The sequence below is a fragment of the Cervus elaphus genome, chromosome 7 (genome assembly GCF_910594005.1).
Source record: "Cervus elaphus chromosome 7, mCerEla1.1, whole genome shotgun sequence".
NCBI classification, from domain to species: domain Eukaryota; kingdom Metazoa; phylum Chordata; class Mammalia; order Artiodactyla; family Cervidae; genus Cervus; species Cervus elaphus.
Window position 1 is genome coordinate 43,237,472 of NC_057821.1, and position 140,398 is coordinate 43,377,869.

Genomic DNA, 140,398 nt, shown 5'->3' on the forward strand with positions numbered 1-140,398 from the left:
TGAGAGGGCTTATGCCATACCCAGGTCTGCTGCACCCAGAACCTCTGGCCCTGGAGCAGGCCACTGCTGACCCGTACCTCTGCAGTAGACATTCAAACACAGTTCTGGCTCAGTCTCTGTGGGATCTCTGGGTCCTGGTTTGCACAGGTTTGTTTGAGCCCTCCAAGCGTCTCTGGCAGGTATTGGGTTTGATTCTAAACGTGATTTCCCCCCTCTTACCATCTTACTGGGGCTTCACCTTTGCCCTTGGACATGCGGTATCTTTTTTTGGTGGGGTCCAACATTCTCCTGTTGACGGTTGCTCAGCAACAAGTTGTCATTTTGGAGTTCTTGCAGGAGAAGATGAGCACACGTTCTTCTTCTCCACCATCTTGTAGTCCCAAGTCACCTAATTTGAGTTAGGTGTTCCATTACTTCTATGCAAAGAAATAGAGGAAAACAATAGAATAGAAATAGAATGGGAAAGACTAGAGACCTCTTCAAGAAAATTAGAGATACCAAGGGAACATTTCATGCAAAGATGGGCACAATAAAGGACAGAAATGGTATGGACCTAACAGAAGCAGAAGATATTGAGAAGAGGTGACAAGAATACACAGAACTATACAAAAAGATCTTGATGTCCCAGATAACCATGATGGTGTGATCACTCACCTAGAGCCAGACATCCTGGAATGCAGTCAAGTGGGCCTTAGGAAACATCACTATGAACAAAGTTAGTGGAGGTGATGGAATTCCAGTTGAGCTATTTCAAATCCTGAAAGATGACGCTGTGAAAGCGCTGCGCTCAATAGGTCAGCAAATTTGGAAAACTCATCAGTGGCCACGGGACTGGAAAAGATCAGTTTTCATTTCAATCCCAAAGAAAGGTAATGCCAAAGAATGCTCAAACTACTGCACAATTGCACTCATCTCACATGCTAGCAAAGTAATGCTCAAAATTCTCCTAGCCAGGCTTCAACAGTTTGCGAACCATGAACTTCCAGATGTTCAAGCTGGATTTAGAACAGGCATAGGAACCAGAGATCAAATTGCCACCATCTGTTGGATCATTGAAAAAGCAAGAGAGTTCCAGAAAAACATCTGCCTTATTGACTACGCCAAGCCTTTGACTGTGTGGACTATAACAAACTGTGGAAAATTCTGAAAGAGATGGGAATACCAGACCACCTGACCTGCCTCTTGAGAAATCTGTATGCAGGTCAGGAAGCAACAGTTAGAACTGGACATGGAACAACAGACTGGTTCCAAATCGGGAAAGGAGTTCATCAAGGCTGCATATTGTCACTCTGCTTTTTTAACGTATCCAGAATACATCACGTGAAATACTGGGTTTGATGAAGCACAAGCTGGAATCAAGATCACTGGGATAAATATCAAGAACCTCACATACGCAGATGACACCACCCTTATGGCAGAAAGTGAAGAAGAACTAAAGAGCCTCTTGATGAAAGTGAAAGAGGAGAGTGAAAAAGTTGGCTTAAAACTCAACATTCAAAAACTAAGATCATGGCATCCGGTCCCATCACTTCATGGCAAATTGATGGGGAAACAATGGAAACAGTGAGAGACTATTTTTGGGGACTCCAAAATCACTGCAGATGGTAACTGCAGCCATGAAAGTAAAAGACGCTTGCTTCTTGGAAGAAAAGCTATGATCAACCTACACAGCATATTAAAAAGCAGAGACATTACTTTGCCAACAAAGGTCCATCTAGTCAACGCTATGGTTTTCCAATAGTCATGTATGGATATAAGGGTTGGACTATAAAGAAAGCTGAGCACCAAAGAACTGATGCTTTTGAACTGTGGTGTTGGAGAAGACTCTTGAGAGTCCCTTGGACTGCAAGGAGCTCCAACCAGTCCATCCTAAAGGAGATCAGTCCTGGGTGTTCACTGGAAGGACTGATGCTGAAGCTGAAACTCCAGTACTTTGGCCACCTCATGCGAAGAGTTGACTCATTGGAAAGGACCCTGATGCTGGGGCAGGAGGAGAAGGGGACGACAGAAGATGAGATGGCTGGATGACATCACCGACTTGATGGACATGAGTTTGAGTAAACTCCAGGAGTTGGTGATGGATAGGGAGGCCTGGCGTGCTGCGATTCATGGGGTCGCAAAGAGTCGGACACGACTGAGTGACTGAACTGAACTGAACTGAATGTCTGATTAACCATCTACCTTCACAAAACATTTAAATGTAGATACTGGGGCTTCCCAGGTGGCTCAGTGGTAAAGAGTCAGCCTGCCAATGTAGGAGACCAGGATTCAATCCCTGGGTCAGGAAGATCCACTGGAGAAGGAAATAGCAACGCGCTCCAGTATACTTGCCTGGGAGATCCCATGGACAGAGGAGCCTGGCAAGCTATAGTCCATGGGGCTCCAAAAGAGTTGAACATGACTTAGCAACTAAATAACAACAGCAATAACAAATGAGGTTGACTAAATAACTTTAGCATTCCAGAATTCTACCTTTAATTTCTCTTTGTATCCCACACAGCACAATGTCTAACATGCATTGGTGTTAATGAACAAATAAATAAATCTTTTTACAAACATTCACTCTTAAAAATGACTACCTGTACTAACAACAAATGTTTCTACTTTAAAACTTTTACTTTGGCTTCCCTGGTGTCTCAGACAGTAAAAAGTCTTCCTGCAGTGTGGGAGACCCGGGTTCGAGCCCTGGGTCAGGAACATCTCCTGGAGAAGGAAATGGCAATCCACTCCAGTATTCCTGCCTGGAAAATCCCATGGACGGAGGATCCTGGCAGGCTACAGACCATGGGGTCACAAAGAGTCGGACACAACTTCACTTTCACTTTAAAACTTAGATGCAAGAAATAGCTAAGCTTGAAACAAAGGAAAATCCAGGACACATTTTTTACATCTGAGGATGCATATATTATGAGGACCTTATGAGGACAAAATCATTGGCATTTGGTTAATCCTGAGCAGTGGATGCTATTAATAATGGTTGTTCAGAAATGTCACTGAACTTCCATATTTCTTGACCTTTCCCCTCTGTCTTGGTTCAAGGAAGTGAGTCTTCTATTGGGTTCAGTTAAAGGGCTTAAAAAAATGTTAGAAGAAACTCTTCAGCCATCCAGAGGTTAGAACTCCAGTGTTTTAAAAACGGTATTCTGATTAATATAGGTGGAATCTAAGTAAATCTCATAACTGGAGAGTCTGATATCTAGCCAAAATCTTGGCTAAACATAAAAACTCACCACAGAAACCCTCTTGAACAAAAGCTTCTCATTTGTTTTTCAGTTTCCAGCTGGAGAACATTTTCAGCTGCACATGCATCTGAGGAAGTTTATGCTGCCTGCTAGGGTCCAGCCTCCTTTTTTCAAGGGGTCTCCTTCCCATCACGAGAGTGTGTTGATTTAAAATCGTAGTTAAACAAACAAAGGACTCAGAGAATTTCAAGAAAATATTCCTTGGAGAGCTCACCCTCTCCTGAAACACTGCAGCCTTTCCTTCGGGCTTCTCAAGGAACAAGGATGCTCACAGGCCACCACTGTGACCTCTGGCACCCAGAACAGAATCAAAATGCTGGTTCCATTTCTTCAGACATCCCCTGGCCAACTACATGGGCAAGTGGGTGTGTGTGGTGTGTGTTTGTGGTAGGGGGTGTACATGTGTGTTTGATTACTTTATAAAACCAGAATCAAATGTTCTATTTAAAAAAAAAAAAACAACTACTTTTGAATTTGCTGGAAAAAGTCTCTAAAAACAGTCATAACTAGCACATCTAAAAATTCTGTTTCTTTCTCCCCTGTGGTGTCTCTTGTGTCTTGTTTTTGCCAAGGAGAAAGGGCTCTGTTTACATTTTGCATCATCCTCTGCACGTGTTAGGGATCCTCTTTGCCAGGCTCACGGGTTCTGGCAGCCCGCAGGCTTTCTCTCTTGCTCCCACCCCTTAAAGGAGCCTTGTGCAGCCGTGGGTGTGCTCCATGACCTGATTGCATGATGCTATTCTTCGGGTCTGTTTTGACTAGCTGAGTGCTAGATCAGGGTGATTAGGGAAGACTCGATAGTGTCACTTGACTACCAAGTAAATGCAACCCAAAGCCACTGTCTTATTCATGATGAACACCAATAAGGGAAAAAAAAAAAATGTGATGATATCCACAAGGCCTCTTGGGAGGTATTCCGGTCACAAGGTCAAGATTTTCCAGGTCTGATGCTTTTAAGTGACTTGGGTCAAACCAGTTAACATTTCTGTGGCGATGACTAATGTTCACCCCCCTACACAGTTACTAGGGATTTTATTATAAGAAAAACTTCTGGTTTGTTACTATAAATAAGTCTGAAATTCAAGTCATGTGCAGCTCCATCTACTGAATAGCTCCGAAGGCTCCACAAGAAGCAAGTGCCTTAAACACCATGGTTGTGACACAGTCAAGACAGGGTGCGCGTCACGCCAGAAAGTTGTTCTTATTATTTTTTAATCACCGTCAAAGCTGCTGCCTTTCTTAACTCAGGCTGTGTCGGAAGATGATCTGACTCTTTGATCCCTCTTTTTCAGTGGTTTGCAAATGTAATTGTGTATCCATGTTCAGTGAGACTCTTTAAATTATGGCGCTCATGTTATATATGGGGTCTTGAAAATCAGGGATATAAATAAAACCATCCATTCAGTTTTATATGCATTATCACTGACCATAAAGAAGGCTGAGAGCCTTTGGAGAATTGATGTTTTCAAGCTGTGGTGCTGGAGAAGACTCTTGAGAGTCCCTTGGGCTTGGAGGAGATCAAACCAGTCCATCCTAAAGGATATCAACCCTGAATATTCATTGGAAGGACTGATGCTGAAGCTGAAGCTCCAATACTCTGACCACCTGATGCCAAGAGCTGCCTCATTGGAAAAGACCCTGATGTTGGGAAAAATTGAGGGCAGGAGGAAAGGGGGACAACGGAGAATGAGATGATTGGATGGCATCACTGACTCAATGGACAGGAATTTGAGCAAACTTTGGGAGATGGTGAAGGACAGGGAGGCCTGGCGTGCTGCAGGCCATGGGGTCGCAGGGAGTTGAACAAGATTTAGTGACTGAACAACAACACTGACCATCGTCCACCAGCCACTGGGGTAGGTGAAATATGATGCATGTGGCTTCTGGGGTCCACATATTCTGTAGAGATAGTTACTGTGTGTACTAAATTCTAACTCAGTCCATGTTTATTGAACTTTTGGATGCTGTGCTTGCCTTCAGCCTAGAGACAGAACTAAACAAAAGAATAAGAGATGAAAGAGCTAGTGGCCACTCTTCTGAAAAGATTCCCATCTTGCTCACATCAGCCCAGTAGTCTGTGCCTACCCAGGGCGGCTGGTGTCAATCACTCAACAAGCATGCAAAAGACAGAACGAAGTAGATCTTTAAGGAACTTAATACCTAGTTTGGGAGAAAAGATGTGTCTACATAAAAGAGCTAGAGATCAATGCAAGGTCATACAGAATCAAGCAATAGAATGTGATGACAAAGACAGGAGCATGGATGGAATTTGAGACGGGGATAAAATGGCTGGGCTCAGGTTAGGGAGCGTCTTCCATGGAAGATGGAGCCTTGGGAGCTGGCCCTTGAATGAAGTGAGGAATTGAACTACAGCAAAGGACAGCAAAGTGGGCTTCTCTGGCTGGAAAATAGATGAGCTCAGGGAAAGCCTAGAGCTCTAACGAAAGGGTTGAGCATCCTTGTTTACCTTTGTCCTTCTTTCATTTTTTTTTTTTTCTACTGCTTCACACATTAGAGTTCCTCCAACTCCAGCTAATAGGCTGCAGATTTATAGAATAGCCACCTGTATTTTACACCATCTGTTCAGGGAATGTTTTGTACCTACTCTCCCATCTTTTCGGGGAAGGAAGGAGCATCGCATCTGATGAGAAAATACAGAATCATGGAAGAGAAGTGGCTCTTTTCCTGTCTGGCCCTTCCCTTCTCTTCCCAAATGATCCAGTCATCCTAAAGAATTAGATGGGGCAGAGAGAGGTGGACATTCACGGCACGGGAGAGAGAGTTACCTGTGGCATGTTGGCACCCACTCTAGGTGAAGAGGACCTCCGCGCAAGGGGGAAACCTGTTCGGGGGGTCAGAGCCCGTGAGAGTGGGAGCATCCACAGACAGGGCAGCTCCACGTGTGTGTAGAGTGTGAGCACAATGACCAAGTCATCCTCATGTGCGCATACTGGAGCCTGAGCAGAGAGGGAAGTATCCATAAGAGGGAGGGGTGGAGGTGAGCCCAGGGAACTGACCAGATAAATAAATCTATGAAGGTTTCTCATGCTCGAGAAAGGAGTCACAAATATGGAAAGGGAGAAAGCCAGAATGAACATGGTGGTATTGGATTGGAATTGGACATATGAACATGAACCATGATTTTCAAGATAGAAAGACAAATGATAGAGAGATAGACTAGATAGATAGAAATATAGGATAGACGTACATATGCAAGTATGCACTGTAGCTTATGGACTCCCCAGTTATGCACTTTAGGAGGCCTGGGTTTCCCCCTTGCCTTTGCCTCTTATTAAGGTGATTAAGGTTAAAGAGTCTAAGGTGGTCCCTAATGGCCCACCCCTCCTGGAGCTCACGCCCTTGTGTAACTAATTCCCTCCCCTTGCGTGTGACGTGATTAATGACTTGCTCTCAAGCAACAGAATCCAAAACGAATAGGATGTCATTTCTGTAATTATATTGCATAAGATTATGTTTATCTTGCTTGGAGACTCTCTCCCTTGCTAGCTTTCACGTAGCAAGCTGCTATGTTTAGTGACTTGTTCTGTGGAGAGGCCCACGTGGATAAAAAAAATTGGAGGCAACTTTATCCTTTGTGTTCTTACCAAGAACTGAGGCCCACAAGAGAGAGTCCTCTTTGACCCTCCCAATCCCATAACAGAAGGAAACAGCAACCCACTCCAGTATTCTTGTCTGGAGAATCCCATGGACAGAGGAGTTTGGCGGGCCACAGTCCATGGGGTCGCAAGAGAGTCAGACATGAGTGAGAAACTAAACAGCAACAACCTCTAGCCAACAATCTCCAAGAAACTGAGGCTCTTTGTCCAACAAGTCCGCAAAGAACTGAATTCTGCCATCACATGAGCTTGGAAATGGGTCCTTCCCCAGTTGAGCCTGGAGACAAAAACACAGCCCTCGCTGACAGTTTTTGGGACCGTGATGCAGAGGAACAGCTAAGCCGTGGCTGGACTCCTGACCTCAGAAAACAAATGATAATAACTGCATGTTGTCATAAGCTGCTAATTTGTGCAGCTATAGAGAACTGACAGAGGAGCCTGGCGGGCTGTAGTCCACAAGGTTGCAAAGAGTCAGACACGGCTGAGTGACCACTCCTCAACACTCAACGGAGAACCGGCAAGCAGTCTATGTACCTTAGCGCTCCCTGAGGATGCCTGCGGGACCAGCAGTCCAGCAGCAGTGAGCACACAAATCTGGTGCCCAGATTTGGACTTTAAGGCCACTTTCAACTAAAAGGAACTGTGGCTCCTTAGAGAGATGGCTGATTCCAGGACTGCAGCAGGAAAAGTACAACATGAACCTGGAACATTTTTTGCTGTGCCAGAAAAATAAGCAAATGCTCAAAGAATGATTGGGGCATATCAAAAGGATATAGAAGTTGACTTGAAAGGGTTCCCATGAGCCAAGTCAGGGATAATTTGAACATCATGGTGACTGATCATAGGAGCAGATTATGAATCTGTTGAATAAAACGAGAAGCCACGTGTCCATAGAGACACAAGTAAATAATCTAATGAATAAATTGAAAATTTGACAAGAAGTGAGATATTTAGATCAGCTCAAAATATTTCTTCACATAATAGCTACTCATGACAAAGAGAAGAGAAACGTGGCAGATGCCACCTTTATATTACACAATGGAAGTTCACCTTGTCATTAATAGGAGAGACTAAAATCATGTAGCCTGAGAGGATGTACTGAGAGGAACACAGAAACATCCATTTGAGATTCCTGCTCAAGATACATAACTTGAACCTACTCATGAGGAAGTATCAGACCCATCCAAATTGGGGGTTGCTCCAAGAATAACTAGTCTGTCACCTTCAAACGTATCAGAGTCATGAAAGTCAAGGAGAGACTAGGAACTGTTCATGACTATGGGAACATGACAAGTCACTGCAATGCATGATTTTGAACTGGATCCTTTGGCTGTAAACATTGTTATTGGAGCAGTTTGCAAAATTTGAGTAGTATGGAAAGATTGGGTGGTAGCAATGCTTCAGTGTTGCTTTCGTGATCACAATGATCATACTTTGGTGATAAAGCAGAATATCTTGGTTTGTAGGAATTCCACACTAGTTTTAGAAGGTGACAGGTTGTGATGTCAGCAGCTTATTTGCAAACAGGTTAGGTTTTTAAAAAGCTTTTTGTCCTTTATTTCCAGCTTCTTTGTTGTTGTTCAGTCACTAAGTTGTGTCCAACTCTTTGTGACCCCATGGACTGCAGCACGCCAGGCTTCCCTGTCCTCAGCATCTCCTGGAGTTTGCTCAAATGCACGTCCATTGACTCAGCGATGCTATCCAACCATCTCATCCTCTGTCATCCCCTTCTCCTCCTGCCTTCAATCTTTCCCAGAATCAAGGTCTTTTCTAATGAGTTGGCTCTTCGCATCAGGTATCCAAAGTATTGGAGTTTCAGCTTCAGTCCTTCCAGTGAATGTAACTTCTTTGTAACTTTGTGATTGTTTCAAGATTTTTAAAAAATTCATTAAAAAAGAAAAACTCCAGTCCAGGGATTCCCAGAATGTGTTCCCCAAATTAGAAGCAGCAAGGCTACCTGGGAAGTTGCTGGAAATCAAATTGTTGGGCCCCACCCTTTAGGTGATTCTGAAGCACTCTTAAAGTTTGAAAACCACTGTACTAAACAGCATTCAAAAAGCCGGTTTTTAGCTGAGTGTAACTTGAACTGTTGACTACAAGTAAGATTGGTCTTTTTGAATTCCTTTCTCTCTTTCTGGGCCTCTCTGTGGCTCAGATGATAAAGAATCTGTCTGCAATGTGGGAGATCCGGGTTCGATCTCTGGGTGGAGAAGATCTCCTGGAGAAGGATCTGGCAACCCACTCCAGTATTCTTGCCTGGAGAATTCCATGGACAGCGGAGCCTGGTGGGCTACAGTCCATGGGGGTTACAAAGAGCTGGACATGACTGAGCAACTAATACTAACTAATCTCTCTTTCTGTTAATAATCCATTATGAAGCTGACAAACTTGATACTCAGTAAGGAAAGTGGAAAACTACGAATAGATTTTAAAACTGTTTTGGAAAAGGAAGACAGGAAGTACTGTTTACTGAGAGGATGCCACATGCCAGGTTTCATTCTAGGTTCTTTCCAGTAGGAAAGAAAATCTATAATTTTCAGGGTAGCCTCCAGAAATTTTGAAAATTGATCAGAATCTCCTAACCCAATTCACTGAATATTCTAGGTTTTCAGAAGTCTATTCAAGATTTATTCATTAAGCATCTTTTGATCACCCACTGTATACCTCATAGTGAGCAAAGCATTTGAAGTTGTATTGTAGTTCATTCTGATACACAGAATTTGGTGGCTAGGACAAAAACCTCCATGATACATATAATCTACTTTTAAATCACAGCTTTATTGAGATGTATTTCACATACCACAGAATTCATCTATTGAAAGTGTACAATTCAGTGGTTTTTAGTACATTCAAAAGTTGTACAACCATCACCACAATCAATTTTAGAACATTTTCATCATCTCAAAAAGAAACCTTATGCTATTAGTAGTCACTCCCCTATCTCTCCTCCCCTCAGCTCCCGGCAACCACTCATCTACTTCCTGTCTCTCTAGATTGGCCTACTTTGGACATTTCATATAAATAGAATCATAAAATATGTGGTCTTCTGTGACTGGCTTCTTCACTTAGCAGATTGTTTTCAAGGTTTATCCATGGTGTGGCATGTGATAGAATTTCTTTTTATTGCTGAATGCTGTTCCGTTGTATGGATAGACTTCCATTGTATGGATGCTCCATTGTGTGGATATACTACTTTAGTCCATGGGGTTGCAAGAATCAGACATGACTTAAGTGACTAAACCATACCACCACCACTACCTCATTCATTCTTCCATTGGTGGACACTGGGATTGTTTCCACCTTTTGACTATTATAAATAATGCTGCTATGATATCTGTGAACAAATCTTGTTGTTTCCACCACGGTGCTTGGCACGCAGGATCATAGTTTCCATGGAAACATGAAGTCCTAAACACTGGACCATCAGGAAATTCTCTGGACGTGTCCTTGTCCTTGTCATTCGTTTCATCATTCATAAAAGTATGGTTTAATCATAAGTTCCATGGGCTATTGGAAAACTGTATATTATGTGTTAATTAAAAGAGCAAACACCAATTCAGATCCTTCTGGGCATAAATGTATATTTTAAATTTTATAGTAAAACAAACATACTTTTAAGTGAAGATTTCCCCATATTTTCAAAAAGATACCGTTGAACAAACCTTATAGTGAATTTCACATTTGACCTGATCTTTCAGTAAATACAGTTGTGAAGATTGAGTCAGACTCTTTCTTTAAAAAATTCTCCTCTTAACACACACCACTGTAATTGGTCAAGACAACATGACACATAAAGGCAGCAACATCTGGACATGTGTTTTTGTTCCTTTGGGAACAGGAGTGGGATTTCTGGGTCATATGATCACTCTATGTTTATCCACTGTACTCTTTTTCAGAGTGACTGCCTCATTTTGCATTTCCACCAGCAGCGCAAGAGCGTTCCAACTTTCCACATCCTCACCAACACTCTACCCGTACATGAAATCTTTGCATCATGATAGACTGAAAAATTTCATGCTTAAAATAAAAGCCACACGGTGGATTAAAGACCTGGAAGCAAGTATTATGAAACTAGCCTGTTCGAGCATCAGGAAGTTTTTAAGGAGGGCCTACGGTGTGCTGTGATTCATGGGGTCGCAAAGAGTTGGACACGACTGAGCGACTGAACTGAACTAGATGTAGGGCACTGTAATAGGAAATGGCTCTTTTGAGGTGTTTCTCGCGGCTTGTTAAGTAAATGGGACACCTATGACTCAGATTTCCCTGGCAAGCCAGGAAGTATCTCAAGATCACCTCTACATCTGGTTTTACAGGCAGAGAAGCGTGACTAAAAACGCTGGTTCTTTCAATCACCAATGGGGCAGTGGGCAGAGGCCAATGAAACAGTTTCCAAAAGTTTTTTAACTTTTATACAATTTTAAAGATTACTTTCCATTTAGAGTTGTATAAAATACTGACTGTATTCAACCTATGGTACAATTATATATCCTTGAGCTTGACTTACACCCGATAGTTTGCACGGCCCTATAATGCCCCCTCCCCACTGATAACCACTAGTTTGTTCTCTGTATCTGTGAGTCAGCTTCTTTTATGTTATATCCACTAGTTTGCTCTATTTTTTTAGATTCCACATATAAATGATATCATACAGCATTTATCTTTCCCTTTCTGACTTATTTCACTAAGCATAATGCCCTCCAGGTCTACTCGAGTTGCTCCAAATGGCAAAATTTTGTTCTTTTTTATAGCTGAATAGTATTCCATTGTATATATGTGCCCCGTCTTTTTTAAATCATTCATCTGTCAATGGACACTTAGGTTGTTTTCATGTCTTGGCAATTGTAAATAATGCTGCTATGAACATGGGGGTGCATGTGTCTTTTTGAACTAATATTTTTGTTTTTTCCATTTATATACATAGGAGTGGAATTGCTAGGTCAGATGGTAGCTCTATTGTCAGTTTTTAAAAGAAACCTCCATGCTGTTTTCCACAGTGGGGGCATCAATTTACAGTTCCACCAACCTTTCACGGGGGTTCACTCTCCTCCACATCTTCATCAACATCTGTCATTTGTGGACTTTTGGATGATAGCCATGCTGACAGGGATGGGGTGATATCTCATGGCGGTTTTGAAATAATAATAGTTTTTGACTCTTCGGGGAGCCAGACAAATGTAAGACAGCAGAGCCCATCCAGGACATCTGTAATTGGCCTGATTTTCCAGCTCTGAGCTCCGATCAGCCTTTAGGCCACTAACCGGTGACATTTTAACCAAGTCTGACCCACAGAAGTGCTTTGTTTGGCCTGAGTCGTGTTTCAAGCCTTCTGATTTGAATCCCTTTACAGCCTCCAGTCTGACAGCTCCCACTGATCTCTGTTGCTTTATGCACCATCAGCTTCACTCTTCTACATTGTCTGTCTGGTTCCTGGAATTGTTTGAATGTGTGCATCATGCTTCAGAGGCCGTCCTAGTCACATGGTTAAAACCTGGGCGATTATTAAGTAGAACATTGTTGGCATCATCCCAAAGCAACTAGGGCTTCCTGGTAGCTCAGTGGGTAAAGAAACTGCCTGCAGTGCAGGAGACCTGGGTTCAATCCCTGGGTCAGGAAGAAGGAAATGGCAACCTACTCCAGTATTCTTGCCTGGAGAACCCCATGGACAGAGGAGCCTGGCGGGCTACAGGCCATGGAGTCACAAGAGTCTGATATAACTTAGTGACTAAAGCACCACCACCAAAGCAAATAGTCACATAATTGCACTGCGTCATCAACAAGAAGCAGTAATTAAGCAGATAATTGTGCAACATTAGAGAACGATCCATACATTGGGACCTGTCCCCACTAGGACCTTACAAACTAAAATAACCTACGCTGACACAGACAGACATGCATGTGGCCCACAGACCATGGAAATAAACTTGAGTGAGCTCAGCCCTGGCCATAGCATCACTGCCAAACTTGTGAGTGGGCTCCTGCTTACGTGTGCGTTCTAACAACTGACTTCTTTACAAGAGATGCTGTTCCCACGTTACTCCTATTAAGATTTGAAAATATTTGCTGATTATGTCTCCATGACATGATTCGAAAGACTCATGAAATTCCAATAATCTTTCGTAATGCAAGCATTTTTTTTTTCTTTCAGTGAGTTCTGTGATAGCTGACTTGGCCACTAACAGTGTGATTAGAAATGCAATCTGAAGCAAAGTCCCTGCATCCTTGGGCTTCCCAGGTGGCGCTAATGGTAGAGAAGTCACCTGCCAATACAGGAGACTTAAGAGACTTGAGTTCGATCCCTGGGTCAGGAAGATCCCCTGGAGGAGGGCATCGCAACCCACTCCAGTATTCTTGCCTGGAGACTCCCACAGACAGAGGAGCCTGGCGGGCTACAGTGCCTGGGGTTACAAAGAGCTGGACAGCACTGAAGCAACTTAACACGCACATACTCTGCATCCTTCGATGCAGCTGATACCCTGATCATTTCCCCTTTACCTGCTGGCATGCCCGTCTCAGGCTGCCAAGAGCACTGGTAACCAATGAGTCACACACATCCTTCTCCAGAAGGAGCCTCCTTGCCCAGAGATGCTCCAGATGCTATGCTTTCCCCAGAAGGGAGGTAGTCTGCAGCTAATGAGTGATTAATACAGGTTACAAAAGTCCTGGACTCTTGCCGGGGGCGGGGCATGGCATTCTGCGGTGCTACACCCACTCCAGCTCCTTAGACTGAAGCCAGCCTTCCCCGAACCTTCATTTTTGCCTGACTCTTCCCCTTGTGCTCTTCTGCTTCCCTTATTCCCTAACAGATTTCACTTGCAAGCACGCTCCTCCCAAAGTCACTTGCATCAGAAACTCCGTCTCAGAGTCTGTTGCGGGAAACCTGATGCAAGACCCCTGACCTACCCTATAAAGTTGTGCTCATAAAGTCGGATGTTCAAATGGTTGTTAAAGTATAACACAGATTTCATTTAGGCAGGTAATGGTTAAAAGGTAACAGCCCTGCTTCCCTGGTGGTCCACTGGTTAAGAATCTGCCTTGCAATGCAAGGGACACTGGTTTGATCCCTGGTCCAGGAAGATTCCACAGCCGCAGAGGAGCCGAGCCCGTGTACTCCTGCTGCTGGGCGCGTGCACCTCACACCTGTGCTCCACCACAAGACAAGCCACCGTGATGAGGAGCCTGCGCTGCAACAAAGAGGAGCCCCTTTTCGCAGCAACTAGAGAAAACCCACATGCAGCGATGAAGACCCAGCATAGCCAAAAATAAAACAGACCAGTAAATTTCAAAGAAAATAAAAAAGAACAGTCCTGAACTTTGCAGCCATGGTGACCCACTAGCAGTGTTCCTAAGGCAGCGTTATGGCATTTATGTTTCTGCTCAGTGGAAGAGTAATTTCAGCTCATATCCTAATCAAAAAATTACTTTTCCATCAAACCAGAGTGCTTATAACCCCCTTTTTACTGAAGAGTGGTCAGAACCCAGACGGAGAGAGAGAGTAAACTATAAAGTTATGAAGACAAGTAGTGAATCTAGATTTGCCTTTATTGATGCATAAAATTTATATAACATATGAGCCCTGCATCCTATGGAAAAGTACATTCCAATAAAAAGCATTGCAGTTCTCATGGGGGAGAGATGCAGTGCTGTATCACTGTAGCTTCCACATGCCACTGGTACCCTTGATCTTTTTAACAACTTTGTACAATTCTTTTTTTCCCAAGACCCGAAAAATCTGAGCAGTGTGTGTGTAATAGTTTCCTACAGCTGCTGTAACAAATGACCACAGTCTTGGCTGCTAAAAACAACAGAAGCTTATTCTCTTGAGCCCTGGAGGTCAGAAGTCCAAAATCAAGGTGGACTCCCCCCAGTTCTGTGGGGGAAGATCCAGTCTTTGTCTCTCCCAGCATCTTGTGGCTGTTGGCATTCCTTGGCTTGCGGCTCCATCTCTCTGCTCCATTTTCACACAGCCTCCTCCTCCTTGTCTGGGTGTCTCAAATCCCCCTATTCTTTCCTTCATAAGCCCATGGATTTAGGGCACATTATATCTACTACTGTGGGCAAGAAACCCTTAGAAGAAATTGAGTAGCCATCACAGTCAACAAGAGTCTGAAATGCAGTACTTGGATCCAATCGCAAGAACGGCAGAATAATCTCTGTTCGTATCCAAGGCAAACCATTCAATATCACAGTAATCCAAGTCTATGCCCCAATCAGTAATGCTGAAGAAGCTGAGGTTGAATGGTTCTATGAAGACCTACAAGACCTTTTAGAACTAACATCCAAAAAAGATGTCCTTTTCATTATAGGGGACTGGAGGTCCCCTGGGAAGTCAAGAAACACCTGGAGTAACAGGCAAATTTGGCCTTGGAGTACGGAATGAAGCAGGGCAAAGGCTAATGGAACTTTGCCAAGAGAGCGCACTGGTCATAGCAAGCACCCTCTTCCAACAACACAAGAGAAGATGCTACACATCGACATCACCAGATGGTCAACACTGAAATCAGACTGATTATATTATTTGCAGCCAAAGATGGAGAAGCTCTATACAGTCAGCAAAAACAAGACCAGGAGTTGACTGTGGCTCAGATTATGAACTCCTTATTGCCACATTCAGACTTAAATTGAAGAAAGAAGGAAAAACCACTAGACCACTTAGGTATGACCTAAATCAAATCCCTTATGATTATACAGTGGAAGTGAGAAATAGATTTAAGGGACTATATCTGATAGACAGAGTGCCTGAGAACTATGGGTGGAGGTTCATGACATTCTACAGGAGACAGGATCAAGAAAATCCCCAAGAAAAAGAAATGCAAAAAAGTAAAATGACTGTCTGAGGAGGCCTTACAAATAGCTGTGAAAAGAAGAGAAGCCAAAAGGCAAAGGAGAAAAGGAAAGATACACCCATTTAAATGCAGAGTTTCAAAGAATAGCAAGGAGAGATAAGAGTCTTCCTCAGCAATCAATGCAAAGAAATAGAGGAGAACAATAGAATGGGAAAGTCTAGAGATCTCTTTAAGAAAATTAGAGATACCAAGGGAACATTTCATGCAAAGATGGGCACAATAAGGACAGAAATGGTATGGACCTAACAGAAGCAGAAGATATTAAGAAGTGGTGAGAATACAGAGAAGAACTGTACAAAAAAGATCTTCACAACCCAGACAATCACAATAGTGTGATCACTCATCTAGAGCCAGACATCCTGGAATACGAAGTCAAGTGGGCCTTAGGAAGCATCACTACGAACAAAGCTAGTGAAGGTGATGGAATTCCAGTTGAGCTATTTCAAATCCTGAAAGATGATGCTGTGAAAATGCTGCACTCAATATGCCAGCAAATTTGGAAAACTCAGCAGTGGCCACAGGACTGGAAAAGGTCTGTTTTCATTCCAATCCCAAAGAAAGGCAAGGCCAAAGAATGCTCCAACTACCACAGTTGCACTCATCTCACATGCTAGTAAAGTAATGCTCAAAATTCTCCAAGCCAGGCTTCAATAGTACATGAACTTCCAGATGTTCAAGCTGGTTTTAGAAAAGGCAGAGGAACCAGAGATCAAATTGTCAACATCCTCTGGATCATCAAAAAAGCAACAGAGTTCCAGAAAAACATCTACTTCTGCTTTATTGACTATGCCAAAGCCTTTGACTGTGTGAATCATGATAAACTAGAAAATTCTGAAAGAGATGGGAATACCAGACCACCTCACCTGCCTCCTGAGAAATCTGTAGGAAGGTCAGGAAGCAACAGTTAGAACTGGACATGGAACAACAGACTGGTTCCAAATAGGAAAAGGAGTGCCTCAAGGCTGTATATTGTCACCCTGCTTATTTAACTTATATGCAGAGTACATCATGAGAAATGCTGGGCTGGATGAAGCACAAGCTGAAATCAAGATTGCCAGGAGAAATATCAATAACCTCAGATATGCAGACGACACCACTCTTATGGCAGAAAGCGAAGAACTAAAGAGCCTCTTGATGAAAGTAAAAGAGGAGAGTGAAAAAGTTGGCTTAAAGCTCAATATTCAGAAAACTCAGCTCATGGCATCCAGTCCCATTACTTCATGGCAAATAGATGTGGAAACTATGGAAACAGTGGAAACAGTGGCTGGCTTTATTTGGGAGGGGGCTCCAAAATCACTGCATTTGGTGACTGCAGCCATGAAATGAAAAGATGCTTACTCCTTGGAAGGAAAGTTACGACCAACCTAAATAGCATATTCAAAAGCAGAGACATTACTTTGCCAACAAATGTCCATCTAGTCAAGGCTATGGTTTTTCCAGTAGTCATGTATGGATGTGAGAGTTGGGCTATAAAGAAAGCTGAGTGCTGAAGAAATGATGCTTTTGAACTGTGGTGTTGGAGAAGACTCTTGGGAGTCCCTTGGACTGCAAGGAGATCCAAGCAGTCCATCCTGAAGGAGATCAGTCCTGGGTGTCCACTGGAAGGCGTGATGTTGAAGCTGAAACTCCAATACTTTGGCCACCTGATGCGAAGAGCTGACTCATTTGAAAAGACCCTGATGCTGGGAAAGATTGAAGGCAGGAGGAGAAAGGGACGACAGAGGATGAGATGGTTGGATGGCATCACTGACTCAATGGACATGAGTTTGGGTAAACTCCAGGAGTTGGTGAGGGCAGGGAGGCCTGGTGTTCTGTGGTCCATGGGGTTGTGAAGAGTCGGACACGACTAAGCGAATGAACGGAACTGAACTGAACTGAGATAATCCGGGATATCTCATTTCAAGATCCTTGATCACATTTGGAGAGACCCCCACTCCCAAGAAGGTCATGTGCACAGATTCACAGGTGAATCTCTTGAGGGGGCATTTTTGGGTCTGTCACAGTGTGTACGTGTGTGCAGACACAACCACACCAAGATAAAGAGAGACATGTACCTTGGAAGTATCTGATCAGACCAGTACTTGCACACTTATATATAAGTACTCACATACTATATTGAACACCCACAGTCTTTAGAAGCAGTCCAGAAAGTTCTTGATGTAATTCAGGTTCACAATTGTGCCCAAGCACAAATTGCATCACATGTGTGATGAGGTCAGCGTATGACTTGGAAATACGCACTTGGTCATTGAGTGATTTAGCCAACCACTCAGTGCCCACGTGTCAGTGTGACTTTGGCGTTCTCTAATCATGTAGATTCGTCTCATTATATTTATTCAGTTTTATGGGGTGGCATAATAGGCTATGGTAGAATTAGGAATTTGAGGATTTTGGAAAGGTCTTGGGCCTCTTAAGAACAGCCAAAGATCAGTTACCTATGTGTAATTTTCAGGTGGACAATAGCATAAGGCATATTTGAGGGACTGAGACTATTGATGACATTAGGAGACAGACAAGTAATTCCACAGCAAACTCGACTCCTCTTTAAACAACTGATATCTGTTTCTAAGTTGAATATTCTTAGGATAATTGCAGTCGAAGCAGAGAAAGACTAAAGAAGTCTTTGAAACAGTTTTTAAGATACAGATGTTCTGACATCTTTGAAATAGTAAAATTTGTAAAAGCTTCACATATTGCTGGGTATATTTTTCCTTGCATATCTTTAAAGGCAGTTAAGGAAAAAACTAGCAAAAATGCTTAAAAAATTAATTACCAGGCATAAAATGACATAGAACCACGATGAAAGACATAGTGAATTGTGAAATAAATCACTTCACTAAATCACGTTCTTCTTATATTTACTGAGACTGCAAATTAGGCTTTGTACCTTCTTTGAGGATCATAATGATGAAATATATATATGTATAATATATATAACATATATTTATGAAAATATATATACAGTAAAAAGTAAGTGTTAGTTGCTCAGTCATGTCCCACTCTTTGTGGTTCTATGGACTATAGCCTGCCAGTCCATGTAGCTTTTGTCCATGGGATTCTGCAGGCAAAAATACTGGAGTGGGTTGCCATGCCCTCCTACAGTCGATCTTCCTGACCCAGGGATCAAACTCAGGTCTCTTGCATTGCAGGTAGAGGCTTTACTGCCTTAGCCATCAGGGAAGCCCACATATACACATAGTTATCTCCATGCTATTACAGATACAAAGAAACTCACGTTGGAAAATTCATTTTATTGATAATGGGTTCGGCTGGAGAATTACTTTTCCTTCCCCTGCGATATTAGAAAAACAGCCCCGGTGCTCTTCGTCTCTATCATGGCTCTTTTCACACTCCACCCTGAAAAACTGGTTGCAGAAGTAATGTTTTTTTCCACAAAGCTTAAGGAGCTTAAGTTCCTTCTCTCTTTCCCTCTTTCTCTCTCTCCTTACTTTCCACCTGCTGCCTGGCATTGCATATTTCACAGAGTAGGCACTAAATAAATGATGACTGAAGTACAGCCCACATGTCAGGAAATAGGTGGCTAACTCACAGAAGAAAGGCAAGTTATAGCTTCTGTTTCTAAAGACCTTCCCCTGTTTCTCCAAGTCCTTGTTATTCAGAGGATGGTCCATGGACCAGCAGCAGTGACACCCCCCGGAAGCCTGTTGGAAATGTAGCATCTCGGGTGCCGCTCAGCAAATGCCCACCTGCAGATTTGAGAAGCCCTGTTGTTATTCATGGGTACTACTCTTGCCTCTCCAACTAGATTCCGTTCACTGAAAGAACAGATTCCAAATTGCCTTGTTTGTCTTTGTAATCCTTCTTCATTCTTTCCCTAACTCTGTGCCCAGAACCTAACACAGGGTTCCAAATGTAATAGGTGCTTAATAAATGCTGACTGAGCATTACTCCAAACCCGTTCCTGCAGCAGCTTCCTAGCCTTGTTCTGCCATTTGCCATCCAGTTCAATTTGCCACACATTTGTGGCAGAAATATCCCGACCCTGTTCATGTATGCCATCAGGCATGTCCAGGACCCTAGGGTGAAGCCCATGTCATTGGTCATAAAGTCAACTTGCTGCCTTCTGGGATTTCATTGCTAGTGGCTTGGTCTTGCCATTTAGTACTGAGGATGGTTTATAAGAGGTGTTTTCTAGCACTGGGATCACAAAGTAGTCTGTAGACCAAGTTCAGCCTGCTGCCTGTTTTTTTGTAAATGAAGTTTTATTGGAACACAGCCACACCCATTGGTTTATGTATTGTCTGTGGCTTCTTTTCATCCACAAAGGCAAAGTTGAATAGTTTCAATAGGTGCATGGAACCTAAAATATTTACTACACAACCCGCTACAGAAAAAGTTGGCCAATTCCTGGTCTGAGGAGATATAGTTGATGTGTGTGTGCCAAGTGCAGTCTCCCTGGGTCACTGGAAGTTGTAACAACCCTATAAGAGGCAGTTTTCAAAGACACCCTGAAAGGAAATTCCCTGCTGTCTGGTATCCATGCCATCATGTCAAATCCTCCCCTTAAATGTGGGCGGGACCTAGTGACTTACTCTGAACAAACAGATTATGGCCAAAGTAATGGATGTCACTTCTGTGATGCAGTTACTAAAGGTTGTGAGTTCTGTCCCTCGGCCAGTGCTTCCTTGGCTGGCATATTTTGATGAAGCAAGCTGCCATGCTGGAGAGCCCCATGTGGCAAAGAATAGAGGGCCGATAGCCAGCAAGTAACCAAGGCCCTTAGACCAGTGGTCTCTAGAACACAGTCCAATCCTCCAAAGACAAGTGTGTGAGTGAGCTTAGATCACTTCCCATCAATCCTTCCGCCCCAGCTGGCACCATGAATGCCCATGAGGTTTCTTTTTTTCCCCCCCGCTGCACCTCTCGGCATGTGGGATTTTAGTTCCCGGATCAGGGACAGAAGGCATGCCCCTGCCATGGAAGCTAGAAGTCTTAACCACTGGACCTCCAGGGAAGCTCCTCCCCTCCACCCTCATGAGCTTTCTGATTCACAGAAACTGTATGATAATAAATATTTTAAGCCACTTAGTTGGAGGATACTTTGTTCAGCAGCAACGGATAACTAATTACAGACCCTAACACCACACGGCAGATGGCACAGTCTGCCATCCCATTTCCCAGGGCCTAGAAAGATACTGTCATGGACATTTACTGAAACTGACGGGCCAGGGTCTGAACCTCTTTCTTGGTACTGGAAAATCCTCGACTGTGGACATCAGCGGTCCCTGTCCCATTAGGGCAGTGTGTTCTAACCCTTCCATGTCATGCCAAGCAAAGAAAATGAATCAGATGTGTCAAGTTCTCTATGAACTCACGTGACTGCTCACTGCCAGAAGGTGCCACAGGCTCTAGCCACTTCAGTCCCACCCTGAGTGGAAGGTCTCAGTAACTTAGCACCCCTATAAGCTGGAAATTTTTACTCATTGGTAGCCCTTGGCAGGACGTTGCAACTTCGGTTTGGCCAACTTTGAACCTTGAGTGAGTGATGAAAAGATTGGGGGTCAGAAAGGTGTCAGAGGTAGCATCTGATTGTAGCTGATGTAACCAGTGGTGGGGCTACTCTATTTATGTTGCCTGGCCCCTTTTGGTCTTGTTTTAGGCCTGGTTCTCTACCTTCTGGTTAATCCTGAGACCCACCCAATATGTTTCCAATGAGTTCCTTCCACTTAAGAGAGTCAGAATTGGCTCCTAATTGTTTACTACTGAGAACCTCAGCAGATATGTGTGTATCAGTATCATAGCAATATATGGGAAGGACTGAAAATATAGGTGCAAAATGATTGTGGACAGATTCAAGGCTAATAGGTTTTTACCATCTAGGTCTCTAAATGAAAGTCTCATATTTTTGTAATAAAACTTTACCTTTAATTATGGCTTCCCTGGTGGTTCAGACGGTAAAGCCTCTGCCAGCAATGCAGGAGACCCGGGTTCGATCCCTGGGTTGGGAAGATCCCCTGGAGAAGGAAATGGCAACCCACTCCAGTACTCTTGCCTGGAAAATTCCATGGACTGAGGAGCCTGGTAGGCTATAGTCCATGGGGTCCCAAAGAGTTGGACACGACTGAGCAACTTCACTTTCACTTCAATTATGTATTATAATTGTGCATGGTAGAAGAATTTTGTGATTTTTTTCCCCTCATGTCTTTTTGGTAATAATTTTGGCAAATTATTGTTTAGCCTTTTTCCATTTAGAACATCAGAATCACTTTTCTGTGTCTTCATCTTTAATAATGTATATATCTACTTCAGGCTGTGCTGGTGCAAGAGGCCTGGAAGGACTGGGTACCAAACTGTGCCCTGTATCTACTGACTGATTCAAGAGGAAGGAGTGCCTGTTCTCTAATTAGTTGTCCACCTTCTTTTGGAGATTCCACTGCCCAGGGGGGCTGCATTAAAAAAATTTTTTTGAACAAATTTGGTAAATGTGCTTCTGATTCCCTTGAGTGGAATTTCTTCAACTAGTTCCTTCATGTTGGGCATTTAGTTTGCTTCCATGTTTGATCTATCAGTATTTCCTGTTGAACTTTATCAGGCCTTAATTTTTTCAACACTTCATATTTTGCTACTTGGTTCTAATTTTTTGGTGGGAATATGTCAAAAGGCATGAACACCTTTATGTCTCTTTATAAGTATGATCATGCTTCCCTGGTGGCTCAGCTGGTAAAGAATCCCCCTGAAATATGGGAGACCTGGGCTTGATCCCTGGGTTGGGAAGATCCCTTGGAGAAGGAAATGGCTACCCACTCCAATATCCTTGCTTGGAGAATTCTAAGGACAGAGGAGCCTGGCGGGCTGCAGTTCATGGGGCCGCAGAGAGTTGGACACTACTGAAGCAACTAAGGACAGCATATAAACATGATAAATTTGTGGCTTTCTAAAATGATGTTGCTGTTTTCTGAAACTTTCAGTATAAGGAAGGGCCTGCTTTACAGAATCCTGAAATTTACACAACTGAAATCATTAATTTCTTCAGGCTGCCTGTTTGGTATGTAGTCACCCCTATAAAAAGCTTCCAACAAAATATCAGCTACTTTTCTTCTCTCAGTTATTCCTAAGCATATGTAAAATTCTAAATGGTTCCTCAGTGTACTGACAGGAGAAAATACACCTTCGTAAATAAAACCTTGGTGACTACTTTAAAAAAGTTGGATGAGACTTGGAGCTCACTTATTCTACCTTGGCTAGCCAACATTTAAATAAAGCTTGGCTTACAATTAACTCCTTACTGTAATGTAAGTGACAGTCTTAGAACAATTTAAATACAATGATATCATGTAATTTACAGTGCAGTGGCTTGAAAAAAGTCATCAAGTGCTAGGTTAGAATTATCGGATATTTTTATTAAAGAACAACGGGGCATCTAGTGGCTGGGTAATTGAGGGAGAAATTAGACTGAATGACTATTAGTTCTGGCCAGCCCTTGAGGGCCTTCAATTAAGTCACCATTTACCTACTCTCTTCAAGACAAATAATTCTCTATTCAGCGAGGAATGTTCTTTGCTTATTTGGACAAACAATTACCATCACAATATCTTTGGAAGCAAACAAAACACTAGAATTTATACCATGTAGATTACACACCCTAAAGCTCGATTTTGCCAGCTAAATAAAGGATAACTTAAGGAGAAGTGGTGAAAACAAAATAGTAACGTTGGGAGGGGTCGGAGAGCAACGCTTGACCAGTTGTGCCAATCAGTCGACCAAGCAAAGCACTGTTGGGAATTGCAAAGTAGGAAGTCCTATTTTTGCCTCTGCTGACCTCAGTGAATAGTTCCTTGTTTTAAAAATGGGCATAATTCACTGCTACCTAATAAAGAGGTCTGTTATGAAAATTAACGAGTCTGCAAAGTGTTTGGACGTCTCTAGAAGCCCTTCCTGGAGAAGGAAATGGCAACCGCCTCCAGTATTCTTGCCTGGAGAATCCTGTGGACGGAGGAGCCTGGTGGGCTGCAGTCCATAGTGTCGCACAGAATCGGACACGACTGAAGAGACTTAGCATGCATGCATGCATTGGAGAAGGAAATGGCAACCCACTCTAGTGTTCTTGCCTGAAGAATCCCAGGGACAGAGGAGCCTGGTGGGCTGCCATCTATGGGGTCGCACAGAGTCTGACACGACTGAAGCGACTTAGCAGCAGCAGCAGCAGCAGCAGCAGCAGAAGCCGTTCCTAAATACAACTTGTAATTTCGCGTTCCTGCTCTCCGATGACATGCCACTCTTTATTAGCACTCCTAATAAATTAGTGACACCTTCTGCCACCCGAGGTTCACTTTTAAGACCTCATAAAATTACTTAATAAGACGCTCCCTGGTTTAAGTGGGAGACTTTCCCTTTAGAAATGGTTATGTTAAAGTATTAACATAACTATGAAGGATGCGGAACAGTTGGGTCATCAAGAGGGAGGCGGCAAACAGGGCCCTGTCCCGGGGCACGAGCTCGAGCAGAACCCGGGCAAGCCCCAGACGGCTCAGTCACGGACCCGATTTGGGCTCCGGGAGCCGGGGCGGTCCCGCTGGTCTCGGGGGTCCGCCGACCGGGCTCGTGGCTGCCCCAGCGGGGCTCGATTGCTTTCGCCTGGATGGGAAGCGGCCCGGCCGCGCCAGAGGCGACCCTACGGTGGCGGGGGCGGGGCGACGGCAACAAAAAGAAGTCAGGTAGGAGGAGAGTCTGCCGGCCAGGCGGGCGGGGCTACACGGCGGGCTCCCGGCAGAGGCGGGGACGCCAGCCGCCGGCCCGCCAGCAGCCGGCGATCTTCCTCCGACCGCGCGCGTCCCACTGGCAGCCTGGACCAGGCGCCTGGACCCGCGCGGGCCCGCCCTCCGCCGCCCGCGCGGCTCCGCCCCCTTGACAGTCCCCGCCCTCTCGCTGCACCGCCCGCGTGCTCTGTCTCCCTCTCCGGCCCCGCCCCTCGCTCGGCCCCGCCCCCTCGCCCGGCCCCGCCCTCCGCGCCGCGCTCGCGCTCCGGCTCCGCCCCCTCGCAGCACCGCCCGCGCGCAGCGTCTCGCGCCGGCCCGGCCCGCCCGCAGGGAAACAGCCGCGAGAGCAGCGGCCTCGGCGGGCGGCACTGCGCTCTCAGCCCCCCGCCCCGCATCGCCCGCGGCCTCGGCGCCTCGTCCTGGGCCCGCGCTCCGGCTAACGTTCTCTCGGGGCCTCCGGGGCCCGCCGCCCACCCACTGCCCCGGCTGCGAGCCCCCCAACCGTCGCGCTCCCTCCGTCTGGGCGCGCGGCCGGCCGCCTGCTTCCGGGGCGGGCGGACTGGGCGCCTGGTGCCGGCGGCCGCCGCCACAGCGCCCCCGGGAAGCGGAGGAGTAAGGAGAGAGGAGGCGGAGGCGGCCGCAGGCTGAGTCGCGGCCGGGATGTCCGGGCAGCCGCCGCCGCCGCCGCCGCCGCAGCCACAACAACAGCAGCAGCAGCAGCTCCCGCCGCCCCCGCCGGCGGCCGCGGCCCCGGTGCCCGGAGTCCTGCCGGCGCCCCCGGCCGTCAGCGCCGGCTCGTCTCCGGCCGGCTCGCCCGGCGGCGGCGGCGGCGGCGGCGCGGGCGGCGGCTTGGGGGCCGCGGCGGCCGCCCTGCTCCTGCACCCGCCGCCGCCGCCGCCGCCGCCGCCCCCGGCCACCGCGGCCCCGCCGCCGCCGCCGCCCCCGCCGCCGCCGCCGCCCGCCTCGGCGGCCGCCCCCGCGGGCGCGCCCCCCGTTCCCCCGGGCCTCGCCGCGGGCCCCGGCCCGGCCGGAGGCGCCCCTGCCCCGGCCCCGGCGGCGGGCGGCAGCGCCGCGGCGCCCTTCCCGCACGGGGACTCGGCCCTGAACGAGCAGGAAAAGGAGCTGCAGCGGCGGCTGAAGCGCCTCTACCCGGCCGTGGACGAGCAGGAGACGCCGCTGCCGCGGTCCTGGAGCCCGAAGGACAAGTTCAGCTACATCGGCCTGTCTCAGAACAACCTGCGGGTGCACTACAAAGGTGCGGGGCGTGCGCGGGGAGCCGGGGCCCGCGGCCCGCCCGCTGCTCCGGGGCCGGGCTCGGGGTCCGTGGGGGGCGATCGCGGGAAGGGGGCGGAGGGTTAAGGCTCCCTGCGTGTAGAGTGGGAGCTGGTAATCCCAGGCCGGGTGCAGGATACCTCGGGGGAATCCAGGATGACAGGACATAACTCGCTTTCTGACTGTCTTTTTGAGATAAATCGTCGGGCCGGGATGGAGGAAATCTGTGGGTTCCCAGTTGGGTTTACATTGTTCTCCAGGTGGTGGTGGGTCAGGCGCTCTCCTCTTACGTGGGGGCCGGGTGGGGGGAGTGGAAAGAGAGGCACGATTCTGGGGTATTAATTTCTAATCAAGGGAGAGCAGGGATGTATGGGGGGAGGAGTGATCCGTGGAGGGTTTTTGCCCCAAATTAGGCCAGATATTGTCTAGGGGGACGACAAAAGGACCGGCGACCGAAGTTTGTCGTCCGTGTTATCTCTATAAAAGCAACTGGAGGGTGAGAGAGGTTGAAACCTCAGGAAGACGTGTTTTCTTGGGGGAGCAGAAACCTACCACTACCGATTGGAAATGCCCTATATTTGTGTGTTGGCGTTATATAAAGTCTCGTGGAAAACAGGGATTTGTTTTTTAAAAAAAAAAAACCAACAACGTATTTTAGTGTTTTAAAGAAAACTGGCTTCCGTTTTCCACCTGCAGTTTAAAAAAGAAAAAGGCCTTAGGCTAGTGCTCTTGGGTCCCTCCTCCCCTCATCTATCTCTCCTATGTTAAAACAAAGCTTTAAGCAGATTAATTGTATATAAAATTATTAATTGCCATGGGAATTTTTGAAATGTAGTCCAAATTAATAGCATGCATCAAGTTTACATGTCTGGGTGGGGGGGTTGGAAATCAATCCATTATATCAGTCAGTCTGAAAACAAATCCAGTTTTTTAGGCCCCAAACCTGCTGCTTTTACATTCAAAGCAGCCTCATTTTTGATTGGCTTCAAAGGGAGGGTCTTACTCAGATCCTAGTGACATGAATATAGAGGGTATAAACAACCATTGTGGTGAAATTCTTAAAGTTTACTGGACTGAAATTTGAGGAGAACCTTGATAAATAAGTTACTATTTAATCAGAAAGGAGCATAGCCACAGAAATCTTCCAAAAGATTTGGCAGCAAAGAATATGCACAAAAAAATAGGCCTTGTTGAATATTTCTTCCTTTTATCCATAGATCCAGAGAAGAACTTTCAATTTTAAATGCTATGGCTCTTATTCTAAATGACTGAAAATTTCAAGATATCAGACCTTTGTTTTTTTTATGTTAGGATATTTTGTTAATACCCTCCTCTGAAGGCTATTTCTTAATTTTGTATTTTGTGTGAACTGTGCTCTAATGAAGTGTTCACTTCTGATCAGACTACCAGAATGCTTTTTGTTAACTTGAAATTTGATGGTTGATAGTTAGCTTATAAAATCAGAGACAGAAGATACAGGGTATTACTGAACAAAGAATTCTAGCTTTCTGAATCCTGCCATCATTTGTGATTTTAGGCATATTACCACGCAGGGCCTCAGTTTCTCTCTGAGTGATGAGAGTTGAACTAGGTGGTTGGTTGGTAAGGAAATTTCCAGCTCTGAATTTCCATGGTATCTGAGATTTGTGATTATAGTTTATTTAGCACTGTAACATGCCTTGACTAGTTTTACTAACTCCTTTGACTTAAAATTGTTGATTCGGGTCAGGGAAAAGTACAGCTTATGTGAAATTGGTTGGAGTTTGGAATATTTATGACACTGCTGTCTCAATTATTTTTCCTGTTGGCCTCTTTATTACTTTCTGTTGTGTAATACTAAGATTCACTTTCTGGAAACTTCACTATTTTGTAAACATAAACCATTATTTTTGGAAAAAAAGATTTTGCTGTTTGTCATCCTTTCCTCTCCCTTTTTCTTTCCTTTCTTTGTCTCTCCCTTCCCCCCTGTCACAAACACAGGCCCCCTTCCCCGCTCTGCCTCTTCCTCCTCTTGTTATTTTAATGTGTGCACGTGTGTTTTTCCTGTTTTTTCTGTGTGCCTTCTGAGTGGACCACGCGAGAATTTACTGGGCATCTGAGCAAAGGAGAAGTGTCATAGGCAGTGGTAATCAAACCTCAAGGCACAAAATAACATTGAAAACTACTGTTCATAAAGCATTTTTTGCATGCTGTAAAATTTCAAAAGATTGAAGGTAATTATTTTCCAGAATGGTGAGGATTTTCCCTACCTTTGAAATAGAAATTTCTTTTGCTCTGACTGTATTCTGATTTGAAGATGTAGTTCTTCTCAATAGGAATTAACTCTTTTTGGAAGCTGTGGGGCTCCTTAAGTGATTTGAGGGAATTGATGTTAAACAATGCCAGTCATGCAGACAAAGTTGATTAGATTGCAGGGGAATTGGGTGTGTTTACTCTTAAAATTTTTAAAAAGACTTCTTGCTTAGCAGTCATGCACCAACTGTTGAAATCCTTAAACATGGCCCCTTTTATTTTTAAAATTCTTGTTAGCTTTGAATAAATAGAAATATGACAAGTTTAGACCTAGGTTATAATGATAAGTTTATTCCAGCTTAAAGCATTTTAACAAATATGACAGTAGGTTTGATCATTCTGGATGTTTCAGTTGCAGGTTGGATTTTTGTGTTTGTGAAGTTACCACAATCTGGATACTTTGCGAAGCTTTCTGGTACATACACCAAGAGCACGTTATTGGATTTGGATAAGATGGTAGAGCTCTCATTTAAGACGAGAGAAAGTGGGAGCACCTGGAGGTACAGCTCCCCCGTCACAAGCAAGCCAGGAATGGAAACTAATTTTCACCGATTCTGAATTTACTGTTCTTTCCACCATACCGTATTGCCCGTTTCAGTTTGTATGAGACTTAATTGTCTCAACTAGATCAAATCCAGTGATCACATTTAGAACTTTCTGGAGAATAGTTGACTTTGAAGAATAGTTGATGTTGAAAGTACTTCCTCTGGGGAAAGTGCTACCTGGAGCAGACTAGTGCTGTGGAAGAGTCCAGACACCCGGATTGTACTGATTTAGGGCAGTTTAGGAGAAACGTGAAAGTGGGGAATGATAGGAAGAAGTACATAGTGAGTGTTACCTTCAAATTGAAGCATTATTAACAGTAACCAAATAGGTTGAACTTTTGGTATGCCCAACTCCCCTCCCCCTCAGTATCACCAGTCATTAGACCTTTAACACTTCCTAAATTTAATTGCCTATCTAATTTCTTGCACTTCTTTAGGTAGAACAAATATTTCAACATACATTTGCTTGCTTACAAATACAAATGTCTTTTGAGATTTATGGGAGGTGATACAGAAAATGTTCTTTAAAATCAAGGAATTTAAAAACTGAGGTTCCCCCCCCCAAAAAAAAACTTGCTTTGCCAAAATTTTGCTTTAAGAATGCTAGTTGAGGGGATTTCCCTTTCCAGTGCAGGGTTGGATCCCTAATCTGGGAGCTTAGATCCCAGATGCCTCAGGGCCAAAAAACCAAAAGGTAAACAGAAGCAACATTGTAACAAATTCAATGAAGACTTTAAAAATGGTCCACATCAAAGAAAATCTGCCTTTTTTTTTTTTTAAGGGAGTACTTGTTGATAACTGCAAAAATTAAGTGATCTGATAATCATATGATTTTTTTTGTAGTAATGATTTATTAAGCGATTGATGTATATATAGTGCTTGTTGTGTTAGTCACTAAGTCAGGTCCGACTCTTTTGCGACCCCATGGACTGTAGCCCACCAGGCTCCTCTGTCCGCAAGATTTCCAAGGCAAGAATACTGGAGTGGATTGTCATTTCCTTCTTCAGAACTATCCAACCCAGGGATTGTGTGTATTGGGGAGAAGATGGGAGGAGTGTCCACTGCAGGCTGCGTGGGCAGGGGTGAAGCTGGTGGGTCAGGGACAGCTTCTTGAAGGGGATGAGGCCAGTGGTGAGTCTTAAAAGATGGGTATGATACAGGGGAGGAGGGGCTGGACATTACAAGGGAGAAGGCATAAACAAAAGTGTAGAGGCGAGAATTATTCTAAATGTTTGGATTTGCAAGCAATATGAGGTTGTTGGAATTTAAGTGTGTGACAAGGAACAGCTGGGAAAAGATCCAGCAGGGCCTTACAGAATATTTCATTGAGCTTGGATCTTATTCTGTAGGAAAAGAAGAATCAAAGGATTTTAAATAGGAAGTGACTGGCTCATTTTGATCTTTGTCAGATTACACAACTAATTGGAAGATGGATTCAGGGACCCTAAGACTGGAAGTGGCAGACTCGTTCAGAAGGCTGTTGCAGACCATAGAAGAAATAAGGACCTGAATTGGTTGGTCAGTGTTGGGTGGAGAGAAAAAAAGACATATCTGTGATCTGTATTGAAGTCACCCTCACAGGATATGGTGGAATGATTTAAAAAAAAAATCAAGGCCAATGCCGGGTGTCTAGCCCTGTTAGTTTTTTTTGCAGTGAATCGTGAAGTAAATGATGATGGCAAGGAAATATTACAGCATATTTAGAGATAAGTAAAAATGTGAATCTCAGCCATGTGATCTGACTTCACATAAACCAGAAGAAGCCAAAGAAATAGCATTAGAGAAAGAACAGAGAGTGGTCTTCTGGAGTCAGTGAGGTACAGTGGAAGCGCGCAGCTGGAGCTCATGGTTTTTCACTTGAATGTTAAGGCGACGGCGACAGTGCTAGTTTCTGGTTGTTTTCTTCTCTTCCCTACTAGCTGGTTTGTCCTTTTTCCTATTTTAAACTCCCAAGAGCCTTTTCAGATTGGCCTAGCTAATTGCCATCGTTCTCAGTTGGACAGATCTCATTATTTGCTGTGGTGCCGATCGGCGGCCCTCTTGTGGGCGCTCGTCCGTGTTGAGTCCACTATAGGGTGTGATGGTTGTTACGGAATGTCCTCCTGGCACAAGGGGAGTGTGGGCCCCCCTTGTTTCAGTAGGGACAGCATGGGGGGCAGTTTCTTCTCGGAAGGGCGGGCAGGTACCACCATGGACGGGATCCTGGGGGAGAGGTCGAGGTCATGACTGACTTGGGAGTCACCACTAGCTGGTGGTTGGAACTCAAGTGTCTGAGAGAGAAAGTAAAGTGAGAAGAGCAGTGGGCCAAAGATGGGATCCTGAGCCAACACCAGCTCTGAAGACTGGAGGGAGCCGGAGGAGGAGTAGTTAAGAGGCACCTGCGCAGCGGGGAGGCTGGTGTCACACTCGCGGAGCGGAGGAGGAGTGTCAGAATGAGGAAGTGAACTCTAGCGTCAGAGGCCACAGACAGCTTTAGTGAGACAGGCACAGGAGAGTTTCCACTGGATTTGGAAGTTAGGTCATTGTGACCTTTGGCAGAGCAGTGCGATTTGGGTGATGGGGGCAGAAATCAGGGTAAATAGAAGGGACCAAGCGTAAAGTACGGTGAATACAAATGATTCTTGAAAAATGTAGGCGAGGAAAGGGATACCTGGAGTATCTGAGTACCTGGAGGGGAATGGAGGATAGGGCCAATTTTTTGTTTTTTCTTTGTTGTGGCTGATATTGGAGTTACATCGATCTGAAATTTTTGGATCTGAAAATTAGCTTCTAACATCAGCATATGTGATGAAAATCCACATAATTAAAATTATCCCTGAAAATCCTTTGGAAAGTACTGTGTTAGAGACTACTGTGTCATTTCTAAGTAGGTCTCATTTTAATCTGGTTGTGGGTATAAAACTGAAGTGACATAAGTTAGGTGACAGTGTGATGTTAGCGTGAGGTATGGAGTCCCAATAAATGTCTACAAGATTTAACATGTTTTAACAAATAAGATAAATAGTAACGATACCTGATTTTATTACCTTGAAGTAAGGGGGAAAAAGTTCACTATACTCTCCACCAACGCCAGTGCATCACTGACAATGGTTTATACACAGAGGCATATAGTTTCATGAAATGTATGCATTTGGGGGACACTGTGCCCTTGTAGGGAGAAGGCAATGGCACCCCACTCCAGTACTCTCGCCTGGAAAATCCCATGGACGGAGGAGCCTGGTAGGCTGCAGTCCATGGGGTTGCGAAGAGTCAGACATGACTGAGCGACTTCACTTTCACTTTTCACTTTTCTGCATTGGAGAAGGAAATGGCAACCCACTCCAGTGCTCTTGCCTGGAGAATCCCAGGGACGGGGTCGCACAGAGCCGGACACGACTGAAGTGACTCGGCAGCAGCAGCAGTGCCCTTATGGCTTGCAGGGAAGGAGACAGTGAAGAGAAGGATGAAGATACGAGCCTGGGAGGCCAACAGAGTGTGGACGTGGGGGGGGAAAGTGCTTAAGAAGCTGAAGATGCTTGGCCTTGAAGAGGGGAGGAATACATACTGGCCCTTCGATAATAGTGAAAGAGGCCACCAGTTAGCAGTAAGGGAGCGGAGAGTAGAACATAACCGCGTATGACAGTGGAGTCCCATTCAAGTCGAGTTTCGTGAGACAGGATGCGAGGCAGTGTGCTCACTGAGCTCAGATAGCGGACTTAAAGCCTAAAGTGAACGGTGAGGGTGTGAGCCATGTCCATCATTCTGAAGATGTCTGTGTGGTGTGGATAACAGTGGGGGTCCCCGCTGACATCATTTGTTCACGGAGGTGACTGTTTGCAAGATGTTTGGACTTGTATTCGGCGAAGGCTAGCCGCCCGGTGCAGGAGTGGGGAAGATGGCTTGTAACATTGATTTAGGCTGTGGTTTTGCTGCCTGACTGTGATGGAAGGGTAGGCATATGAAGGAAATCAAGATATTTGAGCACTTTAAAATAATTACAATGTATATCGTCCTGAAAGAGGAAAAACAAACAAGAAAGAGTTCAGTGAGCTGACATTCCCTGGGTTTTGAAGTGCAGAAGTGAGTTCTTTAGGAAGGGGAGAGGATAGGAGGGTGTGTCCTGGGGAAGACGTAGGCCTTGCCACTGTAATGCCAGAATTGAGTTGCTGGGAAAACCTCATGTTTTCCACGGAATTGCCCACTAAAAGTAACAGGGCTTCTGGGAAAAATAGGGCTGGGGCAGACCACTTAAAACCTGTGGAACTTTGTAACCAGAGCACTACAAAAATAACAGTTCTAATAAAATACAAGCCTGGTTAAATTTCCACTCCCGCCTGTGCCCGGTGTCAAAGGCTGCTGATCCCTCCTAGCGTTCAACCCGCAGGCTTGGGTCTTCCCTGTTAGCGATGTAAGTTCCTGTTTAATCAAAAATAAGCATCTGGGGTTTCCTTGGTGGCTCAGTGGTAAGGAATCTGCCTGCCAATGCAGGAGACACGGGTTCGATCCCTGATCCAGGAAGACCCCACCTGCCTTGGAGTAACTGAGCCCGTGCGCCTCATCTACCGAGCCTGTGCTCTGGAGCCCGGGGGCCGCAACTCCTGGAGCGGGAATGCTCTAGAGCCTCTCCACAGCAAGAGAAACCACTGCGGTGAGAGGCCCTCACACTGCTGGGAAGAGTGGCCCCCGCTCTCCCCAGCTAGAGAAAGCCTGCGCAGCAGTGAGGACCCGGTGCCGCCAAAAATCAATAAATAGATAAAATTATTTTTTTTAAGGTGAAACTTAATACAAGCATCCACCCCTCCCTCCCCCCCAGACTTTAGATGTTTTATTTTGTATTGGGGTATAGCCAATTGACAATGTTGTCATAGTTTCAGGTGACTAGCAAAGGGACTCAGCCATACATACACATGTATTCATTCTCTCCCAACCCCCGCCCCCATCCAGGATGGCACATAAGGTTGAGCAGAGTTCCACGTGCTATGCAGGAGGTTCTTGTTGGTTATCCGTTTTAAGTATAGCAGTGTGTACCTGAGCTTCCCAAAGTCCCTAACCATCCCACCCGCCTGCCACAACCATAGGTTTGTTTTCTAAGTCTTTCTGTTTTGTATGTAAGTTCATTTGTATCATTTCTTTTCAGACTCCACCTGTAAGGGATGCCGTTCAGTACTTCTCCTTCCCTGTTTGACTGACTTCACTTGGTATGACACTCTTTGGGTCCATCCATGTTGCTGCAAATGGCATTGTTTCATTCTTTTTAACGGCAGAGTAATATTCCACAGTACATGTGTTGCACATCTTCTTTATCCTTTGCTCTGTCAGTGGACATTTAGGTTGCTTCCATGTCTTGGCTGTTGTAAACAGTGCTACAGTGAACATTGGGGTGCATGTTTTTCTTTTGGATGATGTTTTTCTCCAGATACATGCCCCAGAGTAGGATTGCAGGTCATATGGTAGCTCTGTTTATAGTTTTTAAGGAACTTTCATATTATCCTCCCTAGTGACTATACCAGTTTACATTCCCACCAACAGTTGCGAGAGGGTTCCCTTCTCTCCACACCCTCTCCAGCATTTTTTATTTGTGGATTTTTTGATGATAGCCATTCTGAGCAGTGTGAAGTGATATCTCATTGTAGTTTTGGTTTAGTACATATTTTCTAAAAATTACTTGGGAGGAAGGTTGGGGGGGGATCCCAGGATAGAGTGTAAAATGTGACAAAGCAATCTGACTACATTGCAAATGTATGAAACAGTCTCAGGAAAGGAGGGAAAAGGCGCTGACCTAAATAAACAAGTTCCTGGAAATCGGAGTCTGTAAAACTAAAAAGGTAAATGAAAGTAGATAAGCGCTGAATTCTTGTTGATAAGCTGTACCTCAGGGGGATATGGGTTAACAGTTCTGATGCTGTTATCGACATAAACTGGAATTTAACGATTCAATCAATGGATGGTGGAGAGTAGGAGCTAGGTTTCTCAGCGTTGAAGTGGTTAGAATGATCTATGTGATAATAGATTAGAGTTGGTTGTTTAGTTTAATATGTGCACAGATAATTACATAAAAAGTATAGATGTGTGTAGTGAAGTGAAAGTGTTAGTGTCTGACTCAGCGACCCCGTGGACTGTAGCCCGCCAGGCTCCTCGGTCCATGGGATTCTCCAGGCAAGAATACCGGCGTGGGTTGCCATTTCCTGCGTCAGGGCGTCTTCCCAGCCCGGGGATGGAACCTAGGTCTCTTATGTCTCCTGCATTGGCAGGTGGGTTCTTTACCACGGTGCCTGGGAAGCCCAACAGTGAGCACACCTAGTACCTAGATCTTGGATTCTAATGCCATTTGTCCATAAAAGGAGCCAGGGCTGCTTAGAGAAGTGACTGATTCTGGGACTGGGGCAGGAAATACGCCAGAGGAGCGTCCAGCGTCTTGCGTTTGCCAGAAAGTGACAAACAAAGCACACAAATGGGGGTGTCCAGAGTGCCGGGCGGCCAACTGAAAAGGCGCCCGGTGGCTGAGTGGGGCATAGCTGAGTAGCAGAAGACATGAACCGTAACCCGAGGTGGAAAATAAGTAGGCGTGAGATGCATGAATCCACGTGGAGAGAAACAGAGAAGTGTTGTAGCACGTTTGGTCTGTGCTGCTGTCGAATTTGTCCCAGACGGCTTAACATGGTGGTTAGTACAGCGCTTTCTGAACGATAGGAATACACTTCCGTAGGAATCCCAGCCCTTTTGATTTAGTGCCTTTTGTGTATTGCTAAAATTTGCCCTTTAATTCATTAATGAACTGGGAAAAGCTGTTATGAACCTAATGACTTCTTTATTATGCTGACATCATTCCCGTATTTATCAAATGCATGTGAGCTAATTTGTATTCAAGAAATGTGTTTAGTACCAAGACAGACTTTATTAGAATTTAATATTTCTGCGGTGGAGTAGTTTCAGGTGATGTCTGAATCCAGAGCATGGCTCCAGGAAGAATGGCCAGTATTAGAGTGGAAGTCCACGGGGAGAAAAGAGGTCCAGGAATTGGAATGCAGAAACAATAAAATAACCACAGCTGAGCGTTATGTGTGTGAATGTGGTATGCAGGCTCTATACACGAGGTTAGACTGAGTCAGAGAGATTAGAGAAAGGACAGTTGAGGAAGTAAAGCTTGAGCTGAGATAGAAAGGCTGAGAAGGAAGGGCACCGCTCTCCAGTTCCAGGGAGTTGCGTGGGCCCTGCCCGGCCTGGCCAGGGTGGTTGGAGCAGAAAGGAGGAGATGGGAGACGAAGAGGGAGGGAGAGGTCAGACAGGGTTTTCAGGAAGTTTATCTTCTTCTCGGCTGAAAGGGGAGGACGTTAGTTTACTGAAGGCTAGTGGTACAAGGAAGACTGAGGTATGTTTTCAGAGAGGCACTTGGCTGCTCATTGGAGAGTGGCGGGTTCTAGGGGTGGGGGCATTTTTCAGAACCATCCAGGTGAATGCAGTCAGCAGATTGTGTGCAGGGGAGGAGCTGACCTTGCTCGTCTTAGAGTCCTGAAGCAACACGTGTATTTTCTTCTTGAACCATCCAGAAAACACTTAACGTTGAAGACTGTGGTTTTAAAAATGTGCACTTCGGTAGTGTGAGGTTGTACTTTGGTCACCACAAAATTTAAGGTAATAAACTTCCTGCTGACAGACCTTATTAGAAATAGGCCCTTTGCTATGATATTACTAGTCTCACCTAAAAATAGTGTGCATCCTTTTAATCTTACATCTCGCCTTTTTCCCGGGTCTTTACCTTTTAAAGTTAATTTTAAAATGAAACAAATCCTTTTAAGCTTTACAGAATTCTTCTATAGTGTCTTGGTAGAGCATAATGAATATACTAGTCTTGGAGATTTATGATTGTGTAATTCTTTACAGTTACTTTTGCACAGTAGTAAAACATAGGGGATTTTAAGTCAGACATGGATTTAATGCATGATTCTACCAATTCAGGGCAAGTTATATTACCTCCGTAAGAATTTCTTCATTTTTAAAAATGAGGTTAAATTATACCTATTTCACAGATGTTGAATGAGAAAAATCTGTACAAAAGCACCTAATGCTTTGAGAGATTGTTTACCCTCAAATATTAGTTTTCTTTTTCTTTTCTCATAGAAGTAACTTAAATAGGAGGTGGGAGTACTTGTGAAGTGATTCCAGAATGCGAGTGTAACTAAATCCTTCCTGTGGGTTCAGGGCTCACCCTGGATCAGGCTTCTTGAATTTAAATCCCAGCACAGATCCTGGTTTGGGACGCTCACTCAGCAGTGAGCCCTGAGTTTCTTCCTTTGGCTTCCTCAAGTGTGAAATGGTAGTAAATAGTACCTACTTCATGGGTTGTTTGGAACATGAAATGAGCTAATAAACACAATGCTTCTATTTACTTATTTGCCGTTTTCAAAATTGAAGTACAGTTAATTTACATTGTGTCAGATGTGCAGCATGGTAATTCAGTTATACATGCATATGAACTTTTTAGATTCTTTTCCATTGTAGGTTATGACAAGATATTGAATACAGTTCTCTGGGCTATACAGTAGGTCCTTGTTTATGTTTTATGTATCAGTTCAGTTCAGTCGCTCAGTCGTGTCCGACTGTCTGCAACCCCATGAACCGCAGCACGCCAGGCCTCCCTGTCCGTCACCAGCTCCTGGAGTTTACTCAAACTCATGTCCATTGAGTCGGTGATGTTTTATGTATGGTAGTGTGTATATGTTAATCTCCAACTCCTAATATATCCACCCCAGCCCCATCCCTTTTACTAACTGTAAGTTCTGTCAATACAGTGCTTTTAGAATGGTGCCTTTCACATAGTATTAAATATATATCATCTATTATCACATACCGTTATTAAGGATACTTTCAGATTCCCTTATCCCTAAGACTTTTGAGCACTTCTCTTCAGAAAAACCAAAACCAAAAATAAAGGCTGGTCGATTTAGGACTCCTGGGTTAATTGGGGTTTTCTTTAGATTTATTTTTAGCTGTCTAAATTCTAAAAATGCTTTTTGTTTACATGACCTTTTCCCAGGAGGCTCAATTATTTGAACATAACTTTACTGTAGAAGATGTTTTGCTGAAACCATAATTTATAAAATTTCAGTTTTTAAAAAGTGATTAGTGTATCATTTTGCAGATTTGTGTTATACTTTTCTTCCACTTAGCTGAATGTAAATATTACCTGCATATGTTAAGACAGTTTATCAGCATCTGTACATTGCCACTTCTGTTTTTATCTTCCTAGCTGAGTTTATCACCTCTCAGTGGTCCCCCGGGCTGAAAACCTGTGTCCATAGTATGTATACTAATAGTAATAGACTAGAGTGGCTGAGTTCATTCTGTTTCTTTTAGGCCATGTGACCATGTGCTTAATTTGCGCTGCAAGTGTACACCCGACTGTTTAATGATAGGATATACATTGATAATTTGACAGAGTGTATGGTAAGAAAAGATATGATCTCATTGATGTGTGATGGTTATTGTATAGCCAATATAATTTTTGACTTAAAAGAAGGGTTTAATTTTAAAACAATCATGTTAAATTTAAGAAGGGGAATTCTGCTACCCGTGAAGGTAGTGGTATAGTCGGACTGAAAGATTAATGACTGTACTGGGTGAAGCATATCTAACTGGAACACCTGAGTAATGACTTAGAGCTTTATTTCTCATCAGCTCTTTTGGGGATTGTGGGGCTTGTCTCATTCACTCTGAGTACTTTCTGACATGCTGCTTCAGCTTCGTCTTTATTCTGGTGGTTTTATGGGCATATTTGGGCATATTTTCTCTTGCTCACGTGGTTTTGTTCACATGCTAGCTTTCAGGATAATTTGTGTCTTGGAGGGTAGACATAGTGGGGGATGTGATATTAGTGAATAAAATTCTCTGCGATTAGATTGGGGATTAGCTAATATGTAAAAGTTTAAAAGCCATTGTCTGATTTCCTAAAGATGTCAGCAATAGTATGATATATTCATTTCCTTTCTTAAAAAAGAAAAGACAACTGGAGGGTAGATATGTTTCTTGGTAGGCCATAATTGACCAAAGAACTTTTATGGATCAGCCTCTGTATAGAATTAATGACCAAAGTATGTCAAAGAACAGCTTTGTAAATTCTTAAAGTAAGAAAGCTCTTTCACCAATTCAATCTAATTATATAAAGTTTCACTTTAAAAAATAATCAATGATACAGATGCTTCTGGTTTAAAAAGTAGGTCATTTGGCAAACATGTGTTGTTTAGGAATTTTACATCAGAGTAGTAGGAATTTTACAAATTATATGCAAATTTAGGTCTAATAAAATGAATCATATTCTCATCATGTTCTTAAAGTGTATCCTTTTGCCTCTTAAAAATATTGTCTACCTTAAAATATTTTATTTTGTTTGCAAAAAGGATTACTAGATTCAGTGTGCTTATTAGATTCTGAAATTTCACCAAAACTAGTAACTGTGTGAAGAGTTCCATGTTTAACTTGTGCTATTTTGCATATTGGATTGTGATAAGTGTGTTACTAAATTATTTATTCTGATGAGACCAGAAATGTATATATCATTCAAAAGCTGTGTTCGTTCCTGAGTTAAGATTTGCATTTGAATATATGTCTTGATTGTCCTTCTTCCTGTTCTTATGCAGGTCATGGCAAAACCCCAAAAGATGCGGCGTCAGTTCGTGCCACACATCCAATACCAGCAGCCTGTGGGATTTATTATTTTGAAGTAAAAATTGTCAGTAAGGGAAGAGATGGGTAAGTGTACATTTTGGTGGGAAAAATTTGTTTATGGGTAATTATTTTTGTTTTCATTCATAACCGTTTTATGATGTAATTGGAAAATTGGAATTTTTTGGAAAATTTTGGTAATTGAAAGAGTGGAATCTGAATATTGTAGTATAGCAGTTTTTATCTGGTTCTGCTTAAATACTCATTGAAGTTAACATTTGAGTTGATAAAATTACCAGATTTTTCTGGTAGGTTTGTTGTTAAAATGGAGAATTGGAATAAAACAATAGAGAGGTAATGGCTCATTTTCCATGCCTTTCTTACACTGCCATTTTCTGAATTCCGCTGAGAAGTTAAATCTTCTCCAAGATAGTTAACCAAAACCAAAAGGTGATTCACAGGTATTTTGTAGGGGTGGAGACTCAGAATTTTAGGTTTGGGTCAGGGAAATGTATGTTAGTACACTCTCAGCTATTTGCAAGGATTAGGATATAGTTTAGAAGGTTCCAACTGGTAATTTCGTGTAGATGCTGGAACTAACTTTTGTATCATTGCTTTTCAACTTGGGATCAGTGGTGTGTGGTGTGTACACAGCAGAGTACATGTGGTGTGTACACACAGTATACACGCCACTCTGTTAGGGGACTAATAAAAATAGAGTAGTTTGGTTCTTACCCCCAGAGTTCCTTAATCAGTATTTTCAGGTGTAGAGCTTGGACATGATGGACATTTTGAGGACACTCCACAGGGAATTCCGGTGCATCCCTCTCTCTGAATGAGAGCTGATTATATAGACTCATTGGATCGGTTCTGTGATATTTCCTGATAAATTTATTGTGGTATCAGAGATCCTTTAAAGCATCTCTAGAGTTGTTTGTTCAGCTTCCAAGGTGAAGTTACTAGAATGTGTAACTTTACCTGTGTTTGAAGTGAATCATTTCACCCCTTTTAGTGCTTCTTGTGGGTTTAATTGACAAAATAAGTGTTTTTAATAGATTATTCCTCTTACTTTATTTGCTGAACATCATCAACGGGCAACGATATGCAAAGTACAAAGTGAAACCTTGGATTCAGTGGTAACTTTTTAACTACTTCAGTTTTCCCAGGGTGATCAGGCCAAAGATAAAATCATAGAAGCCAAGAGTAAAGTGGTTGAGAGACCCCAGATTGAAATGGCGCATAATTGTAACCATTTCTAGTTGTACCGCTGCATGCTCTCCCAGTTCTCTTATACTTCAGATTATATCATTAGCTCCATAATGCTGGTGTTGCCCAGGATAATTCCCAGAATTCTCTTTCCCTTTAACTCTACATGCTCTGCATGAGCTTGACCTTATATCTTCATGGCTGCCAGCACTCTGATGAGTCTCAAATCTGCAACTGCATCTCAGGATATTCCCTTGAGCTCTGGACCAGATGTTTGTATTTGAATGTCCCACAGGCATTTAAATTTAGCTTATTTAAAGTCGTTTTCTCAACCGTAGCCTGGCTCATGGTTTCACTATTGCTAGAAACTTGCATATTTCCTGCCTTTAACTTTCTCTGTCCACTTCTACAGTTTCTGCCCGAGTCAGGGGTTGGTCATCTCTCCCCTGAATGCCTGAGACCTCCCAGGTGCCCCCTGTTCTGCTCTCACTCCAGTCTATTAACTGTTGTCCATCTTCCTTCTGATACAGAACTGAAGTGTCTGTCCCTCTCTTAAGATTATTTAATACACTGGTTACTTTGAGAATAAAATCTAAAACTTCTTAGCAGGATCCTTCGTGATGTATGACTAATGCCTTGCTAATTTTTTAGTCTCATCTTTTTCTGGCCAGAATTTCTCTCATTTTTGAAACTAGGTATATTTTACATGTAGTAAAACTTAAACTGTTTTAGCGTGCAGGTCTGTGAGTTTTGATAGATGTGTACAGTCTTGTAACCATCACCAGAATCAATATATAAAACAATTCCATCACCCACCGACACCCAGATTCCTCCATATCCCTTTTCAGGCAACCTTTCCCTATCTCCAGCCCCTGGCAACCACTGATTTGTTTTCTTCCTTTATAGTTTGCTGTTTCTAGGATGGTATGTACATGGAGTCATGTAGTGTAAAGAGTATAGTAGCCTTTTAAGTCCAGCATCTTTCACTTAGTATAATGCCTGTGAAATTCATCCCTATTGTTGTATGTATTGGTAGATCAGTTCTTGTTCTCGCTGATTGTATGGAGGAACCAACCACAGTGTCCTTACTCTTCTGTTGAAGGACACCAGATTATTTCCAGTTTTTTGGCAACTAGGAATATAGCCACTAGAAACATTTATGTATAGGTTTTTGCGTAAACGTGAGTTTTCACTTAACTTGGGTAAATACCCAGGAATGGGATGGCTGGGTTGTTCGTTAAGTGTCTTTTTAACTTTATAAGAACCTGCCAAGCTGTTTTGCAGTGTGGCTGTGCTGACTTCCGTTCCCAGTAGCAGTGTGTGGGGTCCCGGGGGCTGTGCCTCCTCAGAAGCCCTTGGTATTGTCAGGGTTGTTTTGTTTGTTTGTCTTTTAATTTGCTGCCATTCTAATAGATACCTAGTAGTTTCTTGTGATTTTTAACTTACATTTCCCTAATGACCAATGATGTTGAAGAATCATTAATTCTTATCTGCCCTATATTTTTTTTAAACAAACTTAATAATTCTTTCATTTTAATTTTAAATTAATTACTTGTCAACAACTATGGACATGGTTAAGAAAGGACGTAACAGATATACATAAGAATACTGAATTGACCAGCGGAATTGAACGGAGTGCTTCTTAGGGCAATTCGCATTTTAGCCTTCACCCTGATTAAATTTAAGATCCTCATTTCTCCTCTCTTTCCTGAGCTGGGGGGGCTCAAAGTGGGGTACCCAGTTACTCTCCATTCCCACTTTCCTGCCAGTTGGGCTTGGAGAAACAAGCCCCAGAAAACAGAAAGTAGGGTGTTAAACAGAGCCGAATCAATATAAAGTGACCCAACAGGAGAGGGATGGGACACACTTCAGGTTAGAAAATGTTATCTAATCAAACTGGGGTCCACTTGCCCAGCACCCAGCAATGCCAGTCTGCCGACACCGGCTTGTGAAGAACAGTGTTTAGTGTGATCACCAGGCCAGGAGGATGGGCAGCTTATGCCCCAACGACCCAGACTGCCCAGTGGCTTTCCGGGGAGGTTTTTCAAAGGCGACATTAGAGGTGAGGGCTGCAGGGTATATGATCAGCCTGTGGGCTTTCTTAGCTGGTGGTGAGATAACAGGGTGATGCTTTGGGAATCTTAATCATCAGCCTTCTGGTTCCCGCCTGTCCAGGGTCAGCATGTAGCTTAGTCACCATCCACCCCCTGGGAGGGGTGGGGGGGTCTGAGTTTCCACAGGACAGCTCAGAGATACTCTCAGATTGTTACGTGTGTCCCTTGAGGGAGACTGGGGCTCTGAACTAGCAAGCTGTCATTACTTTTTGTGAATGACCGCTGTTGATTTGTTTCTGCATTCCCTTTCTTCCCTAGTCAGTCACTGCTTGAGTCTGCCCTTAGGAACTCAGGAAACGCGGAAGGGCTTCCGTCCCCGCGAAGACCTCTCGGGGCCTGCCGGGTGTCAGGCTCCCTTTTTCTGATACGTCTCGGTCTGGAGGGGAAGAGGGGTGAGAGCAGAGAGGGAATCAAGTTTTGGATAGAGCAGTTACCCGTCAACCTGGCGAGAAATTAAGAAATGAATTTCTGTTGTCCCTTTCCCCGTTTGCCAAGCTTATTAGCTAACTTAATACTCTTCACGTCCTAGTTTATAGGTACCTTTTTATGGTGGCACTTTCTCCTTCCCAAGATAAGATTGTGCCTTTATCATGCTTCCTTTGCTTTGAGGGCAGACAAATTATAGTACCTATGCTGCTGTAATTGTCACTTATTGATTCAAGGATAAGGGACTATTTTATATTTCTGTATTCCAGTGCTTTATTTTTAGCCAGCCCTCATGAATGAACAAATGGATAGATGAGAAACAGTACCTACCGCCTGTATATTCTTGGCGAAAACCATTGGTTTTTTTGTCTGATTTGTTTATTTCTGGTAATCTTTTTGAGTGCAGTTTTAGGTCCAACTCAATGCTTTTGGGAGCGAAGAACAAACAGTTAATTTATGGAACAAAAGCAAGTCATGTAGCTTATTTTGGCCAAGTAAGGTCTTTCTGGAGATACATTGAACTGTCATCAAGAGATAAAAGAAGTCCTTCCTAAATTCCTAATGATGTTGTGAAAATGTAACCAGAAAGAGCAGCTGTCAGCTATCTTTCATTTGCAGTGATATGTGCTCACCTGAGAGTTCATTATATTTAATTTTGAATTTTTTTTTAAGCAATGTGTTTATCCAAGATAGGGACAGATAAATAAGTATTTGGATCCAATATGGCAGTTTTCTTAAGAGAAATTGTCATTGTAGCAGGTTTTTTCATAAAGTGGCAGGAGTTGGGTATGAATTGCTTCTCAGTTTATTTGTAAAATGCATGATTTCTAGGTTGTCTTGGAAAATTAGGAATATGACTGTGAAGATTATTACTTGTATTGCTTCATTGCCTAAGAAGTGGGGCTTGAAGGAAGCTTCTCATTGAATAAAACAATATGTTTTGCTTTCTGCCTTGGATTTTCATTTATTTTCAATTTCATTTAAATGTTTATTTTCATTTAAACATAATTTTTTTGTATGTTCAGCAAAGTAAGCTTACTTTATTAGAACAGAATCACCAGTCTAGGTTTTTTAATTTAAAAATGAATTTCTAACATTTTGCAACCAAAAAATTAAATCGCATTATCTGCATAAAACCATTTTTTAGGAGACTTATTTAAAGGGTATATATTTACTTTATGTTCTTGTTAATTCTTATTGACTGTCTAGATGAATTTCTAATAGACTTTGTCTCATGAATGTACTTTCAGTTCAGGAATTTCATTCAGGTTTTAAATTATGCATACTAATAGAGGCAGTGGGGATAAAGTTAATTATAAATGTGAGAGATAATAAAATTTTTATTTGGAAATTTTTAGAATAATTTATTATGAGTGTGATATTTTTAGCTCTTCAAACAAAATATTGATGCCATTCTGCCAGTGTGATTCAGGAGAAATCAGCAAGTAATCCAGTCTCTGTTCTGTTCCTAAATTCTGCTGATAATAAAATGTAGTCTTCAGAACATTCCTTCTATGCTTCCTGACTTTTCTGGATTATTTCCTGGGGGAGTAGAAAAGAAATCAAAGGCCTTTTCCCCCCATCTATCCTTAAAAGGTCTTTCCTTGTAGCTTTCTGTCGGTGATAGCAGTAAAGGGAAACACAGACGGAAACTGTGAAAAAGACAGCAAATGAGCGATATATTTATTAACGTAGTGTTTTAATGAATTGAACAAGAGTGATACATGGTGGATCAGGCGCTGTCAGCAGCTGAGTGAGTTTCGATAAGCACTTATTTATCTCTGCCTTCTCCCTGGATTCCAGTAGAGAACCTGGCAGCAGAAGCATAGTAAATGCATTGAGTGACGCGAACGTGGGTTCTTGTCCTCCAGGAAGACAGAATTCAGGATATGGAGGGCACAGTGGTGCAGGGCGGGGAGCAGATATGTGCGAATGACGCCAGATGAAGGCGTGCTATAGTAGGTACTTAAAGAATGGGAGACCATATGGGAGAACTGAGGAGATGATGATTCTAGCTCCAGGAAACAGATTTATAAAGGAAATAGTGTTTGATCGGCCTTAGAAAATGAGTTAGAGTTTGAGATACTTTGTTGGGGAAAAATATTCCTGACTGCTAAGTGGGAGGAATGGAACCATATGGTGTCTTTGGCTGAGGTGCATGACCCAGTGTTAGTGGTGATTGCGGGCTGATGGTGAAGAGTTCGCAGAAGTACCAGCGGAGTTGGAATCGGGTATGGAGAGCCGTGATGATAGTTCTGTGGGCGAGTACTCGGTAGGTAGAAGGGGGCCTTCAGTCTTCTTGAGTTGGGCAGTGGTGTTTTATCTGTTTAGAAAGACAGTTCCGAGTGGGGAGGGGATCCAGTGTGGAGAAGAGCCAGAGATGGGAGCAAGGCTCTGAGGCTGTGGCCTGGGACTGAATTGTGATAGAGGTTAAAAAAACAGGAAGAAGAGGTAGTTCCACTTGTCGGGCACCTCTTACACCAGCTGCGGTGCTCGGAACCTGGGGTTACAAGGATGGGCTGGCGGAGACCGGGTCCCTGCCTTCCAGACGTGTGAGTAAGGTGAGAAGTGAAAATGTCAGCACATTATAACATATATAACAATAGCTGTATGAACACAGTAGAGAAGTGCGGTGGAGAAAGTGACCAGCTCTGTTGGAAGATGGGGTGGCAATCAGGGAAGCCTCTAGAAAGTGTGCGTGTAGTTACGGAAGAGGAAGAAAGCCGGACACGAGTCTCTCTCACTTCCCTGTCCTTCAGCCTCCTGCTCACCCTCCTTAGACCAGTCTCCTAGGAATCCCTCCAGAGATCATCCCTCAGCAGAGTATTCAAAGACAAATAGCTGCTTTAGAAGCTGATTTCGTTACTTTTGCTAAAATACAGTGAAGTAGTTTGGGATTAGAAAGATGGAGATTTGGATATTGGCTCTGCCACTTTAACCGGGGCTTTCCTAGTGGCTCAGACTGTGAAGAATGCCTGCAATGTGGGAGGCCTGGGTTCGATCCCTCGGTCCGGAAGATCCCCTGGAGGAGGGCATGGCAACCCACTCCAGTATTGTGGCCAGGAGAATCCCATGGACAGAGGAGCCTGCTGGCCTACAGTTCATGGGGTTGCAGAGAGTTGGATTTGACTGAGCGACTACATCACTTTCGCTTTTCTGCCACTTACTAGTTCTGTGTCCTTGTACTTTTTGACAAACTTTTTTTCCCCTTTTCTATAAAATGGAAACAGTGCCAGCCTCATAGGATTGTAAATAGTTGAGGCAGAGCAGCTGTTGCAGTGCCTGCTGCAAATCCTTGATGCTGCTGTTGGAGAAAGAGAAACACAGAGGTTTGCGGCAGGAATGTGTCTGGGGTTGATCATGAAGGGACTTCTAGTGGATAATCTCTACCTATTAGGTGCTAGTTTTAATGGGGAATGATAACGATTGGATTTGCATGTTGGGGGGGTTACTCCGATACAGAAAAGAGGTCTGAAAGACACAAGAGGACCACTTGGGCCATTGTGATTTTGAATTGGCTTAATCTGTGTAGTGGAGTTAGTGACAAAAATAGACAGATTTGTTAGCTCTTTAGGACTTTAAAGAAAATGAAAAGGCTTGATGAGAAAGTGGGAATAGTAAGGGTAGCTGTTAAAAAGCAAAGAATGAAGGGTGGTGACTGGGACAGTCGATTTGATAGATGGTGCTGTGGCTGAACATAATAAAGAATACTGGAGGGAAGTGGAGCTTTGAAATTGCAGATAATGGGAACAGTGTGAGACGATCCAGATGATGAATTAATAGTAGGGCTTTGGCTAAAAATAAATGGGGTTTAGGAGAGAGAAAAGCTGTCAGTGGATTTTGGAGTCATCAGAATGTAAGTTGTTGAAGCCTCGAGAATTGATATGATCATCCAAGTATGTGGTGTAAAAAAGAGGAGGCCCAAGGATGGACATCGAAAACACCGTGTTTATAGGAAATGTGGAAGGGGATTAATAGCTAAGAATCCTGAGGAGGGGTGGTCAGAGCCAGAAGGAAGGTCATAGAGAGTCCTGAGCGGTAGAAGCCGAGGAAGTCAGTGAAAAGGAGAACTGAACTGTCTGCTGGTTGGTCACTGCGAAGGTTGTTAATCCTTGTTCTAGCAAATCCCTTAAAGTTGGGGTGGGAGTGAGTACAGTGTGTTAGAGTGCGGGACAGGGTTAATGGAGCCAGAGGGCTGCCTAGCTGTGTGGCTGTTATGGGAAATAGTCATCCTCTGTCCCTTCAGAAAAATAGGAAGAAAATTACATCTTGGATAAATTCTACTAATGATTCAACTTGTCTCCTTCCAGTGTTTATGTATACACTTTTATTACACAGCTCTACTCTTCCTTAAACAGATTTATAGCCTGTTTTTATTATTGATTTACTTACTGGGTATTTTTTAACCTACTTACTGGTGTAAGCCTTTAGCTATAAGATTAGAAGCTCTGGTCATCTTTCTTCTTTTTGCTTTGTTTTTTTTTCCTGCAGTATCATCTATTGTATGTGTATTAAGGCCCATCCATAGCTATTCTCCTCTTGTTATTTGTTTCTCTAACTTTTCACTATTCTAAATGATTTTTTTGCATTTGCATTAAATGATTTTTTTTAATCTTTCTTAGGGAAGATTTCTTGAAGTAGGTAGAATCAGTGTATCAAAAGAAAGACTATGTACACTTTTAGATACATGATGCAATGGCCAAATTACTCTCTAGAAAATTGAGTTCAACTTCGGTTTGGACAGGACAAGCTTGGTCACATGTATAAATTAAGGAGAGGGAATCACCGGGGACTCCAAGGCAAGTTGAGGAAACAAGCTCCTTTGCTGACGGAGTGGGGTTGAGGGGTTAAATATAAGTTAGGAATGTGGGCTGGAATATGCAGTTGATTAGAGCAGCAACATCTCTGCTTTGGGGAGCCTGTCTTGACAGCCTTTGCACCTCCAAACTAGGTTAGACTCCTCTTTTATCTGCTTTCATAGCACTTCTACTCCCCGTCATAGCATTTCATCATATTCATAATTATTTATGTAAGATCTGTCTTCCTTGTTAGTGTGAGCTCCACTAGAGAACAGACTTTTGTCCTTCACAACTTAATCTCTGTTGTCCCACACATAGTTACTTAGTAAATATACATTGATCAGAGAAGTAAAAATGTTGAACTGTGAGATCTAAAACCATGAATTTGCTGTGACAGCAATTTACATATGTAACATTATTTTTCACTATGTACTCAGCTGGCTGGGGAGGAAAGTTGAATTGCATGATTGATGCAGAATGGAAAATTACAGTTTAGGAAGTTAGAAGAACAGTTTGTAGTAGTTGAGGTTTATTGGTGAAGGAACATTCAAACAGACAATTTTAGTTCAGGCTGGGTGAAGGAGAAATGAAATCAGTAAAGAGCTAGTAAAAGTAGACAAAATGGAGACATTTGAGGGTTGCTGTTTGTAGTCAGGCTGAAGAAGAGGTGTGGTGGGATTTCTGAGGTGGAGTTCCTGGAGCTGCCAGGTAGGATGTACCAGTGAAAGACAGCCTATGTGAGGAGGAGGGGAAGGGCTTTTTGGTCAGTTTTTCACTAGTGTGTCCTCAGTGCATAGAACAATGTCAGGCACAAAACAGGAGCCTGGGTGAAGGTGGTGGGAAGAACAGCTGCATATATCTTGAGTTGGTTATCTGTCTTCAGTGTTGTTGAAATCCCAAGTCACCTCTACGCCTACTCCATCACTTATTTTATGCCCAGCAAATGTGTGTGGATTTCTTAAAGAACATTTTCTCTAGTTGTAAGGTTATGTATTCTTCCAAGGAATATATATATATATATATATATATATATGTCATTTCATGCAGCATGTGGGATCTTAATTCCCTGATCAGGAATCAAATCTACTCTTCTTGCATTGGAAGCTTATTGGAGTCTTAACCAGTGGACCACCAAAGAAGTATCCTGGTAGCGTATTCTTATGCAAAAGAGAAAAATCAGACAAATCCTGTGAAGTAGAAAAAAGCATAACTATTTTAAATAGCATTTGCAGTCCTACCACTCATACTAAACTACAGTTGATATTTTGGGGTATATTCTGCCTTTTTTCCTTCTATTCAAACAAATTTTAATGTCAGTCTAAGAATGAAAAATTGATTTAAGATATATGCGAATCATATATACCACTACCTATACTTAATATGAATTTAATTAAAAATTGAGAGAAAATCCCACTTTAATAATGTCTTGAAGATACCCACACTCTTTCAGTATAACATTAAGGTTATATTTGTTGTTCGTGTTTAGTCCCTGAATCGTGTCTGACTCTTTGTGGCTCCATGACTGTAGCTCTCCAGGCAAGAATACTGGAGTGAGTTGCCATTTCCTTCTCAGGAGATCTTCCCTACCCAGGGATCAAACCCAGGTCGCCTGCATTAGCAGGTGGATTCTTGAGCACAGAGCTACCAGGGAAGCCTGTTAAGGTTGTATAGCTTTGTCGTAATGAATATATTATTACTTAGTCATATTTCAGTTATACAGAATCAGAAAACAGTTTGTAACCAGTCTGTTTATGTTTATTTCAGATATATTACATGCTTGCTGTTTGCCTACTGCTGAAATCACTTACATAAAAGTAAATGTTCCAGAATAGAGAGATGTGATCTGTTAGTCCTGGACCTTCTGGTTTTCTGGGGGCGATTTGGCACTTGAATAGGCTTTTCAGGAGGGCCGGCTGAGATGCTTAAAGTGATGACAGAGTAGAAACTGTTTGGGATAGAAGCATAGGCTGGCGAGGTGCCCCTCATCCTAGGGCTGCCCTCTCTGTGATTTAGATGGTGCGGAATCTCAGCAGCTTTCTTCCCCAGCATTTTCACATGTCAAGAAGAGTTAATACAGTGAACACCCACATATCACCTTAATTTTAGAGTTAAGATTTTGCTCTATTTGCTTTATCCCAGATCTGTCCATCCAGGAATACTTTTTTTTCTTTCCCCTAAATGCAAGGTCAGAGTTTCCAAACCAGTTTTAATTCTCCAATTTTACACTTGAATCTCTTTTCTTACTTTGAAAATCTTGTTTCTAATCCAGTTGACATGATTTTATTTGCTTTGTCTTAGAACATAACTATACATTTCTGAATGAACATACCAATACTATTACTAAAAGAATGTTGAATACCATATGGTTTTTTTTTTTTAGTTTCACACTAATTGACATTTTATTAGTTTCACTTGTTTAAATTTATCTTTGTTTATAGGGATTGCTTTTTTCTTTTTGATTTTTGTTTAAATTAAATAACACATCTGAACATTTACATTGTTCACAAATTAAAACTGTACAAGAAGGCCCTTCACAGAAGGCCCCCTTTGTCCTTCCCCATAGGTAACCATTTTCACTGAGTCTTGTTTTTTTCTATTACTTCCTTTTGAACTTACAAGCAGATATGCCAGAGAAGACTAGGAACGGATCTCACAAGTCACTGGTGACACTAATTGCCTCTAGATATGGGGAAGTGGTTAGGTGGAAATAGGAGTGAAAGGAAACTTTAAACATTTTTGTCACGTTTGAATTCTCGTTTTTTTATCATGATGTGGTCCGTTTGCCTTTTTTTTTTTTTTTTAAGGTGGGGCCTTAGTGTATTTTTACGCTTAGAAAATTACTGTATAGTAATACCTGTAGCTCCTCTTTAAAGATATTCTCTGTTGTGAGGAGTGATGGAATTAATTACTAACCTCTTTTGGACCTTCCCTTCCCTCTTTCCTAGAATCTTTTTATTGAGTTTTTCGGATAATCAGCGTTTATCAGGTTTCTTTGCTGAGGGGGGACAGATGGGAATCTTTCCAGTCCTCCTCTTTATTGATTGAAGTATAGTTGCTTTACAGTATTGTATTCGTTTCAGATGTATAACACAGTGATTGAGTATTTTTTACGTTATACTCCATTTAAAGTTATTATGAAATATTGGCTATATTTCCTATGTTATACAATATGTCCATGTAGCTTATTTAGTGTATACATAGTAGTTTATACTTCTTAATTGTCTACCCTTATCTTGTTTTCTGTATCTGTGAATCTGTTTATGTTTTGTTACATTCATTCCTTTCATTTTTTAGATTGCATATATGTGATAACATATAGTATTTGTTTTTCTTTGTCTGACTTATTTCACTGAACTCAATACTCTCCAAGTCCTCCATGTTGTTGCAAATGGCAGAATTCTTGGCTGCATAGAACTCTGTGTGTGTGTGTGTGTGTGTGTGTGTGTGTGTGTGTGTGTGTGTGTGTGTGTGTGTGTGTGTGTGTGTGTGTGTGTGAGAGAGTGAGAGAGTGAGATCACATCTTTACCTATTTATGTGATGCTTACGTTGCTTCCATATCTTGGCTGTTAGAAATAATGCTGCTGTGAACATTGGGCTGCATGTGTCTTTTAAAATTAGTGTTTTCATTGTCTTCAGGAGTGGAATTGCTGGATCATATGGTAGTCTGTTTTTAGAACTACTTTTTAATTGACTGCACCAATTTCCATTCCCATGAACAGTGTACAAGGGTTCCCTTTGCTCCACTTCTTTACCAGTATTTGTTATTTGTGGTCTTTTTGATGAGGGCTGTTCTGACAGGTGTGATGTGATAGCTTACTCTGGTTTTGATTGCTTTTCCCTGATGACTAACAGTGTGAAGAACCAGCTTTTGGTTTTTTTATTTTCTCAGGCTTCCTGTTTTCAATTTCATTGATTTCTGCTCTGATTTTTAATATTTCTTCTATTCCTAGGTTTATATTTTTCTTAATTACTGGTTTCCTAAGATAGAAGCATAAATTATTGGTTTTAGATTATTATAATGTTCAGTACTATAAATTTTCCTCTAAGTACCTTTTTTAAGCTGCATCCCACAAATTTTGGTAAGTTATGTTTTCATTTTTATTTAGTCTAAGATATTTTAAAATTTCTTTTGAGAAATCTTCTTTGTGACCTTTTTGTTATTTAGAAGTGTGATGCTTAATCACTAAATAATTTGAGATTTTTCAGCTTTCGATTTCTTGTTCAAGTTCATTATTGGTTTCAGAGCGTCCCTTGTATTATTTCAGTTTTAGAAATGTGAATCTTACCTTTCCTGGTGCATGTTTCTGTGACTTGGAAAGAATGTGTATTCTGATGTTTGCAGATGTGGATGTCAGTGAAGTCCGGCTGGTCGACGGTGTCCTCTGTCTGGTTTTACTCCTGCTCTGCCTGCCGGTTACAGAGGTCCCCAGTTATGACAGTGGACTTGACTATTTTCTGTGTGATTCTATCAGTTTTTGCCTCACATCTTTTGACTTTTCTTACAAGGTGCATCAGCATTAAGAATTGTTATGTCTTCTTCAGAAATTGACACGTCACAGAATGCTTCTCTTTATCCCTGATAATTTTCCTTGTTCTGAAATCTGCTTTGTTTGGAACTAATATAGCTAGTCCAGCTTTCTTTTGATTAGTATTAGCATAGTGTACCTCTCTTCATCCCTTCATGTTAATGTGTCTGTGTCTTTATAATATAAAATGGGTTTCTTGTAGACAGCATTCGTGGGTCTTATTCTCTTACTCGGTCATTTTCTTTTGATTGTTTTATTTAGACCTTTCACATTGAAAATGATTATTGTTATAATTGGGGTGATATCAGCCTTGATTTTAACTATTTTATCCATTGCATTTGTTCCCTGTTGCTTTTTAAAAAATCTTTTCCCCGCTTGAGTGTTCATTGAGCATTTTTAAAAATGATTGCATTTTCTCTTCTATCTTGAGATAGCATTTATAGTTCTTCTGAAAATTTCACTGGTAGAGTTGCAGTAGACATTTCAACTACCACTAAGTCCATTTTCAAGTAACGCTTCACCACTTTACAGGTGATGCAGATGCTTTCTGACAGATTATAACCAATCGCTCCTCCTCAGTGGTTCCAGCTACGTCACCGCTGCTCTTCTCCTTGCTTCTGAACACCCTTGAAATGACGATACCGTACACAAAGCATGACCACGTGTAGGGGATACACGCATGTGACCGTGCGTGCCAGACGCATGAACTAGCTGACGTGATTGGACATGTGAACGCACGTTCGCCTCTGAAAGTTCGCAACTTGAAGATTCGTATGTAGGCGACTTACTGCACATAGTACCTCAATAAGCTGCTTGTCCATCCGATCTTCTCGCTGTCTTGCTGCTGTTGAGTTTGGGCTTGATTTTGTATGTCATGCAGCACCTCAGACAGCTGCCAGCTGCCTTGGTTCACTCCTGGGTGTGAGCCACAGCCCTGCACACCCGGTGTTGCAAATCTCCCCTGTCCAATAACTCCTTCCACCACTTTGCAACTCACAAGCTGCAGTCCTATTTCACTGACTTGCCCAAGTAACCTTTAGGTCTTTCTCAGTGTAAGGTGCCATATTTATTATAGTATTTATGTATTTCTTGAAAATTCAGCATGTGTAAAACCATTTTTATTGAATTTTGGTGGTTTTTTATTGGATTTTTACCTTTTTAAAAAAAGGTATGATGAAGTTTTTGAATGTTGTGCTCTTAAACCCATTTTCTCCTTAAGTTCTGTGGATTTTATTGCATGATGTTGTATACTGCAATGATTTTAAGGAACTCAGACGTCATGATAATAGCAGAACTGACTGTAATTGCTCTATCCCATATCTGCCCATTCCTCTGTCCACCCAGCCATCCATCTTATTTTCTAACGCATTTCGAAGTAAGCAGACTTAACGCCTAATGATTATGGCATGCATAGATAGCGTTAACTAGAATTTGGTACTTGCTTACTGCTCTTTTTAAAATTACCATAAAAGTTACGTACTGTGAAGTCTGAAGTGTACCATTTGATGAGTAGAAGTGTTTCCTCCTCCACTTTCTCAGTTAGACCCTGTCCTCACTGTCTCAGAAGTGCCATTGTTTTCGTTTTGCCTGTTCCAGAACTTCATATACAGGCATACTTTGGAGAAATTGCAGGCTCAGTTTCAGACCACTGCAGTAACGCAAATATCACAGTAAAGCAAGTCACATGCATTTTTTTGGTTTCCCAGTGCAAATGAGTTATGTTAACATTGTACTGTCAGCTGTTCATTGTGCAGTAGCATCATGTCAAAAAAAAAAGTATATCCCTTAATTTAAAAGTACTTAATTGTCAAAAATGCTAATAATAATGGAAATGGTTGAAATATTACAAGAATTCCCAAGACGTGATAGAGACGCAAAGAGAGCAGGTGCTGCTCAAAAATCGGCGCTGATGGACCTTGTGGACACAGGGTTGCCAGAGACCTTCAGCTGGTTTTTTAAAGCTGTATCTGTGAAGCTGAGTAAAACGAGCTATGTCGGCAGAAGGAGTCATGCAGCAGACTCTTGTAGGATTTCTTTGATTCAAGATTACATTTTTTAGGTCATCCATGTTGTGTATATCAGTAATTCATTTTCCATTTTATTTCTGAGTAGAACATACCACAGTTTGTGAATCTGTTCACTTGTTGATAGATACGTAGGCTGTTTCAGTTTTTTCTCTTTTGTGAAGAAAGTTCTTAGGAGCATGGTTATACACATTTCTAGGTGCACGTGTTGGCTTCCTTTCTCTTCTGAGTGGAACCGCAGGGTCTGGGGGTAAGCATGCACTCAGACTTAAAAGAAGCTGCCAGCCACGGTCCAAAGGAGTTGTGCCATCTTACATTCCCACCAGCAGTGGGTGACAGTTCTTATTGTACCAAATTCTTGGCAATACTGGTGTGGGCAGTCTGAAATTTTAACCATTCTGCTGGATGTATAGTGGTACCTCAGTGTGGTTTTAATTTCCCTTTTGTCGTGACTAATAGTCACTACAGTGTAGCAGTTTCACGTGCTTCTTGTTCATTTGCAGTTTTCTGTGATATTTTCTGAAATGTCTATTCAGATCTTTTGTTCATATATAAAAATTAGATTGTCTTATGTCTTTGGGGCAGAGTTTAATTTTGCTGATGTCTGACTTACGAGTTTGTTATTTTATGGCTCTTGCTTTCTGTGTCCTAATAGGTATTTGCTTTATCCCCATGTAAGTAAGATACTTTCACATGTTTTCTTTTAGAAGCTTTTTACATTTAATCTTTGTGTTTAGGGCTGTGATCCATTTTCAGTTGAGTTTTATATATTGTGTGAGGTAGAGATTAATGTTTACTTTTCCAAATGGCTATCAGTTCTATCACTGTTGATAGAAAAACCTTCCTTACTCTTTTGGACTATTTTGGCACCCTTGTAAAAATGTTAAGTGATTGTGTAAGTGTGGAACTCTTTTGGGTCTCTTTCTGAATCCATTGTGTTGATTTGTTTGTTGATCCTTGATGCCAGTACCACACTGTCCTGATTACTTAGGTTTATGTTAGGTGAATCTTGAGGTCAAATGATGTAAGTCTGACGTCTGTATTCTTTTTCATACTTTCTTTTGGATATTTTAGATCCTATTTATTTCAAACATTAGAATCGGCCTGTCAGTTTTATAGAAACCTCCTAGCATGAGTATAATTTGGATTGCATTGACTCTAGAGATCAATTTGGAGAGAATTGTAGCCTTAATAATATTGAGTCTTACAGTCCATAAATGTGACGTATCTCTCCGTTTATTTACATCTTCTTTAATTTCCCCGTCATTGTTTGGTAGTTTTCGGCTGAAAAATTCTACGTCTTTTGTTCACTTCTTAAATGTTTTATGCTTTCTGGTGCTGTCGTAGATGTAATTGTTTTTAAAATTTTATTTTCTTAGTGTTTGCTGCCAGTATATACAAATACAATAGATATTTTTATATAGTAACACTGTATCGTGCAACTGTATTAAATTCACTTATTAACTTTACTGATTATTTTGTATTTATCTTTTGTTAAAGTAATGTTATTTACAAATAAAGTCAGATTTATTTCTTCCCCTTTTTCTTGAATAGGATGTTTTTATTAGATGAATATATTTATGTCTGTATTTAGCTTTTAGCAATAAGCTATGCTGAACTCTAAAAATGTCATACCATTAATTTATGCAATTTTTTTTTAGTCAAACTAACCATTCATTTATTCATTCATTTGAAAATGTGCATTGAGCCACCTCCTCCGTGCCAGGCCTCCACTCTGCACAGAGAATAAAATGTTAATGGTCACAGTAACACAGTCCTTGTTACAAATTTGGCACACCTCTGGGTTGTTCCTTGCATATGAAAGCCAATGAGATAGGTTTCGTTATTATCAACATAATAATGTTCAGACGAGTAACTTGGCCAGTAAGTTCTCTCTACTCTTGACTAGGGTCATGTTATACTGTGTCTTTATATGTCAGGTGATTTTGAATTGCGTGTTGTAACTGGATTATAATTTTTAAAATTAACAATATTTTTTCAGTAAGTTTAGTGACATTTCATAATTTTCTTTGCTAATTGTCATTTCTTTGTCTCATGCATTTCCTTGTGGTTTCACTGGACTTCCTACTGAAGTCTGTTCTCAAATAGCTCGTTCGTGAGCACTTGTGGATAGTAGAGTATTAGTTTTATTATGCCATATGATACCTTATTTTGCCCTCATTCTTGGATGATGCTTTACCTGGGATTAAGTTCTGGGTTGACAGTTCTTTACTCTCAATACTTTGTGCTGTTGTTTACTGTCATCAGCTGTTGCTGAAGAGAAGTCAGCTGTCATTTTAATCGTCATTCCTTCTGACATGGTCTGCCTTTCTCTTTGGAAGCGTTTAGGATTCTGTTTGTATCGATAGTCTGTGGTGTGGTTGTGTGTGAATCTGTTTTTATCTTTCTCAGTGTGTGTGATGTGCACTTCAGTTTACCAGAATATTTTTTAGTTGTGGGAAATCACTAGCTAAACTATCTCAGTAAATATTGGTGTTCCACTGTACTTTTTAATAATGGTGTTTCCATTTTTTTTAACATAACCCTAAATGTATGTATTTTTTAAATGCCTTTTTTTTTTATCGTACTCTCCATTGATTGATGTCTGCTAGAATGAATTCATGTTCCAGTTGTGTATTTCATTGGTCTTATATGCCTTTTGGGGGGGCTTCCTGTGTAGCTCAGCTGGTTAAGAACCTGCCTGCAATGCAGGGGACTTGGTTTGATTCCTGGGTTGGGGAGTTCCCCTGGAGAAGGTGTAGGCTGCCCACTCCAGTGTTCTTGGGTTTCCCTTGTGGCTCAGACAGTAAAGAATCTGCCTGCACAAGAATGTACAGTGGAGAAAACACATTGGGAAAACTGGTCAACCAGTTGTAAAAGAATGAAACTGAAACACCTTCTAACACCATACACAAAAATAAACTCAAAATGGATTAAAGATCTAAACGTAAGACCAGAAACTATAAAACTCCTAGAGGAAAACAGGCAAAACACTCTCTGACATAAACCACAGTAGGATCTTCTATGACCCACCTCCCAGAGTAATGGAAAGGAAAGCAAAAATAAATGAGACTTAATTAAACTTAAAAAGTTTTGCACAACGAAGGAAACTATAAGTATGTTGAAAAGACAGCCTTCAGAATGGGAGAAAATAATAGCAAACGAAGCAACTGACAAAGGATTAATCTCAAAAATATACAAGCAACTCCTGCAGCTCAATTCCAGAAAAATAAACGACCCAATCAAAAAATGGGCCAAAGAACTAAACAGACATTTCTCCAAAGAAGACATACAGATGGCTAACAAACACATGAAAAGATGCTCAACATCACTCATTATCAGAGAGATGCAAATCAAAACCACAATGAGGTACCATCTCACGCCGGTCAGAATGGCTACTCTCAAAAAGCCTACAAACAGTAAATGCTAGAGAGGGTGCGGGAGAAAATGGAACCCTCCTACACTGTTGGTGGGAATGCAAACTAGTACAGCCACTATGGAGAATAGTGTGGAGATTCCTGAAAAAACTGGAACTAGAACTGCCATATGACCCAGCAATCCCACTGCTGGGCATACACACTGAATTGAGAGACACGTGCACCCCAATGTTCATTGCAGCACTGTTTATAACAGCCAGGACATGGAAGCAACCTAGATGCCCATTGGCAGACGAATGGATGAGAAAGCTGTGGTACATATACACAGTGGAATATTACTCAGCTATTAAAAAGAGTGCATTTGAATCAGTTCTAATGAAGTGGATGAAACTGGAGCCCATTATATAGAGTGAAGTAAGCCAGAAAGATAAAGACCAATGCAGTATACTAATGCATATATATGGAATTTAGAAAGATGGTAATGATGACCCTATATGCAGGACAGCAAAAGAGACACAGATATAAGAACAGACTTTTGGACTCTGTGGGAGAAGAAGAGGGTGGGATGATCTGAGAGAACAGCATTGAAACATGTATATTACCATATGTGAAACAGATCACCAGTCCAGGTTTGACGCGTGAGACAGGGCGCTCAGGGCTGGTGCACTGGGATGACCCTGAGGGATGGGATGGGGAGGGAGGTGGGAGGGGGGTTCAGGATGGGGAACCCATGGCTGATTCATGTGAATGTATGGCAAAAACCACTACAGTATTGTAAAGTAATTAGCCTCCAATTAAAATAAATAAATAATTTTTTTAAAAAAGAATCTGCCTGCAATGTGGGTGACCTGGATTCAATCCCTGGGTTGGAAAGATCTGCTGGAGGAGGGCATGACAACCCAGTCCAGTATTCTTGCCTGGAGAATTCCCATGGACAGAGGAGCCTGGCGGGCTACAGTCCATGGGGTCGCAAAAAGTCAGACACAATTAAGCATGGCACATTTTTGGTGTGTTTTAGAATTTTGTTTTTGTGGCATTATTTTAATTGGGAAGGTAAACATTTTTCTTCATTTTGTTTATCTAGTCTGTACTTTTCTCTCTATTACAGTTTATAGTTGCTTTCTAACTCCTGGCCCCAGTCGAAAGCCAGGTCTACATTAGGGTTTCCAGGTTCTTTGTTCAGGGTGGGTGTTGCAGGCTGAGTCACAGATGGAGTCAGTAACTTTGTCCAGCTCTTAGCTAAGAGGCTGTTCCTTCTCCCTCCCCCTTAACTAGGCCACAGTGTCAGACGAGCTTTAGCCGAGGCCGCGGGTGGCATCTGTATTTTCTTCCCTTCAGGAGGGGAGCGTCTTCCCGGTGGGCTTGAAGCCGTGAGCAGGGCTAGTGACCCATTGTGGAGCCTGGTTAGCTCTTGGTGCCTCAGGAGGACGCCTCCCGTTCATGGGTGTCCCTGGGCCCAGAGCTGTCTCTGCTCACTTTGTGTTTCTTCTCGCAGGGTCTCTTGTAACTTACTACTTTCTTTAAACATAAATAATTACATTGTATGCTGTATTTGGAACAAAGGGGCTGAATCAGAACGCCAACTTAATGAGTCTTGACTAGACATCCAATATGCTTCTTCATGTTTTGTCATTGTTTGTGTCCCTTGACACGTAACTCTTGTAGGTCATATTGCACTTGTGAATTCCATAGGACAGACACTAAGTTATTTTTTATTGAACTTTGTCTTGATCAAAATTCTCTGTTTTTACATATGAACTTTAAAATCACCTTTTCTAGTTTTAAAAAGATAGAGTCATTTAGAGTCTTATCTTGAACCTCAGTACACATACATATTGATTTTAGAAAGATTGCTATTCTTATGCTGTTATGTTATCCAGATACTAAAATACTGACTGATTATCACTTTTAAGATACTGTTTTTGAGCTTTACTTGAGCTCTTTACTCCTATTTTGTATACGTGCATGGTAAATCACTTCAGTTGTGTCTGACTCTTTGCGACCCTATGAACTGTAGCCCACCAGGCTCCTTTGTCCATTGGATTCTCCAGGCAAGAACACTAGAGTGGGTTGCCATATCCTTCTCCAGGGAATATTCCTGACCCAGGGATCGAACCCGTGTCTCTTAAGTCTCCTGCATTGGCGGGCAGGTTCTTTACCACCAGCAAAACCTGGGAAGCCCCCGTCCTTAATGATACCCCTGTTTTATAGTGTTTGTAGTTATTATGATTGGTATCTATAGATTCTACTTCCTTTCTCTAGCTGATTATTACTAGAAAAGAAATTAAAATATTTTTCTTACGTTCAGTCATTTTCCCAAAGTGTGTTAGTTGCTCAGTTGTGTCTAGCTCTTTGCGACCCCATGGACTGTAGCCTGTCAGGCTCCTCTATCCATGAAATTGTCCAGGCAGGAATACTGGAGTGGGTGTCTATTACCTTCTCCAGGGGATCTTAAATTTTCCTAAAATACCTAGTTAATTCTAAAAACATATAGTATATTCCATAGTTTCCGAGGTATATAATCAGAGCAACTACAATTAATATAATTTTATATCTTGTAATATTTTTACTTGTTATCTAGTTCTCTTATTAAACTAAAACCTTTAAAACAATGTTTAACAATTGTAGGCATCTCTATGCCTGATTTTATTGGAAATGACTTAAGTGTTTCACTGTTGAATACCTTGCTTGTTGGCAAAAAGTGTGTCTTATTTAGGTACTTCCCTTTTATGTTTATTTGAGTTTTTATTAGGAGTGGTAGCTAAATTCATCAAATACCATTTTAAATCTTGATACAGTCACAACTAGCAATTTAATTGTTAACTAATGGATTCAGTTTGCTTTTTTAGTTTTTCTTTTTTGCATCAATACTTGTAAATGAATTTCTTTATACTTTTTATACTTTTTTGTACTTTACACTTAAAAAAATTTCTTTTACATTTTATTTTGAACTACTTTTATCAGATTTAATAATATTTTTAAGGTGTTTAAAATGCATACCTTAATGATAACCTTTTGCTCTAGTATTTCTTTTGAAGAGATAATTTTGTTCTCATGTTTTATACATTAATAATTAAGGCTTTCGTGTTTAAGTCCATATCATCAATTTGCCTAAATATTTTTGGAAAACCAATACATAGTTGCCCTGTAGCACATGCTTTTTAGGATATTTAGGTATTGCAGATGCTTTTTCTGAATCGGATATTTTTTTCAAATATGTCTCCATGTCTTTGTTTATGGGCGGGGAGGAACTAGATTTTTACTGTGTCCTTTTAAAAGCCACATACCCCTCTGTACTTTTTGTTAGAATTCTTAATTCCAAATATCTATGTGTAGATAAGTTGGAAAGATTTTTACAATTATAAGAATACATAAGTAATTCTTTGGGTATGTTTATGAATGATAGCTATAGGAATTTACTCTGAGTCTGGGTTTTGTTGTTGCTTAATATTGCCCTTTTTGCTTTTTCATGAATTCTAAGAATTTTTTTGTAGCTACCCTGTGCATTTCATCTTGGGCTTAATTCTGATAATGTTTGAGAGTGTTTGGTAATTTATACATATATATGACTCTAATCACCAGCTTTTCTTTCTTCCTTTTTTTTTTTTTTTTAAACAGTTACATGGGAATTGGTCTTTCTGCTCAAGGTGTGAACATGAATAGACTACCAGGTACACTTGTAATTGAATTACAGTACAGTCTTATGGCTAACTCTGGCTAAAAATGTCAAGTAGTAACTTGAGATAGTTAAGTACATTAATCTTCTATATTTTTAATCACTTAATGAGTTCAGAGTTGAAGCTAATGGTTTTAATAAACTTTATGCTATTTTCCAAAATATGCCATGTCTTGTTTTGCTTTGCTTGTTTTGTTTGTTGGTGTTTTGAACGTCTAGTACATAGTGATATCAACTACTTTAGCTGTTTTAATGTGGTTGGTTCTGTCTCCTTCCCAATACATTCCTGACTTTTACCCCATTTTCAGTTGTTTAATACTCTGGGTGGGTGTCTAGGCTGATATTAAAAGTAAACTAAGGAGAAAAAAAGCAAAGTAAGGAAGGTGTGAAACACAATGGTAGGCTGTTCTCCTAAAACCATTAATTGTACCAAAGTGATTCTTCGATTATATTTTCTGATGTTCTGTTTACTAATGTTAAAAATTAACGTTAGAGGAAACTGCTTGAAAATTGAAAGAAAAATCTTGTGTGTTATTTTAAACTCTGTGTGTGTTTAAACCAAATCAAAGCAGAATTCCTTTGGTCTATTAGCAAATGAAGTATGCATGGAGACTGCATCTTGCTGTTTGTTTGCTTTTTCTGTTAAGAGTCCTCTCTGTTTAAGACATAGTTTAGCGTTCTGTGTGGCAGATTTATTTTTGTTAATGTTGTAAGTAGTGTTTTAATACAGAATTTATGTACTGTGATTGTTGAGAATTTAAATGCACTCTTGGGAATTCTACCTTTGTAAAGGTGACATTTACAGAGATTGTACTATTCTTGCTTGTCTTTTTATAAATTTACTGGATAGTTCTAGTATGGGGGAACCTTACTTTTCACTGTAAATATACTGAAACTTTCTCTTTTAGGCTGGGATAAACATTCATATGGTTACCATGGTGATGATGGACATTCATTTTGTTCTTCTGGAACGGGACAACCTTATGGACCAACTTTTACAACTGGTGATGTCATTGGCTGTTGTGTTAACCTTATCAACAACACCTGCTTCTACACCAAGAATGGACATAGTTTAGGTACTAAAATAACCAGATGTTATGGTTATTGTACTTACAACATGGTGGTAATGTTTATTATGTAATTCTCCTTTATGAGTAGATGCCTCTGGAAATTATTTCTTTGCTCTTTCTAGGTAGAAGTTGAGAAAATGGTGAAAATTTAAATCTGAAGTATTATGTAATGGGTACATATTCAATTAAAAATCTTATTTTTTTACATTGAAGGCCACATTGTATCACACCTGTGAGACTAACTAGAAATAACTGCATGCTCAGATATTTATTCTAGTAGTGGAAATGCTACATGTTTTCTGCTTTGCTTTGAATAAAGCCCTTCACAGTATGATCCAGTTTTCTAGATACCGGGTGCCAAGAAAAAAGCTGTCGATTTTTAGTATAATATGAGGGTAATGACAGAGCATGGAAAAGCTTAATGCTCCCAGCGAAATGAAGGGCATTGACATACTGAAAAATCAGGCCTACTAACAAAAAATTAACAAAGATGGTAACTACAAGCTAGTTCTGCAAAAGGGAGCAGAGCTAAAATGAGCAAAGGACAACAAAACTTCTAAAAGACAGCTGGCAAATAAATAGATTAGTGAAAACATGAGCAAATCACTCCGCTGTAAGACCAACAGGAAATTAGGGGCTTTGGTTGAATATCTGTACTACTTCAGATTTAATACTGTTATGCTCCCTTTTCTTAGATTTTTTTTTTGTCTTTGTTTTGTATTAAAGTAAGTATAAAGGATAGCAAGGTTGATGCTTTAAAAAAAAAAAGTTTCAGATTTTTAACTGTTTAAAACATTCTTGATTTATAGCAGGTTATTTCTGATGAGATAAAGTGAAAGAAGGCATAAACTAATCCCAAAGGCAGAAAACTCAGTTTGCTTATAAACAGTATTTAAAAATTAAACTGCAGATAGTATGCTTAGACATATAATAAATATTCTTTAATGCAAAAACTGTTCTGTAATTTAGTAGTAGAGAATTCTAAATTTTGGGCTACGTTGGTAATAGTTATTTGGGGTTTTTTAGTGTCTCGACATACTCCTTACTAACGTTACTGCCTTAGTCATAGTTACATCTGGCTTAAAACTTCTCCTTCTGACTATTACCGTTGATTCTGAAGTCCTGTGCTGGCTCACTTAAAAGCTCTCACAGGTCCGCAGAGATTCTTAACATTCTTTTCAGTACAAGACCGTTGATAAAGGATGCCATGTATAGTGTGTGTATTTGTGATCTGATTGTTATTGGCAGACTGGTTTCCAGAAGGAGACAGCCCTTGTAGTTTATTTGTTGTTGCTCTTCAGGCTCTGTCTGACTTGTCAAGCAGTTAACTGGGATAGTCTTCATTGGCTTGGCTGCTTAAGGTATTTAAGATCTTAAACCAGAAGTCTGCCTTTAGGTAGGACCTTTGGTTCAGTAATGCAGAGGGGACATGTTTAAAACCAAAAGGAATCTTTTTATAGTTTGCAAACTTTATTGCAGAGAAGAAATTTTATTTTGGGACTTGAGAAGATCATAGGTGATGTGATATTATTTTTTTTCCTATTAGATTTTCACAAGCATTTACATTGAGATTTTCTCTTGCGTAGGGAAGCTCTTTTTAAAATATCTTGATGTCGTTCATTCAGTCCCGAAGTTGTGTCCTGCTGTTTGTGACCCCATGAACCACAGCACGTGAGATGCTGTTTAAGAACAAGGGTACTTGATGGAATCACATTCTAAAATTGTCAGTTTGAAACAGTTGGCATTATTCATTCATAAACCTAATAGGTATTTATCAAGCACTTGGAGAGTCAGGATAAAAGTGGTCAGTGTGGGAGTTCAGTTGTCTGGGTTTATCTCCTGGCTTGGGCTTGTGACCTTATGCGAGTTACTTAAACATTTCTGTTTCTTAAACATTCAGATCATAAAACCAGATCACTGTAACATGTACCTTGTTAAGGTTGCTAGGGCAAACTGAAGTGATGCATGTGAAGTTAAGTGATTGCCATACACTTGGTGAGTACTCAGCAAATGTTTGTTGTCATTTGCCAGACTCTGGCCCAGGTGCTGGGGATGTGGTGAGCAAAAATTATTCCTCTGGAGCAGAGGTCAGCAAGCTATGATGGCCCGTAGGCTAGATCAGTCTCCTGTCTGCTTTCTAAGTAAAGTTTCATTGAAACACAGTCACCACAACCCCCACCCCCTGTTCATTTATTTTCTGTATATGGCTGCTGTTCCTGCTACTGTAGCAGAATTAAGTAGTTGAAACAAGCCTAGAAAGCTGAAAATATTTACTTTCTGACCCTTTACAGAGTAATGTGTTTCTCTCTGGACCAGATTCTAGCATCTAGAAGATAAAATCTTACTCAGTTCCTTTCCCCTTGTATTTCACAGAGTGGATAATTTCTGCCCCAAAGCTTGGTACATCCTTAGTTTCTGTCTCATGGAGGTTTTCAAAATGTATATTTACTTACCATATAAAGAGAAATGAAAAGAGTTTTGAGAAGATAATTAAAGGAGAAACATTTCAGTATGCAAGTTAATTCATTTGAATTTTTTAATTTTCTTATTCTTCAGTTGACAGAGTTACTTTTCTAAAAGTCTCTTGATAATCAGATTAGGAAATTGGGAAAAAATTGTTTTCTGTGTAAAATTTATATTTGTTCAGCTTGTTAAAGTGCCATTTTTGTGGTCTGAATATGTATAGGTTGTGTTAAATATATTTGACAGTGTTCAAAAGTGTTATTCTGTAGAATGAAGTTGGATATTTCGTTAGAGATTTTGGTAAAGTGAGGAAGGATCTCAGTAATTACTGACAAAAGGGAATTTTTGCTTAGATGATATAAATTTAGACAGTCTTAATCGATAGACATTTTTGAGGGAAAGTGATTAGGCCGCTGTTTTATGAAAGGTGGTAAAATTATATATGGTCGTGTTTTATTTATTCTTGCTATTTTCTTTGTTCTTTTTAGTTTTCTGAAATTTTTAGGATAAATTCTCACATTTGTTTAGCCCACAATCACCTTACTTTCTGTTTATTAATTAAACTAAAGGTAATCTGAATGTTTCCACTTTTGACAAGTTAACATATGAGTTTACTGGTTTCTAAAAGTCATAAAAACAGTTTTAACTACAAAGCACTATTTTTACATTTATTTCAAGGCATGTATAGTCAAGATTTATAGTCCGTTTGCCTTTTAACTGTATTACTTTAATGAACAGGGTCAGATGGTCGCATTTTCTGGTGGTAGAGCGCAAGTGTAGAGCAGACTCAGCGGGGAGGAGGCCGTGAGGACGACGCTGCAGCGGGGCCCTCACTTTCCCAGCGGTGACACCACCGCAGACGGCGGGCGCTGGCTTGGTTTTGTTTTGTCCTAATATATGGTTAAACTGAAGAATTGCGATTAGCCAGCTCAGCAGCTCCACCCGCTCCCGTTATTATAGAGCTCAGTCTTTTTAAACATATGACTGCGGTGCTATAGAAATATCTGGTTTGTTTATTATCTTATTTTCAGCTAAGTAATTTATTTGAATAGTTAAAGGACGATTACATCATCACTTTGGGATGTTGCCATTGTTCAAATGTATTTGGTACATAACTGCTGAGATTACTGTCAGAGGGCATTTAAGAGAAATCCTCAACTGTATCTTTGTCCTTTGAAGGAGGAATTAATTTTGTTTTCTAGAGTGATCAAAACTTTGAGAATGTATTTTTATGAGAATTTTTTTAAGTAAACAAAGCGATTATATTTTCTATTCACCCCTTTTTGTAACAGAAAATCTTTCCTCTTCCCTCAAAATTATTTAAAAGCTAAATCCAGGTAAGGAAGATTTAGATAACAAGGCCGGATAAAGCAGCTTAGGTGTCAGTCGAAATTAAATGTAATTATTTTGCAACCAGTTTTCTCTTGTGGTTCCTCACATAGCTTTGAATATATATCTGAAACCATTTCAGAAATCCTGGAGGCAACAACCATACCCCAGAAATAAAATTGGCATGTACCTAACAAAGGTCATGAGCTTGAAACAGGATGGCATTCACTCAGACCTGTATTAGTGTTATAGAGAGAAAAATTAGTCTTGTTATTTTATATTTAGCTTTTTAATTTTTTTCTTTCTTTGCTATATTTTCCCTTATTTTTGGTGAGAAATTCAGCTTGTCACCATACTCTGCCTTTGAAAAACAACTTCTAATGCCATTTTCTCTTCCTTTTAGGTATCGCTTTCACCGACTTACCGGTAAGACATAATTTCTTGTAAAAGTAGTTTTGTATTTTTAATTAAAAGAAGTATGTAGAAACTAGTACTACTCACATTTAAAATGCAGTTTTATTGATAATTAAGTTTATAAGCCATACTGCACATAGACCAGAGCTTTCTTGAGCTGCCATTGGTGTGGACCATCGGAAATTAAGCCCAGAATTGCACTGGGCACCATTGCCCAGGGGAACTTAGCTGTGGCTAAGAACTAAATCAGAAATGATTATTTTGAAGACACTTTTTAGTATCACTGTGGATTCATTTGAAATATGTTTCTTTTTCATTGTTGGGCTTTTTAGTAAGCGGCTGTATGACAGTCATTTACTAATTCACCGTCTATTGATGCCACTCTGTGGCGAGTTCTGTGCTTGCTTTTTATTCAGCAAAACTCTAGATGGGGGTCTCTGTCCAATCGGAGTATTCAAGTTGAGGAACTTAGAGAATAAATAATGCATTAAAAATATTTCTAAAAATTTAAATAATTTTTAAAGGAAGAAAAACAGTAGCACTTGAGAGTACCAAAGACAGAACCCAGGTGGTACAATTTGCTCACCATTGTTCAAGGTAGCTGTTGAGCAGAAACTTTGGAGGAAGTGAGGATACGGAGAACAAGAACGTCCCAGGCAGAGGGAGCAGTCAGGGGCACTCAGGCAGCAGTGCATGGGGCATGTCTGAAGAGCGGGAAGGGAGGTGGAGAGGCTGAGGCGGTCGGAGCCGAGTCAGACCCGAGGATGGCAGGTGGTAGATCACCTCGGTCTTGAGGGACATTGTGGGCACCTGGGCATTTACTCTGAATGAAGTACACTGACACTGCAGAGTGTTAGCTATTATGATACACTGGGATGACGAACAGACGGCAGTGGGGGGGAGTTAAGACAGAAACAAGCCGACTGTGAGGGGCTGTTGCAGAAATTGCTGTAGGAGATGGTGGTGACTCAGCATCTAGAGACATAGGAGTGGTTTGATTCTAGACACCTGACATCCCAAATCTAAGCCTCTGTCAGTTGTAATATGCAGCATATATAGCCCTAAAGGGAGTGGGGACTAATAAACTCGGATACGGTGCTTTCTTATCATTTAGAACTGATATTCACTGATCTCTTCAGATATTTAAATCTATTAATAAATTTTTGATTGGTATCACTTACTGTATGCCTGAAACAGGACGTTAAGAAGCAGCGACCAGTGAGTGAGGCAGGAGGAGGATTAAGAATTGGGTGTCCACCATGGGATAAAATGGTCATGAAATGGCCCCCTCAAAGTCGTGGTCAAGTTTGTGAGCAAAAAGGGGCTTTGCCAACTGAAGACTGACACTTGCCATCTACATCTACAGCGATTATATCATGGCCACTGCAACTGCTGACTTTCAACAGTCAACCCTGAAAGGAGTTCAGGGTGAAGATCAAGAATGAGGTGCTCCGTGCTCTGGGAAAAACTGGCAGAACAGGCCTTCAGATAGTTAGATCTTTTCAAGAGATTTTATGAGTCCCAATTCTTGCATCTTCTCATACCTAGAGAAACACTGACATCATTAATGGTGCCATCTGCTTTGGCTATTAAATAAAAAATTTTACAATTAAAAGTCAAAAAAAAAAAAAAAAAAAGAATTGGGTGTCCTTCAGAGCCAACTGAAGAAGATCTGTCCGAAGGATGGAGAAGTCAGCGTGTCAGATGCCACTGTGATGTATCACATCACACGGGCTGAGAATTGGCCAGCAGGTTTATTGTGCGGTTTAGCAGGGTGTTTGCTTGCTGTTGAGAATGATACAGTATCAAGAAAAACAGGGGATGTTGTATATCCAGAGGAAAAGTAGCCTGATCCTGCCCTTGAATGGACAGGGGGGTGATCCCGTGGGTGAGTGGAAAGGAGAGGCTTTCGAGAAGTGTCTGGTGGGGGCAGGTACAAGGGTGCGTAGCTCAGTATTGTTGGAGAGGTTTTGCCCAGATTCTCCATGTCACGTGAGTTTGGTGGAAGGGCATATATGGCTGGTTTGATTTTTTTTTTTTTTCTTTCTTCCCCCAGTTTTTGTGGCACTAAGCAAGTAAAATCAACTCATCACTTAGCAGATTTTGTTCCTCACTGATAGACAGTGGTGATCATTTGAAAAAGGCGTAGCTAGTTGTAGATATGTTGACTGTTTGGGATTGCCTCCCGATTATTTTTGGTCCCATTTTAGAATCACCAGCTATATTTTTTCCCTTGTCTGTAATTAGCCACGGGTGATGTCCATCTGTGCTCGGTGGGTAAAGTGGTGGTTAGGGTGCTGGTTGTAAGTTTCCTGTTAATAACACAGTGGTTCTGAGAGCTCTTTATTTTTGTAACTGTGAGATCTTCTGGGACTTCCACACGCAACATATTATTCTTCTACTTAAAAAGGAAAGAAAAAGTTAGTCTTTCTCTTAAGAGTCCCCACCACCTGTGATCCTTCACTAGCCAGTCACAGCAGTCAGCCTCCGTGGAGGGGATGTTTATAGAAAAAAAGCTTACCTATTATGGAACCAGGGGGTGCTTTACATCTCTGAAAACTGGAAATGTTTTTCAAAATGATCATTCTTCCCCAACTCACCTCACCATCTTTAGATATAGTGATTGTGTTGAGTGTATGCCCTTCTAGATCTGTTTTAAACTTGTGTTAGCCAGTATGTCCGTAACTGTCGGCTGGAAGAAGATGGGTCATAGTTAAGGCGCTGTTCTGGTGGCTTGCTTTCTTCATTTAGTAATGTGTATTGCGCCTCTCTGTGTCATTTATACACGTGTTTAATGCTTTCTTTTTTTTTTTTTTTAATTTTTTTTAATGCTTTCTTTATGCTTGTTTTTATAATATTTTATTGTAAGATATACTGCAACAATTTAAAGATGGAAGTTTTTGCATATTTGACATTTATGAAATGGGATGCGTCCTAGAAATCTGTGGCCTGCCACAGTTTAATGGACAGTGTTTCTGCTTAGACATAAAATGATGGTAGATCTTATAGTCAGTGCGGTCTGAGCTTCCCTGGTTGCGGTGTATAATACCACCTGTGAATGGACATTCTTTTTAATTTTTTATTTGCTATTAAAAATAATGCTGCAGGACATATATCTTTGCACATGTTCGTTTTTCTGTAGGATTAATTTCTTACAAGAAAAAGACTAATTATCAGTAAGGAAATTGAATCTGTAATTTCAAAATCAGACAAGAAAAAGAAATAAAAGCAATTCAAGTTGGAAAGAAAGAAGTAAAATTGTCTTGTCAGTTTTAATAGATTTTGCCAAATTTCTTTCTTCCAAGGTTATATTGGTTCATATTTCTGTGTACAGTGAATGAGAGGCTTATTTTCTCAGCCTTCATCAGCACTGGGTATTCTCAGCTTTTAAAATCTTAATCTGTTGTGCAAAATAATCTGCTTATTTTAATTTGCATTTAAGAAATTGAGTTTGTATCTCTTTATATTTTTAATCATCTTATGTTTCTTCAAATAGCCTTATGTATCTATTACGAATTAAATTTTTTTAACTAGTAATTTTGTGGGGTTTTTTTAAAATTTTTTATTTCCTGTTGGGGTATAGCCAATTAACAATGACGTGATAGTGTCAGGCGCACAGTGAAAGGGACTCAGCCACACACATACGTGTATCCATTCTCCCCCCAGACTCCCCTCCAGTCCAGGCTGTCACATAACATTGAGCAGGTGAACTAGTAGTCTTTGTTTTCCTATATTCTGAGATTATTTTTTCGCATTTACAATATTGATCCTTATATGTGTGGCAGATTTTTTTTTCTATTAATTTCATTTTTCTTGACATAAGAGTCTTTGGCCTAAAATACTCTTGTTTTAAACTATGTCACAATTTTGTAATGGGCTTTAATGAAGAAAATACTGTGCTCGGAGTAGAGCCATGAATGTCCCTTTCTGTGCGTCATTAACAAACTGGTGCTTTTGGAGACACAATGCAGGCTCTTTAAATCTCCGTTTCTCATTGGTGAAGTGAGGTTATGATAAGTATCTCACTTGTCTTCACCTTAAAATTCTATTATGAGTTTTGTTGATTGTTAAGGATCAATACATTTGTGTATGTTGTGTTAACATTTCTTTCCCTAACCCAGGGTGATTATATTTCTCCATATGTTACCACAGTACTCCTTCTGTTTCTGATTTTGGTTGCTTGATTGGTCACTTGAGTTTAAAAATACCTTCTTAGCTTTTTGCAGTGAAATCTATCTAAGCATCTTATATTTACACACATTATATTCTCTTAATCTTTACCTGATTTTGTACTGAAAATACCTGTGATAATCATTAAAGCAGAGAAATAGGCATAAATACAGAGGCTGAAGATGAAGTAGGGTTTGGAGTTACATAAAGGAACACTGAACTTAGATTTTGGTGTTAAATAAGCCTGTGTTCCAGTCCCAGCTCTGCCGTAGTGTAGACAACTGTGAGCACGTTAATTTACCCGAATCCTCAGTTCCTCTATCTTCATAATGCAAATAATAATAATGATGATGACTTAACAGGGTAATTACAATGATTAAACGCGGACATTTAGTAGGCATTCAGTAACTTATTCTCCCTTCAGATGTGACAGCTAGTGATAGGGCCAGTAGAAGGACTTCTGTATTTTTTGTACAAATTTTTGAAGCTGTTGAACTTGTTTCACCCTCAAGTCTTGGAGTATATCTTGGAGGAAATGCCTTTCTTTATGAATTTGAATGTTTAAATCCTTTCTCGAAATGTGTGCATTTTATTTTTATGAAAAGAATCTCTATTCTTAAAGGCACTGTTTTGCTTATAATTAAGTTCTTATCACCATTCCTTAATAAAAGCGCCCCAGATGTACAGAGAGTAGAAATTAGTAAACTTAAAATAGTGTCTGCCCAGTTCGGATGTTCTTCTGTGGTAATCAGCTTCCACGTGCACTTTCTACACGTGCATTGCATGTCTCATACGTAAGAGGGTAAACATGAATTATGCTTGAATCTCTCTGTTGTATGACATATTCTTTTTTTTTTCAGTTTTTTAATTGAAGGATGATTACAGAATTTTGTGGTTTTCTATCATACATAAACAAAAGTCGGCCATAGGTAGACCCATGTCCCCTCCCTCCCAGACCTTCGCACATCTACCTCTCTAGCCCACCTTTCAACCTGTCACAGAGCCCCTGTTTCATTCGGCTCCCCGAGTCTGTATGACATATTCTTAAGAGCAAGAATTTATTTATCAGAAGTATAATGCCATATGGTCTGAATAAATAAGTAGCTTAGGTTGCTGTGTATTTTCCTTGATCATTTGCTTTAGTTCTTCCTCTACTAGTTTCTGATTGAGATCTTAAAATATTTGTGGAGCAAATTTGCAATTCTGTTATTTTAAAGGTAGCATTTGAAAGAATGAATTGCTTTTTTTTTTTTTTAATTAACATAAAAGGGATGGATATTTAGTGAACTGTGTTGTTTTACAGCCAAATTTATATCCTACTGTGGGGCTCCAGACACCAGGAGAAGTCGTCGATGCTAATTTTGGGCAGCACCCTTTCGTGTTCGACATAGAAGACTACATGCGCGAGTGGAGAACAAAGACACAGGCGCAGATAGACCGCTTTCCCGCCGGAGACCGGGAAGGAGAGTGGCAGACCGTGATACAGAAGTGAGTGGGGAGACGCGCAGGGCCGGCTTCAGAGTGCCTCTTTCGTGAAACGTTTCAGCCTTTCGCTGTTTATTGAATGAAGCTTTTTAATCTATTCATATGTGTCCCAGTGGTCTTAATGTATTAACAGTGCTTGATTTGGTGACACACGTCCCGAGTTGTATTTTAGTCTGATTTATTAATTTGCTGGAGGAAATAAAGTGACACTAGATCACGTAGGTTAATTCATTTGCTGTCCTCAGTAATGGGATTTAATGGTTTCCGTAAGTTACATGATTCAACTATTAATAGCGCCAGTGCAGAAGATAAATTCAGAAAGATCATTTAGATTGTAGAATTCACATTGTGGTTTTGGGGCGTGATCTTGGCTGTGTTGTTCAGCAGTGGTATAAACACTTGGGAGAAAAAATAATTATTGATCAGTAAGAGTAAACATCAAAATAATGGTGTATTTTACATCCTGGAATACAGACATGATATGCTCATTGCACCTTTCAGGATTTGGCTGAATTTTTCCAGTGAATAGGTAACTATGTAAGAATAATACCAGCTATTTTTATTTACTTGGATCCCTTCTTTTGGTCTGACAAAAAATTTCCAGCCTCAAGAATTTTCAGAACTCCATTTACTTATTGTCTATTCTGTTAGACATTTAAGAGGAGGTAAAGGGAATACAGATCAAGAGACAGTGAGTGTAGAGTTAAGATTCCTCAGTGCAGTTTAAATGCCTAGGAGTCAGTAGTAACAGTGGAGGACAGGCAGCAGAAAAGCAAATCGTGGGCGTTAGTAAAAGTACTGTAAATGAATGACCTTTGTCTCAACTGACTCTTTACCCCCAATTTACAATTTGCTTTATTAGGCAGCTTTTTATGAAAAACTAGAATTTCAATATGGAGTCAGCAGGAAAATACAACCCCTGTGACAGTCACCTTTTTTTAGACTACGCCTTTGCTTGAAAGGTTCGAGATGACATGTGAATGTCAGTCATACTGAATAGCAGTAGCTCTTAAAACTCCAAATAGTTCAGACTTCAAAATAAATACTGTTAAGTTTAAGTAGTCATTTTCACTATCATAATCTAACCCAAGAAAATTCAAGATACCCTCAGTCTGACACAGTTCATCTTAAATGTCTGTATAATTGCTTTGAACAGTCTTAAATTTACAAATCTCCTAAAACTTGGCATGTTTTTTGGAGGAGATAATCTTGGGCAGGATGATGATTCCGAGGACGAGCTTCTTCCCCGGAGTCTCGACACCAGTGTTTCTGTCCTGCACGGTTGGAAGAGTAGTGGCCCTGACTCGGCATCCCCTGGTCAGCGTGAGCTAGAGAGCGAGCAGGCCTGGACTGCCCTCTGGGGTCCCCTCTCCTGGGCTCTGCAGTGGTTCCCGCTGAGCAGCGTGGAAGCGTTACCCAGCCTAGTCCTGCAGCCAGGCTTCAGGGCGAGCACCCTCCCCTGCCCCACTCTTCACAAAATAGATCCTCGCTGGGGGAAGTTCATGTGAAAACGCTATCCCCTACCCTCTTAAATTAATCTAACATTTAGATGAAATAAAATGAAAAAAATCTGTTAGAAATTTCCCCGTGCCAGCTCGGTCCCCTCCCTGAACCACTGCTTCATACCATTTTCTGTTGGGCCCTTAGTAGTGCCAGATCGAGGCAGGTTCAAGAGTTGAATATTTATAGATATATTGGGTATTTCAGTTAATACTGTTTGGTCAATGGTTTTTCTAACATTTCGTCATTAGATCCAAATACCATTCTTATAAATACCACTTGGTTTTTAAAAAATCAGTTTGCTCTTTGGAAGTGTCACTTACTCATCAGTCATATTTGAGTAATTCATCTCCTGTGCACCAACATACTACCTGATTTAGATTAGAAGGCTGACTCCTCACTGATTAATATTATCACCCTCATAGACTTTGTTTCGGGAGATTCTGTCTGTGGGGTCACCTTCGTATTTCTTGTGTTCACACCTTGTGACCATTTTATGTAATTGGTGGACAGGACTGCAAAGAGTTAAACTACAGAACACGAAGAGTTAATCTGTTGTTTTTAAATTTCTTTATTTTACAAAATGCCAGCACTTTACTAGGGTAAGTCATATGATAATGGTAAAATAGAAATTATGGTTAGTACGATTGAGTAAGTGTGGGAAATAATAGGAAAGGACCTGGGGATAATGGAGTGCTAAGAATCAAAGCTATTTCATGTCCTTTGATTGTCTGGTAATACTTTTTTAGGCAGAGTAGACTCACCATAGCATTTGCAGTTATCTTTTTGGAAATAACTCTATGAATAAGACAAAATGATGTTTTGAATTGAAGTTGAACCTGAAGTAATTAAAGCCTTCATTGTTCCCAGGGCATAGATTGGTTTTGTAACACCAGAGTAGACCTTGTGTATGTAAATTGTAGTATGAAGCATGTATTCTCTTGACTAAAAGCTGTGTGTTTCTTCTTTTTATTTTAAGAATGGTTTCATCTTATTTAGTCCACCATGGGTACTGTGCCACAGCAGAGGCCTTTGCCAGATCTACAGACCAGACCGTTCTAGAAGAATTAGCTTCCATTAAAAATAGACAAAGTAAGGACCTGTGGTGCATGGCTAACACGTGTTTTCAGATTATAGGTTTGGTTACATTGACTTTTAGAAACTTGATTTTTTTAATGAATGTTTTTTTTCAAATTTATTAATTTGAAATTATGCCTCTGAAAATGACTTTTACTGACATTTTTGAAGATTACCTTAAAAAAATTCACAGGACTATAGTAGTATTCTGGATGTAGAAAGATAGAATTTTGGAGAAATTTTTGTTAAAATGCTTGCCACTTTTGCTTTAAAAATGTTTTCTTGAGCTTTCAGAAGTGTGTGTGTGTTTTTCACCAGATAAAGTAGTCCCATGATTATTAGATGTTAGTGGAGATAATGTGTGAGATGTTTGCACTTAAATTGCTATCTAAATTTAAGATAGTATGGGTCTTAAGTATTTATTGCTTTTGTCCCAATGCTAGTGGCAAGAGATATGGGGCCTGTTCCGATCAGCATGACAACTGATCCACAGTCAGCCATCCCAAAATTGGCGCTGTTAGTCCGTCAGGGAGAGGGTGGCTTGATGAGGGTGAGACAGAAACAAGACATGAGGGATGAAATCGTGAGGGATGCGAGCAAAACTCTCGTAGGTCAGATTGCTATGAAACACTGATGACCTTGTGTTGTAGCTGATTGTATGTACTCTTTCTCACCACGTTGTGTAGGCTGTAGCAAATGGAGATGTCCTTCCATCTTTTCCTTTCCTTATCATCTAACCCTCGGGGCATGCTCATTCAGTGGCTGTTGAATTCAGATCTTACTGAGAGGCTAATTTTCATTTAGTACTGGGTTCAAAAGGCTATATAGTATTTGATAAGACATTTTGATTATTTCTTTAATGTCTCCTATGGTCCTTTCTTTAAAAACCACTCTATTGAGGTATGGTTGACATATGAAAAATGATGCCTATTTAGGGTATAGAGCCTGATGAGTTTGTATATATCCATGAAACCGTCACCCCAGCGTATGGGATAATATACCCATCTTTTTCATCTTAGTGTTTAATACATCAGTATTGTTTAACAGCTATTTTTCCTACATTACTTGTATGTTTGACTTCTTTTTTTAGTAGTTTATTACAGTACTTGTTTTTCTAATTGGTTATTTTGTCTGAAAATATTCCTTAAAATAGAAACTGAGTTAGAAAAATAAGTGCAGACTCATCATAATTTAAAGATTTTTTTTTTTTTTTTTTACTAATTTTTTGAGGGTCTACAAAGTTTCTTTTTCTATTCTTATAAAATTTATCTTTTGCTTTCTTTTTCTAAATAGGAATTCAGAAATTGGTGTTAGCAGGAAGAATGGGAGAAGCCATTGAAACAACACAACAGTTATATCCAAGTTTACTTGAAAGAAATCCCAATCTCCTTTTCACATTAAAGTGAGTTTTTAATGAATGTTATATTAATTATATATGTGCATTACATAACCAAAATTATTTTCCTGCTTTAATAGTTTTAATTTTTGTTTTACCTTGTTTCAGGTGTTTAGATATAATTTTGTAATATAGCACATTTAAGTAACAGGTTGAGGAATATGAGGACTCTTAAGTAGAAGGCATTTTTCTACTTTGTGTTTGCTTTTCTGTCATTCTATCCCTGTATTTAAAAAATGTGAAACTCTTACTTAGAGGATGGGTATCTATTTTTTCTCTTGTAAAATACCTTATAGTAAGTTTGCAGCATTTTTTAAAATTGCGGTAAAAATACATGTGAAAGTCGCTCAGTCATGTCCGACTCTTTGCGACCCCATGGACTGTATAGTCCTGAATTCTCCAGGACAACATACTGGAGTGGGTAGCCTTTCCCTTCTCCAAGGGGATCTTCCCTACTCAGGGATCGAGCCCAGATCTCCCGCATTGCGGGCGGATTCTTTACCAGCCAAGCCACAAGGGAAGCCCAGAGGAATACTGGAGTGGGCAGCCTATCCCTTCTCCAGTGGATCTTCCCCACCCAGGAATAAAAACGGGGTCTCCTGCATTGCGGGTGGATTCTTTTCCAGCTGAGCTAATAGGGAAGCCCGGTAAAAAATACACATATCATAAAATTTGCCATTTTTACACGTACAGTTTCCTGATACTCACCTTGTTTCTGGTACACTCACATTGTTTTTCAGCCACACCAGCCATCCGTTTCTAGAACCTTTTCCATGATCTCAGTCTGAAACGTGGTACCTGTTAAACTCTGGCTCTGCATTTCCCTCTCTTCCCTCGGCTCCTGGCAACCACCATTCTACTCTGTGTCCGTACACTCCAACTTGAGTGCTCTGAGTGCTTCATGTAAATGGAATCATAAAATGTTTGTCCTCTGTCACGGCCTTACTTCCCTTGGCATAATGGGTGTACACATCTGTGTTGGAGTTCCTGCTTTCATTCTTTTACATACATGCTCAGAAGGGGGATTGTTGAATACAGGATAATTCTGTGTTTGATTTTTTGAAAATCAGCCCTCACAATTCCATAGCCCTGTACAATTTTACATTCCTGCCAACAGTGACAAGATTCTAGTTTTTCATCCTCACTTACACTTACTGCTTTCTGTTTCTTTCTTTTTTTTTAAATAAATAATAGCTATTTGGCTTTTTTGTTGTTGTTGTTGGTTGTATGAATCTTTGTTATCTTAAAATTCAGCTCTGATTAAGTTTAAGATTTAAGCTTTTTAAGCATCAGAAACACTAAACCCAATGACAGAACTACTTTGCTTTAGAATAAAAGTTTAAATGTGGCCCATTTGATTAAGAGGTTGCAGATGGGACTGGGGTGAGGAAGCGTGGGGAGTAGGCCCTTATTTTGTGTGAAGGTAGGTGTGTACATAAAAGTACATCAGGTACTTACTATTTGGTTTTCGTCCAAGTGCAAATATTATTTTGATTATTTTAGGTTAAAAAAAAATGAGGTCCATTTTGGTTTACTATAGCTACATATAGATTTTCAGTTTCTTAGTAAATCTTGATTAAAAGTGATACAATGTCTTTTGCATTATACTCTCATTTTTCAGGAAATTTTTAAATATTCTAAGCAGTACAGTATATGGAACCATATTTAACATTTTTAGTATATTATCTAAAGGCCAGACTTACTGATAAATGCAAATTATTAAAGTATTTCCTTGTAGAAGTCTCTTGCTATTAGGTAACTAGACAGTAGTCTGAAGATGCTGTAAATAAATTCTTGTTTTCTCTTTTTAGAGTGCGTCAGTTTATAGAAATGGTGAATGGTACAGATAGTGAAGTACGATGTTTGGGAGGCCGAAGTCCAAAGTCTCAGGACAGTTACCCTGTTAGTCCTCGACCTTTTAGCAGTCCAAGCATGAGCCCCAGCCACGGAATGAATATCCACAATTTAGCATCGGGGAAAGGAAGTACTGCACATTTTTCTGGTGAGATTCAGTCTTACGACATTATCTTACAGTTTTTACCCTTCTTCATGGTTTTGAACAAAAATAACTTTTTTTTAAAAAGATGTAGACATTTCTGCTAGCCATTTTGCATGTTTGTAATTTGATCTCAAGAGATTCTGGAAGAAGAATTGTGGACAGGTCAGATTCGTGCATTTTTGGTACCAGAAAGGAAGTTCAAGATGAGCTGTCTCTAAGAGTGGGTTACTAACAGATCTGCATAAATGAAGGGCACCATTCGCGTTTTGCCTCTAGAAGTCACGTCAGAGATAGCTGGTAGTGAGAAGGCAGTGTGTTTTATTGAAGTGTACATGTGAAGGCAGTGACGTGGCCGTGGTGTCTGAAGCCACCGGCTCCCAGCCGGACTGCCTCTCCCTCCTCCTTTCCCAGCCCGGCTGCTGGCGAGAGTCAGGTCTGCCTGTCCGTCTCCTCCTGGACTCACTGAGGCTTTTGGTGAGTCTTCATTGGTGTTGTCTCCTTTCTTGGCTTTTATGACATCACTTCTACAGGTTTATTTCAGGTCCTTCTCAGTCTTTTTGCTCTGCTTGTCTCTTTCTGTTTTTCCCAAGGTCTTGCCTTTCCTCTGTACGTTTAACTCTCTCAAACAGCTCACCTACTGTTGCCTGTGCTTGCGCAAGCAGAGCAGCCCCTTTGCGGCTGCTTCCTCAGCAGAGCGCCGTCCCCTCGCGGCCGCCCAGCTTGCTGGCGGGGCAGCCTGCGCTGTGCGGCTCCCACGCTCGTGTCCGCAGTCGGCGCCTCCCGGACACTCGAGTCACGTCAGCTGGGGACAGATGCTTGGCCTCTGTGTGTTCTTAGGAAAACGGGGTTGTGGTAACACTGGGCCTCATGGCAGGGATAAAGGAGATGCATAACTAAGCCTTCAGTAAATACAGGAGGAGATGACAGCTCACAGTTAAGTATCCTGATGTCCTTTAGAAGAAGTTACCCACTTGATTTCTATTTAAGTGGCCCACTGACCTTCCCACGTTATGAGAGGTTTAAGTACAGCATCAGAGCACGGTAGGTCTGTTGCCGCCCGATGTGTCTCTGTTCTGAGAGAGTGTCTTCTTCCCCCAGGCTTTGAGAGCTGCACTAACGGTGTGGTGTCCAACAAAGCGCACCAGGCGCACTGCCACAGTAAGCACCCGCCGTCCGGCCTCAGCGTGCCGGAGCTGAACAGCATAAACGCGGCCCGGTCACAGCAGCTCAGCAGCTTCACCAGGTAATTCGGCCCCTGGCGTCGGCATCGCTGTGAGCAGCCCCTGTTACAGGGAGGCATCGTCTGAAGTAATTTGGGAGAGTGGAGTCAGATGGCCACAGTGGGGGTCTGAGAGAAGGAAAGGGCGAGGAGTCAGTGCCCCGTGCTCCTCGTGTTCATCACAGAGGCCCCCTTCCTCTTCCTCTGCACCCCGCTCCCTCTGGAGGGGTGACGGGGGCAGATCAAGGCGCTCTCTTGCCTTCCTGCCACCGCAGACCCCTGCGGTGGTCACAGAAATGTCATTTGTTAATGTTTCCAAGTTAAGTCACTGGAGTGTATTTAAGCTCTGGAGTTGACATGTGATACATATACAACTACTTTTTTCTCTCTGTGTGGGTTTTTCAGTGTGAGGAGTGTTTCCTGAGTTGCAAATAACTAAATTTACAAAAAATATTTGTTGCTGAGACCCTGCCTTTAATTGAGTGGCTTGCATGTAGCAGATAGTTAAGTCGTGTAGTAAACATCCATCACAAGGGGAGGACTGGAGACTCGCTGGGCGTCAGACACTCCGCTGCTCAGCGAGCTCTCCACGCGAAGAGCTTTGAGAGAAGAGGTGTTCCTGTCATGGGACTGTGACATACTCAAGTTTCTAGTCATGAAACCTAAAGGTTCGAGAAATATAACCATTTGAATTAAATGCTAGTGTGTGAGGGCAAGTTCTTACAGATTTTTATCAATTTGATTGATGTTGGTTTGGTCTTAGAACATGAATTGATGGGTCACACTGCGCTTTGAGGGGAGTATGCATCAGTGCAAAATTCTCCTGTTGAAGGAGACAGCACCTAATGTTTACAGGGACTCTCAGTGGAAATATGATTCTGGAGAAGTGCATGTAAAAAATCTGTATTTACAAATTTGGAGATTAATCAGAATTTCCAGGTTGTCTATTACAAATGACAGATATGTACTGAAATAATGGTATTATGTGGTCCAGTTGTGAAATCCACAGAAATGATCCAAGAACAGCAGTAGGAAAAGGGACTGTCTTGCTGAGGAGGTCAGGGTAGGCAGCAGAGATGACACGCTAAAGTATGAAATCCGAATATCGCAGTAAAAATTTCTTATGGAGATGTGACCAATTAAGCCTCTAGTGTATCACCATACTTTATAGTGTTTATTGATAGCACTTTATGATTGTTAGACGGTTCTACCGTAGTTTGAGGGTAGGACTGCAGTTACTTTGTTGAGTTTTTCCCTTAAATACCGTGCTCATGGCAGGAAGTTGCTAAAGAGACCTGTAATTACCTGAGTTGAGGGAAGCAAGCTGAACGGAAGGGGTTGATGACAACAGCATCCTCTTGTGTGTGCAGCATAGAAGAAAGTAAGCTCTTAAACTGCCTCAGACTGTTCCGCAGTAACAGTTACTTTCTAGTCGGTAAATGGCTTTCCTTGCGACAGTGCTGTGAAGTAGGCAAAGATGGTATTAACCAACTATGAAAACCATTTTACAGATGTAGAGCTGAGTACCAGAGAAGTAAATGGCTTTTTTTTAAAGGTGAATAATTAGTAACTAGTAAGTTGCAGAACAACGACTACTTCCCAGGCTGTCTGACCTCTAGACTCGCGCTTTCTCCATTGGACTCCCCGTGAGAAATGCCCTTCTCCCCACCCGCCTTCTCCTCCATCCCAGCTTTTAATCAAGCTGTAAAATTCCACTTCAGTTGTTACCTCATCCGGGATGATTTCTTATCAATTCTCAAATTTCATGAAGACACTAAACAAGCTTTTCTAACTGACGGAGATGTGCTGGGGCCACACCCTGTTCTTCTAGATCTCTGAGTATCCGTGTACCTTGATGGTCTTACGGACAGAAGTGTGTATGCACCCACTCACCCAGGCTGGAAACCAGGGGTTACCTTTGCTGGCATTATGCATAAAGTGCTTTTTGCCTCTCTGCGTTCGATGATGATGTTGTTGTTTTTCCTATAAATGAACATATATTGTTTTTTTTAATGAGAAATGATCATTTTTATTTATTTAAATATTTTCTAAATTTTCATCAAGTGTTTCCTTCTGGACTGTATAATCATTCCCTAGATCTTCATAGGAGAAATCTGGAAGGTTAGATATTGTTGTTTGGGGTGTGGATGGAATGAAGGGCAAACGTTGGCCACCTCAGCATGGCCACTTAGAGCTGTTGGCACATGTTATTCATCCAGTCAGTGTGAAATGGGCGAGTTGGAAATGCCTTAGGTATCTCCAAAACAGCATTTCAAAAATTAAGACTCTGCAGTATATTTAGAATCTTCAGCCAACAAAAAACTCTGTCAGAGAAAAGTAGTGTTGGGTTTTGAAAAGGGCCGAGGGGATGAGACTGAGTAGTCGTTTTTCATGTTATCACTTAGCTTTGAGAAAGAGTATAATTTTGAGTAGTAAGGACAAATGCCGAAACGCCAAGACTTAGAGAAAAAGTAGTCTAGAAGCGAGCTGAGTATGAGGGCAGGGAAAGAGGTGAAATGAGGTGGGTCCCAGGAGTAGTTTGTTTATCAGGGAGGTTTTTCCCTTACATGCTTGGGGCAGGGCGTTGGTATTTTAGGGCAGGAGTTGATTAAGTGAAATGCAGATCTAAGTTTGAAAGATAGTGGGAAATAATGTGCTAAGAAATGATTTCTCCATAGTGATAGGAAGTCTTAAAGCCACGACATTTTAGTACATGTATCTTTTTCCTTATCTCCAGGACTACAAACTCGTTAAAAGTTTAGCTACATCTTTGGCTTTGAATACATTCAAGATTTAACTAAATACCTTTTTTCCAGATTGCTGTTGCCTTATGAAGTCAGTTTTATAAGTAGGCTCTGTAGTTGAGTACTAATTGATATTAAACTAAGCTGCAAGTGTGCTATTTCTAAAATTAGGTTTGTTTTTTCATTTTCAGTAATGATGTAGACATGGAAACAGATCACTACTCCAATGGAGTTGGAGAAACTTCATCCAATGGTTTCCTAAATGGTAGCTCTAAACATGACCACGAAATGGAAGATTGTGACACCGAAATGGGTCTGCAGTGATATTTCTTACATTTTTAATAAAAAATGATGACTACAAGGTTATGTTTTTACTTGTACTGATTCACAGCTGATGAACATAAATCAAATTTAAAGATGTGTGTGCCATTGGATTTGATAGTCACATATTCTCTTAGAAGTCTCTGAGAGTGGATAGCTAGCGAGAGTAGAGTTTAGTTTTTAGTATCTTCTGGAGTTTTCTTTGCTGAACTGTTTCTGCACAACTGTAGTGCAGCAATGCTAACTTGTTAGTATTCACTATCCTTTAAAAGGATGGGTAAGGTTGGAGATGCAAAAAGTTTGTGTACCTATTTCAGTATAGCCAACAGAGATAGGCCACATGGGTAGAGATGATTTTATAAATTCTAATCAAATTTTCTTTAATTCATTTAATCTGAATATATGCGACTATTCATAGTTCAGTGCCTGGCAGGTAGTAGGTGCCTGTTTGACACCCTCCCTTGGTTCCTTCCCCCTCAAAATTATGTGGCTGAAAAATATATTAGCATGCATAATTTTACTTTGTGGACAACTTGTGTAGTAAATTGTACCATAAAGTTAAACAATCAGCAAACTTTCCCATCAATTGGAGAATGAAAATGACTGAAGCTTATAAATTTTTATTTGATTTTATAGTATTTTGATATTAAAAGGAATTTATTAACATTGCTAGAAACTATTTTATAAATGCAAATTTAATATTACTTACACAACCACCTTCTTGTTAAGGACATGTGTTCCAATGTATAATTCACTCTTTCAAGCAAGGAGTATGACTGAAAGGCAGCCTAGTTTTACCCTATCAAATATTAGCATGCAGCCTCAATATTCCAAGAATAATTTGTGCCTAGGGATAAAGAGCAGGAGTTCTAGAGCCGGATCACCTGGATTTGAATTCTGCAACTGCCACTTACTAGCTGTGTAACCTTGGGTGAATTACTTAGGAGCTCTTTGCCTCAGTTTCTTCATCTGTAAAATGGGTGTAACGATAACTGCCTGTAAGTGCTTCATAAACATTAACTGTTACCATCATGGTTAGTGATTTATATATTGTTAATTAGTGATGTATACTTTTTGCATTGTTGATCAGTGATTATTGTCAGTCAAGATATGTAAACTGTAAAATATTTTCCTAAAAGTAATTAACCCTTTTGATTAGGTACGGTATCGTCTGTGTTTTTATTGGGGTCATTTAGACCATCTTACCTTCTGTTCTGTGTCAGTTAAAGTAGCCTGGGAAGTAGTTCCTTTTTCCTTTTTTTGCAATATTGCTATATTTTTAGAAAACTGTGCTTTATTTTTCATAACATTTTCCTTGAGACATGTACATCGTAACACTGAAAGCTTGTCACCTGACTTTCAACTCCAAGCTAGATAGATATTGGATCCTAGACTCATGAGCCCTAGAAAAGCTACAAGGTTCCATATTATAATAAATTAAAAAGAAACCGCATATTTAGGTAAAATATTAGGAAGTAGTTACTAAATGAAACGTCCAAAATGTTGTAAGCAATTTATGTTTGTTTCTCCATTGTATCCCAAATGTAAGGTAGTAAAATACCTGTTTGTTTTGCTTACAGAAGTTGATTCAAGCCAGTTAAGACGCCAGTTGTGTGGAGGAAGTCAAGCTGCCATAGAAAGAATGATTCACTTTGGAAGAGAGCTGCAAGCGATGAGTGAACAGCTGAGGAGAGAATGTGGCAAGAACACGGCAAATAAAAAAATGTTGAAGGTAAATTTGTTTTCTCTTGAAACATTATAAATGTGTGGATGAAACTGGGATATCATTTTGTAAGACACTGAGCGGTCCTGGAGTTACTGTTGGGAGACTTGGACACGAACTCCTGCCTGGCTTCCTGCCCAGTCGCGGGCGAACACGCGGGACGGGGGGGAGGCGGCCAGGCTCTGCTGGAGAAAGCGCTGGATTTCAGTGAAACACGAAGGTCAGACCCCAGTTCTGCGCGTCCCAGTGTCGCGTGCCTCTTGTCAGCTTGCTCTCTTAGTTTTATTTTCTCAGCTGTAAAATTGGCAAAGTTAGGAGAAAGGTGAGCACGCTGATGAAACTATAAATGTGAGATATTTTGATTTTAGTAAACATTGCTTAGGGTTGCGGCAAACCAAATGTATGATATGTGGCCTTTGTTTTGATGGTGGTTGGTGAAGGGTTGGGTCGTCTCTCACAGAAGAGTGGAAACACGTTCTCAGGTCTCTACTGGATTGATGCCTCTGCTGGGTGGTGATGACGGGGAAGAGGAAGCACTTCAGTTAGTTAGCCACGGCTCTGTGTGGCAGCTGAAGGTGGAGTTTTGCCTCCCGGAAGTCAGCACTGCAGTCAGCTGTAGAGATGAGATTTTTTGGTGTCCACAGAGGCCCCGGCAGCCCTGCAGACCTCTGAAACCGGAACCTACCCATCGTGCTGGCGTTTTGTCTTGTTTACCCTGCGTTAGGCTGGGCTCGTGTCAGTTTGTTAAAACATTTTCTTCTCAGTGTTTTGAAATAAGTCCAAAAGCTGAAGGAGAAATGGCACATAGTGGCCTTGACCCTGAGCCCTTGGGTCCTGAAGGAGAGGGCGAGCCTCAGGACTCCTGCCAGCCCTCCCTGACCTGAACTGAGAGAGGGCCAGTGAGCCACGCTGACTAGCACTTAAATATGTGTAAAATCGGGGGGAATAACCGTCCCAACTGCCTGCACCAATAGCTTTAGTACAGCACCTGTGTAGGCAGAATGGCCCTGTCTAGGAAGGTTAAAGAAGCCACTTTTACACTTCCAGATAAAAAGGCATGCAGAACTTGATTTTTCCAGATTGCAGATTGTCATCATTCTATTAGGTTGGTGCAAAAGTAATTGCGGTTTTTCATTGTTGAACTTTGCCATTTGATATTGGAATACATTCTTAAATAAATGTGATTATGTTATATACATCATTTTAATGTGCGTTTCTTTGGTTTTTTTTGTTAATGACTTACTTTGGACTATAGAAATGATGTTAGACAAACATAAAATTCGAGTGATTTTTTCTTTTGAGTTCAAAATGGGTCGTAAAGCAGTGGAGACAACTTGCAACACCAACAACCGCATTTGACCCAGGAACTGCTAATGAATGTACAGTGCAGTGGTGGTTCAAGAAGTCTTGGCAGAGAAGATGAGGAATGCGGCGGCCAGCCATTGGAAGTTGACAACAACCAGTTGAGAGCCATCATTGAAGCTGTTCCTCTTAAACTACATGAGAAGTTGCCAAAGAACTCAGCGTCAATCATTCTGTGTTCCATTTGGCATAAGAAGCAGATTGGAAAGGTGAAAAAGCTTGAAAAGCAGATGCCTCTTGAACTGACCAATAATCAAGAAAATTGTCATTTTGAACTGTCATCTTCTCTTATTGTACTAAACAACAGCAAGCCATTTCTCCATCGAATTGTGACATGTGACAAATAGTGGATTTTATATAGACAGCTGGTGACACCCAGTTCAGTGCTTGGACCAAGAAGAAGCCCCAAAGCACTTCCCAAAGCCAGACTTGCACCAAATAAAGGTCCTGGTCACTGTTTGGTGGTCTGCTGCCCATCTGATCCACTGCAGCTTTCTCAGTCCTGGTGAAACTGTTCTATCTGAGGAGTATGCTCAGCAAATCAGTGAGATGCACCCAAAACTGCCACGCCTACAGCTGATATTGGTCAACAGAATGGGCCCAACTCTTCTCTATGACAACGCCCGACCGCACGTTGCACAACTTACGCTTCAAAAGTTGAACAAGTTTGGCTACAAGGTTTTGCCTCATCTGTTGCCATATTTACCTGACCTCTTGCCAGCCAACTGCCACATCAAGCACCTCAACAACTTTTTGCAGGGAAAATGCTTCCACAACCAGCAGGAGGCAGAAAATGCTTTCCAAGAGTGTCAAATCCCAAAGCATGGATTTTTATGCTACAGGAATAGACAGGCTTAATTCTTGTTGGCAAAAATGTGTTGATAGTAATGGTTCCTATTTTGATTAATAAAAATGTGTTTGAGCCTCCTTATGATTTAAAATTTCACCATCCGAACCAGCAGTTACTTTTGTATCAACCTAATACAACTTTGTAGAATCTTTTCAGCTATCAACAGTGCTAAGAAACTTACTTCTCAGGCTTTATTATTCATATATCCAAAGCTATCCATCTGGGAAACTTCCTTACTAGGTACTGGGTTGTTTTAGGGCAGTGGTTCTCATCCTTTTTGGTATCTAAACCCTTTAAAACCGATTATAGATTCCCAAAGGGCTTTTGTTTGTATGAGTTATATTTATTGATTTTTCTCTACTAGAAATTAATACTAAAATTATTAATTCACTTTAAAATAACAAATCATTACATGGGTATTTTTCATAAAAGTGTAGTGTTACTTAATCTTTCTAAAATAAAACAATGAGAAGAGAGTGGCATTGCTTTACATTTTTGTAAATCTCTTTAATGCCAGGTTTAATAAAAGGTAAGCTGGATTCTCGTCCCTACTTCTGCATTCGGTCTTTTATGAACTCACACATCGTGTCGTCGCTGGAAAGCCCCACTGGGAGAATTGTGAGGGAACACGAGTGAGAAAAGAGCAAAGCACTGTCTTAGTTTAGCGTCATGGACACAGTCTGGGCCTCACAAGAGCCCATGAAGGGCCTTGGGCCCCAGTGGTCCCTGGAGAGAACTGATGTTTTAGGAGATACTTTGGAGATAGGGAATGGTTTTTTAAAAAGAACTTGTAGACATTTTTACACTAGATCATCTGTTTTCTTGTTAAAACTTTATGCTAATTGAGTATCATTTTATGTAGTCCCTTTGAAAATTTAACATTTCAAAAAAAGAAAATTTAACATTTCACTCCATGGCTTATTCTTTGATGGTAATCTGTGTGAGGCACAGAAAAGGGCATTACGTGGCCTGTTCTCAGAGATACTCCTTGGTTATATGTTGAATGAAGTGAAGAGGTAATTTATCATCTAAGGACCGCGGATGGCTTTGATTTTGCACCTCTGACTTCCGTGCAGATGCTGACTACTGTCTCGGCGTTCTGAGCTGCTTCTCAGCCTCCCTGGGCGTAATCTCCTCCCAGGCAGACATAGACCCGAGTGACTGACCCAGTGGCGTCTCAGCGCCGAGGGGACAGTGCTGGGGGGGGACACAGAGAGCACTTGTGTTTGCCTTGGTTAAGGATTAGAAATTAGTGCTTTTTTCTTTTATTCTTCGCTTCAGGTCATGGGTAGCTGAGGTGGGTTTTTTAATCTTTAATTCTTTTTCAATTTGCACAAACTTCTGGAGCATATATACCTGTGTAGAGAGAGACGGGTTTAGTGAAAGCTGAGGTGAGGTTTGCCGTGGGGCCCCTGGGCGTAGTCGTGGAGTAGCAGGCGCGCAGCAGACCCCTGGAGTAGCCCACCCCCCTGCTGACAACGGGCCGGGGGCTCCCGCTGCACCGGGCGCTTGGCCTTTTACTCATTTTCTCCGTCTTCCTTTCCCGGTTTCCTGCTGTCTTTGTTTTCCTTGCTTACCTGCCTGAGCCTGCCAGTGGCTACCAAGAGAGCTCCCTAAATTGTTGTCGATTGAACTTTGCAGAGCGGGGCTCACGCCGGAGGGCTGGGTGGGTCAGGTTGGAATACGCAGCCCCCGTCTGCACATAGCTCTTAATCTAGTAACTGAAGCAGAAATGGGATCATTTGGACACATCCTACTGAGAAACTGCTACTGATTTTAAGCCAAATATAAGTATAGTTTGAGAATCGTATTTCCCTCAGAAATTATTTCCACTGAGGTAATTTTTTTTCTAAAATAAAAAGTAACCCATAATGCCATGATATCTTACAGGTGTTTTCTGCCTTAAATGCATGGGCATATATTAATATTTTATCTGATTGGTAATTGTAGTTATCCTATTTTGTATTGTTCTTTACTGTCATGAAAATGTATTTCCAGTTCCCAGGTGGTGCTAGTGGTAAAGAACTGGCCTGCCAGTGCAGAAGACATGGGTTCAATCCTTGGGTCAGGAAGATGCCCTGGAGGAGGGTATGGCAACCCACTCCACTACTCTTGCCTGCAGAATCCCAGGGACAGAGGGGCCTGGTGGGCTACAGCCCATAGGGCCCCAGAGAGTCAGGACACGACTGAGTGACTAAAAACTCCTGTTGCTATACTGGAAAAAATTGAAGTTTTCTAGGGTGTTTTAGGATCTAAGCTCACCCATGGCTCCCAGCACCCAGGGCTTTTCTTTCCTCTCAGCCTGTTTCTGTGTAGCTCGAGCCTGTTTCTGTGGCGCTTCTTGCGACACGGTCCACTCTCTTAGTAAGTAGGACACGGTGCATCACTCTTCCTACGTCTGCCTTCCTTCCCGAACTGTGAGTCCTTGGAACAGTGACGAGGTCCGGTGATCCCCGTCTTCGTCCAGTAAACACTCGTTCAACCATACTGAAAATACGGGGCCAAAATCTTAGACTTTTTTGCTTGTAATATTTAGATTGGTAATTGAAAGAAACTCTTTTTACTAAAAGAAGTACAGGAAGTACTAGCTGTGGTGGTAACCTCTCACAGCCTCAGTTTGCTTCTAAGATGGGCATAAACATCTGCCTCCTAGGGTTATTGTGAGGATTAAATGAGATGGTACACATTAGCCCTTGAAACAGTGCCTTGCACAGTGTTAGCGCACAGTAAGTTACTACCATCACGATCTTTTTCTGTTAATATTTTAAATACCAGGAGGTGTAGACAGAGTGGCCTTGATGGGAGATTTGGAACTGCAGCATCCCACCTTTCAGGGAGCAAGTCAGGATGTAGATTCAGGAGCATGGTCTTGTGCTTCAAGTTTTATGTAGCGATTATTCCTTGGACAGATTCTTCAGTCTTTTAAAATTTATATGCACTACAGGGACCGCAAAGACTTAGACACAACTGAGCAACTGAACTGAGCTGAACTGCACTAGGGGGATGGTACTTCATGAGATGGATGTGGGTGGGGTGAATTAAGTCTTGAGCAAAGCTCAGTCTTTAGAAATAGTGATTGATCAGTTAGCTTCACAGGATAATCAGATATTAGTACTTTCTCCATGAATAAATTTGGATTGGGAGGAAACCAGAAACAGAATCTAATAGCTTTGTGGGATGCAAAAGATATCTTAAATACTGTTAAGCAGGTCTTGCAATCAACAGATACACGAAGCCTTTTTTTTCACCCCTTTGTATCCAGCACCTTGAGTAGCTGCAGGGGATCAGAACAGTATAAGTTCTTCAAAGAACTTTCATTAATAGCTGGGGCAAGAAGTCTAATGTGAATGAAATGCTCAGCAGTGTAGGACAGTGGATGGGGGAGCCTAACGTATTCCTGTTGTCAGCCTCAGACCGCACAACTGTTTAATGGGCAGTTCTCTAGTCGCCACAACAGAGGCCAACTCAGATGAGAGAGGAGAGGACAGACTTGACCAGGAAGCCTTCTCCCACTAGTACGATGACTCAGGGTGCTGGAGCAGTTTACTAGGGAAGATAGTGTTCTTCAGGAATTTGTCTTCCACATTTCAGTGACCGGCCTTTTGAGTGTTGTTCCTGAATTCACTGATTTAGTTTCTTCAGCACTTCTCCACGTACCCCTTGTGAATTGGGAAGGTGTCCTAGGTCTAACTGTCTATATCTGTTATCATAATATTACTCTGGATTAGGGTGTTGATTTCTGGCAAAACAGTAATTTATCATTCATTGAAAGATTAGTGAACTGACATGTCTAATTTCTTTAGCTCAGTGAGTCCTCATAAACTGAAATAGGACCTCTTATAATCCCCGTGATGTGTGTGTGGGGATGTGCTCAGTCGTGTCCGACTCTGCGACCCCATGGACTAGAGCCCTCCAGGCTCCTCTGTCCTTGGAATTATCCCAGCAAGTATACAGGTTGCCATTTCCTCCTCCAGGGGATCTTCCTGACCCAGGGATTGAACCTGCAGCTTCTGTGGCTGCTGCGCTGGCAAGCAGATTCTTTAGCACTGAGCCCCCTGGGAAGCCCAGTCCCCTTTATACAGATGATGAAACTGATACTTAGGAAGGTTCTTGCCAAAGGCTACACTGGTGATGCAGCTTAACTGGAGGCCAGTGTCTGAAGCCACTGTAGCTATGTCCTCCCACAGAAAGACAAGCGCCGTCACCTGAAAAGAAGGCTGTATGTGTTACCTCCGGAGGGGTGGTCTGAAGAGGGTTGGAACGCCTGAGTGTACTGAAGGGGAGCTAGTTGTACTTTTTTGATCACTGAGTTTGAGAAGTCGTCAAGATGTGTCCAGTTTCCCCCATCTATTTTTTTAAAAAATACATGGGCAGGTCGTATCCTTTTAATCTCACATTCGTATCAGTGGTCATTAATTGTAAAGTATCTGAATGTTTTGTCTTTACCTTAAACAGTAGTAGCCCATTCCACAAGAATGAGTTTTTTCCATTTTTATTTCTGCCTGTATGTTTTGTAGGTATAAGTGGTAGATGGTGAAAATGGCTGTTTATAAAAAAAAGAGGAAAACAAATTAGACTTTGCTGCATAATCTAGTTGTTAAAAAACATCTCATAGTCACAGGGGTAAATGAGTTTAAGTGTTAATCCAGTGCCTTAAGGTTGTATTTTACCTGTCTGTCAAGTTGAAACCATAGTGAGCACAGACACTGAACTCTCTGAATTAATCAATGGCTGTGTTTTCAACAGGATGCATTCAGTTTACTGGCCTATTCAGATCCTTGGAACAGCCCGGTGGGAAATCAGCTCGACCCAATTCAGAGAGAACCTGTGTGCTCAGCCCTCAACAGTGCAATATTAGGTAGGTGAAGCCAGAAAGCACAGCTTCAACCAGTCTCTTGAGTATTTGAGACGGTATTTGTGCTGGCATTTATCCTTCGGTAAAGTCTTAAGGGAAATGTTTTTTACATTTAAAAAAAAATTACCTCACAGTATAGAAAAATTCCTGTTATCTCAGTCCCAGATTAAATGGATTCAAATGGAATAAAAACAGTACATTGGGGTGTATCTTGCGATGTCTGGAAAACAGGTTTCTGTGTGAATGTGGACACAAGCATTCCTGGCCTGAACCAGCCGTGCCCAAGCTCCCGCCTGCTGAAGATACTGGCTCGGGGCCTCCCCGTGGCTCTTCAGTGCTGTCAGCCCCAGCTCCTGGAGATGCAGGCTGTTTGCATTAAAGTTCAGATTTAACTACATGCCGTTACCAAGTGAAAAAGGGAGGGAAGGGGAGAGCAATACACAGGCTTAGCCAGGGGCAGCCCCAAGTGTAAAACAGGACCTGCTGTCCCCTGACGGGTGGCCATTCCTGTGAGCAGAGTGTGGTGCTTATAAACTGAACAGACACTCTTTAAATGAATTCAGTAACTGCACGTTTCATGCATTTATATACAAACTACATAGGGTTGATTGTTTACACAAAATGACATTTTAATGTCGGGGCAATTTTTTTCAAAGGGAATTCGGATGAGAGTGATTTTCACCTTACATTTTAGAATGAGATTTCTCAAGAAAAGTGGGAGTTACCAGCTTGAAGTCTGTTGTGTGCTGTTTGGCCGTTAGGCTTGGGCGCTTTGAGGAACGCGCGCAACTCTTAGAGGAGGGCAGTGCACGCAGTCATCGTGTGGGCAGGAGGCCGAGCGAAGGCCAGGGCTGGCGGCCGGAGCGGAGAGCGGGCAGCTCGGAGCTCGGACGCTGGGGCCTGCCTGCTGCTTTGCCCTCATGAGGTCCATTACTGTTAACTGTGTTGTGGCTTATACTGAAGTTTTGGCGTAGGAAGTGGTATTGTTACAGTTTTCTCACATTTAGAATTTGTATATAATACTGTGAACTTTCTTTGGTTAATGTGTTGTTCTTTGGTTATACAAAATTTAGTTAGTTCTACTGGTAAAAAATAAGTATACTCAGTAGCAGTGCTAGGATTGTAGGGCAAATTGTAGTTTACTGTAACTGTCTTTTTGAAATGACTATATTATAGCTAATCATGAAGCCCTAATTGCTTTGTATCTGGGTAACACTCAGACCGGAAAGAATTTTCGAAGAAAAGTGACCAGTTTTCATGACAGTTAAGAATCTTACATTCTCGAGGGAAATTAAAATTTCAAGTAGTCAATTGCTTAGGACATTATCCAGGAGAGAGAGAGAGAGATATATATATATATACTCTTATATATTGTGCCATAAATTATGTAGTTCAACTATAAATACTGCTTAAATTTATTAAATATATATAATTCCTGCAAAAGGAATGACAAGACTTAAACATATGCTGTAGGCATATGTATGCATATTTATAAATACTGTGCTGTATTATAGAGCTTCATGTCTCAACAATGCTTCAAGTTACATTACTGGTATGTGATGCCTGCAAGTTTTGTATTTCAAAAAAAATCTAAAGGACAGTTATAACTGATGTGCCTCCCTTGGCCAAAATAAAACTGTAACAAAGTGCTCACCAGCCCAAATAGCATTCACCACTACACCCTGGAGAGGAGTAGGCAGCCTGTTGGGTCATATCCCCAGAAAGGAAGAATCCATCAGTGAAACTTCACTGAAAACCTGGTGCCTTTTTCTCTGGTAATGTCAAGTGACCCTGATCAAACAGAGAGATACTAAATATTCCTTACTCCCCACTGCAAACATTAGATAAGAAATTACATCATTCCCATCATAGTAAATATGGAAGTAAAAGTTTTTGAATATCTAACAAAGTCTTAATTCTGTAAGAATCTGTTATGACGTGAATACCCAGTGACCACAGTACCTGGTCAGAGGAGATGTCCAAGGCACTGTCTGCTTAGAAACCACCTTTGCTGCTTCGCTCCTTAGAGCAGTACAGGCATTGCTAATTTTGTAAGCAATGCAGTATTTTCCTGATTGAGAGATGGGTGTTTATAATGTCTTGCTAATTGCCGTTTCCACTCTTAATCCTTTTTCCTCAGAAACCCACAATCTGCCAAAGCAACCTCCACTTGCCCTAGCCATGGGACAGGCCACCCAGTGTCTGGGACTGATGGCTCGGTCAGGAATCGGATCCTGTGCTTTCGCCACAGTGGACGACTACCTACATTAGCTATGCATTTTCGGAGCTCACACTTATATTGTGGCATATAGACAACATGGAAGTAGACCAGCTCTGCTGATTTGAAATTTAGATTTTTTAATTATGTACTGGGGACAGGTTTTTGTCGCTTTACATTGCTTCCTAGTTTACAGCATGATGCAAATGATTTTCTAACTTAGTGTTAGGAGAAATTATTTTCCATCTTTAACCTCTTAGTTGTCTAAGAGTTAAATATTACTGAATTTCAGACATTCAAATTGATCATCACAAATCCTTTAAAACAATTACCTAAAAGAAACCAAAAAATCCTGCCTTCTTTGTTGGGGGGAGAGAGGGGGGAAGGAAATGGAACAAGTTGTGTTTGTGTTAGCATGTGGGTGATGTAAACTTCAAATTGGGAGGTACTCTGACCCCCGCTCCCATATAAGCATTCAATCAGTGTAACTTGCAAAATGCATAAACATCTGACAGTTTGAATTTATAGTGTTGATGGAAGAAATCATTTTTAATGTGTACTGTAAAACTTGAAATACTCAGGAGCTGAGTGAATATCTTTGTTGCTACTTACAATCCCGACCTGTTAGTCCCAGTAGTTTTGTTTTAACATGGTCTTTCTCAACTTTGTTTCCTGTTTAACTACAGATGACTTCTGCTGTAGACTCACAAGTTGAACTGTTGTGTTATAACAGTATTACATGTCAGCAGTGTGGTTATGACCTTTATTTATATAAAAACCAAATATTTAGTCAATTTACCGTGTCTTAATTTAATCTTTGTACACCTTCCATTTTTAAGTGCTTAAAATGAGTACTATATTGCAATAAAAATGTAGTGATATAATTAACCAGCCATTAAAAATTTACTTCTACAGATACCAGAGTGTCAATTGAATTTATACATCAGGTATTTGCATACTTCTTATGATTAATATAAAGTTAGAAGAAGTGAAATGAATGGTTGCTACTATAAATCTGAGCTCTGCAACCTAAGACTGCCTTGCGTTTACTGGCCTCCCTGGACTAGGGCCAAACCTGATATACTGTAGGTGATACAGAAAGCAGGAAGTTAATCTTATTTTCACAATATCATATGGCACGTGACTTGCCAGTTTTCAAGCAAACCCCCAAACTGGTTAAAAGTAAAATATAAACAGGCTGTTCAACAGAATGACTGTATCTTTGGTTTGGCAAAGGTCTCTGTTGGCTGTACATGAGTCTTAACCTTCTTTTAAAAGAGCAAATTATCTACACTTGGATACTGCGCCCTTCCACAGAGCCTGTGAAATTCTCATCAGTGGCACCAAAACACCTGAGACAGCGCATCTGCGAGCGTCAGCAGGAGACGCTCACTGCCATCCCGGGGGCGTGGGTGCTGCTCACGGCCAATAAAACGGGAAGGCGCTTACAAAAAGGAGGGGGAACAGGCCTTTAAATTGCTGCTTCCAGGATGCTCAAAGACTAGGACGCACACTTACACGCCGGGTGGATGAAGTGTGACTAGGTACCGCCCCAAGAGACTTGAGATTCTTACAATGACTCTAAACAAGGCTTTATAAGTGATTTATTTATTTTTTCCAGAAAAATTAAATTCTTTAAATAACCAAGTTCTAGACATACAAAGTACTCATTCTTCATCTAGCTTTGATTTACTTCTTGGGAGTTTTCATCTTTCTGACCATCCAGCGTTTTGTAAATCTCTTCGCATTTTGTTTTCTCTGAGATCCTAGAATAAAAGGTTTTCTGCAGTTAAGAACAAAGAAATAAAATTCCCAAAAAAGAATTCACAAATTTTCTACATAATTAAAATTTGTTTAAAAGAAAAAAAAAAATAATAATAATAATAAAATGTTACATGTACACATATACTGGGCTTCCCTGGTGGCTCAACAGTAGGAGAATCTGACTGCAATGCCAGAGACAGGAGTTCAATCCCTGGGTTGGGAAGCGCCCCTGGAGAAGGGCAGGGCAGCTCACATCAGTGTTCTTGCCTGGAGAATCCCATGGACAGAGAAGCCTGTTGGGCTGCAGGCCCTGGGGTCACAGGTACCTACGACACTGACCTGTTCTTTAGACTGAGCAACTTTGAAAGAGTAATAGAAGCCATTATAAGGAAAGAGAGATACTTCATGAGTATTTACTATCTCCTTAACAAAGAACATTATTCATATAAAACTCAGACTCAAAGAGAATAAAGCCAAATCTTACCCCAAGTATTGTTCAAAAACTGGGCTGCAGCCTTTTTCATCGGTAACCTCTTGTTTTCAAGAGACAGGAACTTGTTTACTAGGAAAGAGGATTATTTATCATTTTTTTGTTTAATTCACAGTTAGAAAGGAAGAAAAACAGTCTGTAAGGAAATTACCAGTAGTTCTGTTCGTTCCAGGGCCATATAAACAATTTTGTATGAAGGCTTTGGCTGCTTCTTGCCTTGAATCCCTCAAATCTTGATCTTTTAGCCTTACAGCCATGTAGCTTTTATTCTGGCTGGCGATCAATACAAAAGGGGAAAATGAGGCCATGCTTATTTTCAAAATAAAGCATTTCTGTTAGTTGACTCAAATAGGGGAGAAAAATCCCCAAATCCTAATTTTGTATAAGCACAGGTTAGGTGATAAAATACAGGGCTATTTTACAACTAATGTTTACATTTTAGTAGAGCAAATACTTCTTTTTTTTAATATAAATACCAAAAATTTTCCACAGAGGAACCAATCTGAAACCACTACTAATTGAGGTAATACCCCCTTTCAAAGGTCACCTTTACATCCTACACACAAAGACTTCTTACCCAACAGTCTGTACTTTCTGCACTTTTTCTTTAGATTTCTTAGAGTCACTTCCTTTCTCTCGTTCTTCATTTTGCTTTTGCAAATTAACTAAAAAAATGAGTTATAGTTCTCATTAGCATTTGTGCACAAATAAGAATATATACTGGAGTTTACTTTAAATATCCACTACACACCAATTTGTATGTGATTGTACAAAATAAAATTTAAGACTCCGTGCTCCCAGTGCTGGGAGCTTAGGTTCAATCCCTAGGGGGGGAACTAGATCCCACATGCCAAAACTAAAAGATGTGCATGCCACAACTAAGACCCGGCATAGCCAAATAAATTATTTTTTTGAGGAAAGAAAGAAGCTAAAGCCCTCCAGGTCTGTTCCCATGCGCCTTCTCAGGGTCAACAACACTTGACTGCAAATATCAGCAAATGCCCTTGAACTTAATGAGAGGTTACTTAAATAGTTAAATAGTTCATACCTTCTTTCAACTTTCCCGGTGATTTCTTCACACTAAGGAAGAACAAGCAAAACACTGATTGGGATGGCTGAGAGCAACGATGACTCAAGTTATCACAAAATTTCAGCTGGTTTTACAAATAAGATAACCCCCTTTTACTACAACCATTCTCAATTTTTACTTAGCATCCTTAAAGTCACTCCCCAATGCACTGTCAACAACTCCCAATCAACAAACTATATTGGGCCAGGAGGATCAGAATTTAAAATCTGAAAGTACATTAGCAGGCTTCCAAAGAAGCAGATTGTTGTGGTTGATAGAATTAAAAGTATTTAAGAGTTACGTAATAAGAGTATTTGAAACATGAAGTGAAAGATGGTAGGCCTGGCTCACTTTATGTGGAGAGAGCTGAAAGGATTAGTTGAACACTTCAGACATAAGAATGGAGACAAGCAATGGTAGTCTCAAGAAGTGTGGTCTAATGGAGAGTCAATGGGCAGAACACAATGAGATTAATATACAGAAGTGGAAAAGCTAAACGGTGGGGGCAGTGATGGGGTAGAGGCAGTAAGAAGGGACAGGTGACATCTTAACTTGGTTTTCAAAGATCAAAGGGACTTTGCCACCATGAGTATTCAGAATCTGAGTAACTCTGTGGAAAAGTTCTAGGGAAAAAGAACCACTGTCCTAGCAGGGCTAAGCTATTGAAAGCAATAAGAAGAGACAGAACGGGGAAAAAAACAGCAAATATTTAATCTAAATTTAGAACAGTATGGAATCAGACTGATTCCATATCACAGAGGAGAAAGAGGAGCTTTAAACATCCGGTGGATGGCAAAGCTACTAAATGAAAAGGGGAACTAGGAGGGGAAAATTATGTGGCTCAGATGGTAAAGCGTCTGCCTACAATGCAGGAGTCCCAGGTTCGATCCCTGGGTCGGGAAGATACCCTGTAGAAGGAAATCGCAACCCACTCCAGTTGCCTGGAAAAAATCCCATGGAAACAGCCCACTGGGTCGCAAAGAATCAGATAGGACTGAGTGACTTCACTTTAACAAGGAGGGAGAAGCAGGTAAGGCAAGCCCGGGACAAGCTGAATTTTAGGAGCCTGTGGATAATAGACTAGTACTCCACACCCCACTAAAGGATGAATTTCAAAACACTGTTTTATTCACACCATCTATCCTGCCCCTAGGCGCACTGACAGTGGTCCACAATTCACTCAAGAACTCACCAAGATCAGCAACTCAGAAGCTAGAGTTACCCATGGGAACAACAAAAAGAAACAGCCACAGATGGGGCAGAAGTGGCACATTTCCCTCCATCCGTCCCACCAAATTCAAATATCTCCTGTGTAGCTTTTTAATTTAGACGACAAATGTACCAAGACGGCATTAAAACACTGTATGTAAACAAGTAATAAAACGAGATCCACCACTTACCTAGTCTGTGAAGCTGTAGTTAACTTCTCTAGAATAGTATCTGGAAGGAGTTTTCTTTTCTTAAAGGCATTTAAATTAAAAAAAGTCAATAAAAAGGAAGGAACAGCACAACACGTCCAGCCCTACATCTAGGCAAATAAATGATCTGAACACTGCCCTCCTCTACCTCTAAGCTGTGGGAAGACTGGGGTCCAAGCAACTCAGAACCTACTCCTACTTCACTTGGAAGACGTGAAGGCTGGAAAGAGTGCCTGCTTTATCCCAACCCTCGGGTGACGTTATACACCGAGGGCAGTTCAGAGTCACGTCCACCTGTGGCCAATCTCCCGAACATCAGAGCGCGAACCAAGCATCCTCTGTTCGCACGGCCCTCCATTTACCCAGCGCTGCCTTCTCACAGCGACCCAGGTTCACATAAACCACCTCCGCCGCGCGTCAGAGATGGGTCTGGCCCTACGATTTCAAGTGCACACCTCTTCCCGACCCTAACTTGAATCGGTGGACAGCGAGGAGCACGAGGACGCGGATGTCAGTGCTGTCGGAAGAGACCGCCGGCGGCTCTCCTCCACCCCGAACCCCGCAGCCTTGAACTCTCCCCCGAGCCGGCCCGTGAAACGCGCCCCCCTCTGCGAACCTCTAACCTTCTGTTCGATGAACAGCCCCTCGCGCCGCTTCCTCTTCTCCTTCAGAAGTGCTCTGTCCCTGGAAGAGACCGCGACAAGTAAGGGCGGGCGGAGAAGAGAAGGGGGACGGTTAGGCGGCGCTTCGCCCCTGGCCTGGCCAGACCCCCGGGGCTCCGAACCTGCGCACCGTCTCCCGAACTCGCCGCTCCTCCTCCTTCGCTTCGGCCTGGGCGCTGGCGAAAGTCAGCTCCTCCGGGGCCTCGTCGTCAAGCTCGTCGTCCCCCTCCTCGTCTTCCTCCAGCGGCTCGGCGGCCGCGCCGCTGCTGGGCTGCCCGAGCAGCAGTCCGTGCCCCGCCTCCTCCTCCGAGGCGGGTTGGCCCTCGTCCACCATTGCAGAGGCGGACGCCGGGGCGCGAGACGCGCGCGGCCTGAGCTGCACCATGACCCGAGCTGCGGGAGCCCGGCGGCAGTCTTGACTTCTGACCCGGAAGCCACACGCACGCGGGGAGTGACGCAAAGGGCAGGCGCCGCCGGGGCTCTGCCGCCCTCTGCAGGTTCGGAGGCCCCACCGCGCGTCACGGAGGCGCATGCGCAGAACAGGGAATGGGGGCGTGGCCTAAGTGCCCGGGGGTTCCCTTCCACCAGGCTCAGAGCCTGCGCGCGGCCGGCTAGGATGCCCGGTAGGTCTCCGTCCACGGTTACGAGAGCCGGTGGACTTGCAGGCTTGTGTCCAGGGAGGGCCGATCCGTGCTGCTGCAGCCTTAGCGGGGATGCCGATAGCGTTGTTGCTTCGATCCCCGCGCTCCTCGGGGCGGGCTGGCGCGGGTCACGCCGCCCGGTACCCAGGAACCCGGGGACCTCGAGCCCCGGTCGCCCTGTCGCCGCCTCTTTGCGCTCAGAGAGCCGCTCAGTTCAGTTCAGTCGCTCAGTCGTGTCCGACTCTGCGACCCCATGGACCGCAGCATGCCAGGCCTCCCTGTCCATCACCAACTCCTGGAGTTTACTCAAACTTCATCTTCACCAGCCCTATTTTACATACCGAAACTGCATTATAAGTATTGTAAGTCCCCCCCCACCCATGCAAAGGATCCGTGGCATTTATTCAAAGGCGGTTGCAAATGCAGCACAAAGTTTTATGTCACCATGTGGCTTCTCCGAAAGCCAAGGGTGTGAGAGTAAATAGACTTTTGTGAGGGCCAGAAGTGATGTCACACAGCTGCATAATCCCCTGGGAAGCCCACCTGGTCTAAGGGAGTTCGTTCTGTCCAACCTGCCCGTGCTGGGTGCTGACGGCCACTCCCCGCCTTGGTCTCTGGTGCCTGCTGATAGCGGGCATCCCTGGGTCTGCATTAGGTGGTGAGAGTTGAAGGGGGGCTGTGTTCTTCCTACTTTACAAAAAAGGTACTCTGAGCATACACTTTTTAAGTCCCATGGGAAAAACTCCCTTCCAGATTCCGTGTCTGGGGAAGCTTGGCAGACCCCACAGGGTGTGTGTCTATAACAGTGAGAAATGTCCTTCTGTGTATATGATACTGAGAAACAGCCCACCATCGCCTCTCCCTTTCCTCTCCGGCTGTGCTCAGTTTTAGGCAGCTTTGTTTAACCTATATTTGCATCATTCTTTTTTCTCATCCTGATTTTCTACCTTTCTGCTAGTTTTCTCTTCCATCCTTGCATGAGCTCTTATTGTAAGCTATCCCTGCCCTGAACTTGAGGTAAGGCAGTCAAACAGATAAACACTGAAAAGAAAACGTCCCAAACAAAGACATCTCTTGGGCTAACATTTTTATGCAATAAGTTACCTGCATAGAGAGTGATTTCATTTTCCACCAAACCTTGCGCAACAATCAGAAATACCCGAGTTTTACCCCTCTATTTCTATCTCTGCCCAAATAGCAAAAACACAATCAGCAGAATCACTTTTAGACAATCTAATTACAAAGTTACCCAGTAACCAACCAAACATATCAGACTTATGTTTAGGATCAAACAAAATAACAGGAACTGACTTCAGAAGTCCTGTGACTTCTCCTTCTGAACACAGTTACTACTGTTGCTTCCAAGTCCCCATCAACCATCAGCAGTTTGGATTCCAGCCCGGCAATCAAAAGATATTTTCAGACTTTCCAGTATTTGGCTCACCACCCACAAGACTGCCTCCCCTGCTGGTGGCTTGGTACTTAGATTTCTTCCTTCCCCAGGATGGCTATGAAACAGTTTCAGTTTCATGAGGAGCGAGGGCTTCAGGAAGAGTTGTCCCACATGGCCCCTGGAAATGAAACCTGAAACAGAAGGACGAACACAGCAAAGTTATGAGCAAAATGAGCATTCTGCTTCAGCAAGTCAACTTTCTTAGTTACAGCCAGAATAAACTCCAGATTCTCACAGGAGTCTTAGGCATTTTGGAGCCCAGTTCTTTCATCGAGTTTCTGACAACGCCAAATGCAGACACTTCAGTATGGGTTGGCACCCTCATTTCCAAGGGAATTTGGGAAAGCAATTGCTTGGAATTTCAGTTCAGTTCAATCACTCAGTTGTGTCCAACCCTTTGCAACCCAATGGACCGCAGCACTCCAGACTTCCCTGTCCTTTACCATCTCCCAGAGCTTGCTCAAATTCATGTCAGTGATATCATCCAACCATCTTATCCTCTGTCATCCCCTTCTCCTCCTGCCTTCAATCTTTCCCAACATCAGGGTCTTTCCCAATAAGTCAGTTCTTTGCATCAAGTGGCCAAAGTATTGGTTTTTCAGCTTCAACATCAGTCCTTCCAATGAATATTCAGGACTGATTTCCTTTAGGATGGACTGGTTGGATCTCCTTGCAGTCCAAGGGACTCAGAGTCTTCTCCAACACCACCGTTCAAAAGCATCAATTCTTCAGCACTCAGCTTTCTTTATAATCCAACTCTCACATCTATACATGACCACTGGAAAAACCATAGCCTTGACTAGACAGACCTTTGTTGACAAAGTAATGTCTCTGCTTTTCAATATGCTGTCTAGGTTGGTCATAACTTTCCTTCCAAGGAGTAAATGTCTTTTAATTTCATGGGTGCAGTCACCATCTGCAGTGATTTTGGAGCCCACAAAAGTAAAATCTGCCACTGTTTCCACTGTTTCCCCATCTATTTCTCATGAAGTGATGGGACCAGATGCCATGATCTTAATTTTCTGAATGTTGGGTTTAGAATTTAGGTGCCTATAAACGAGAATTTTATTTTAAGGAGGAAGGAGAGACATGATTGTATTTTGTGATTGCTTTGCCAAACTCATAATAGTAAGTTTTATAAACTCTTATACAACTACATAAAACCACCTTCACTGGTACTAAGGACAAGAGAAAATGAACCTGATACACCATGCAGACCATAAGGATCTTAACTGAGTCAGTTGGCCCATGCCAATCACTGAAATTCACAGCTAGACCTGACTTGTAGTTAAAAAGTAGGAAAAAGAGAAAGATCAAAGAAAGAAGAGGGAGAGAAAAGAAGAAAAACCAATGATTTCTGCTTCCTTCAAGAGAAAACACTTATGACAGGAGAAAAAAAAAACAACTAATTCTACTGTGTTATTAATAAATGAAAATCAACTGAGCACAATTTAAAATGAAAAAAAAAAGCATCTGGTCATATTGCTTATTCTTGATACAACACAGATCAAGAAATGTTCCCTCTGTGCCATGAATGGACGGCCCTGACCAACTGGCATTTCTGATCCTTCTGCCTCCCCTCCCGCAGACCCACCCCATCCCCACCACCCCCAGCACGTGGAAGGCTGCCCACTAGAAAGCCCCTCCCAGCACAGTCCCTTGAGGACTTCCCAGGAAGCACAGCCAGGCAGAGAGCACTCAGGGACTTCCCTCGACGTGCACCTGTTCTTTCGTGTGCCCCTTTCCACATTCATCCTCCTCCCGTTTACCAAAGCAAGCTGCACCTGACCTCACCCATCCCAAATCTTACATGGCGCCTTATCCCAGAATGTGAAGACTTATGGGCTGCCAAACCAAGGGATGTTTGAAACACTGCTGTGGATCTGAGAAAACAAATGGTTTCTAAGGACCGGGTGATATATGCAAACAGCGTCACTTCATTCTTGCTTTCAGTAAAATTGAAAGAGGCTCTTACAGAATTGCCAAACAGATCACTAAAGTCGATTCAGGAGTACTCTGGATATTTCAGCATATAAGAAAGAAGGAGATCCAAAATCTGAGTGGCCAGAACAAAATTCCTTTCATGCCCAGGGTTTATGTGGCCCAGGTTTCTGAGTATTTTATGTATGGCATTGTGTTTCAGTTGCTAAGTTGTATCCAATTTTGCAACCCAATGGACTGCATGCAGCCAGCCAGGCTTCCCTGTCCTTCACCATCTCCCAGAGCTTGCTCAAACTCATGTCCAGTGAGTCAGTGATGCCATTCAACCATCTTGTCCTCTGTCATCCCCTTCTCCTCCTGCCCTCAATCTTTCCCAGCATCAGGGCCTTTTCCAATGAGTCAGCTCTTCGCATCAGGTGGCCAAAGTATTGCAGTTTCAGCTTGAGCATCAGTCCTTCCAATGAATATTCAGGACTGATTTCCTTTAACATTGACTAGTTTGATCTCCTTGCTGTCCAAGGGACTCTCAAGAGTCTTCTCCAGCACCACAGTTTGAAAGCATCAATTCTTTGGTGCTCTGCCTTCTTTATGGTCCACCTCTCACATCTATACATGACTACTTAGTTTTTGCTTTTCTCTATAAAAAGCAAAAAGTAACAATTACAGAAATTTTACCTAAACTCAATCCTTCCACATCCTACAGTAAGTCCATCTCTTCCTGTGTTTGGGGACAGGCCACAGGACTCTCTGGGGTCCCCCCGCTGCGCTGAGTCAGGAAACCTGATCGTCTTAGGATACGGGTTTTTTTCCCATGACCACAGGCCTATTAGGGCTGCAGCATCAGGAACTCTGCCTCCTGACGGCACATCCTCAGGGTGGATGTGTCTATGTCTCTGTTAGTCATTCAGTCGTGTCCAACTCTTTGCGACCCCATGGACTGTGAGTCGCCAGGCTCCTCTGTCCCTCCACACACACTACTGACCACCTCCACCTCCTGGAGCCCTCTCCCCGCCCCCTCCCACACACACACAGGCCTCCCGGGCTGGCTGCCCGCTGGGGGCCTTTGCCAAGGTGATCCTGGCACCTGGCAAGCTCTTGGCCCAGAGGCCTCCTCGGCGAACCGCTCCTCCTCCTCCAGGGCTCTCTCTGAGGCTCCCCCACCACCCACTGGATCCCGCGCCCACCTGCTCCCCCCGCCTCCCTTCTACCACTGCCTTTTCTCACAGCCCAATCCCACTTCTCATGGGCCACACAATGTGCACATTTGTTATCTTATCGTTCACTGTTTGCCCTTTGCGGCTAGGAGGCCATCTTCACATGGCAGGGTTTTTATTTTGTTTACTAATATATCCTATCCCGAGCACTCAGAACAGTATCAGTGGTAAAGAATCTTCCTGTCAATGCAGGAGACGCAGGTTTGATGGGTGGGGAAGATCCCTTGGAGAAGGAAATGGCAACCCACTCCAGTATTCCTGCCTGGAAAATTTCATGAACAGAGGAGCCTGGTGAGCGACAGTCCATGGGGTTGCAAAAGAGTTGGACGCGACTGAGTCACTAAACAACAACCAAGTCCAGGGCATAGTAGGTACTAAATAAACACTTGTGGACTTGCACTAAATTCCAAAGTTTAGAGAAATGCAAAGCAGCACGCCTGGGGGTCACAGGGCGTTGGGGGGGTCCACCGTCCTTGGAAGGCCTTGAACACCCTTGGGCGCACTAATCGCATTTTTGCCTCAACAAATACACAGATCCTTACATGCCAAAGACCCCTGGTGTTGAGAAACAGTCAAACCCTAATGTCTAAATCCCCAAATGCCTAGTCTAATGGTTTCTCAGAAAATCATCCAAGATAGCCATCTGGGACTGGAGAAATGACAAAAAAACAAAATAGGAACTAATTAACACCTTGAAAATATTAATACATTTAGATGGGAGGCAAATACCATGACTCTGTTTCTAAATTAGAATTAGAGTAAAGAATCCAAACAACTGTGCAAGGTCAAAGGAGTCTTGCGAAATCCAAATTGAAAATGTAGGAAGAAATAAATAAATACATAAAACGCAGGCATCATTTCCTGCAACCTATTTAGGTAATAAAGAAATCAGGTGAAAAGGCAGTATCATTTCAATTTTCATTTTTCCTACTAACCTAGAGCTGGGGCTGGCAAAATGTTTTCTGTAAAAGAGTCAGAGACTTACTATTTCAACTTTGCAGGCCAGACAGTTTCTGCTGCAACTCCTTACTTCCATTGTTTAAGTGCAAAAGCAGCCACGGACAATATGGGAACATGTGGCTGTGGCTGGGTGCTAATAAAACTTTATTTACAAAAATGTAGTGGGTGAATTAGGATTAGGCAATGGCACCCCACTCCAGTACACTTGCCCGGAAAATCCCATGGACCAAGGAGCCTGGTGGGCTGCAGTCCATGATGTCGCGAAGAGTCGGACACGACTGAGCGACTTCACTTTCACTTTTCACTTTCATGCACTGGAGAAGGAAATGGCAACCCACTCCAGTATTCTTGCCTGGAGAATCCCAGGGACGGGGGAACCTGGTGGGCTTCTGTCTATGGGGTCGCACAGAGTCGGACACGACTGAAGCGACTTAGCAGCAGCAGCAGCAGCAGTGAGTAAATTTGACTGACAGGCAGTAGTTTGCTGACCTCTGACCTAGGCTAGAGTTCAGCCAACATCTGTTACATGTGAGATGTGATAAATTTCGCCCTTTGTTTAGATGCGTGTTTAAACCAGCTTCTTAGTCACTCTGGGTTTGGTTCCCAGTTTGAAAACCCGAGTAGGATGAGAAGATGACCACCCACGTCTCTTCTAAATGTCAGCTTTGATGACGCCCAGATAAAAGCATTGCTGGCTTCACTGGTCAGTTATACTTGTCTGGTACAGAAAGCCTTGGCTCCCGAAAAGGTCCACGGAGCATCTGTTGTGATTCCTGCGGTTGGTGCTGTTCAGATCTGATCAAAGTCCCAGACCAGCAAGAGGCCTGTTTATTTGAACAGAGACACTGCAGGTTTTCAGAATGGGAAGCTGAAGAATGTTTGTTGAAGATGAGTAGCAGCTGAAGCAGGTTTGCGGTTTGGGGAGGCCCAACTTATGAAGTGATATCATTACACGCCAAGAATTTCGTCTGAACTTGCAGGGAAAACTGCCAAGTTCATTTTCCTTTCACGTGAAGACGTACACAATGGATGCATATCAGAATCACCCAGGAAGTGTATAAAACAGGAGGAGCTCAGGCTAAACCTCACACCAATTACATCAGAATCTCCTGAGTGGTACCCAGTCATCAGATTTTAGAAAAAAACATTTTTTTTTTAAGTTTTTTTTATGTGCACCATTCTTAAAGTCTTCATTGAATTTGTTACAATATTGCTTCTGTTATGTTCTGGTTTTTATGGCCAAGAGGCATGTGGGATCTTAGCTCCCTGACCGGGGCGGAAGCCACAACCACTGCACTAGAAGGCCAAGTTTTAACCTCTGGACCACCAGGGAAGTTCCCAGTCATCAGATTTTTAAAAATACGCAGTTGAGGTAAAAGTCACTGACTAAAGTAATGACAAGACGCTTCAGTAATGTTTCACATTTTACTTATTCATATTGATGTATTAGTCCATAGTCTATCTTATTCTGGAAAGGAAATTACACTATTAAGAACATATAAACTACATTAAAAGGGAAGACAGGAAAGCAGGAGTGGAAGAAAGAAAGCAAAACAGAGGAGAAGATGTAAACTGGAGCCTAGACTGAGACAACATGTGAATGTACGACGATGATCTATACTTTCCTCACAAATTTGGGGGGGCAGGATCAATATCATTAAATGGCCACAAGTACACACATTCTTGGCAATGTTTGGGCAATGTTCTTGCCCAAACATTCTTGGGCAAAAGAGGAATTTGCCCAGGGAGCCCCGGTGACAGAGTTGTGTGTGGATATCTCCCTGGCTTACGTGCTGAGTCTTCAGCTGACCGGCATCTAAATGCCATTACTATACTTAGCTTTAATACATGAATAAAAGTAAAGTCTAAAGCATCAAAGAAGAACTTTCAAAATGTGAAGAACAAAAACCCATGGCAAACTCCCTGTAAAAAGACATGGCCACCTCAATCTATAGTTAATGTTTTCTTCCATCCATCTACAACTAATACGTTGTTTTCTTCCATCAAAGCAACTACAGACCAAATAAGAAAACACAAACTCTGTGTTACCAAATTAGGACAGCAGGTAACACCTGCTTGGACGACCGTGTCCAAACCTGCTCAGTGCCTTCCGCCTCCCGCCCTGGGAACCCCGTACCTGAATCTGTTCGTGGCCGGGGTGGTTTCCATGTTGAATTCGGCCACGGGCACGCCGCGGGCTGACACCTGGGGGGCAAACATGGCAGCAGGGTAGACCACGGAGGAAGTCCCCACCTGCAGGGCAAACAGGCGGAAGCGGACCAGTGACCACACTGGAGAAGCAGCGTCTTTGCAGAAAACCTTAGAGACTCAGGCCAGCTTGTGGTCGCCGGTGTGAGGGAAGGGAAGCTGGGCAGGATAAATGGAGAATGTCTGGGGGACAAGAGGGGAGGTGGGAGGCTCCCGTTTGGCTGATCCCTCGAATTCAGGAAGGATTTTTTTCATGTTTAGTCACCAAGTCATGTCTGATTCTTTGCAACCCCGTGGACTGTAGCCTTCCTGTCTCCTCTTGTCCATGGAATTTCCCAGCAAGAACACTGGAGTGGGTTGCCATTTCCTTCTCCAAGGGATCTTCCCACCCAGGGCTCAAACCCACGTCTCCTGCCTTGGCAGGCGGGTTCTTTACCACCAGTTACATGGCACGGAAAAGAGAGCTGAGCCCGTGGCAAGAGTGGCAAAGAAATTATCTGATCATCACCCGAGCGGGTTGAGCTTTAGTTGTTTCTGCTCTTTGAAAAGATCAGGGAAGGCTGTGACTGACTTACCACGAGACACAAGTCACAGAGGGCCAGCTCTTTGTCAACCTCCTCCAGGATGGCAGGGTCCAGGTTTTCTCCAAACCACACCACGTGAGGTCGCAGCAGGCCCCCACATCCTGGCTCTTCACACCTGTAAGAGTGTCATCCTTAACCCACTCCCAAGACCTACTCTTGGGAAGGCCTGCCTAGGTGGATCGGGGGAAACCATAAAGTCTCTATTGTATCTGGATGCACTGGGCTGATTTGTTGGCGAATGTGTCCCAGCCAACCTTGACGTTCTCTTTCTAAACAGCTTTCTCTTCCCAGTTACTTCCTTCCACTCAGGCACAGCTGTGCTCACGGTTAGCTGGACCCAGGAGGAATGCTGGACTCAGACTTGCCTTCAACACACCAACCACTTGCTAATGTCATCAATGACCTCCCTCATCTTCTCTCAAATTCACCTCTCTCTTGCCTTGTCGGTAGCCAAGTTCTCCTGTGTCAATTTCCCCAAATCTCTCATCTTTCACTAGCTACTACCCTAGGTCATCTCTAGTCAACGTATTTATTTACGTTCTAAAATAATCTCCCCCAAACACCATTTTCATCATATTAATTGCCTAATCAAGTTTATTTTAGATCAAAACTTTAGAATTTAGTCATGAAAACTTACTCTTTTAGGTCAAAACTCTGATTTTAGTAATGAAAATCCTTATTAAGAAAAATTTTAAAGGTTAAGTAAACCAGGGAAATGTTAGCATAATTGCTCTTTAGGGAGTAACAATGTACTTTTACACATTCAGTGCTCTGAGGAGCTCTGCAGCAAAGCACGATGCTTCAAACGTGGTTCACTCTAGTGGTTCCATATTTATTTGGGCATGTGACATCTTTTTTCTCCAAGTAGTGCCTATCAACGTCACATGGATCCAGTGCCCTATGAAACACTTTGGGAAGGGCCATTTTAAGGTCAAGTTTTGAAAAACTGGCGTAAAAATCTTTCCAAGGTTTTTTGCTATTGTTAATCTGCACAAATTCTGCTCGGTCCCACAACTTCACCTCTGCGAGACCTCTTACAGCCTCCCTAGTCCTGGATTAGCAACACTGATGAGGAGGAGAGGGGGAGGAGGATGGCAGCTGAGGCTTCCTGACCAGTTAGGTCCAGGATGCCAGCCACTATGCTTCACACACGCCAGATGAACGTCTACAACACAGCAGCTTCTGAAACTTTCCAGACCCCCAATGATCCCACCACAACACAGAGGAGAAAGGGACAGGACAGATGTACTTCTCTCAAGCCTGGTTTGGTTCACCCTTTGTCCTTTCACCCTTGACCTCATGGATCAGGGCTGGTTTCTGCATTGGCTCGTTTCAGAGGCATCTCACCAAGTGAACTTAGATTTTGACTCCTACTAATTTTCTTTCTTTCCTTTTTTTTTTTTTTGCAAACTGGAGCACCAAACCCAGATCAAAGTCTTTTTACCCACCGGGGCAGTTGCTCCACTGGGATTCCGGCATCTTGAGTTGTGGGGTCTGGAGCCCTGAAGTAAATAATATTAGAAAAGGAAGAATGTCACTGGTGTAATCAACGAACAAAGAAATAAGATAAGCCAGTAAGATTGTCTCTTTGCCTGGCCATCTATGGCACAAAACTCCTGATGAATACACACTGGCTTACAAGAGGATGAGGAGGGTAGGCACAAGCAACTGATTATCAGTGGTTCTACCACAAGACAGCGAATCTGTATGGGGGTGGGGGGCAGTACTGCTGTTCTAAGGGGAGTTTCATGATTTGCATCGTATATGTCACTGCAATTTCAATCACCTGCAGTGATGCTATATTAATAAGTTACTCGTATAACTTACACTGATTTCAAGTGGCTAGGTAGAATTTTTCTCAATATTCTGAGTCTACTCTTAATTCTTCCCCCAATTATAATATTTACAATAGTAAATGTTCATCATAGACATGTTGGAAAGTTCAGAAAGATATAAAAAAGAAATCAAAATTGCCATAATCCTACTGTCCCTGTTAGTATGGTGTTGATTTCCTTCTGGACGTGTATCTACATACAGCTACATCAACATGGTGAGGGTGGATGTGTGTTTAAATACAAAGTTGGGATCATAATGTATAGAGTTAGAGCCTGTTATTTTCACTGATTATAACCTGTGAGCAAAATATTTGCCTTACAATATGGATGTACTGTCTGCAGTTTCATGTCTCATAAACATCCATGGGAGTCATAGGTGAATGTTCAGTTTCTTCGCGTTTATAGTCAGCTGAAGAGACAAAACAACACACGCCTATTCCAGAGTGCAGTATAATTACCCTTTTCCTGATAAAGCCGGACAAATTGGACTCTTATAGTTCTCAGCCACAACTCCACAAGAGGTACATCGAGTTTTAAATAAGCTACCTGAAAAACACAAGTTTAAACAAGACCGGAATTTAGCATAATCGGGAGCAACTGACTCCATGTCTAAAAGAGTACAAAATGATTTAGTTTCTATACATCACTTTAACAAATGTGCCCATCCCAGCTTTCATGGGAGACATCAAGGCATGTAGTGAGATTGAAAAAGCCAGAACACACGCCCTCCTGGACTTCGTGATCTGGAGAGGAGAGGGGGAAAGGAAGTAACTTACTGCATGGCCAAGGAGCTCTCTGATTACCCAGGTGTTCAGGTGGAATTCAAATGTGCAACAGGGTAGAAGAAGCCAATCTAAACCTAAGGGCAGGATTTACTGAGAATATGCCTGATAGAGGCTCAGTAGCTTGGGATATGTTTTTCAAAATCTTAATTTTGACTTAGTAAAGCTTGAATCTTTTCTACAAAAGCAGCTCAATAAATAATCAACTAATAAATGAAGAAAATAATCATTAAAACTAGCAGAGACTTACTGAGCTTAACCCATGAAAGGTGACCTCAGTTCACTACACAGTCACCGGGTGCCCAGCGATGAGGTCACACGTCAGGGGACACACACTGGTCCGTTCTCTCCAGGGCTCCTTTGAGAAACCACCTCCTCTGTCCCACGCCAAGCTGATGGAGCTGTCAGTCACATTCCCCAAACACAAGCTGGGGCACGAGTTCCAGACTGGTCTAATTGTGGCATCCTGTCCCTCTGGCAGTGGTGTTTGGTCAAAAAGGATGATGATAGTCAGGCCATCCAGAGAGTTGTTTTCTGAGGAGATGGCTAAACTGGAGGGAGCCTGGAGCCCCACTGAGTCACTGCTTCTGAAAATTCTGCAATTTGAAATGCATTTCTTTGGACTGAATTTTTGTAGACTATTAAATGGCTTCCCTGGATGGCTCAGCAGTCAAGAATTTACCTGCAATGCAGGGGATGCGGGTTCAGTCCCTGGGTCAGGATGATCCCCTAGAGGAGGAAATGGCAACCCACTCCAGTATTCTTGCCTGGGAAATCCCACAGACCAGAGGAGCCTGGCGGGCTGTAGTCCAAACGGTAGCAAAAAGTTGGACACGACTGAGCAGCTCAACACAGCATCACAGACTATCAGATGCCCTTGGGAAAAAATTCTGGCATACCCATTTATGCTCTTGTGTGAACAAATTTATTAGATTTTCAGTGAGAAGAGGGAAGAGGAGGGTGTCAGTGAAAGCAGAGAAGGGAAACCAGAGGGATCCCAGACAAGCTCCTTGGTGTCACAGGAGGCTCCGTGGGGCTCCCGGGAGGGAAGGTCACTGAGCGGGCAGCCCCCTTAAGGCTCCAGGGTGGAGGAGAAACACAGCCCAAGCGGACAGTGCCCACGTGCAGGGGCGGGGCAGGGAGAGTAAATGGATCTCCCAGGGATGCCAGGCCTTTGCAGCCTGAATCCTGCTTACACCCCAGCCATTCAATGGCCCAAACCTCCCGCTTCCCGGAACCCAGGTGGGGGTGGGGTGGGGAGCACCCCCACCATCTCCATCTGGGAGCACAGGGTCCCCTCAACAGGACCCCCAGGGAGGGGAGAGCACGCAGAGGTGCAGACCGGCTTCTCCAGGCCGGGTGGTCTGCGCGCCAGACCCCGGGGTCCCGGCAGCATGCTGCTCTGACTCGGGGGACCCAGCTGGGTCCCAGCAGCATGTGCGTTTTCAGGTCTTGGTTCCCCTCCCATGCAAGACCGAGGGCCTCTCACCATGGATTTCCAGAAGGTTCTTGGTGCCAGCCTTGCGGTGCAGCTCGTCGATGTTCTGGGTGATGACCACCACCTGTCGGCCCTGCCCGTGCAGCCGGGCCTGGCACTCGGCGATGGCCAGGTGCCCGGCGTTGGGCTCCTTGCTCTGCACCACCTCCCGCCGGTAGTGGTAGAACTCCCACACCTGGGACGGGTTCCGGGCGAAGGCCTGCGGGGTGGCCAGGTCCTGGGGGGCAGGGAGGAGGCGGGGGTCAGGTGGGGAAAGGAAGGGCTGATGCTCCGGAAGCCAGGCAGCAGAAGCAGTGGACTCAGGTGGGAGGACACTCCCAGGCGCCCTTTGCTGCGGGCAGCCAGGCACCTTCGGGGGGTGTCGCGGGAACACGTCCATGTAGGTTCATGTGGGCGGGGGCCCGGGGCTCCTGAGGGGCCCTGGAGAAATTAGATTTAATTTCCCCAGCAAGATCGCAACCTGTCCCATCTTCCACTCAGGTGAGCTACGAACATAGAGCAACACATGGAAAGGTAACTTAGGCTGGAAGCCACATTTGCGTGGAACTCCACGTGACATGATGACTATCTCATTTATCCAGGAAGAAAAGTAAAATGCAAAACGCCCAACTGAACTGTAATGGCCATAGTGGGGATACTCATAGGTGCACACACACACATACAACTACACATTAAAAAAAGTAGTGTATACGTTATAGTAACAGGATATATAAAATACGTATTTTTAAAAGTACGATTCCTCCAAACTTCCCTGGTGGTACAGTGGATAAGAATCCACCTGCCAATGCAGGGGACACGGGTTTGACCCCTGATGAGGGAACAAAGATCCCGCCTGTGGCACAGCGCAGCCAAGGTAAATAAATAAAAATAAATACTCGACAAAATAAAGTAAAAAAATAAAAAAGAAATGTTATACACCTTAACTGTGGTGGCAGTTGTATCACTATATATACATTTGTCAAAACTCACTGAAATGTACACTTAAAATTGGTGATTTTTATTGCATGTTTATTATATCTCAATAAAAATTGAATTTTTAAAACTCTGTGCCCCCAGAGAACTTATATTCTAATGACCTTTGTACAAAGTTTTGAGCATTACGGCCTAAGCCTTTAACGACTCAACACTGGTTTTCATTTGGAAAGTTCACAGAAACTTTTTAAAAATGTGTAATTCTTAATTTCAACATGAATAGAAAAGTAATGAATTATGCTAACCAAAGTTTCCTGGTTCCACTTTGCTTACTAGAGGAAATCCAATTGCTATCTGAATAAGGGCAATCAATACATGCCGAGAAGGAAAGAAAAGAGGCTGCTTTGCTGAAGTCTGAGGTTTTAATCCTACGGACTTTGTGTCAATGCCAAAAAGAACAGGACAAAACGGTCATGGTAAATTTCAAACTATTCCCCTCTGATAGAGATTCTGAGTCAAACTGTTAAACACCTTCATTCAGAAAGAGCCTTTCAGAGTTCCGGAAACATTACCAACCTGGGCTTTCCATTTCCTCCAGTAACCTCCCGCTCCTCTGAACGTCGGAACCCCACTCTCAGCGCTGATGCCGGCCCCAGAAATGACGACTATGTGCTTGGCTTTCGCAAAACACTTCCGGAAGTCGGCCATATCTAAAGAGAGTAAAATCTTGGTCAATCCAGGGTTTCATTTGGACATTTACGTCCCAGTTCAATGGCCTATATTTTGAAACTTGACCTTGCATGAAATTATACTTTTAAGATAACCAAATAAAAACCTTCCCATGCAACGAAGATGGCCCCGTGCAGCTGCCGTGTGAGAGGACAGTGTCTGCAGAAAGGGGCGAGGGTCTGGGGTGAACAGCCCAAGCTCTGAGCTCCACTCTGCCCCGCCATCTCCCATGAGTCGGATCCTATGTGAACGGCTGACCGTCTGCTGTCTGGGTCTCCTTGGCTGTTTGATGTGCACAAGTGTGTTTTCCTGAGAGAGCAGGGCTGCTGTGAGGATTAAAAAAGGCTTCCCAGGTGGCGCAGAGGTAGAGAACCTGCCTGCAATGCAGGAGACACAAGAGCCGTGGGTTCAATCCCTGGGGTGGGAAGATCCCCTGGAGAAGGAAATGGCAGCCTGCTCCAGTCTTCTTGGCTGGGAAATCCCATGGACAGAGGAGCCTGGCGGGCTACAGTCCGTGGGGTCGCAGAGTCGAAATTGACTGAGCGCACACACGCACGCGCGCGCGCGCGCACACACACACACACACACACACACACAATGAGTGGGGATATATCTTCCTTCTTAAAAGTAATAGCAAGCTTGTGTGGTGTGAGGGCTGACCTCAGGCCCACTGGACCCCAAAGCCATCCCTTCCTCCCCAAATTCACTTCCCTTGGAGGATCCTGCTAATTCCAGCTTCCCTCAGCATCACTAGCAGGGTGAGGCTGAGGGCCCCTCCCCGTGAACAAACGCGTCATCCCACTCTGGACACACTCTCCTTTACAGCTCAAGGGAGACGTGGTCTTTTTAACAAGACGGCCCCAGAGACCTGGGGTAACAGAAGGGAACGGAACGCAGAGAGTGGCACGGCAGAGGAGTCGTGGTCACAGCCTGCGGCTCGTGCTCCAGGACATGAGGGCTGGCCCTCCATCTCCAGGCATCCTCCTGCCAGACCTCAGATCCACAGGGGCGGCAGCTCGCCTCCCGTGAGGGCTCCCTACGCCCAGGCTCTGTGCCAAGCACTTGGGCATCACAAGGTAGGCTCAGACAAACATCATCAGCCCAGGACAAGGATGAAGAGCCAGACTGGGAACTGCCGTTGTCCCTCCTGGCAGCGGAGACTGGGTCCTGGCACAGCCTGTGGCTCCCGCTCTCCTGGGCCCTGCGGCTCTGCAGCCCTCGTGCACGAGATGGGGAAAGGCCGTGGCCCAACCGGCCAGGCCTGAGTGCTTCACAAGCTGTGGGAGCCCCCCTCCACTGGCCGCACCGGGAGAAGCCAGTGTGGACCAACATTGCCTCTGGCTGGCCCAGGCCACCTTCCAGGTGCAGCCAGTCTGTGCGAAGGCACCGAAGCTTTGAGCAAGACCAGAAGCAGGTTCCTCGGTTGATGGAGCAGGCTCTCTGGTCTCCCCGGGGGGGCGGTGGCGACCAAGGCTAACTAACTCTTGGTCCGATCAAGCGCCCCTCAGACATGAAACCGGTGATGGAGAAAAGGAAGGAAGACAGTGGGCTGCATGGGGAAATGATATCACTGTGTATGAAAGACCTACTTGAACTTGGACGAGCCATTGTTAGGCAAATCTTGGTTTGTGTGGAGATTGGAGACTTCAGTCCACAATACAGCTGGGAAAACAATCGGTTCCGGACAATCCAGAGAGGTGGCATCAGGTTTTCTGTGTTGCACTAACAATTGAAACGGACTTTAGAAAAATCACAAAACAAACAGAAACAATCAGAAAACACTCATCTTTCTACAAATATATATATGTATATATATACACACACACACACACACACCTATGGCCTTCCCAGGTGGCGCTAGTGGTAAAGAACAGGCCTGCCAATTCAGGAGCTATAAAGAGGTGCGGGTTCCATCCCTGGGTCAGAAAGACCCCCTAGAGGAGGACACAGCTACCCACTCCAGTGTTCCTGCCTGGGAATCCCCATGGACAGAGGAGACTGGTGGGCGGCCGTTCAGTGGGTCACAAAGAGTCAGCCACAACTGAAGCGACTTAGCATGCATATACACATACACATATATACAAAAGAATACCCTTAACAAAAATCTTCAGTAGCAATCTTCATGGTGTTCACACAAACACCATCTAAACCGGCTATTTACACGGTGTACTCTCAAGCGCTCCGAGGTGCCTAGAACAGTGGTTTACAAAGCATGGTTCCCAGACCAGCATCATCCCGAGATCTCATCAGAAACGTAAAGTCATAGGCTCCACTCCAGACCCACTGAACCAGGAACTCTTCAGGCTGGGCCCCCATCGGTCTCTGGGTGATTCTGATGAACACTTAAGTCTGAGAACCACAGCCTTAGAGGGTTAGGAAGGAGTTAGATGGGAGAATTCATTTGAAAAGCAGGTTCTGATACTTTTTAAAGGGTACGAGAGCCATCGGCTTGACTTTCAGACAAAATACAGTTTATCTGAGAATGTAAATTCTAACTGAGAACTGAACGAGGCGGGAAAGATATGTACCATAACAACAAATGGGATTAAGATGAGATCGTGTCAAAGAAATCTGTGAGTCTTAAAGCACATTGACTAAATCTTTATCTATCCCTGAGGAGTTAGACAGGGATAACAGAGAAAGACAAAGCACAGAGAAAGGCAATATTCAGATCCATGACATCAAAAGGGTAACTGACACGTCTGGCTTTTACCGAGTGGAAGAACGCAAATTGTTGGAAGAGCTCAGGATTGAAGGTCTGTAGGTACAGGAAAAATAGAAAAATAACACATTTCCCAATATTTTACAATCCCTTTGGAGGACAACTTATCAAAATTACAAATGCACTTTCCCTTTGACCTAGCAATCCTGTCTGGACATTTTCACAACTCACAAAAGTGAGACTTGCACACATCCAACATGACATATCTACAGGGTTGTTCTTTAGGCTATTGTAATTAACAGGAAGAGACTAGAACAACCTACATGACCATCTGCAGGGGATGAGTTCAATAAACAAGGGCACGTTCACAATGCACAGCATGGTTGCTGTAAAAAAAAGAATGCATGTAAGATTCTACCTGTATGACATTCTAGAGGGCAAAGACGACTTATTTGCATGTGTTAAGAAACAAACAAAAAAAAAAAAGGAAGAATTCCCAAGACATTAGTAACAAGAATGAGGACGAGAATCAGGATGTATGGAGACAAGAGTGGAGGCAAGGATTTTCAGTAGACGTGTTTCTATGCTATTTGCACTGTTAGTGCTCTCTGGCGAACGTCTAGGAACACACCTGCAGCTGAGCAAGCGCAAGGAGGGAGCAGCTCACGGTGAGGAGCTGCAGGCATATTGGCGACATATTGGTGACCTCGGTGGTGGTGGCTTAGTCCATAAGTAGTGTGTCTCCTGCAACCCCATGGATTGTAGCCCGCCAGGCCCCTCTCTCCATGCGACTTCCTGGCAGGAACACTAGAGTGGGTTGCCATTTCCTCCTCCAGGCGATCTTTCCAACATAGGGATTGAACCCTCATCTCCTGCATTGCAGGCAGATTCTTTACCAGTGAGTCACCAAAGAAGCTCATCTTGACGAAGTTAGGACAAAAGGGTTTGGGCTTGTGTTGGGTAAGGCTGGGGAGAGTCATGGAAGGAGGCTCTGATCTACGCTGGATGTTGTCTGGGAAAAGTTTCCTTTTAGTGGATATTTCAGTGAACGTGATCTAAAGAGGAGGGAGTGAAGTAAAGCTTGAGCCGGGATTGGTCAAGAGGCAACAGGCCCTCCTATCAGCCAAGATAGGAGGGTGTCTTGTCACTTTTGTGGTTTAGAGAAAGTTCTTACTTATATCTGGTTTCAGGCCTAATTATGAAGTTGTCTTATTTTTGTCCTGATTGATCATGATTACAGCTAGCCTTGTTTGATGTTGGTGTCCTGCGAAATTATTTACATTCAACAGGCCTATCAGATGGTAGCAGGTCAAAAGCTGGAAGCAAACCAAAGGCCTATCAATTTATAAACGGATAAACAAACTGTGGTTCATCCATAACAGATATAGCTCATCACTGGATGTGTTTCATCCAGGGGAATACTATTCAGCCTTGTAGTTAAAAACTACAAGTTTAGCTTAACTAAAACTGTAAGTTTTAGTTTTATAGTTAAAACTTTAAAAGGTACTAAAAAGCTGGAGTATTTCAAACTGCTGCTGATTGTCAACTGGAAATTAGATAAAATTCTAAATTGTAATATTAAATAAAAAACACTTATAAGACAAAAAATCATGAGTTCTTTTAATGAATGTAGGAATTGTTTTGCTAAATTTTCCATTAATTTACAAGATATTCTCCAAGTGGCTCGGAGGTTAAAGTGTCTGCCTGCAATGCAGGAGACCCGGGTTCGATCCCTGGGTCGGGAAGATCCCCTGGAGAGGGAAATGGCAACCCACTCCAGTATTCTTGCCTAGAGAATCCCATGGATGGAGGAGCCTGGTGGGCTACAGTCCACAGGGTTGCAAAGAGTCGGACATGACTAAGCGACTTCACTTTCACTTTCACTTTTTCTCAGTAAATGTGAAAACAAAGGAGAGGTTTAAAAAAAAACTTAAAAAAAAAAAACCTTAAAAAAATTTTTTTAAAATAAACACTGTTTCAGAACAGTGCCACCTGAAATTTACCTCCACGATTTGTAAATGCTCAGAACAGCAAGTCTATTTTCAATATGCTTTGTTGTTGTTTAGTCGCTCAGTTGCGTCTGACTCTTTGCAACCCTGTGGACTATAGCCAGCCAGGCTCCTCTGTCCATGGAATTCTCCAGGCAAGAATACTGGAGTGGGTTGCCATTTCCTTCTCCAGGCAATCTTCCCAACCCAGGGATACAGCCAGCGTCTCCCATATTGGCAGGCGGATTCTTTAACACTGTGCCACCTGGGAAGCACTTTCAAGATGCTACTGAAAAGTATTCATCAGAAGAATCTTCTGTGTCAATATTTATGTGCTTTTCTGGGGGATCAGAGTGGGCAGTGGTGCTAGCTGCCACAAACCAACAACCCAATTCAAAGGCCAAAGCAAATACCCCGAGGGTAAGAAGGCCCCCACTGTGCTGAGTCAGAGGAGGAAGACATCAGTTTATCTGGTCCAAAAGCCCTCAAGGTGAAAACTGCCCTAGGTAAGCCTCCAATTATCCTGCCCTGGTTTGACCTTCAGGTGGCAAGTAAGGCCTCAGGGAATAAAATAAATTCATTCATTGCAGTCATTGGGAGCTTTCTGAGTGCAGGATAGGTTCTCAAACACTGACATTAGTCTAGGTGAATGGCAATCCTCACTTAACCAGGCTTTCTTGGGAAACCTGAAACTCACCTACCCAATTAGAAAATCAGAAAAATGTCTCTATGTTCCCTATTGAGAAAGGGGGCACCCCACCAATTCTGAAAAATACAATAATACAATACTATAAATGAGGAATTCAAGAGAAAAAGCATTTACACAACATTAATTAAAAATACATTAATTTAAAGTACATCACGAAGGAACTACAAAAACTCCCACCGGTGTTCAATAGATACTTTTTGAACACCTACGAGCCAGTCCATCCTAAAGGAGATCAGTCCTGGGTGTTCATTGGCGGGACTGATGTTGAAGCTGCAACTCCAATACTTTGGTCACCTGATGCGAAGAGCTGATTCATTTGAAAAGACCCTGATGCTGGGAAAGATTGAGGACAGGAGGAGAAGGGGACGACAGAGGATGAGATGGTTGGATGGCATCACCGACACAATGGACATGGGTTTGGGTGGACTCCGGGAGTTGGTGATGGACAGGGAGGCCTGGCGTGCTGCGGTTCATGGGTTCGCAAAGAGGCGGACACGACTGAGGGACTGAACTGAACTGAGCCAAACAAATGCAAAGTACCAGCCCCCAGCTATCAACACTGGGAGACTCACTTCCTCTCCCCAGTCCACCACTCGCTCTTATTAGGTCACCAGCCCGCTCCACCTTGCTAAACCCAACGGTCCACCTTGATCAGGTCCAGCCTCTGACCCCTTTGATCACCTCTCGGGGAACCACTCGCTGCTCCCGGTTTTCCTCCGGCCTCGCTGGGTCGCCCCACCCTCCCAGGGCTTCACGACTGCATCCCGCCTCGGATGTCCAACACAAGGCTCCCAGCTCACACAGTCAAGCCTCAACTCTTGAACATCTCCAAACCTCCCCGCAAAGCCTTAGGACGCCATCCTCCTTGGCCCCCACTTCTCCCTTCGGCTCACGTCTCACACCCACACAACACGATGTACCCCAGCAACTGCAGCTTTACAACTGTGTCCCAGTCCGGCCGCGCCTCCACGCCCACCACCCGGTCCAGGCCGTCCCATTTGTCACCCGGCCTGCAGCAGGGCCCGGAGGGACTCTACTCAACGGCGACACCCTGCCCCGCGTCCCCCGGGCCACCGCCTTCTTCACGGCGGCCTACCAGGCCCACCCGCCCCGGGCGCCTGACTTTCCAACCGCGGTTCTGGCCCCCTCCCTCGCCTCTCCGGCCGCAGCTAGCGCCCCGCGCTGTGCCTGGAAGACCCCCGATCTCCGGCCTCCGCAGATGTGTCTGCCGGGGGCTGGGGCGGGGGGGAGGGCTGCCACCCGGATCCACCAGAAGAAACGGGGTCCACGCCCCCTTCCCCCCTCGCCCTCGCCGTTCCCCATTCCCTCTCCCCTCCCCCACTCCTCCTTTGCCGCTTGGCCTCCCCCCACCCTCGCGGACCCCGGAACCGGCCGAGGCAATTGATCCGCGCATGCGCGCCGCAGTGGGCCGGCCCCCCGCGCTCGCCCCGGGAGCCCCCCCAACGGCGCCCACCCGGCCCCCTGTGCTCGATCGCGACCCCCGGAGCGGGAGTCCAGGGAGGCGGCAGAGAGCACGGCCAGGCCCCGGCACCCACGCACCTGCAGGAGGCGGGGACCGCGGCGGATCCCCGGCGCGGGGGCGGGACAACCAGACTGGGGGCGGAGCTGCTCCAGCCACCGGCCCCGGGCTGCAGCGGCCCCTGCCGGAGGCCCACACCTGGTCCGGCTCCCGGGCCCTGGAGGCTCTTCCCTGGGCCTGCTCGTCGCACACGATTGTTTCTTTGCATTGCTTTCTTTAGGGGGATGGCCCGGCGCAGGGTGGGGGGGAGACGGGCTGTTGCTTCGTCTTTGTGAGCTTCCCAGACGTGTCGTGAAAGACGGACGAGCTGCTTTCTTCCTTGAGCCTGCAGCTGAACCGCACTACTTGGCCACAGAGCATGTGAAATATTGGGGCGGCTTTCCCTGAAAAGCTATTTCCAATGAAGGTTAGCGGGGGTTCCCAGGCCAGCCCACCAATGACGAGCGCTGATGCTGAGATCCTTACCCAGCGTCGAAAGGGACCAGTTTCCGGGCCTCGCATACTCTGTGATCTCCGTGGCTCCCCGTGTCGGATCGGCCTTAAAAGCAGTCATCTTTCTTTGTCTTTGATTGAGTCTTACCACCAGAACAAATTTTCAGAGAATAGAATTGTTTCTGGACTGGCCAGTAATCCTAAAAGGAGGTGGTGTGAGAATTTGGGTGCATAGAATGTGATGTCAGCATTTGTTTTTCCATCTCTGACCTCATCCACCCCCCTCAGTTTGGCTGGAAGTCCTCACCGCTTTGGAACCCCTCTTGCTCCCGCAGGTTGTATCAGTCTCTGGGGCCCTCTGGAGTCCAAGAAAATTGGAGAAGGGTCTTATGTCTGGCTGCTACTTTTTCTGTAACATGTATGTGGCACTTTGTACCAGACACCTCTAAGATCTTCACATGTCTTAACCAGTTAAAATCTTCCCCACCCAATAAAAGATATACAGTTATTCCGACTTTGCAGATAGGGAAACTGAGGCACAAGGCGGTCAAGTAACTACTCAAGATAGGCTGTTGAATAGCAGAGCTGGGGTTTGAGCCTAAATGCTTTGGCTCCAGCCACAGGGTCTGCGCCACTGCCTGTACTGCGTCTCATTAACATGTTAAGCTGCTTTTTGTGGTTTTGATGTTAGTCATCAGGTGTCAATCCTTGTCTTCATTCAGACACTGGGGGAAGGGAGGGCATACTGTGGGGGAGACCCCGTGCCCCTCACTGCAACCTTCCATGGCACCAGCCACCCAGGAGGTGGATCCCTCCTGGGACATCACATTCTATCAAGGCCTAGGGGTCACCACCCACAGCTACCCACTACATACCCCTTAACCACATACCTTCTTCCAGGCTTAGGAAAGCTGACTCTCCTGCCAATATCAGGCTACTTTCTTTTCTTGAAACATCAACCACTATCCTTTCCATCCTTAGAGCAACTCAAGCTTAATTTCTTGATGGTCTTGTCCTTCCAAACCAAAGGCTGGTCCCTCTTTCTGGAATATTCATTTTTCATTCCCTCAGTAGTAATGCTGCAGGGAAAAGTTATTTCTTACTCCATGCTGAGACTGTTTCTTTGATTTGCTTTTCGTTGCTTTTGTAATTGTAATTATACATAATGGCCTACCTCAGAGAATCCTGCCTCTCTACCTGACTGTAAACTAAAGTGCCTTTGTTCAGAACCCTGTCCACCTACCTGTAGACTGCAGGATGGAAGAAATTAATATGTCCCCTGCCTGAGGTTTGCCATTCTAGGAGATATTTGCTAGATTAATGGCCTTTCTACTTTGTTCACTCATCCCCCCTCCTCTCTGATCCATAAAAAGACCTGGCATCCAGACCCCATAAAGATGATTATTTTGAAACATTAGTCTACCATCTTCTCGGTCAGCTGAATAAAGTTGTAATTCCCTGCCTCGACACCTCGACACATCGGCCTTGGACTCGGGAACAGTAACTCCTTTCTCATCCTTCCAGCCTCAGTTCAGGCATCACTTCCTCAAGGAGCCTTCTCTGACTCCATCTCCCCCAGTCTCCGCTAAGTAGATCCCTTGTCCTGATGTAGGCTCTTAAAGCACCATAGCAGTTATCCCAGTGAAGACTTCAAATGTATCTCTGTTCATTTGATTAAATTTTATCTGCCCACCAGGCTGTGAGTTTCCCTGAAGATGACACTTTTGTCTCAATGTGCTCACAGTGATATTTCCAGTCCCTCATGGTGCCTGATAGGAGATGCTCAATTTATGAATTCTTTTAACATGTATTAAATAAAAGAATGAGCAACCTCACAGGAAAAGCAGCCCAGAACTGAGAGGATAACAGCTTGGCTATCTTTACCAAAATGAAGGCAAAGCAAATCCATTTTCTTCCATGCTGCTTATGGGTCCCTAGCAGGACAAAACAATTAAAAAAATAAAGAAGCAAAAAAGTTTATTAATAACTCACCCTATCTACAGAGGGTCTCCAGGCATAACCAGGTAGGAGATGTAAGAGTTTAGGAGCACATATACTGGAAGTTGGTACTGCCTCCTTCCTTTAGTAAAATGCAGACAGGCCAAGCTTTACTTCTGGAAAGACAGTCTCCCCCAACCCTGACTTTTCCCATCCTCTTGGGGCCACTCCCTTTGCTGGCTGTCATGCTGCCCCTCAGGGGTGGACTGTCCTCTTTAAGCCTCTGATACAAATATAAACTTGGACATAAACCCCTAGGCTTGATGTCTTTCATTGATAGATTTTGACACACTAGGAGAAGGCTAGAACTTTCTAAGGGAGAATAAGAAGAAAATAAGAATCAAGATCACAAAACTGCAAGAGACAACACAATCCAGAAATTGTGCAAAAGCCCAGCCCCACTCGGTTCTATTCTATTTCCCAGCTCCAACTTGTTTCCACGAGACCACCATGCCAAGGTAACATCATTGCCACATGGCCACTCCCAACAACATGTTGGGTCCTTCTTGGAGGAAGGCAAGAGACCAAGGCCCTCTGCACAGCCCCTCCGGTTCTTTGGGTTCCAGTATGAGTCCTGAGCGGGTAGCTAACACCAAGTGTGATCCTGCCCTAAGAGGGATCCATGCACACAGCACTGCGGCTTGTGGCTGTCACCCCCTGCAGTGGATCAGTGTGTCTGCACAGGATATGACTGCGTCTATTACAGCAACCAAGCACGCAGCTCAGGCTGAAGAAGTAACATTGACGGGAGGCACTGAGCTGAGTGGTGGTGGACAGGAAATGGGGTTGCAGGTGTTTGCAGGCTCTGCGGTAAGGAATCCAAGGTAGTGAGACCAAGGCCGCATCAGACAGTCTGGAGCAATGAGGACAGTCTTTCAGGGCTGGATGGTGGGCTGTGGAGGAGCTCATACCTGTATTCTTAATACCCGAGAGTCTTGTCCTTTCTTTTCATGTTTAAAACATCCAGCGTGTTGTTGATTTTTTGGTGGGTGCAATAACTTTTATCTTTCTAAAGAAATCAAAAGAGTGACCACACTCATGCAAAGAGAATTTCCCCATTGTGTCTTTTCCTTTCCACCTTTATCTTAAGATATAGCTCTCCTTTCATGCCTCCATCCATCCTCAATTAGATGTCTGAATTCTCCATACTTATGAGTGTTTACTGCCGAATGGAAGGCTGTTCACACTTGTTGAGTAGGGGGAGGAAAAAGATGAGTGGAGAAGGTCTGTGCTTGAGGACATCTCTCTTCTGAGACCCCTCCACATTGCTACTTGGCCTTCTGATTCGTTCTTTGTATCACTTCTTCAGTTTTCAAAGTCTGGTGTAGATGCCTCTGCCTGCCATGCCTCCATACTGTAGTTGTCCTTTGACAGTGGATACCATCTCTTTCAAGTGTTGTCTTAAACTGGCCTCTTTTGGTCTAGAGATGCTTCACATTCCAGTACAGGAAATTCTCCAAATTTACTTCACACATCAAAACACTAAGATGCTTGACAAGTTCTTCACTTGTCTACTCATCTCTTCTTCCACATGCTCCACTACAGTTTCTAGACAAACCTTTGTATGCTCCAAACCTGTTAGCATTTTCTGCTCTGACATGTTTAAGAATAAAAGCTTTGCATTCTACCTAAAAAAGCAAAGGCAATGAGGAGACCCCAGACTGTGTGGCACAGAAAAAAGGCTTTGGGTCACACCAGATTTTTACAGAACAGCCAAGGGGAAATAAGTAGAAGCAAAGTTTACAAGTGTCCATTACTTTGATGTAATTTCCCTTTGGCAAAAACTTTGTGGTGGAAAAGGGCTAGCTATCTTCTTTTGTTTAAATGTCACAGAATACCAAAATGGCCCGTAAGTGGTTCATTTCCATTTTGGCAACTGGCTTTCATGCTTCGCTTATGCTATTCATTTATTATCGCAAGAGGGATTTTTATAGTGTTTTATACAATCTAGGTGCTCTCCAATCATTAATAAGTTATTCCTTCCTGAATCTTCAGGTCAATGTTAACATCTTCCATTTTAAGAGCAGCCACCTGGATGTAGAGATTAAGTGCCTGGCCCAAGGTCAGGGGGTGAGGCACTGTCAAACCTGGGACTGTATAATTTAATAGAAAAAGAATCCAACACTATATCATTCATCAGAAGAAGGCTACACTTAACCCAGGCCACTTTAACAGTCAAAGGAGAGATGAATTAAGCGCTGAGATGGTTTGTTTCGAAGCTTGCTTAGGGGAGTACCAGTCAGGGAAGGGTCAGTTACTTTGCTGTGATAGGACTTCTAAATAAATCCAGTTCAGCGCCTTGACCGCAGACACTAAAACTGTCACTTGTGATGTCTCTCCCTATGTTTTTAATATATTCACAATCGTGTTCTAAAAATGACCTTCTGAGGGATTGATGGAAGAGGTGATTTAGATCCAAGGTCACTAAAATTGACAATAAAAGAAGGAATTTTAGCTTTACGTAGTAGTCATTTCTTAAAAGCTATATGGGTAGCTGATATTCTATGTATTTTTTCTTACTAGTAGGGTCAATTTAAAATATATTTGGCAAGAATACTGTACTTTTTTGTAGGACTTTTCAGCAAGGGAAGGTTAAAAGCACTAAAAGGAATCCTCAGGCGTCGCCAGGCAAAATCGATAGTTGCTTCTTCTGGGTTTCAGCATCGGAGATTGCCTGTCTTCCAATTTCCCTTCTTACATTCCTCTGAGAGGCCAAAGGAAAGCTCTAGAAGTAAATTCAAACTCGGTTTCCTTGACTTTCCAGAGATCCCTATAATTAAGCAATTGTGATTTAGTGAGAGACTCTAAGAAAATGGATTCATTCTTCAGTCTCAGTAGAAAAAGCTTCTGCCTAAACTAACTTCTTTGTTCACTCTTGCCTTCTGTCCTCATAGGTACCTATGGATTTTCTCAGCTCTTCACTGTGAGTTATTTGTGAAGCAGCATGGAGCAGTTTTTCTAGAGAAAGCAAGTATATGGCTATTTGATCCAGAGCAGGTGGAAATGGAGTCTGATGAGTGAATCACGGGGACCAGGAGGCTGGAAGAGGGTAATCGGGCAGACTCAGGTCACGTGTCCTCCCATGGCCCAGAGAGGTGGATCAGCCCCTCTGAGTCACATGTACTAAATAAGAATAGAGGAGGATGACCACCAGGAGAAAATGAAGACGCTATCAAGGGAGAATTAGATGCTGGGCAGATAAAAACAACAGGTGGCACTACAGAAATCCATTTTATATATGAGGAAAATAAGGCTCAGAAAGTTTAAGAAACTCAGTTAAGGCCATGTAGGTAGTGGTTCATCCAGGCTTCAAATAGCTCTGATTAAAGGTTAAGAGTCTAAGCTTTGGCATCAGGCATATTGGCTATGTGGTCTTGGTTAAGTTATTTAGTTTCTCTGAGCCTTGTTTTTTTTTGATTTGTAAAGTGGGAATAATAATACATGTTTCATAAAATGAAATAACACATAAAGAATTTGTCAGGGCACTTTGTACACAGAAAGCTGGTGATAATAGTACTGGTTACAGTGTTATTACTAGTATTAATTTTGGCCTATCTTCAGAGCCCATAACTATCATAAAATATGAGTAAAGTTTGACAAGAGTCATTAGTAAACTTAGAAATGTATAACTACCAATGTTTTAGGATTCCAAGACTTTTAAAATAAAGGTTAGAAGTTTAATTAACTCTGATTGCATGCTTTCTCCTGTTTTCTTGTGACCATCTTCTGGTGAAAATATTGCATATCTTTTTCCCAATTCCACTTTGTTACCTTTTAAAAAATAGGATCTTACTGTTCTGTTCATAAGCAGCCATAACCCCAGAGTGAAGGCACTCATCTCTTCTTGGCTTTTGTTGGGGATCCCTTTCACCTGTGAACAAGATTTCTGCACAGCTTCTAAGCTCATTCAGGCTTCCCAGGTGGCTCAGTGGTAAAGAATCTGCTTGCCAATGTTGGAGATGTGGATTGGATGCCTGGGTCTGGAAGATCCCTAGAGAAGGAAATGGAAACCCACTCCAGTATTCTTGCCAGGGAAATTCCATGGACAGAGGAGCCTGGTGGGCTACAGTCCATGGGCTCATGAAGAGTTGCACCTGACTTAGCGACTAAACAACAAAAAGGTTTTCAGACATTGGAAAGAGAAACTTCTGATGATTTAAAATTCAAAACCACATACCATCCATTTTGAAGTAAAACAACGGATGTCAGTCAAGACCCCTCTCTTTTCCAATCTGTAGCTCTTTTATTGCAAAATAGGAGTGATAACCTCCACCATCTGACTGTGCTGTGCTTAGTCGCTCAGTCGTGTCTGACTTTTTGTGACTGCAAGAACTGTGGCCAAGCTCCTCTGTCCATGGGGAGTCTCCAGGCAAGAATATTGGAGTGGGTTGCCATGCCTTCCTCCAGGGGATCTTCCCAATGCAGTGATCAAGCCTAGGCCTCCCACATTGCGGGTGGGTTCTTTATCATCTGAGCCACCAGGGAAGCCCATCAGACTACTCAAATATAAAGTGACACAGAAGCAAAGCTTATGACATGATCATGTTTATTAGTCTGATTTTTTTTCTTGAGGATATTTTAAGGACAGGGAATGCATGCCAGTCTCAGAATATATTTTAATCATTTTGAGAGTTACATAGAGTCATTAGGACACTCTTTATTATAACATCTTGCATCCATGACAAATATTTTCACTACTTATGACAATCTGTTATTGTTGAAACTGGCTAAACTTCAATTTAATGCCAGTTTGTGAGCCAGACATCCTGGAATGTGAAGTCAAGTGGGCCTTAGGAAGCATCACTACGAACAAAGCTAGTGGAGGTGATGGAATTCCAGTTGAGCCATTTCAAATCCTAAAAGATGATGCAGTGAAAGTGCTGCACTCAATATGCCAGCAAATTTGGAAAACTCAGCAGTGGCCACAGGACTGGAAAAGGTCAGTTTTCATTCCAATCCCTAAGAAAGGCAATGCCAAAGAATGCTCAAACTACCACACAATTGCACTCATCTCACACACTAGTAGAGTAATGCCCCAAATTCTCCAAGCCAGGCTTTAGCAATATGTGAACTGTGAACTTCCAGATGTTCAAACTGGTTTTAGAAAAGGCAGAGGAACCAGAGATCAAATTGCCAACATCTGCTGGATCATTGAAAAAGCAAGAGAGTTCCAGAAAAACATCTATTTCTGCCTTATTGACTATGCCAAAGCCTTTGACTGTGTGGATCACCACAAACTGGAAAATTCCTAAAGAGATGGGGATCCCAGACCACCTGACTTACCTCTTGAGAAACCTGTATGCAGGTCAGGAAACAACAGTTAGAACTGGACATGGAACAACAGACTGGTTCCAAATAGGAAAAGGAGTATGTCAAGGCTGTATATTGTCACCTTGCTTATTTAACTTATATGCAGAGTACATCATGAGAAATGCTGGGCTGGAGGAAGCACAAGCTAGAATCAAGATTGCTGGGAGAAGTATCAATAACTTCAGATATGCAGATGACACCATCCTTATGGCAGAAGGTGAAGAAGAACTAAAGAGCCTCTTGATGAAAATGAAAGAGGAGAGTGAAAAAAGTTGGCTTAAAGCTCAACATTCAGAAAACTAAGATCATGGCATCTGATCCCATCACTTCATGGCAGATAGAGGGGAAACAGTGGAAACAGTGGCTGACTTTAATTTTGGGGGCTCCAAAATCACTGCATTTGATGACTGCAGCCATGAAATGAAAAGATGCTTACTCCTTGGAAGGAAAGTTATGACCAACCTAGACAGCATATTAAAAAGCAGAGACGTTACTTTGCCAACAAAGGTCCATCTAGTCAAGGCTATGGTTTTTCCAGTAGTCTTGTATGGATGTGAGAGTTGGACTATAAAGAAAGCTGAGCACCGAAGAATTGATGCTTTTGAACTGTGGTGTTGGAGAAGACTCTTGAGAGTCCCTTGGACTACAAGGAGATCCAGCCAGTCCATCCTAAAGGAAGTCAGTCCTGAGTGTTCATTGGAAGGACTGATGTTGAAACTGAAACTCCAACACTTTGGCCACCTGTTTCGAAGAGCTGACTCATTGGAAAAGACCCTGATGCTGGGAAAGATTGAAGGCAGGAAGAGAAGGGACGACAGAGGATGAGATGGCTGGATGGCATCACCGACTCGATGACATGAGTTTGGGTAACCTCTGGGAGTTGGTGATGGACAGAGAGGCCTGGTGTGCTGCCATCCATGGGGTCGCAAAGAGTCAGACACAACTGAGCAACTGAAGTAAACTGAACTGTGCGTCACAGTTAGTGATTGTTCATACCTGGCTCTCTTGGACCTGAGGGCTCAACTCTGTCCCCAGCCAGCCCTGTTGCTTCTGGCCTTATATCTTTGATTCAGCCTGCAACTATGACAGGGAGGAAAAGGTGCTTAAGGACTATCTACACCACCTCGCTGGGTGAGTCAAACTGCCAGTGAAAGTGCTAGTGGCTCTCAGCCCACCCCTAAAGCTGTGGGGCAGGGGTGACCCAAAGACACAGACTTTTCTGTCTCAGCTTGGAGAGTATGCTTCAAGAGGTCTGGGAGCTCCTGGAAGGAAGAGACGCAGAGATGATACAAGGGGTTAAAAAAAAAAAAGTTATTAGCTCATTTAATTTGGAGAAAGGAAGCCTGAGAACAGTTCTGATTTGTGATGTTAAATATCAACTTTAACCCAGAAATATTTATCAAGAGCCCACCGCACAACTGGGCTGGTGCTACCCACGAGGAATCCTTGCCTGAAACAATGTCCTGCTTGTTCTGTCTCCTCTGAGGATGGAACAAAGGAAATAGATCTGCGTAGAAGAGTTTCAAAGTAGCTGTAATGGAGACTTTTTGACATCACATAATGCCCCGTCCATTAAATCCAGGCTGGCTTGCCAGGGGGATGGCGAAGCCCGGAGCATGCCTGGGGCTGGCTTGTACAAATCAGTTCTGGCTGGTTTGAGATGTGAAGTTTACAGCAATTAATTGTCCAAGTAATGCTGGGGTTGAGATAGGATGATGTTGTTTTTCTCTCTGTGTTATTTTGAAACTTCATTTTTATAAATACTACCGAGAAACCTCTCAGAAATATTAAAAACAGGTTACTTGGAGAAAAGAGAAGTGAGTAGCTAAACTTTACATGAAGGATGTTACAATGGAAAACACCCAGTGGTTTAAATAAACATTTTCAAGTGTTATGAAAAAGGTATTCAAATGTTAAAGGAAAGAGCAATCTGAGGACAATATTGAGACTATGACCAATGACAAAATATTTGCTGTCTAATTGTTCATTGCAATTGTTAAAAAAGCATTAAAACCCCAATAGATAACTGGATTAAAAATTCATTAAAATGGTTTATATTTGGCCAAGAAATGAATGAAAAAAAAAATTTGACCTGATTCCTTATAAAGCAAAATCCAATATAAATAATGTACTGTAAGTCAACTATAAAATGTACAATGTACTGTAAAAATTCAACTATTTTTTCAATAGTAATTTCCATTGCTGATGAGAAATTAAGTAGCCCATTTGGACATCAAGGTGACTCTTATAGGCAAGAGCTCCTTTCAAAACATTTTTAGTAGGTCTATTTCCATTTTTGGAAGTCTCTCCTTAAAAACATCTAAATCCAAAAATAGCTTTGCTCAAAGCTCTTGCATTATCCATAGTCACAAACAAAAGAAGTTCAACATTACCCATAACCACAAGAAATTGGACATAACCCAAATGTCCAATGGTAGGTGAATGCTTCGTAAATTGGGATATAGCAACTCATAACACTGGACAGCAATGAAAAAGAAATTTTAAGTAGAGTTTTAATATGGAAAAGATCATGCTCAATGTTAAATGGAAAAAGTAGGATATACCTTGTTCGGCTGCTTAATAACTATGTGGTGAGTAACAGACTCAGTTTCTCATCCATAAAACAGTAAGTAACAACAGTTATCTTCTTTACCAGGTTTTTGACCATTAAGTGGAATTAGGTACATAAAGTGCTTAGCCAAGTGACTAGCAAATAGTAAATGCTCCGTAAATTATAGTTTCTATTTCTTGAACATGAGCTATAACCTTGGATTTAAAGAATCATTATCACAAGATTTTAAGCCAAAATCTAAACTTAGAGTGAAACCTGGAAAGAAATAGGTCAAAAGCGAGGGTCATCTCTGTAAGTATTCAATTATGGGTCTAATTTGATTCAATTATTTTCTCTCCTTTTTACTTTTTTTGTATTTTGGAGTTTCTCCCCTTGGATATCGCTACTACTTTTATAATGGATGAAAAGGCCAGTTTTTTTAAACTAATAATTTAGTTTAATGGAATATTACTCATTCATAAAAAAGAATATAATATTGCCATTTGCAGAACACGGATGGACCTAGAGAATATTATACTTGGTGAAGTAAATCAGACAAAGACAAATATTATACACTACCACTTGTATGTGGGATCGAAAAATAATACAAATGAATCTATATACAAAACAGAAACAGACTCACAGACATAGAAAACAAACTTCTGGTTACAGATGGGAAAGGGGCAGGGGGTGGGATAAATTGGGAGTATAGGATTCACAGACACAAACTACCATATATAAAATAGATCAGCAACAAGGATTTACTGTGTAGCACAGGGAACTATATTCAACATCTTATTATAACATATAATGAAAAATATATATGTATATACCACATATAACTGAATCCCTTTTGCTGTACATCTAAAACTAATGCAATATTGTAAATCAACTACACTTCAATTAAATAAATAATTCAGTTTGTAATCCTTTCCAGAAAGAAATACAGTAAGTCACTTTTAGTGACTCCAATAAAATTTGGAGAGAATGTACAGACATTAAATTTGGCTTTCCTGGACCCAAAGTGCATGAATGGCCAGTGAGAACGTCAGGTTGCCATTGCCTCCCACCCAGCCCCAGCTCCTCAGTCTCCCCATGTTGTTGTTGTTGAGACCATGCTAGGCCACATCTGAACCAAACCGGGTGCTTATAAAACTGTTTACCCGGCCCCTCTGCTTATGTTTTATTTCTTGCATTCTTTTCTCCAGCAATCAGAGAACTGCAAAGACAGATTTTCCATAAAGAGCCAAGTTTTTATACAACCAAAAGCCTGATTCATCTTGCTTGACTTAATGAATACCCGAATGGAGTTTTATTTTTAAATTCTCAAAAAACCCTGTCCTCTCTCCTTGAGTCAGCACTTAGTGGCTTAAAAAAAAAAAGTTTTTTCTATTCCTCAGGTTAAAAGTTAATCAAAGAAAGGAAAAGAACCTACCAGCAGTTTTTCCCCTAGGGACATGGAAGTCTGTAATTTGGATGGCTAAGTGTGTGTGTTCATTCTTTTGTACATATACCAACATGTGTGACACACGGGTCCCTGGGGAGGGAAGGGAATGGAGGCTGGTTGTTGCAGAAGGAGTGATGACCCCTGAATGCTAATGCTCTGGTATTCATTTCAGGGACAACTGTGAATAGGGCTCGGGATAAATATCCTCAGATAACCTCCGGTGAATTTATACACATCTCATAACCGTTCAGAACCTCCCCCACCCCTGTGCTTCCTTCCTCTCCCGCTCTTTTAAAAGCTGTTTGATTAACAGCCGCATCACACCATCCCCACCTTCTGCTGCCGGCTCCCTCCCACCCCCATCCCTGGGCCCCGAAAGAAAGAGTCTCTTCAGGAGACGTGCAGCTGCGTGGCTCCGAGGCGGGAAGGTGCACGTCTGGCCTGAATGAGATGGATCAGGGCCCCCTGCACCCCCACCCCCAGCTCCTCAGGGCCGCTTTGTGAGGCTGGCTCTGCACTGGGGCTTTCCCAAAGAGAGGCTCAAGGCACAGCCAGGCCCTCACACACCCCTGGACTGAACATAAATGCTGTCTTATCTTGGCTGGCGTGTCCTTGGTCTGCTTGTGAGCCGTAGAAGAAAGCGAAGAAGAAAGAATGCTTGAGTCTCTGCTGCGAACGTGGGTAATGGGTCATGCTGAGATGTTAAAAATAAATGAATGTGCTCTGGCTCCGGGCACAGGATGTCAGGCAGGAGTCTTGAGCTTTGTTTGCTGGGGAAGCTGAAAGGAAAAGGCTTTGCCTTAGAGCAGGATTTCTCAGCCTTGGCGCCACTGACTTTTTGGACCAGATGATTCTTTGTAGTGGGAGACTTTCCCAGGCACTGTGGGATGTTTAGCAGCATCCCTGGCCTCTACCCATCCCAGGAGTTGTCACAACCAAAAATGTCTCCAGACTTTGCCAGCACCATCCCCTGGGCGCCACCAAGTTACCAGATAAAATATAGAATGCCCAGTGAAATGTGAATTTCAGATAAATAATGCAGTATTTGGAACTGACTTATACTGACAAATTATTTGTTGTTTATCTGGAGTTCACATTTGACGGGGTACCCTGTATGTTTATTCACTAAATCTGGCAACCCTACCTGGGGAACAAAAATCACTCCCAGTTGAAAACCACTGCCTTGAAGATACCAGCAATTGGAGGCATAATCTTGAGGCTTGGAGTTTTCATCAGGGAACTGATTACTTGCTCAATCTGATGCCTGAGAAGGGAATAGAAATTAATTACCATGACACTCTGTTTACTATCCTAGGGGGTAGGGGAGAATTCCACTCTTTCTTTTCAAGAAGTAACATTAAAGACATCCCTACTTTCTTTACAGAATAGCCATACCATTCCTTGGGTAGTCTGTCCATCTACCCAAGGCACCAAGATTCCCTCCAATTGGAACTGAGTAGAAGAAACTGGGGAAAGACTGTCATTTATTTTAAAATTAACCTAACGAATCTGAATTTCAGACTTAACTTGAAAGGGCAAAAATATTTTATTAATTCCTTTGAACTTGAATGTAAAAATTTTAGACTTCAACTTCTTTGAGATTTTAACCTTCAGACTTCAGATCCATGGTGGACATTATGATAGGAGGAATGTGTTATTGGCATGTTTTTATCATTATGATACCATTTGAGCTCATGATGGAGCCTCTAATAGATGACACTGAACGACCTGACTGATGACTTAGGATGGGAAATAGACTAGGGAAAGGAGTTTTTAGCTTCCCAGAATCTTGGAGTTAGTTGGAGAGGGGCACAGGATATGAATCTAGGTTTTATGAGATTCTAGATTCAAAATCTAGGTTTTTTGATACTTATATAATATGTGACTCTTTTAAGAAAAAGAAAAAAAATTGTGAATATGAAATTATACGTGAAAGTATATACATATTTAGAATGAGAAAGGAAATCATAAAAAATTACAATTTTAAAAAGCTTACAGGTACCGCAAATATCACAAATCCAGAAACCAACATTAACATTATTTTTAATCAATTGCTTGATCCTATATCTATATATCTATATCTATATCTATATACATATTTTTTTTTTGCTGCCTACTCTTTGTTATCTCCCCACAACAATGTTTTCTAATATTTTGTGTAGCAAGAACAGAAAGGTAATCCAGTCTTTCTTCTGGCGTGGTTAATTAAATCTTCCTCAGTTGCACATTTTCCCTCAGCAGTGAAGCATCACTTGGAGATGTAGAGCTTGACCTTGAATCATCTCTAAAAAGGAGAGAGCTTTCTGCAGGAACTCGGTTTCCCAAAGAAAAAGGCAAAGGGATGACTTCTAGAGTCACCGATCTGATGAGTGACTGCTCCTCCCCTGAGGATGAATGGGTGAAGGGAGAAGACTGTTTATGGAAAAATCCCTCCTCTTAGAACCAGAAAAAATGGCAGTGTAATGAGCATTGTCCCCTACCTCCCTCGGCTTTTTGTTCCTATAACCCGGAGAGCTTAACCATTCAGTCTGTGATCACAAAGAGTGGGGTTGGCCCCCTCCAGGGAGATGACTCAACTGATCGGGGAAGACCTGCTCCCACCTTCCTTCCAAACCAATCCCTCCTCTTCTGTAGCTCCTCTGAGCAATACTGGCGAGTAGCCTTGATTTTTGTCCTCAGGAAAGTTCCCAAGTGGCTCAGAAGCCCAGAGTTGAACTGATCTTGAAGCTAACGAGATCTAAGCTCCAGGGTCCATCAGCTGTGCAGGTCTCTCTGGGGTCTCACATATTCTGTGGCGCCTGCAGTGGGATCTTTATTTGCCTTCTCAAAAACTAACAAAAATCTGGGCTTCGCCTTACCCAAGGCATCTTTTTGCTTTGGGGAAATTGGAAGATGTTACAGAATTAACAGAAAGACAAAGATGATACTCTGCTTCTGACATACCAAGTAGGATTATGCTTCGAGATTTCAGCCTGGGAAGCAGGCTAGGGTCTTAATGGGTGACTTTCTCAGTTCCTTTATCCACCGCCCTCTCTCCTCATCCTGTCTTCTTCCTGCTGAATCCCTAGTGCTTCCCTAGGTCCTGAGGTGCCGCTGGCACTCAGAGCGCAATTGTGCGTCAAAGGATGCTCTCAAGAGAAGGAAAAGACCACCCAGAGAACGGGAGGAAATATTTTCAAATCATGTATCTGATAAGGGATGGACATCAGAATAATGTGTATAAATAACATTCACAACAGAAAAGTAAAAGAAAAAAGCTTGCAAATAACTCAATTAAAAAATGGGCAAAGAGAACCCGCCGGGGCCCCTGCCCCGCACACCCACTCGCCGGCCGAGGGGTGGGGGGGGGCGGAGGGGGGGGAATGGGCAAAGAGGGAATTCCTTGGTGGTCCAGGACTTTCCAATACAGGGAGTTCGGGTTCAGCTCCTAGTCAGGAGCTGAGATCCCGCCTGCCTTGGAACCAAAAAACCAAAATGTAAAACAGAAGCAGTGTTGTAACAAAGTCAATAAGGATTAAAAAAAAAAAATCCACACCAAAAAATCTCTAAAAAAAAATAGGCAAAGGACTCAAAAAGACCCTAAAGAAGATACAGAAATAGCCAATGAGCAAAGAAAAGATGCTCAACATTACTAGCCATTAGGAAAACACAAATCAAAACTACAGTGAAACCTTACACCCATTACGGTGACTATTATCAAAAAGCAAAATAACAAATCTTACTGTGGTGTGGCGATATTAGAGCATTCATACAGTGCTAATGGGAATGTGAAATGGTGCCGCCACTGTGGAAAACAAGTTTGTAGGTCTTCAAAGAGTTAAACACAGAATAATCACAGGACCCAGCAATTCCATTTCTGGGTAGATACCAAAACAAATGGAAAGAAGGGACTCAAATAGATATTATTATACCAAGGTTCATTGGAGCATCATTCACAATATCCGAAAGATCGAAGCAAGTCAAGTATTCATCCACAGAGGGGTGGATAAACAGCATGGTGGTGTAAACAAAGCACGGAATATTATTCATCCATAATTAGGAAATTCTGGCACATGCTACAGTTTGGATGAACCTTAAATATGTTATGTTAAGTGAAACAAACCAACCAGAAACACAAAGGACAAATACTGCCTGAATCCACTGATAGGAGTTATCCAGGACAGAGAAATTCATAGAGACAGAAAGTCAAATAGAGGTAATCAGGAGCTGAGGAAGGGGGCAATGGGAACTTGTTCCATGGATGTGGAGTTTCTATCTGGTGATGATAAAGTTCTGGAGATGGACAGCAGTGATGATCTGACAGCAATGTGAATGTACTTAATGCCACAGAACTACCTACTTAAAATGGTTAGTGGTAAATTTTATGTTATGTATGCGTGCGTGTGTGCTAAGTCATATCGTCATGTCCAACTCTTTGCGACCCCATGGACTATAGCCCGTCAGGCTTCTCTGGCCGGGGGATTCTCCAGGCAAGAATACTGGAGTGGATTGCCATGCCCTCCTCCAGGGGCTCTTCCCGGCCCAGGAATCAAACCGGCATCTCTTATGTCTCCCGAATTAGCAAGCAAGTTATTTACCCCTGAGACACTTGGGAAGCCCATGTTATGTACATTATACCACAATTTAAAAATGAAAAATAAAAAAGATTCAGGAAGCCACCTGGAGACAAAAATCCAATCCTGTTGATTCTATTTACGCCTCTCTCAAGTAGATGTGCTTTTTCCTTCCTTAAAGCTGCTGGGAAAGCCCAGCTCCCCATTGCGTTTATCTAGATTATTGTAGTAGCCTCCTCGTCTGTTGCCAGATGTTCACTCTTATTCCTTAATCTGTTCTCCACGGAGCAGCCACTTTTGTTTGCTGTTCAGTTGCTAAGTTGTGTCCGACTCTTTTGCAGCCCCATGGACTATAGCCTGCCAGGCACCACTGTCCTTGGGATTTCCCAGGCAAGAATACTGAAGCGGGTTGCCAGAGGGGCCTTCAAAAGTACACACCCAACTGGGTCAGCCCCCTGCTTACTAAGCCAGCACACGGGGGAAGGTTGGAGGATTTCAAGCAAAGGGGTACCATAACTACATTTATACTGTTAAAAAAACACTGGCTTCTGCTGGGTGGAAGCTGGATTTGTAAGAATTCAAGAGAAGAGGTTCTCAAACTTCAGGGCCATCAGCTGGAGGGCTTGTTAATACCCAGGTAGCTGGGTCCCAGGGTTCTGATTCAGTAGGTCTGCTGTGGGGCATCCTGGGCTAGTGTGAGGAATCTGCATCTCTAGTCAGCTCTCAGGTGATGCTCTGATTAAGTTACTTCTGGTTGATTCCAAACCAAGGAACATAATTTGGGAGCCCCTGGCCTGGAGGGAACAAAACAGGGAGAACAAAGCTCCCCGTGGCCTGGCCCTTCTCTCCCTCAAAGAGACTACTTATGGAAATTCTTCTATTTTCTTAGATGCCTCTTGTTCAGCACTTCATTCTCACAGTCCCATCTGCCTGGAACACTCTTCCTTTTCTCCTCTTTCCTTTCTCTCTGTAATCCCACTTTCTGCCTGGTTAACCATCATCCATCTTTCAACAATCTGCTTATACAATGTGCGTGCCTTTTTTTTTTTTAAAAAGCAACTTTGAAATATAATTCACATTATCATCCAGTTCACCCACTTAACACACACAGCTCATCAGTTTTTAGTATAGTCACAGATATGTGCAACGATTACCATAGTCAATTTCATTTATTTAATTATTTTTTAACAGTAGAAGCATCCATTTTACTGCATGACAATTACAAAATACAAAATAAAAGAATAAAAAACAAAAATTATTATCATAAAAGTCAGAATAATGACACTTCTGAGAAAGTATGAGAATGTGATCATAATGGACGCGACGGAGTCCCTAAGGTAAGATAACATTTCTTTTTTACTGAACTATAGTTGATTTACAATATTGTGTTAGTTTCAGCTATATAGTACAGTGATTCAGTTATATATATACCTGAAATACATACAACCTATAAGAAAATATTATAACCTATTACTTATAGGTTATAACCTATAAGGGAAAAAGATCTTCCCTGATAGCTCAGTTGGTAAAGAGTCTGCCTGCAATGCAGGAGATCCCCTGGAGAAGGGAAAGGCTACCCATTCCAGTATTCTGGCCTGGAGAATTCCATGGACTAAAGTCCATGGGGTCACAAAGAGTCGGACACGACTGAGCGCCTTTCTCTTTCACTATAAGGGAAAAGAATCTGAAAAAAAATACATATTTATAAATATATATATATATAATAAAAATAAATATAAATATATATTTTTCTTTTTCAGGTTCTTTCCCCTTATAGATTATAACAAAATATTGAGTATAGTTCCCTGTGCTATAGAGTAGGTCCTTGCTTGTTATCTATTTTTATATATAGCAGTGTGTATATGTGAATCCCAAATTCCTAATTTATCCCTCCCTCCTTCCTCTTTGGCAATCATAAGCATGTTTTCTATGTCTGTGAGTCAGTTTTAGACTAAATAGAAATCTTGTACTCTTTAGCTATCACCTTCCTATCTCCCCTTCTTGCCTTCTAACCCCCAGTAGGTCCAGGGTGGGGGGTCTGATAATTTGCATCTCCCCTGGGTGATTCTGTTACACAGCAAGTTGAGATTCTCCATTTAAAATAGTCTGTGAAGGCAAGAACCACACCTGTTTCCCCATTATTGTGTCCCTGCACTGAGAAGGGCAGGGCGATGGTACCGTGCATGGATTAACAATCAATGAATTTTGTTGAATAAAGAAGTGATGCAATTTGACCAAGGTCACATAACCAGGAGATGAAAGCTTAGAACCGCTGAGTTTTTGCCTTGGTTGTCTGGTTTATCTTGTGAGCTTGGTAAGATTATCCCAGTCCATTCAACAAGCATCTGTTGAGGAATTACTATCTACTCAGCACTTTTCAAAATTTGGCCACATGTTCTAGCTTTGGTAATAATCTGTGAGGCATCAATGGATAGCTCTTAAAGATAATTAGAAGCACTTGGAGTCCAAAAAGAATTGGGGAAAACTGGACTTTGTTAAACACCAGGGGGAGCTTTGTTAGGAAAGTACTAAATAGCAGACCACATTGAAGGGCAAATCACCCCAGCATAAGGCACTTATTATTTTTAAGAATAAATTTGTTCAAAGTTGCCCGTACTGAATTTTTTAATAGACAACGTTTTCCCCCACTAGACTTTATTATCAGGATATTTTCATTTCCTAGGCATAATAAAATCACTTAAGATTGAAACAAGTTTTTAAAGAACACATTTATGGAAAAACAATTTTATAATTTCCTGAAGTAATAAAATTCAGTTAATCACAAAACAAATGCATGGTAGCTAAGGTTACTTCTGTTTTGCACAATAGTTTCAAGTTCAAAAAGGGAAAAAGTGAAAGATGAAACAAACACATTGTTTTTTCAGAATTCTGAGTGGTTGTGTGGAGTTCAAGAATTTCTATGTCAAGAATTATTAGGACGGTGATGCTTTTCTGATAAATCCTTGAGAATATTGGAAGTCTAATCTAAAAAATAGTAGGCACAGTAGAAGGAAACCACTCCTGTGACTTTTATTAGCTTACTTTAGGGAAGGCAAAGGTTATCATTCCAGAGGAAATTGAGTTACATGGAAGGGAGAACACACTGTTCATGGCCAATCTCATCATCCACTCGTAGAGCCTCATTACTAAGAAAATTCCTTAATCGTCCAACTTTAATTTGACAACACTGCTTTAGTAGACGTTCACACTCTTCTGCTTTATTGGAAGTAGATCTAATTCTGGGAAAGTGCCAGTACTTTGCAGATATCCAACAAGCAGCAAATGAATATGTGGAATCAGCCACAAGTTTTCTCTTGAACTTCCCAAGACCTGTGAAAGTGAAAGTGAAGTCCCTCAATCGTGTCCGACTTTTTGCGACCCCTTGGACTGTAGCCTATCAGGCTCCTCCATCCACGGGATTTTCCAGACAAGAATACTGGAGTGGGTTGCCATTTCCTTCTCCAGGAGACCTTCCTGACCCAGGGTTTGAACCTGGGTCTCCTGCATTGTAGGCAGACGCTTTACCATTAGAGCCACAA

At 42.6% G+C, this 140,398-nt stretch overlaps 3 protein-coding genes and 1 long non-coding RNA gene across 9 annotated transcripts; 2 read left to right on the top strand and 2 right to left on the bottom strand.

The window, feature by feature from the left end:
- The first annotated feature begins 24,725 nt into the window (after positions 1-24,725).
- Positions 24,726-94,427, top strand: RANBP9 (RAN binding protein 9). The gene is made up of 14 exons (XM_043908509.1): positions 24,726-25,674; positions 39,142-39,253; positions 61,257-61,309; positions 62,223-62,390; positions 66,580-66,602; positions 72,064-72,248; positions 74,725-74,837; positions 76,116-76,224; positions 78,030-78,220; positions 79,316-79,460; positions 82,372-82,493; positions 84,082-84,233; positions 91,183-91,294; positions 93,432-94,427. The coding sequence occupies exons 1-14, from the start codon at positions 25,080-25,082 to the stop codon at positions 93,560-93,562; spliced, it is 2,211 nt and encodes a 736-aa protein (XP_043764444.1). The 5' UTR covers positions 24,726-25,079; the 3' UTR covers positions 93,563-94,427.
- Positions 62,398-66,050, top strand: LOC122697590. Its single transcript, XR_006342116.1, has 2 exons — positions 62,398-64,471; positions 64,965-66,050. It is a non-coding gene; the product is annotated as an uncharacterized LOC122697590 (long non-coding RNA).
- A 669-nt stretch (positions 94,428-95,096) lies between the features above and the next one.
- Positions 95,097-99,347, bottom strand: NOL7 (nucleolar protein 7). The gene is made up of 8 exons (XM_043908517.1): positions 99,035-99,347; positions 98,874-98,934; positions 98,233-98,291; positions 96,812-96,843; positions 96,341-96,428; positions 95,915-96,036; positions 95,758-95,835; positions 95,097-95,275 (listed from the first exon to the last, which is right to left on the bottom strand). Exons 1-8 carry the CDS (start codon positions 99,295-99,297, stop codon positions 95,199-95,201), a joined length of 780 nt encoding a protein of 259 aa, XP_043764452.1. The 5' UTR covers positions 99,298-99,347; the 3' UTR covers positions 95,097-95,198.
- A 1,299-nt stretch (positions 99,348-100,646) lies between these two features.
- Positions 100,647-120,667, bottom strand: SIRT5 (sirtuin 5). 6 transcript variants are annotated; one of them, XM_043908512.1, is made up of 10 exons: positions 116,963-117,083; positions 115,762-115,859; positions 115,259-115,391; positions 113,517-113,650; positions 112,020-112,245; positions 110,207-110,294; positions 109,362-109,415; positions 107,905-108,028; positions 107,259-107,374; positions 100,647-101,137 (listed from the first exon to the last, which is right to left on the bottom strand). In XM_043908512.1, the coding sequence occupies exons 3-10, from the start codon at positions 115,371-115,373 to the stop codon at positions 101,062-101,064; spliced, it is 933 nt and encodes a 310-aa protein (XP_043764447.1). In that variant the 5' UTR covers positions 115,374-115,391; positions 115,762-115,859; positions 116,963-117,083; the 3' UTR covers positions 100,647-101,061. The 6 variants fall into 6 exon arrangements, with proteins under 6 accessions (XP_043764447.1, XP_043764446.1, XP_043764448.1 ...); XM_043908511.1 differs by having other exon boundaries at positions 115,259-115,408; XM_043908513.1 differs by lacking the exons at positions 115,762-115,859; positions 116,963-117,083 and adding an exon at positions 120,589-120,667 and having other exon boundaries at positions 115,259-115,408.
- Between the last annotated feature and the right edge of the window lie 19,731 nt (positions 120,668-140,398).

Coding starts and splice junctions, on each gene's coding strand:
- RANBP9 (XM_043908509.1), top strand. CDS start 25,080: ATGTCCGGGCAGCCGCCGCCGCCGCCGCCGCCGCAGCCACAACAACAG. Junction 61,310..62,222: donor GAACATGAATAGACTACCAG/GTACACTTGTAA, acceptor TTTCTCTTTTAG/GCTGGGATAAACATTCATAT. Junction 62,391..66,579: donor CAAGAATGGACATAGTTTAG/GTACTAAAATAA, acceptor TCTTCCTTTTAG/GTATCGCTTTCACCGACTTA.
- NOL7 (XM_043908517.1), bottom strand. CDS start 99,297: ATGGTGCAGCTCAGGCCGCGCGCGTCTCGCGCCCCGGCGTCCGCCTCT. Junction 98,935..99,034: donor GTTCGGGAGACGGTGCGCAG/GTTCGGAGCCCC, acceptor GGTCTCTTCCAG/GGACAGAGCACTTCTGAAGG. Junction 95,276..95,757: donor GTTTTTGAACAATACTTGGG/GTAAGATTTGGC, acceptor CTTTTATTCTAG/GATCTCAGAGAAAACAAAAT.
- SIRT5 (XM_043908510.1), bottom strand. CDS start 117,028: ATGTCGCCAATATGCCTGCAGCTCCTCACCGTGAGCTGCTCCCTCCTT. Junction 113,651..115,258: donor AATGGCTCGTCCAAGTTCAA/GTAGGTCTTTCA, acceptor TACTCTCTTTAG/ATATGGCCGACTTCCGGAAG. Junction 110,295..112,019: donor GAACCTTCTGGAAATCCATG/GTGAGAGGCCCT, acceptor TGTGTTTTTCAG/GTAGCTTATTTAAAACTCGA.